This window comes from Aulonocara sp. 'chitande type north' Nkhata Bay, linkage group LG16 (genome assembly GCF_057382095.1).
Source record: "Aulonocara sp. 'chitande type north' Nkhata Bay isolate Kocher_YH1m ecotype deep benthic linkage group LG16, A_spYH_male_GT1.1, whole genome shotgun sequence".
Taxonomy (NCBI): Eukaryota; Metazoa; Chordata; class Actinopteri; order Cichliformes; family Cichlidae; genus Aulonocara; species Aulonocara sp. 'chitande type north' Nkhata Bay.
Window position 1 is genome coordinate 7388856 of NC_141359.1, and position 144179 is coordinate 7533034.

A 144179-nucleotide genomic window follows, 5' to 3' on the forward strand; every position below is an offset into this window, starting at 1 on the left:
CTATGTTTACACCAAATGTTAGCTGAACACAGTGCTTGCTCCACATGAACGTACATGTTAAGTAAATTAGTGGCTATGAATTAGCAGCAGGAGTGAATGTAAGCCCGTTTGATATGCCCTGTGATGAAATCAGTGGTTGGACAGATTATAATAAAACTTGCTAAAGAACACTATATATTAGCAATTATAACTAATAATAATAATAAATGTTACAGTTTTTACTTATTTATATCCAGTTAATTGTTAGATGGTTTACAACTCAGTTATAAACTAGCTACTACACATTATTAGTTATGATTTAATTGTTTTTTGACAATAAGCTGGGAATTAAGTAATAAGGCTCTCTTCCTCAGCATATCTCCAAAAGTTGAATCTGTTCATCTGGACGTAGCGGTTTTTTTTTTTTTTTTTTTGTGGGACAAAAAAACGCTACATCCAGATGAACAGATTCAACTTTCAGAGATTTACTTTCCTGGATGATTGAGAATGCATCAAGACGCTCCTCAGCATATCTTCATCATGTCATCCTCTCCTCACTCCAACTGCTCCCAACAGATGGCTGCCCCTCCTTGAGTCTGGTTCTTGACATTTCTTCTTCTTAAAAGGGAGTCTTTCCTTCTCATTGTCACCAAAGTGCTTGCTTTAAGGGGGTCATATGACTGTTGTGGTTTTCTATGTTTTCTTTGTATTATTGTAGGGTCTTACCTTACAATGTAAAGTGCCTCGAGGCAATTTTATAAATAAAACTGAATTGAATTGAATGTTTAATGTGCTTTTAATTTCCGATGGTTGTTATTTGTTACTGCAGTTTATATCTCTGCAGTGGTCTAAATGTCGATGGTCTGAAACACTTGGAAAATATGAATCAGAACACTTTATTAATCCCTGAAGAAAATAAGTTTTCTTGTCCATTGGTAGGTTTGCAATGACGCTTTGACCTCCAGATCTCAATGGCAGTCCATGAGAAAGCATTATGAATTGCATTACAGTCATTAAAGTTCCGATAAGCGTGTACGGACTAGATAATCCACAGCTGTTGAGTAAAGTTACCACTTCTGCTGGCTACGGATTCATCTCCACAGAAAGACAAGGAATAAGAAACCACCCAGAAGACAGGAGAGAAGAGGAAGGAGGACAGGGTTTATTCTGGTAAACACTGTCTGAACTGATGTGCAGCGAGACGGAAGAGGAGAAAATAGAGGCTGTTGTTGAAGACAGCACCTCGCCCTCTTCCCTCTCTCTCTCTCTCTCTGGATCTTGGCATGCACTGAATAATTTAAAGCTTTACAGTACAGCCGGTGATAAAGTCAATCAAACAGCAGCAGCTCTGACTGAGACAGAGAAATGGAGGTAGAAACATCACTGCTCGATATTTGACTCTCTGTGATAAGCAGAACACGTCGCGCTCATCGTCTGCACAAAGAGGACAATTTCCAAGATTACTGTTCTCGATAAACCTGTAATGGCACCATATCAAATCTCAATTTTACCTTGTCATTTTTGGGAGCCTTATTTGAGCTGTGTGTCTGCTTCTGGGTGTTCGTCCTGTGCAAGGTGGAAGGAGAAGAGTATAACAATACTGTGCAAATACAAAAATGAAAAATGAAATCTTTATATTTGATATTGATATTATATTTAAATGTGGAAAGAATTTTTTTGCTGTCACTGATGATGACTATAATTTTTAACTAATGTGGTTAATATGTTTCCTGCACAGAAGACTGAGACCCTTTAAGACTGATGCTCTGGTGAGAGCAGACACTCTGCAGTGAAAGAGTCCACAGGTTATCCTTTTTTTTCTTATTAAAAATATTTTACTGTGGAAACCTTTAAGTTTCAGATAAAACTGAGGTCCCTTTGCCGTGCACATGAAAAATCCTCAGGTTGAAAGCTGCTTCCATTAACAGAAAACCTGTGAATTTAACTGAAAGAAATCAGAAATTATTATTATTTTTTTTTTAAAAGACTGTTTTGCAGGAAACCAAAGACAAACTGGCTTTTCGTGTGCGTGTGTTTAGGTGTGTGTCTCTGCAAGAGAGTGTGAGAGAGCTATTGAAGTGGAGTGAGGAGGAAGAAGAGACTGACAGGGAGACAGAGATTAGCAGTGATAGCAGGCTAATGTGTGTTTGACCTCCTGAGTGGCTGTAAGCAGCAGATAAGGTAAAGACTTGATTGCCTGTAGACCTCTGCAGACACTCACTGTAATTAGTTCATCTATCTGAACATGTAAAGACAGAATTTACACAGACCACTTCTCTCTGCTCCAGTGGCCCATGGGAGTACACACTCCTGACCTTTGGCCTCTGCATAGTTAGCCGCTAAAGTCTCAGAGAAGTTGTTTGACCCTTCTTTCCTCCCACTGTTAGCATCCTTATTATGCAGGCACGCTTCCATATGTATAAAAAGAATATATGGTGTTGGAAAAATCTAGAGAACACTTTTGTTTCAGAGTATAATGACTGGGCAAAACTCAAACCAAGAGACGAGCAGTTAGATGCTGTCAACCTTGACTTCTTCTCCAAGCTTGTGTTTAAAACTTAGGAAGACAGAGTCACAGCTAATCAGAGTTCCCACCTTCAGAAGCTGGCAGGCGCTGTATTGAGTCTGGCAGCAAGAGATGAACCAGAGCACCAGGAGCCCAATAGCAGAGAAACACACCTGTCCAAGGGCAACACAGTGGGAGCTCTGGGTTCATTTATTGACTGCAAACACTTTACAAGGGCAAGATACTCCTCCGCAGGCCAAAGGAGTATTTTATTAAACAAACTGTTAGTATAGCTTAGAAAAAATTGGGTGGACTCGACCGCTAAAGTTTAAAGGTCAAACTGACCTTCAAGCTACAGAGCATCTGGTCAAAAGATTTTTACTAATGTTTCACATTATTTTTAACTATTAACTATTAACTTTTAAAACTGTAAATGGACCGATATCACTCACTGCCCATTACTGCCCACAACCCAGCTGTTTGTTTTTGAAGTTGATTCCATCTGCTCGCCAGTTGTTAATCTGTGAAGAGTTAGTATCATCACATATTTCCAACGGTTTTTGAAGAAAAAGCTAGAGCCCACAGAAACTTAAGCTCTATTTAAAAAGTTGTGGTCAGTTCATCCTTTGCTTTTCGTGCCCCATAAAGACAACATTTGATGACCTCGCCTGTACTCGTACCTATACCAGTACATATCAACAAAGATGTGGTTTAATAACCATTTGAATAGTTTCTGGTTTTTGCAGATGTAGCTGCTAGCAGAGTCCACCATCACTAACTCCTGATGCACACTCAGTTATTTTGTTCTATACGCAGGCTCGAAATGTGACAGAAAGCACTCAAGGGCTTCAAGGGTTTCTCCTTAAGGTAAGTTAAGCTGTCTTTGGATTGGTTACCCCTCCCAAAAAGAAGGTTTGAAGAGCAGGTGGGCGGGTCTGCTGTTCTCACAAGCAGAGCTGTGTTCCAGTGATTAGGGATGTCCACTTCCTTTGACGTCATTCCGATGCTTTTAAGATTTTTAAGATGTCGATGACTTTCAAATTATAAACGAGAGTACCTGATAAATGGTACTCTGGTTTGCAGGGTTACACAGCTGACCCAACATGTTTGTGCTTTAGTTCTGGTGAATATAATTCTAGTATTTTATCTGTATTTTGTATTGCTACCACCTGTTTCTGTGTGATGCACCTCAGTGTATGGATGAAAGTTACTAATCAACCTTTACCTGCTACAAGTGAGAGACATGAATAATTATGCTTAACTGACTGGTTTCTGATTTCTGCGGCTTAGCAAAGAAAGGTGATAACCACAGTTCTGAGACCAAATATCTTGAAGAGGGTTTTTAGGTTTTATCAAGCTTAATGCAGGGAAACTCTGGCTATGTCAAACTTGCTTTGTAGTACAGTCTCTTACTTGTGGGTATTTGTGGTTCCCGGGATATTTAAAAGTATTTTACATTTTTCTTCTTCACTCAGTTTTTTTTGCTGTCTATATGTTTAATGCATCGAATCATTAGTTATTATTAATCTCTGGCTCTCTTCCACAGTGTGTCTTTTGTCCCGTCCATATTGTACAATATCTGTACAACACATGTATGATCCTCTTGCATCAGTCCTACTAATAGGGTTGTTGGTATTTGTTTACTGAATGCAGCTGGACACAGTGGCAGAATGCACTGATTCCTGATCCTAAACAACATCCAGATGTTATAAAGATCAGATTTACCCACTGTGACATCACCCACTGGTTTCATACACAGCCAGAAGTGATCACATTTCCACGAGAAGGTGGGCGATAAGTTACCAGCCAACAAGTTATACAAGTACAATACAAAAACACAAAGCTATTTTCAGCTGCTCCCTTATTTACAAGGAGTTGCTAACACGTGCAGCCCAAGACATTTGTGTCTCCTCCTCACACCAGAGATCTTTTGAACTGCAGCAGAAACTTCTTGGGCTGATGGTACCTTGAAATAAGCCCCAGTATTTGTCAGATAAGCCTATTAAAATGCTCCAAAGGCACCGACAGCACAAACAGCTTCAGAGACTCCAATTAGTGGAAGTGGGGCCTAGTAGACGCCAACAGGCTACAGCTGAATGTGCTGGGACACCTTCCAATCAAGTCAACCCCCCCAGGTTGTAAACATGCTTTATAATATGAAGTTCGATATGGACTGACTTGCAGACTTATGTCATTTGCGCTACAGTTTTTGGCATAGGCAGTTACTCTGACATGCCACGTGAAAAAAAGATGATCGGTTGAGGGTACATTCATTACAGCAGTCCCTTTGTGTGCTTTCTTTTTATGCTACAAGCTAGGCTAACAAGTCTCGGACCTGTGAGCCGAGCACACAGAAATGACATTTGTGCTGATATATTTTCATCAAACTCGTAGGAAAAGCTTACTTCAAAAATTTACAGCATGTTTCCTTTTTGTTGAGCAATCAGAATTCACTTTCTCGTGTCACCAAGGCCGGTTTCTGTATAAACAAATTATAACGAATGTCGTGCTTCTTACTGCAGCGCCCATAATATGCACTAACACACTTACTCTGTCAAATTTCACAGCAGGCTGACTCCTTTCTATTAGACTCCAGCTCTGAGACAAAGAGCTGAGAAACGCTGCAAAGCTTCAGTGCTAACATATTATTTAAGAAGACCATGCAGCGTGGTAGAGAACTGTAACTACTGTCTGTCACTAAAAGTCCATAATTAACTCAATTTGCAAACATTAACTGTATGAACATCTTTGAAATCACAGCCACAGTCTTCGAGACACAGTTTTGACCTTTGAACCAGTTAGATGCCCATCATGGCTACAAATTAAATTGAACTTTATTATATTAATATTATTGAAATAAATATTATAAATTTCCTGCATCTCAGTCATTGCTTAGTTGGAATGGAGCAGATATGAGGTGCAAGAAGACGGCACATTTTGAGGTTGACTAAAGGATTCGTGCAAGTTCAGTAGACTCGTATCTTTCCATTACCTAACTTCACTAATCCGAACAACTGCAATCACTCTAAGTGGTGTCATGGCAGTCTTTATCAAGTCATTAAGAAAATGAAGGGTTTCTAAATCATGTAAAAAAAAGCCATTGGGTCTATATGACCAATCATAAAGGCTGACAAGCGTACATGCTTCATCTCTCTTCATTCTTTACTATCATTGCACAGTCACACTGTACATCAGAAGCTGGGGTATTGTCCCACATCAGTGCGAGCAAATGACAATAATTAAATACCATATATACAGAGTGGTTCATAGTCATGTCAATATCTCTGCCCTAACATTATCATCATAATTACCAGTCTGTTTGACAGTGAGACAGTTCATACTTTCACTTGCAAGTCAGGCAACATTCATCGGTCTAAGAGTTATAAACAGTAAATCAAGTAAAAGAAAGTAAAAGTAAATAAAAAATAGTGATTCACATTCGTAAGTAAGGAAAAAAACGTATGTTCAAAGTTCAAAACATGCTTTGAAATGTTGCTAGATCTCCTACTGCCTACAGTTAGTTGTGAAGTAAAGCCAAAGGTGTGTGTATAGCTTTGTACACCACAATTACACCACAATCCTTGGATCTTTGTGAATTATGGTGCCTTTTTCCAAAAAAATCAAACAACCAAACAAACAGCAAAACCCTGGCAGGTCAGTAGGCAGTGCTTTCATACAACCTGGCGTAATGTTGCAGATTTAACATGTTTTGGAACAGGGTGGGACCTGGTCTAATTACACTGGCTCTTTATATAAAGAACAAAAAAACACATATACATCAGATATTTCTGCCTGTTATGATTTAAGTTCTGTGTCATTACAGGAAGTGATGACACACTGATTTTACTTGAAGTGGGAGCTAAAAAGAAGGGTGTGGCTATCTAAGGCTGCAGATGGTGTAGTGTTTCTTCCACATTCTCTAAAGTGTTTCAGTTGCCTCGTCCTCACAGTGTAACAGTAATAACAGCTACTCCTTGTTGCTGAACCTCTCATTTTCAATCTAAATACTTACATAGCAGTGTTGCTTGCCAGATCTTCTTTCTGTTGCACTAAAGTGGCCAGAAGTTGGACAGCAATAGCTGGTCTGTCAGTACTAGACAGTGTATAAAGTTAGCATTTGAGCAGTGGTGAAACACAACATTGAAAGTAAACTGAAGGTCTTGGATAATTGTGCAATACTGAGTGACGTTCCTAAGCATGTTGAGTTACTTAAACTCACCATGCTTTTTTTTTTAAATAAAAAATGCACTAGCATTCATACTATTTCAGCTTGTTTTCCCACCATCATGAATAATTTTAAATCTGCTGCTGTTGTTCTGTGCAGAGCTGTTGTGATGATTTCCTCTTTTAGTACAGAGCAGCATTATACTGGGTGGCTGCTGGTGGGCAGTTGGGTCTAAGAGTCACTTAAATGAGCTGACACGGTCCTTCTGGGAGATAAGTATAGAGCGTGCTATGGGGCAATTCACCACATTTCTGTTTATTTCTGCTGTTAAGAAAGGCTGATGGTTGCTGTTTCTGTAAACACTACACCAACACTACACGGGCTAATGCTGCTGAATAAGATTATAAACAGCTTGCTCGCCTCCCTTCCCCACCTCTGACAAGAAGTGAATAAGCTTGCAAAACTTCAAAATGCCCACACTAATCAGCATTGTGAATTCCCATTTTCTAGCCAACACAGCCCACTGCTGAGAAATGATAATAATCCTCCGTGTTGGCTCCGCTGAGATGTCTTCATCGTCAGTGCTCTGTAAGCAAAGAAAACATGGGCAAATGTAGAAGTGCCAAGTCTGTATTTACAGTAAAAGACCTGTTAAGATGATTTAAATCCAAGGAATGAGCGTCAAGTCTGTCTTGCCAGGAAAATACAATCACACTTTGGTCCCTTTTAATTAGTTAACTGGCATTTTCTATGTAAGAGGACAAACTAACAGAGCAGATATGCTTTCTATGAGCACCGTATCTTCTGCTTAATTGATCCCCAGTTAGCCATTAATTATTTGATTACCTCATTTAGTCCGCATGACATGGGTTTGTGTCAGCTCAGTCACTGACAACTTAGCTCTAATTAAAAACCATGAAGCCATTTACCAGGAGGGGCGCAATAGATATTCATGAGATTGTCTTAATTTGTAATAAAGAGCGAAATTATCACCAGTGTTGAGACTATGAGCTGTTCTGTCGCAGCTACGTGCCATTGTCCCTCCATACGTCTGTGCTCTCGCCTGCGGCCTGACAGGATGTGTCCATCTGCCTTAAATGGCCATTACGCAGGAGTAATGTGCTACCATGTTACTCATAATTACATCTGGCTGGCCACACCGGGGTGATTTCAGTAATTCTGTAGAAGATTTTTTCTTTTTTGCCTGTCTTGTCAAAGTGCTCTGGAACCGAACCCTTTAACAGAAGAAGATTTCGCTGGTTTTTACAGCTGCATTGAGCTTTATGGGGTACATAATATGGAAATCTCAAGAGTTATATTGGAGAGGTGATGTTTATGTAGAAATTCAAAGCAAAAGGAAATCGTCCCACACCTGCACTGTAAATGTGAAAGCCAGATTCAGACTCTGAAAAAAGGTGACTGAAATCAAACAGACCCAGAGCGGCCCAAGGGCATCCTGTACCAGGGGGATTTTATATTTCCTGCAAGCTAAAATTAAATAAGAAACATCTCTTTGATTCTCTTAAGGATGGATGGATGGCTGTTGTTTCCTCGGTCGGTTCGTTGTAATCTGCTGCTGAAAAGTCACAGACTGAAAGTGTTTCCGGAGAGAAAAATTATTATTCACAAACGTTTCTGACATGATCAAGGAACAGCTTTTCTGCACTCTGGTACATTGTGTTGGATTTTCCTTCAACTGATCGGGAAAAACGAAGTTTAAACTGTGATGAAATATTTTTTTGTTTTCTCCCATTTCATGGATCCTAAAATGAAATCGGAAGATAAATCTGTAATGTAAACAAACAATAGTTTTTTTCTTGTATCTCAACAGGAAAAATAAGTCCTGCTGTTTGTTGTTGAGACAAATCTTTTATTCGCTTTTTCTTCTTCTCTCAGCTACACTAGCCTAACATAAATCCCTTTTTGTGTGTGTGAATCACAAAGTGCACAGTAAAAATGTCATTTTGACACCCACAGCAAGCAAAATGTGTGCGTTATATGCAGAGACAGGGGCACAGTCCAGAATTCGGGGCCCCATACATAAGCAGTCTCTGCGGGCCCCCTTACTTTCTCGATCTCTCACACATCGTTAGACTGCTTTTGAACAAATAATTGAACCAACAACTCAATTATACCTTGTAATATAAAGCGTCTTAAGGTGACTGCTGTTGTGATTTGGTGCTATACAAATAAAACTGAACTGAACTGAGCCTGCTGGCACATCACCTGCTGCTGCTAGCTCTCTCTGGCTGTTACTGAAATTAAGGCATTTCATGGTGCTAAGTTGTGTTGTTAACATTTGGCTTCCCTCAGTTTACTTCCCCTTGTTGCCCTTTCTTTCCTTTCATTTTTGACTGTATTTCATTAGCCCTCAGGCTGTTTTCACAGAGTGTGGGTTAACCTAAACCATTTAGCCTCTGTAAGGAGTAAAAAGGCCATCAGTAAAAAGGCCAATCACTACTTTTTTGTTTGGTCACCCAACCAATTTATTCAAGAAATTTAATCGTGGCATTAATTGCTTAGAAATAAAAAGTTGTAAAACAAACTTTTCATTCCAGGAGTTAGGACTGAATTATCAGCTCATAACACCATCTGTCCTTCAGCACATAAATGCATTCCTGTTTTCAGTACCATATCAGTATCAGATTGTGCAAAATAAAAAACTAAATAAAAAACTGGAATTTTATGTTGATGTCATTGGTGATTCAGTTTGGGTCACAATGTTCAGCTTTTAATAGGAACAACCAAAAGAATATTAAAGAAAAGATTGTTCAGTACATTTGTCATTACAACAATAATAACCACTGTAATTAAACAGCAACATTAATGTGTATTCATGCTGAATCACTGTGTATCACTGTGTTTGTCTTCTAACCTAGTGTGTTGGGAGATGACCAAACATTTCCAGGCAGCGGTAACAGCATGCAAATAACGTGATAAATTTTAGTTACCGTATTTTTCATTTTAATTTGAACTTCACCAGATGGGATCACTTTGTGCTTTGAATCGTCTTCATTAATGTTAAACGCTTATGTGAGGTTTGACTGAACAAAACCGAAAAGAGCCAAAAGCAGATTCTACCATTTATTACACATATTACATTCTTAAATAAAAATGCTCCACTTAACAGTTCTTGCATAGATATCTTACAATACCAATTTAGAAAAGAATTATGAAACAGACCAGTAACAAAAATAAATTTTCTTCTTCCTTAATAAAGAACATTACCATACTAACATCATATAATACAAATAATATTTTAAACACTTTGTACAGCAAAAAATCGTAAGTAAAACAAGAGAACGGAAAAGAAACTCAACTCAACAGAGGTGACAGTGAGAGAAGAGAGGAGGGCGGGGTGGAGTGAAGGGTCATGGATCCAAGGTTGATATGAACGGAGTTACAGAGCCCTTGCAGGGCAGGTGAGAAGGATGTCGTGATGGTGAAAACACATCTGCTTGTCTTAATTCACTTTTCTACATGTCCATTCATCCCAGAAAATATATAAGTGGGATCCCTCAACAGCTGTGGTTTGAGTACACACAGTGGGCCATACAAAGGTGCTGAAATACCACTCACAGTTAATACAAATATTGGATTGGCCACACGATATGTGGCATAAGGATTGGAACCAAATAAACTTTCTGTTAGCGTGGACGGTAATACTTGAAAAGTGCATGTCATTTCTACCATGTTACTTACAACAAAAGGCATATAAATACACAGTCACTTTGAACAAGTAAGATCTTTTCTGAAAGCTAAGGTTAAACCTAAATTACATAAGTGTTCTGTCTGAAAGATTTGAGGTTGCCTGGCAGCATGATTGCATCATTTTAACAGTTACGTTATATTTCCTTCAAAATCATTTTGCTGTACTATTTCAGAAATGTAATCTCTAAGGAATACGGTTGATAGCCTGCTAAAGCTATAGACTTTTGTAGACTGAAATGTTGATGGGAAGTCTTCAAAAGTGACTGTAACTAAAATAAAAATTGTATAGATTGCATATGATTGCATAAAATTGTCATAAAATCACACGTAAAAAAAATGTTTAAACAGACAATAGCCATTCTGGACTGAACATTTTGATACCCTAAAAAAATAATGTGCCAAAAATCAAATATTTCAACGCAAACTTGTTAGTCAGTGAAACAAATATTACCTTGGCTGTGACAGGGCACTATTTCCCATAACAATATAGCACAGAGAAACCTAATTCTTTGGTACCAATCCTTTTGCCACATACATACTGACAGAACAGGATAGACTCCAAGAAGGAGTCTGTTAACTAAAAGCATCAGGCATCAGGCCAACTGAGCAGATTAACTGACAGAGTGTGTAAAGCACCTACAAGGATGAGTCATTTGAAAAAAAAAAAAAAACTGTACCCAGTGAGGACATTAAGCTGGTAAAGTTGAAAAGTTATTGCAGTCTCACCAAAGAACTGCTTGGGGATCCCAAGCTGCATAGCTCTTGAGAATACTTCTCAGAACAGCTGGATATCTATGAGCGTGTTGGGTCCCAGAGGGCTCTGATGGTCGTGGTTTTGGTAGAGAGGGTTTGGTGTAGGTGAAGTGAAACATACAGACACAAGGAGAAGGGTTAAGATCTGTGAATCTCTTATATACTGACACATCAAGCATGGACAAACACAGTAGTTACAGACAGCGTCACTCTGGGATGCCACTGATACCAAGAAAGTTCAACCAAGTCACAGCATGACTGAGTGTTTTCAGAGTACGACATATTCCTCCAGAGAAAGAGTGATGAAAAAGGCATTTAACTGGAGTTTTAAGCAGATATGTCAGTCTGATCTGCTGCAAGGTGACCTGTGGAAAATAGTTCTTGGTGGCCATGTGCATCCTGGTCATGTAACAAATGTTAAGTGGATATTTGACAGAGTGCTCCAACAGACTATGCTAGCAGTGCGCGCACATGAAGAGTGCAATAGCTAAGTATGATCATGTAGTGCAATGTTTGCAAGAACTAAAGCAGATCTATAGAAACGCTGAAATGTCTGAGCGATGCTGTTCGCCACATATGGTTAATTACAGACAGAGCGGTCTGCATGAAAGATCTCACGCTATTTACAAAAGCTGCCAGAAGTGACAATCCTTCATCAGGACGATATGGTGGAAAACTGTGAAAACTGAAGCCTTATCCATCAAAGGACTGTGTCTAAACAACTAACTGTGGCCACAGAGAATGTCTGAAGGTCGTTTTCACACTGGGTTTGATGCCTTTTTCTCTGGTCTGCTTTTATGCTTTTACACTTGTACATAATCAGTGCTCGCAAGCTAGTTCTCTAGCTACATATGTTTTTATATAGCTAGTGCTTTTTGGTGTAAAAGCACTACTATTATACATAGCTAGTGCTAGCTAGCTATTTAGCCAGCGAATACTAGCTATATACATAGCTATTGCTCTCTTACTGAAAAAGCTTACACTTAATTTAAACAGCATTAACAGGCTAATCATCTAAAACTGAATTTCAGGTCACTAAATTTAGAATTAGTAAGTTTTCTTTGTCAGAGAAAAGGTTTATTCCCATTAACATAACCAAGGCTTTTAGAGAGCTAACAAGATTCAGACTCTTCCTTCAGTGTGAAACCACCTTCAGCAAATTCTCCAGATTCTCCCTAAACTCTATCCATTTAATGAAAGGGAATGGAAAACCTGTCTGAAGTTGCTTATATAATGGTTAAACATTCCCAAAGACTCAAGCCCACCTTGACTTTGAAATGAGACTTGACAGTGCTATCTGCAGTGTGCTAAGAAGCTAACTTAAACTAAAGCTACTTCACTCCTGCTTAAGCTGCTAGCGCCACTATACCAGGCACCCTATAAGACCATGAAAACGTTATTTTACATTTGTGAACAATGAGTTCGGCTCCAGCTGACAGTAGACGAGAGGACCGAGAATGTTATGAAGCATGAAGCGTTGGAGCATACCAGTAATTACGCTTTAACAGGAACGGTTATGTAAGATCAACAGTCCCTCTCCTCCCACCGTCCATCCACCACTCCTTTTCTGCACCTCTGCATCTCAGCTCTTTCCACTACATCTACTACATTCACAGCAGTTAACTTGCAGATATGCAAATCTTTGGGCAAAACGTGTAAAGTGTGCATTCAGCATTCCCGCAGCTGATAGTGCATGGACAACTGCTGTGGACAGAAAGGGAGAGATGGGGTGAGGATGGAGGGAGAGAGGAAAATTAGAATGGCACTAACTGTGAACCACGGGGGAGGATCGGGGGACGTGGAGTGGATTAAATATCTGTTGGGACTTTGCAGATAAATGGTAATTTATTTTATCTGTAATCCATGAGATAAAATGCAATGGCTGATTTAATGATCTGGATATTCATGTAGGTAAATGATTTTTTTTTATTTGTTTTTTTTCCATGAAAGTTCAGCCTCTTCAGTGAGTATCTCACCGTCTCCTGATATTTCTCTGCGCTAACAGGACTTTCTGTTTGTTCTACATCAAATGTGTCCACTGGGTGTAAGTCGGGCTCAAGGTCCCTGTTGTTGTTTTTTTTTTTTTTCTCTTTCTCCAGACCACTAAATTTCCCTGTGACCCAGAGCTATCTCATTAGCTGAACTGCAACTTGAGAAGAGGACCGAGAGTTAATGCTAATCAGAGCTGTGGGACGGCAGCTAGCCGGGCCTGGAGGAGCCTGAGAGACGACAGGAGACCCGGGCAACACTGTGACAGAAAACCTGCTTTGACAGGCTCAGACGTGAAGGGAATGAAATGTGAATTTGTATCTGAAGTGACTTTGCGATCTGTCGAATGTCAAGAGGGGTTATCATTTACGAGGAGATGAACTGTGAGTTGCAATCGCTTCATGCTGGCAAGCACTACAATCTTTAATTTTGTTTTTGTAACAAACAATTTAGCTTTTTTGCCTGTGTGGCGAGTGGCACAACTGCTCAAAACCAACACAGAAATGTGCTCAAAGCGACAAATCTTCTTAGAGAATCCTTTAAGCACAATGTTTTTGCTTTTTAGCATTCTTTAATTCAAAGTTTGTGAAAGATTAATTTAAGTCAAGTTTAAATTAGCATGAATGCAAAATGCTGCTTCCTATTTTTTATAAATAGGCACAAAAACCACTAATTGATTTTTTTTTTTTTTTACGTTTTTTTATAGTTACATATAAACATATAAACGACAGCCGTCTTCCAAATAATTTGAACCGAATGCCAACTAATCTGTCAGGCAGTCTGATTTTACATGGTTTAAGATAAACCTGTGTAGTGCAAGGCATGAATTAGCATCTCTTTAATGCGATGCAAGTCATCAAGCTCAATGACTTGTATGCATGGATGAATGAATAATTGGAGGGTCAAAAGGAAAGAAAAAGAAAAAAAAACCCTAATAAACACATTGTCAGCCATTGCTTTGACCAAAGAAAAAAATCCAACAGCAAATGCATTGACCAGTTCTTCCCTCACACAGCCGCACACTTGTTTACCAGTTTAAAAAGTCAGTTATAAACCTCTTTGCTGAATGACTGCTTCCCATCACAGTATGCCTAACAGGGACACATACATGCACACATAAACACATTCATGCCATCAAAAGCCTCACAAAAGTGCTACAATCCTGATCCCTCTATGATTGTACGTTGTATGGGAGGGCCTCTTTGCATGCCTCGACGCCGACGGCATGACTTTGCATTATCCAATAACGACGAACACGACCATCGACACAGCTTCTGTAACGGAAACCAGCAAACGGGGCAAATGAAATCAAAAGTGAAACACTGGATTCGCCTCCCACACGGGCTGCTTTGTCATATTTAGAAAGAGAGAGAGTTAATAGTGAAAGCTGCCACTAGATACACTGAATTCATACGGAGGCGGTCTCCCACTGATCTCTCCTGAGTGGTGAGACTCTGCCCGTGGCTGAAGGGCAGTTCCACGCTGGAGGTTTTTGGTATCGATTGTTCGAAGCTGCACCATAACCCCCCCCAACATTCCCCATCGGAGGGGAATGTTTTCGCTGTTTCACCTAATGAAGGCTGGCGAAGCCAACTGGCACGATGACTGGGTACACTGGGATGTGAAAACCTCCTGCGAGCTTCAGGAACCTGCACCCTCACCCCAACTGCACCCAGTCAGTAGCAGTGAATAATGGACTGTTTGCACGTGCTGCGGGGCATATACAGTGGGTGGTGGTGGGCGGATGCAGCGGTAGCGTCTGTTGGTGCCGAGTGCCCCGAATGCAAGGCGAGTGCATTTTTTTTTTAATTTAATTTTTTTTCCCCATCAACTATTGAGCAAAGAAAGCAGGCAGTGTGGACACACGTTTACCTCAGTTTTCTCAGATCCATCTTTTTTTCTTTTCTGTTTTTTTACATTAAAATTGTTGCTGATTACTTTCAGGGCACAGATAAAAGTCAGTGTTTTCATTGCACATTATGAACCTCAGGTGATTCAACCTTACGTGTGTTAAATCAGTCATGAAAAGGACGCATCTATATGGTTGTGGGTGCTGAGTATTTTGTCAAAAATAACATAGTTTTTACACAGCACCATCAAGTTGGAAAATAAATTTGATTTGCCAGATCAAAACCAGAGCTGGAATTTCTACACAGCAAGCTTTGACATCCCCCATCAGTCTAGCTAACAGCTTCAATTTTCAGGCTACATCAGGGGTTATCCTGAACGTTTCAGGCAATTTTGTCATCTTGAAGCACTTTTTCCCACGAGCATAAACCATCTTTAATAATAATACTACACGCCTGCTGCTGGTTTAATGTTTCAGATCTGCCGCAGCTGCTTTCTTATGATTATTTCCGATGAAAACATTGACCACTGACTCAACTGTAACCAACAACGTAACCAAAGTCTCTGAAGTAAAAAAACAACAACCAAAAACCAGAAAAAACGCTGATTAAATGAGAGGCACAAGCTGTAGTGAGGGATATGTGGGTGATTGTTGGAACTGAGAACAAGCTGATTTCTCACTTCAAAGGATTTGGAATCATTTGTTACCTCCAGCCGAGAGCTAAGATACTCTTCTGCTAAACAACAGTTGCTAAATTCCTACTGTGAAAAAAGATTTGGGAGCAGAACATATAATTCCAGGAAGAGTGTGCGTGCGTGCATGTGTGTTCATGAGCAAGTGTGTGCGTTTGCAACAAAGCCTGCCATGCAGTGTGTGTTGTTTCCCCCAACTCTGTTCATTAGTTTAATAATTATTTTCCTAAATCTTATTAGTCTTATCTCAAGAGGAGCCGTGAGCGTAAGAACTGCAGTGTAAGTGTGTGTGTGTGTGTGTTGACGGAGCATGTGTGCTTGTTCTGTATGCAGCGTGTAGAGTGAGACAGAATTGTTTTTGTGTTGTTTTTTTTCCAAGTCTTTTATGATTTTTTTTTCCTTTGTGTTCCTTTTATCCTTATTTTTTCGCCGTAGAAAAAGGAAAAAGCACAGATAACATTGGAAAGAATTAAAAAGAAAAGTCAGTGCAGTCAGTGGATATGAAACAAGCAAAATTGACAGGTCGATGTGACCGTGTCTATTCAGAGCCACCACACAAAGGTCGGCTGGCATCTTTAGTTCCACGTGAATAACCAAAAAGCAGCTCTTGAGCTTCCATTCTCGCCCCGCAGTGCTGCCAGGGAGATGAGATCTCAGAGTCTGTGAAAGCGCTCGAGGATGACTTTCAGAATCAGAATGAAAAAGAAAATAAAAAACAAAACAAAAGAAAAACAAATAACCAAGAAACATATTCCCAGTTTTTAAGCAATCCTCTGCCCGGCTGCTGTAGAGTACGAGACCACAGAGGTCATAACAAGGTTTTGTTTTTCAGCTGCAGGGAGTCACAGGGCAGAAAGAGCAGCACACAAATGAAGACCTCTCTACTTTCTGTTTTTTATTTTAGTCCAAAAAAAAAAGCACAGACACAAACCCCTTTTCTGAGAGTCTGTGTGATTCTGTTGTTTGTTCATCCACTGATTTCTTGCAGTCTGCAGATGCAGTCGGTGCACATGGAGATTATAAAGACCAACAACGCTCTCCTTCTCATCCCACACATTCTGTTAAAGTCTTCTTAGATTTTTTTTTTAGTTTTTTTTTTGTAGTTTTTTTCTTCTCAAACACATTGCTGTGAGTTTTAAGACATCTTTTCCTCACAGAGAGAAAAAATGTGTCATTCTTTTTTTTTTTTTTTTAAATAACAATAAGAAGAAGAATTATCGTCCTCTAAGTAGAAAAAAGGGAAGAAAGTGTCGCTGCGCATTTCTGTCAGATGGCCTGCGGAGGCGGCAGGCATCTCGGTGAAGGTGAGAGATGCAAAACACCCACTGGAGGAGAGCCTGAGAGCTGCAGCGGCACCCGCTGACCGAGGCCCCGTGGGCACACCAGCGGTGTCCCGGGCCGTGGGTTCGATTGTCACCCGTGCTGGGAGTCAATCCGTACAGTCTCTCTCCTGCAGATTTGGCATTGTTGTTTTCTTCACAATGAGTACTGGAGCTGACTGCGGCAGGTGACGGTTTGTGTGTTCCGTGTATGAGAAACGTCGATAAGAAAAGAGCAAGAAAGCTGAAAAAGAAAAAACAGTCGAATATCTGATTTCAAAAGCCGGTAAAGCACTAACAGCTGACTACATGGATATTTAAAAGTTTCTGCTCATCCAAAGTGACTCGATAAGTTTAACACACTGACTACGGAGAAAGTTTCAAAAAAAAGAAAAAAAGAAAGAAGGCGAGAAAATGTTTTGTCAAGCAAGTTGAGTACATGTTGATCTGGCAGTGTCCAAGCCCCCAGAGCTGCATGAGAGTGTCCGGGGTTCACCGGGGTGATGCATTCAAAGACAGGTGTGTGTGAAGTGTTTACTATTGCAAACGTGATGTGTAATTTTAAAGAAAAACAACAATCTAGCTACTCCTCGCTTTTTCCTCCTGCCCAACTTTCCCCCCGATGGCTGTTTGAGCCTACTGGTGTTTGGATTGGGGGAGGGGCGGCGGGGGGGATATGACGCAGGCAGTCGATAGCATGGCTGCCCATCCTTCTGTCCTCCTATCTCTCCTCCTATTTCTCCTTCTGCTCCTCCTCTTCCTCCTCGTGCTCCTCCTGCTCCTTTTCTTTTCTTCTTGTCCTTCAGATGTGCCTCTTCATGTGCAAGGCCAGGTGGTCCGACCTGGAGAAACACCTGTGGAGAAACATAGAAATGTTCCTTTTAATATCCAAAGAAAAGCATGAAATATGCATGTGAAATGAGAGCTTGGGCAAAGCAGGAGATGAATTTTTAAAAATGAATTAAAAAAAAGAGTTATATAAATGACAAATGTGCAGCTCTGCAAAGGCTCAATTAGCCCTCTTTCGTTGTATATTCGCACTAAAATAAGCACAATGCATCAGGTTGGCAAGTGTTGCTAATTGATGCCACCGGCTCTGTTTATTATCTGAGAATAAGCCACAGTCCCAGGGCCCTGAAATACCCACTGGCTCTGTGTAATTTTTGGAAAATCCCTATAATCACAGGCTCCTTGAACTTCCCACCGGCAATGTGTACTTGCTGGAAACTCTCCACACTTTTCGCACCCTGATGATAACCCCCACTATGCTAATGTCTCTGCTAGCTTCTCCTCCTTAGGTTACAGCTTCTCCCAAAAAGGATAAGGAGGGGAGAGAGAGAGGGGGGAGGAAGGACACACTTATTTCTGTTCTCTAAGACGCCTCTGTGCTGCTTGTCTCCATGACATGCATTTAAGAGTTTGGAAGTTTCTTCAATGATGGCAGAGGGGATGTGAGGACATCAAATGAAAAGCATCAAGTCTACAGACCTCAAAATCCACTAAAATACTTTTCTGTGTATTTACAAGGAATACTTGAAACCCAAACTGGCAGAACTGCCCAGCCTCTACTGTGTTATCCTGTGTTTTTCTACTGTACAGTATTAGAACTTCAGTCCTACGTGACCAATGATGCAAAGTACCAAGTTACCTTTATTACTATGACTAGCCAGGCCTGCGGCACTTTTTCAGATGTATGAATATACAATAGCAATGGAATTAGTTATCAGTGTTCCACCACTGAGGGAAATAATTTTATCAGTAGAACAACTATGATGATCACACATAATTTTTATTTCAAAATACGTGAATTTTCCTTTATTCTAAGTTGTAAAATTCTCGACCTTTTCTTTTTTTTTTCAACAACAAATCAGCATCAGCTTTCTCCGACATTGAAGTAATCATTTCTTCTTTTCTTTTCTTTACCAACTGTTGTGCAAATGTTAGCATTTAACACTTACAATACTCTTGACCAGTGTTATTGCAGTTTATCCAAGTCTGTTTAAGGTGATGGAGAAACATGTACCCAAGAAGGAATTACCTCTGGAACAGGCCCCAGTCCCAATGACCCTGAACTGGATAAGAGGAATGAATGAATATTGGTTTCATGTACAGTTCTAAACACTGAATTTCAAACTATTCATTTTGCAGTCTATAGGATAAATTCAAGTAAATACTTTCTTAAAACATGGTTTTGACACCTCCAAAAGCTCTTTGTAGAGAGTCACATCTGAGTTAGAGGTAAGAGTAAGATTCCAACATGCAACCAGAGAGAGACAGACTAAGAGAAGAAGAAAGAGAGCTAGATTATCTACAAGTAGAGAAGCACAGTAGTTCATTTCAACACCACGGTGAATTTAAGTGCTCTCGCTTCACCGGGTCACACCAGTGAAACCGTGATGTAAAGATGAATAGAGGCCAAGCTAGCCTCGGTGATTTCCTAAATGCGACTCAAACACCGCCATAAATCACAGCCAGACCCCCAAGTCAGTCCTCCAGCTCAGAGTAAAACAGTACTGTAGAAACTAATTAGATATGCACCGTGAACATGGACACTAATGCAGACAGGCTGGCAGTGCTTTCTGATGCCGGACCATTTAACTCAGTACTGGCTGCACCTGATGCAAGAGAGGGACACAAAACCAGGTGCTGGCGATACATAATATTAAACTGACAGCGTCACAAGTATTTTCATTTTATTGCCAGTACTTTATTAATTGCGAGGACATTAAAGTTGAACATCCAGTATAAAACAAATCACAAACGATATGACTAAAGGAAAGGCAAAACAAAATGTGGGCGAGACTTAAATGAGAAAATTAAAAATTCAATTTGCCAGAGGCTTTATTCATTATTAATTAGTCAAGCCTATTCTTTGTGCGAGCGTGTGCACGCGTGTGTTGTGTGTATAGGTAGGTTGTTGTTCGTTCCAGATAGAGACAACCAGACACAGCCAAACACCCAAATCGTTAAACTGCAGCACGACCTGCTTCTGCTGAGATTTATTCTCTGAATTTCAGCCTTTCGATTCTACAGAAAACCTCATTTGAAGGACGCTAAGTTGTGTGCTGCCTTGAGCTGGGCAAGCTGCTAGAAAGCCAGATGAAAATAGCAAAAAAAAAGAAGAAGATCCCAATATGAAGTGAAAGCCAATCAGCTCAAAGCAAAATAAGTGATCAGACACTTTCACTAAGGGGCGAGTGATGGGCTCTGATACATATATTACTGTTTGCTCATACAAACCTCTGCTCCCCAGCGCTAATAAAATAATAATCTCTACTTCAAGGTTTGACAGTAAAAACAACAAAAAAATAAGAAAATAAGAGAAACACTGTTCCATGAAGCAACAGTGTTTGATGCAGAGAGACGCCAACAACAGGTTGACTAGGATAAGATGCCAGCCGCATTCGCTAGAATCGTAAACGTGCCGCTTCCTACTGGGTGTCATTAAATCCCTCTGACGATTGTTTTGAGTCACACCATCTGTCAGCCACTTTTGCTTTTTCATCTCTGCTCCTGTGTGAGATCCTTCTAAGCTGATTTTAATAAAAGTCATTTTCTCTCTCTCTAGTTTTGGCCCTTCAGTCCACAGGATTCAATTTTGCTTGCAGACTTTACCAACGCACCAGTGCGCATTTAGTCAAGGTTGCTGGGATGCTGTTGAAACAAAACATGCACGTCTAAAAAAAGAAAAGAAAAGTCAGCTTTTAAACTCATGCCAGAAGAAGACGACTTCTTGTATTTTTTCTTTTCTTTGGTTTTTTGTCTTTGCTGTAGGTTTTCTGTATACGTGGACCAGCTGTTAATTCACCTAAAATCTAGCGTGGAGTGAGGGTGCAGCTGAACTTTGCTCCTTGTTGCTTTGTGGTCTAGTGTTTCCCCTCAGCTCTAAGCTCGCCGTGTGGTACCTACTGTACACCTGCACCAGTCTGTGTGTGTGTGGCTGGACAGATGGCCATGTAAGTTACTTTGTCAATGTTGGGGGGGCGGAGTCTCAGGACCAGCTGGTAACCCCCCACTCCCTTGTTTCCTCCTCAAAACTCTGCTTTCTCCCTTTCTCTCCCCCCGCACCTCCTCTGTCCAGCTCCAAGGAACCATCGGGGGGTCCCCGCTTGATTAGGCGAGATTAATAACAGACCGCCGTGTGTCTGTGTGTCTGTTTCCCCAGGAGAAATTGTGTCAGATTGAACATTCTAGCTAATGTTAACCTCTCCATGCCTGCCACTTCTTGCCATTCTCATGGTAATATTTGCCTGACTCCACCCACCACAGATGCGTGTGTCTGTGTGTGCATTTGTCCACTACTGTACAAATCAGCGTGCGCCCTCGCTATGTTAACCTTGTAATTTGAACACTAAAAAGCCAAAAAGGGAGACGTGAAAACACGATTAAGACGAGTTGTTCTGAAAGGCAGTGACGTTGTTTAAGATTAACAAAAAGAAAAGAGGAAAGCGTTGGACAAATTCAAACTTTTACCTAAAGATGGAAAAAATGCGCCTGCTGCACAAAGAGTCTGAATCCATGTCTGTAGTTATATTTAAAGGCAAGGACTTTTAATCAAAGCAGCTGCTATTTTTTCGATGTCGCCGTTCATGCTTTGCATTGATGGCTCACTTTGGAGAGCCTCAGCAAACATCTGCGTCTGTGCGGATGAACGGCGCCCTTACCTCACGCACTGAAAGCCCTGCTTCAGGTAGAGCCTCAGCTGTGCTTACGACTGAATCGGCTTACGTCTGCGCCATTGTGTGTCAAAAGTGTTGCGTTTATACGCCCGGACATTTAATTATTCATGCAAGTCGATATGACTTTGCATCTAAACATCTTTGCGCTCAATATGCATGCGAGTGTGAGGTGTCTGCATACTGTGTTTGTGCATTTATGCATGTGCCAGGAAAGAGCTAATACAGTCCCAGCTCTCAGTCTGGATTATGAAGCTTTCCAGCAGGTTTCTGGGGGGTTTATGTCTAAAATCCTAACTAGAGAGAACCCACAACAGCCAATTACACTGTCTCTAGGGCAAAAGTTTGCATGTGTGCGTGTGTTTCTTTCATTCGAAAGGTATTACAGGCGCATACACATTCAGAGAGAGTGAATGTTAAAGTGGAGCTGGCATCTGGTGCCACTCAATTAGCTGTAGCCTGCTTGCCAATAGCCAGAATCCATTTAACTGCCAGCACAGAAGCATGAGTAAGCACACACACTTTCAAACACACACTCTCTCTCCTCTAAGAAGCAAACACAAAACAGTGACAAGATGACTCTCAACAGACTCACAAACACATCCCTGGTTGTTTTCTAGCAGGAGACTTAGACTTTAGTTTAAAGCGTACACCCCTTCATCTGCTTCTCTTTTGTTTTCCTCTGTCCACATCAGACATGAGTTGGTAAAGCAGGAGCAACACACACACAAAAAATACAATTTAATACATAACATGATCTACACGTTAGTATTAACATGTATTCCTCTGGGAACTGATTTAATTTAGCATTATAGCATATTTCACCATTAAATTGACGATACTCTAAAATAAAGTCGTGAATCTTCATCCTGACACTTTATCCTGAACTCCTCTTGCACACAGCTGCTCACGTTCCTTTAAAATCTCTTCTCGCATTTAATATTTGTGCTTATTTACCCCCTTGTTTGTAATAAAAGAAGGTAAAATTTGTTAAAGTTTAGATCTACAGTAAATGTAGGAAAAACATGTAATTTATTTATTAACTTTTTAAAAAATGACCTGACTTCCTGCTATTTTGGATGTAACAGTCAGCAATGTTCAGAGGTCATTTTACTAAAGCACTGTGATACTGTAGCCAACTTTTCCTGCATTTGACAGCGAGCATGAAAAGTAGAAAACTCATTAGCAGCTCTTGTCTTACCAGATGCAACTTTGATCATTTTCAGTGATTCTGATAAGATATCTCTGTGATATATTTAGCCTACATTCAATGTGCCAAATGGTCTCAGTTATACTTTTTGAATACGTGAATCCACCGAGGTCCACTCATGTCCAAATGATGTAAATTTCATCATCAGACGTGAGGGTCTGTTTTCTATATATACAATGCACCAAGTACTCATCCGCCCTCTGTGGAGGATTTTAAGCGAACTTCACAGAAGCATAACAGGAATAATCGCTCAGCTGTCATATCTCCAGCTATCTGTGTCTGTGCCCAAAATGGACTTTACATACTGGAAACATCTTTTTTGGAAACTATAGCAATTAAAAAAACAAACAAACAACAACAACAACAAAAGCTGACAGGAAGAACTAATATAAATGGTTCCATCACAGGCTAATGCTCAGACCTTAAACATGCCCTTAGGTACCAGCAAATATGGTTGGCTAGCAAACTGTTGAGGCTGGGAAAAATGGATCTCAAGAGTCAAGGTCCAAGCCTAGCTTAGTAGAGTATTAGTACTAAACCTTTAACCTACTAGTGAAAGACTAATACATTATCTTAGTTTTCATACACTTACATCAGTGATCTCACCTCTTCTGCGAGAAGGTTTATAGTGCCATTTTCCCAATGTTGATGGATGTGTACTAGATGGCTCTGACTCAAACTGATAAAGCTGTGCTTCAACTTGAAGAGCTATTCATTTGCAACTCTGCAAATGAATAGCTCTTCATCTAAGTTTTGGACTGCTTGAATATGCAACGAGGCCTATGGCGAACTGAGAACTTCCTACCGGGATAACGAACAAAGAGGTCTTTCAAAGAGCAGGCCCCCCGCCCTTTAGCCGATGTTGTCGCAGAAACGCGCTTCCACTTTGCGTGCCATATTCTACATCTACCCCCTTATCGCCCGGCCAAGATTGCCATTACATGGTTCCCAACACTGGCAAGCGAAAGCGAGGCTGACCAAAGATCACATGGCTTCGAACGTTTATGGATGATCTGAAAACTGTCGACATCGCCTGGGATGAAGCCGAAGCAGTCGCCGCTGACTGACGATGGAGATTGTTAGCTGCCCAATGCACCGCTCAGCATAGGTGGAAGTTCTAAGTAAGTGAAAGTACGACTAACAATCAATGGATTTAGAGGTTTTTGGTGGAACCTAATGAGGGAAATAGTCTTTTTTTTTCACTAGGCATCTTGACTTGTCCCGGCAGAAGAAGCCTTCAAGAATGGCAGGAATTACACTGAAACAGTGAAGCAGCTCGATGGAATCACCATCTCTGATTTGGCTTTATGGAGGCAGAAGAGACCATATTTGGATAAGACAGTAGTGTGCAGTCAACTAAGGAAGCTAATTTGTTTTGCAGGGTGCATCAATTGACTGTATGGGTGGTTCGCACAGGAAGAGATACCTGCTAATTATACATAGAAATGTGTCACAGTGACCAAAAACAAACTGGAAATAATTAGCTGCAAACAAAACCTTACAGATACACAACTCTTTGGCTTGTATATTAAAAACTATTTTTTATCCTGGCCAGATAAAGGACGTCAAAGTCTTCCAAATGTAAACTGCACTGCGTGTTTGCTGTGTTTGTGCCGCCTATCCGTTTACCTGTCGCAGTGGTTGCACTTGAATGGCTTCGCTCCGGTGTGTTTGCGGTAGTGTCGTGTCAACTCGTCACTGCGGGCAAAGCGCCATTCGCAGCCCTCCCATGAGCACTTGTAGGGCTTTTCACCTGCAAAGGAGAGACAGGGAGGAAGAGAGAGGGGGAAGGTGTCACATTTTATAATCATTTTTACATCTAATTTCACACGTCTAAACTACAGCTGTTCGCTAATGTACAGGTTACCACCCCTGGCTTTTTCCAAACACACACACACACACACACACACACACACACACACACACACACACACACACACACACACACACACACACACACACACACACACCCACACCCAGACAGCCCAGAGACCAGCCAGGCAGACAAGTTTTAACACAACAGCCATTTCAATGAGCCAACACACTCAATTAGCTGTAAATGAAGTCTTTCAGCACAGCGGCATGTTAATTCATAATCCCAAATTCACCCTGAAATGAATCTCGTTTTGTTCCCTCTATTACCCCACAAACTCACCACCTCCATCCCACCATATACACACACACACACACACACACACACACACACACACACACACACACACACACACACACATATGAACACATATGCACACCCTGAGGTGGGTTGGGGTGGGTCTGAAATGTAAATGAAGTTTCATCCCCCGGTTCACCAGATGGAAGAAGAGATGGTCTATTGTTCTCAGCCTGTAGTTATCTCTCCATGATAGAAAGCCTTCCAGCTGTGCATGTGTGTATTACGCTGAGAGGTGTGTGTGTGCAGGAGCAGACTGTCTTCAGATGGGACCTGAAGATGTCCGACTGTGTACATGCTTGTATGAGATTTCTCTCTCTCTGTGCGTCTGTGCGGGATGAGCAGATAAAGCAGCGAATCTGGGCCTTCTAACAAAACCCCCCTGCACACTTCCACAAAAATAAATAAATAAATACCACAACTAATAATAAAATGAGTATTTAGCTATGTTACAACAGAGTTTCAGAAGTGTACATGAATATCTCCTTTATTTATCTCCTTTGGACATGAATTCATACTTAGGCTCCTAATAGCATCAGTGCTAACGACCGGTTCTGGATTGCAGTAAATGTTGTTTTAGTATCTTTGTGTCTCTGTTCTGTATCTTATGCAGGCTGAACTCAGAAGTTTTCTTCTGGCATTACCCAAACCGTGAGTTCAGTTTGCACGGATTGCTCTTTCATTTCATCAGTGCCTTGGACCTGTAGCGGTGCTGGTTTAAAAACTAAAGTAGTTTGATAGCTGCTTACTAGTTATCTAATGTCCATGTGCTGTGTTTTGTTGGAGGATTTTGGCTTGTGATAAAAGCTCAGCGAGGCTCATTATTTTTGCAGATGACCTTGAACTTTTCTTTTGTTTCAGCGCTCCTCTTGCTTCAGTCCAGTATTTAAAGAAATGCGGGACAATGCTTTTAAATATAAACCAAACCTGGGTTTTCTCTACTGCACCCTGTGCAGAAGAGGAAAAAAAGACTGTCTGAATGTAATTGCAGACCCCCGGTGTGTGTGCGTGTGAACTGTGGGGTGGTAACTATAATTGGGGTCTTAATGACTCTTAATGGGAAGTAATACAGCAGCTTACAGTCAGTTAGCCAGATGTCCCTGCAGCCCCTCTACTCTCATCACAGCACACACCAATCTTCTTAAGGAGACAAACACAAACACGCACCAATTCAGAGCTAAGTGGAACTAACGTGGAGCCCGAGCGGTACACAACATGGACCTGAAAGTCAGCCGTCACTGCCATCAAAATTTAGAATTTTCAACCTGGAAAATCAGACTAGAAATACACAAAGCCAAGATGGACAAACTAGTCTCAGGCATATATTTAAAAGAAAAAGAAAAAAACCTGGTGCCAGACCCACCCACAACTTGGCTTTGTCAGTGATTCAAACAAGTCTGGTGTTACAAAAAAAAAATAAAAAAATAAAACCAATCAGAATTTTGTTGGCGGGATTCACTTTAATCATCATCATCCTCTTGTGTCAGAGCCAGAAAAATGATGAAAAGCTTGAGCAAGGTTGAGACAAAGTAACTGCTGGAGGAACAACAGATTCTGCCTTAACTGAAATGATGTTGGTGAGACGCTAAGTTGCTCGCTTCTGACGGGCCGAGGGATGAAGAATGCGTGCAGCATGAAAGACGACTAAATGGTTGGTTCACCAGGCTGCCCACTAAGGTACCATTTTAGGTGCCTAGCACAGAACTGCGTGAGTTGAAATGGCAATCTGGTTTGAAAATTAAGTCTGAGTAGTTGAAAGAAACATGAACATTTCAGACATTTTTACATATACAGCTTCCTTCCTTTCTCTCAGGTTATTTATCTTTTTTTGCTTTTTATGTCCGCAGTATTACTGCAGGCCATAACGTCTCTGTCTTATAATTTTTTTATGAAGTTTAATTGTCTCAATTCATCACCTTGAATCATTGCAGCAGTATAGTACAGCTACAAGAAAGTACACCTTCATGCGGACCATGATGTGAGGTGGCGAGCCGCTCTGACAGCAAGGTGATGCAACGAGAAGTAAAAGATGATGTGCTACAGGAACATCCGACTGTGAATGATGCCCTTCTTCCCCTTTATTTCCCCACAGTTAGTGCGTCTCTTTGATCGGCTGCGTGTTTTCTCCGTAGACACAACATCACTGCAGTTTCAGTTGGACTAAATTAATTCCAGATCACGAGCTCTGCTCTCCAGGATTTGCATATTCAAATTTTCCAGTCAAATCTCATGCAGCCTGACGCAGATTCCCACAACAGGGATCTGGGTTTCGTTCCCGTCTCTCTGCTGTAAATTTTTAGCGACAGCTCTTCTTAACCACCGTAGTTTCTGATGTGTTGTGGATCACTGTGGACAGAGTGTCTCGGGGGGCTCAGAGCAGGGTAATCTCATCTCTCCAAACTTCTGCAGCTGCCATCTGTATTTCATTGTGTTTTATCATTAAGAGTCAACTATAATGCTGAGGTTTGTTTCCATAAGTGACACCACATGTCTTGAGACAGTACAGCTTGTTGGCTGGACCTAGTAGGCTTCACATAGCACATCTACCAATGGTACTGCTATAACTGGTCTATATGAAGATTTAAAGTTTTTTATGAATGAATCAGTGAAGTTTCTGATTTAGAAACTATGCTGATGGCTTTGGTGTAAAATTCATTTGATCATTTAGTCTGAGAAGTGGCGATGACTGAAGGTAGCATAAATGGTAGAAGGAGGTTTGACTAAAAAACGTAAGAGCAGCTCATTTAAAATACAAGCTACTGCATTTCACTCCTTGTAAATTAAACTCTCACCAGGGCACTTGAATAAATGCACAAGCACATATATCACAGGAAAGCAGCCCATGAGCTGTGATGAAACAAAAACACGCTGAACATTTCCAGACCAGTTATGTCAGATGCCAAAAGTAAAACCAGGACTGGATCATAGCTTTGAATAGATTTAGCGCGTTTGACTATCTGATTCAAAATGCCACCTAAACTGGACAGGTACTTTAAAATATGTGAGTAACACATAAAAAAGACTTTGTACCAACAAGGTAAAAATCAAAGGGCTATTAGCTGAAAACATGGCATATCTTTCCATGGTGTGCAGTGTGTCCTTAAAAGATTTGAGGGAGCTGGACAAGTGTAGGACAAAAGAAGCAGTGGAGGAACTAAAAAAAAAGAAAGAAGAAAGAAATCTATGGCAGATGTGTCATGTTCTGAGTGAGTGTCTGCTGTTTTTAGATGTTTTTTCGTGCTGGCTTGTTTCCAGACCTGCATCACCCATCTGTGATTCCATCAGAGGCAATCAGCAGGCCACTGCAGCCTTCTACTCATCGCCAGTCCGTCAGCTACTCCTATCGTGGTAACTCAGCTCTTCTCTTGTTATTTGCATCTTCGTATTTTAACTGCAGTTTCCTTGTGTCTCTACTTTGCGTTTGCTGTTCCTGGAACAATACTCAACTCCCCTGCAGTTCGCTTCGGTGGTCATCTGCCACTACTCACCTGCTCAGGCTGCATAACCTTCGCTGGCTGTCCGTCACAACTCATCCATTCAGGCTACATGCTTCAGCCGCGTTCACCTCACCTCCCTGCCCTTCTGCCCGCCGCATCTCTCTGGATCTCTGGAAATAAATGAATGGATAAACCAACTCTCTCATTCTGCTCCTCAACCCAACACTGACTCTGTGCTTCAAGTCATTCCTCCATTTACAGGCCAACTCTTTAGTTTGGTGTCGATGAAAACATGATCATTGGCCCCGGTCTTGTCCCCCTGTCGTGGTTTGGGAACGAGGGTGCACTGGGCGCGATTCAGCTCTGGCGGAGTTCCACTTGTTCCCCAAATATCTTCATTGGGACTTTAGAGAAAAAAGTTGAGGGTCAGGGTCCCTCGATGAACTCTGACAGGCCAATAATCCTGATGTTGTTCCAGTGAGTACGTCCATCTAAGTCAATATTCTTGTTCTTGAGTTTAGCACAAGCTTGAATGATGCTTCGAGGCCTGGATGCGTTCTTCTGTCGAGCTGGCTTTGGTCTTCAGGTCAGTCAGTGTAGCTTGTCCGTGTCCAGTTTAGCTTTAAGAGAGGCAAGCACTGCTTTAATGTCGGAGGACACGGTCCTTGATATGGACTGTTGGTGCTCCTCCAGTAAGCTGGCCAAGGCGGGCATGCTCATCTGGCTAGCTGAGGAAGGCGAGTCATTTCTTTTGTTGTCTTTTTATTTCGTCAGTCTGGTTCCAGAGGCCATGTAGCTTTTCAAAGAAATACTATTCATCTAAATAAGAAGCCGATCAAGTTTGGGACGAAAACCCCCCACGATGGGTTTCAGGTCAGGGCGGAAAAGCACTATATACGCGCCTACTCCATTCTTCACTCTACCAGAAGTCGATTGATCTCAACAAGGAGTATGGGATAATCTTGACTGAGAACAGAACAAAAAAACCCAACATATTCCTGAAGACTACTTACAGAAATTACAAGAAAGCTGCCTAATGCTTTGTTGAAGAGTAACGGTGGTCTTAAACAATCATATTTAATGTTTGAAGTCTACAAACTCTGTTTTTGTGTTATATGCTTTATTTCTATAATATATGTGTAACAGGTTTAAATACATTTCAATAGTGTTTCCTAGCAAATAATAAAGAAATAATGGGTTTCTCAATGTTTTTGCATAGCACTGTGTCTATATATATATATATATATATATATATATATATATATATATATATATATATATATATATATATATATATATATATTTATATAAGCTGTCCATACCTGAGGCCTTGGAAACTGCCAAGCAAAGACTCACAGCCTTGGCCAGCCGCTTGCGGAGGTACACCAGAGAGATAGAAGGCAGGAGAATAAACCAGCTGTTCTCCACAGAACCAGCAAAGGTGTACTCTCAGTGGCAAGGGAACAATAAGAGAACAGCACCACCAAGGCTGGAGACGGAGCAATACTGGAAGAGCATATGGGAGAAGGACGCAACCCATAACGGCAATGCTCAGTGGCTAGTGGATCTGAGGGCAGACCATAGCAACCTAGAACAGGGTCCAGTAACCAGACATCCAAGCAAGGGTCTCTAGTATGAAGAGTTGGACAGCACCAGGGCCCAACATGGTTCACGCCTACTGGCTGAAGAAGCTGACTGCACTCCACGAGCGTCTGGCAGCACAAATGAACCAGCTGCTAGTTAACAAGAGACACCCGGAATGGCTAACCAAAGGTCGAACGGTCCTGATCCCCAAGGACCTCAAGAAGGGACTGGTCCCATCCAACTACCGACCAATAACCTGCCTCAGTACTACATGGAAGCTCCTGTCAGGCATCATATCGGCTAAGATGAACAGGCACATGGGTCAATACATGAGTGGGACACAGAAAGGGATTGGCAAGAATACCAGAGGCGTAAAACACCAGCTACTGGTAGACAGAACAGTCAGCTGAGACTGCAAGACCAGACTGACCAACCTGTGCACTGCCTGGATTGATTACAAGAAGGCCTATGACTCAATGCCCCACAGCTGGATACTGGAATGCCTAGAATTCTACAAGATCAACAGGAACCTAAGAGCCTTCATCAGGAACTCAATGGGGATGTGGCGTACAACACTAGAGGCCAACTCCAAGCCCATAGCACAAGTCACCATCAAGCTACCAAGGAGATGCTCTGTCCCCACTGCTGTTCTGCATAGGCCTGAACCCCCTCAGTGAGAAAATACAACTTAAATACACTCAGAACACAGGGAGATTACACACAGGTGGGAGACACAGCTGGGAGTGATTAACATGACGAGACCAGGGAGGCAAACTGAAAACACTCACATAAGACGCAGACCTTCACAATAAAACAGGAACACACGGGGGGGAACAGGGTAAACACCAATTAGAGGTGAACAGAACCAAAATCTCGAAGAGAAAACACAAAACGCTGGGTCAAAAGGATCCAGGATCATGACAGTACCCCCCCCCCCCCTCAAAGGCTGGCTCCAGACAGCCCAACAAGAAACAAAACAGCCAGAAAAAACAGAAAACCACCCGACCAGGGCGGGCGGCGGGGGCCCAGGAAGGAGGGCTCGAAGCAAAACAAAACCGGAGCACCAGAAGGCCAAAAGACAAAAACAAAAAACGAGTCCAAAACCAAAAGAAACGAAGCACACCAGAACACAGGAAAAAACAGAGTCCAAAACAGAAGAGTTCAGGGGGCCGACAGCACAGGAGTCCAAAACAGTTCAGGGGGCCGACCGTGCGAACGGCAACGGTGGCGACGTGGACACAGTTCGGGGGTCCGACCGTGCGGACGGCAATGGCGGCGACGTGGACACAGTTCGGGGGGCCAACCGTGCGGACGGCAACGGCGGCGACGTGGACACAGTTCGGGGGGCCGGCCGTGCGGAATGCAACGGCGGCCACTCAGGCGATGGTGGAAGGCAATGGTGGCCACTCAGGCGATGGCGGTCCGGGGGCCGGCCGTGCGGAAGGCAACGGCGGCCACTCAGGCGATGGCGGTCCGGGGGCCGGCCGTCCGGAAGGCAACGGCGGCGACGAGGGAGACGACGGAGCAGTTCAGGGGGCCGACCGCGCGGAAGGCAACAGCGGCGACTCAGGCGATGGCGATCCGGACCAGGCGAGGCTGCAGAGGCTGGACTAGGCGAAGCACAGGCTGAAGCCGGACCAGGCGAAGCACAGGCAGAGGCCGGACCAGGCGAAGCACAGGCAGAGGCCGGACCAGGCGAGGCTGAAGGCTCTGAGGCCGGGCCAGGCGAGGCTGAAGGCTCTGAGGCCGGGCCAGGCGAGGCTGAAGACACGGAGGCTGGGCCAGGCGAGGCTGAAGACACGGAGGCTGGGCCAGGCGAGGCTGAAGACACGGAGGCTGGACCAGGCGAGGCTGAAGGCCCTGGAGCTGCAGCAGGCGAGGATGATGATGGAGCTACAGCAGGCGGCTGGACGGGCTGAACGGGCCCCTCGGACCCTCCAGCGGAGGCAGGAGGCTGAACGGGCCCCTCGGACCCTCCAGCGGAGGCAGGAGGCTGAACGGGCCCCTCGGACCCTCCAGCGGAGACAGGAGATGAAGGCCGGAGCGGTCCCTCGGACCCTCCAGCGGAGACAGGAGACGAAGGCCGGAGCGGTCCCTCGGACCCTCCAGCGGAGACTAGAGACGAAGGCCGGAGCGGTCCTACGGACCCTCCAGCAGAAGTCACCACTAAGCCAGCAGTCATGGAGTCCTCTGGCAAACACGAAGGCAACTGGCGATGCACTGAGCACTGGCTCTGCCCAGGCAACGCTGACATGGTGCAGTTCTCAGGTGGCTGCATAAATTTCAGGGGTCCAGAATCAGCCGGGGACTGAGACCTAGCCTCTGGGGAAGCCCTGGAGCGGCAAACTGTGCCAATGGCGGCTGAACCATGAAAAGCACCTCGAGGTGAAATTAGACTTTCTCCCTGCATGGAGTGAATGAGTGAAACCGGTGATACTGGAGCCAGAGCTACGGGTAGCGGGGGCACTGGAGCTACTGGGGCCTGCGCTACAGGCGGCACTGGAGCTACTGGGGCCTGCGCTACAGGTGGCACTGGAGCTACTGGGGCCTGCGCTACAGGCGGCACTGGAGACTGAACTGAAGGGGGCACTGGAGACTGAACTGAAGGGGGCACTGGAGACTGAACTGAAGGAGGCACAGGAGACTGAACTGAAGGAGGCACAGGAGACTGAGCTGAGAGGAGCACTGGCTGCGGGGGAGCTAACTGAGCTGAGAATGGCTGCCGGGGAGCTAACTGAGCTGGGAGTGGCTGCGGGGGAGCTAACTGAGCTGGGAGTGGCTGCGGGGGAGCTAACTGAGCTGAGAGTGGCTGCGGGGGAGCTAACTGAGCTGGGAGTGGCTGCGGGGGAGCTAACTGAGCTGGGAGTGGCTGCGGGGGAGCTAACTGAGCAGGTGATATGCTGTTCACAATATCATATGCTGCACAGAACATCGCCCCTGAATGAACAGTCATACAGTCCGAAAATGAAAAAGAGTCCTCACTCACCACAGCCGGCGATTTAGAAGCCCGAACGTCCGGCTGTGGGGTGGCGCGCTTGCGGCGCGATCGGCGTCTCCTCCCCGCAGACGGCTCCGACGGGCCGGGCAAGATCACATCCGGCGAGTCGGGCAGCGAGGCAGTAGTGGCTGAGAGAAGGTGCGGTGTGAGCCGGAGAAAAGCCTGCATGGTCGGAGGGAGCGACTGCAGAAGCCATGGCAGGCCAGAAAAGAGCCGTTGTAGCCGACCTTCCACGGCACGACGGAGCTCCTCTGGAGGGTTCTCTAGCCATAGCCCGAGGAGAATCTCCACATTGTACGTAATGTCGTCCTGGAGCTCCTCGGACGGATTTACTGCCGCTGGGTCCATGGTGGCTGGTTCGTACTGTCACGGATTGCCGGGGCAAGCCGTGTGGAATGTAGAAAAGGACCCAAAAGGCGGCAGCTCTGGTGCAGGTGAGTGTTTATTGACAGGGGTGTAAGATCCTGTGGGACTTCCAGATACAGACGGACAAAATGGTGGTCGCTAACCAACCGGACATAGTGGTGGTAGACAAACAGAATAAGACGGCCGTAGTGATCGATGTAGCGGTTCCTCAGAGAAGAGCTCGAGAGGATGTGGAGGGTGAAGGTGACAGTGGTCCCCGTGGTAATCGGAGCACTAGGTGCGGTGAGTCCCAAGTAGGGCTGCTCGATTATGGCAAAAATGATAATCACGATTATTTTCACTGAAATTGAGATCTCGATTATTTGACGATATTTATTTAACCCTTACGACCTACTATAGAACCAAGTCCGCCAGAGCTTATATTATTTTTTTTACATGCTGTAGTGCCATTTGTGGGAGCATTTCAAGTTGCTATACAACTATTATAGCCCATATTTTAATAATATGTATGCATTAAGTCCATAGTAACTACATTAATTGCAAAAAAGTGCAATAAACTACAAAAAAATTGAAAATCATTTTTGTTTTTTTTACATATATTTCTACTTGGAGAAATTTAAGAGGTTTATCCCTCAAAACTTTAAATACAAAAAAGTTGCAAAAAATAGTTTACAACAACAGGAAATTTATTTTGAGTGTCTTCATAGTTTTATTTTGGAGATACACCAATTTTTATATACTGCAGGAAAAACGAAAAAACAATCCTATGATGCAAATTTGCAAAGAAAACAGCATGTGCATCAAAATAAACTATTTCCAGCAGTGCAATTTGAGTTCTAAGCATCACAGAAACTATTCAGAAAAGTCAAACATGACCAGTATAGGCTTTTAAGGCCTACAAGTAAAAAAAAACTACATTTCCGCGAAAATGACGTCATTTCCGGTTTCGGGCAGGAAATGGCGGACAGTTCGCGGTGACGTCTGTTTCACTGTGGGAAGTGTTATGAACAGCTGATCGGATCGGCAAAGCGTGTTTCTGGAATATTATGTTTTTGTTGCTGCAAGCGCTTTTTATGCAATTTTTGCAAAGCTTTATGTGGAAGGAAACCGTGACCGAGGATAAGCTGATGGCATAAGTTGTAAGTACAACTCCTCTGGTTTCATATGCAAAAAAAAACTATTGCGCTAGCTTACACGGCTCAGGGTTCTTCAGGGATTTAAAAATAGTTACACAAAACGGAGCGTGCTGCTCTGACCGGCTTTAAAGGGTTAACAATAACAATGTATTGAATAATGGCTTTAAAAAATAATATAAAATAGTGTGCAACACCACTGAAGTTTTTTTTAACCTCTCTTTTCAACCAACGGCAGTCACTCTCCTCTCCAAATAACTTCTGCTTACCTTTCCGAGCTTCCCTCGGGTCCTCTTAATCAGCGGTCTCCAACCTTTTTTGCGCCACGGACCAGTTTATGCCCGACAATATTTTCACGGACCGGCCTTTAAGGTGTCGCGGATAAATGAGGGAGGGGCTAATAATCGGCTCAGTCATTTTTAATGATCGTTGAAAGCCCAGATCGTAATCGTGATTAAAATTCGATTAATTGAGCAGCCCTACTCCCAAGCTAGGCGAGTGGCTCCAGCAGATCCCGGGAACAACATCGGAGATCTCTGTACAGAAGAGCGCAGTCCTGGGAACAGCTAAGATACTGCGCAGGACCCTCAAGCTCACAGGCCTCTGGTAGAGGACCCGAGCTTGAAGGATAAACCGCCTGCAGGGGCGTGCTGGGTGTGTATATATATATATATATATATATATATATATATATATATATATATATATACCTTTTACCAGTAAATATTTCTATTTCCCTCAGGGGTTCATAAGTCTTTGTTACAGCTCTGGTACAGCTGTAAAATATGTGAGTACATGTGATTCTACAGCAGATCACTTCAAGCTCTGCAAAGAACCAAAATACCACCCATGTTCAGCAGCAGTATCTGAATGTGTGAATCCTTCTACTTCACTCCTCAGAGTCCTCTGTGGTCTGACTATGGGACCAATATTTTCTACATAGAATAGAAAAGCACTTGGCAGCTTATCCTGTAGGCCTGTTGAAGAAATGTTACAATCTCAACCTACATGTATGTGCTTGAGTGTGTGTGTGTGTGATACGGGGTATGAGTGCGGGCCGCAGGTGCCAGACAGGCTGTCGTTTCACACTCGTTTTCTGTAATTGGCCCAAGCCCCTCGTCTTCCTTCAATAGGACCCCCCTCAAATACACACACACACACACACACACACACACACACACACACACACACACACACCATATCACGCGCACACACACCATATCACGCACACAGTGTTAGAGGAATGAAGCAAGGCCAGCTTGGGCCTGACGCCACAGCAGCCATGACGCCAGCCAATTATAGCACGGCAAGGCAAGGATGCATGATAAAGTCACCTAGCAACTGAGAGAAAGAGAGAAGAGAGGAGGGGGGTAGTGGTGTGTCTGTGTGTGTGCGTGTCTGTGTGTGTGTGTGTGAAAGAAAGAGAGAGAGAAAAAGAGAGAGTGAGAGAGCGACTCGGAGAGAGATTAACAGGCATGGACAATCCACCAGCCACCAACCAATTATGGAAGAGTGTGATGCAGTTGCTTGGCAACCCAAACTGAATAAGCAAAAGGGAGAGAGTGAGAGAGAGAGACAGGTTGGAGTTTTGATTCTATGGGGATGTCGAGGGGTTACAGCAGGGCTTCTCCTGACTCCACATGAGGTTGTGGTGTCACCTCATGGGGGTGGAGGTGGGGGGGGGGGGGGGGGGGGGGGGGGGAAGTGGAGGTCTCGACTTAAACCGGAGTGACCAGTGTTTTAACCTGCATGACAGAACACAGACAGAATACACCTCACATCACGTAATATTGAGTCACACAATACAAGCATCATCATTATGAGGTTATGCAGATTTCATTGAACATGCACCTCATGTCCATGGAAAGCTTCACAAATGTTAATGCGGTCCCACTGCTCTCGAATGCAGTGACTCAAGCAAGCTACAACAGTATGCTAAAGAAGTTTCCAAACCACACAGACCCGAGTGGAAAATAACGCCTCAACTTCACTACATGAAACTGTAACCTACTGATTTGTTGTTGAGGAACTGCTGCATGTGACATAGGACTGTTGAGGAGTGTCTGACTCTGCATTTACACACTGTCACCTACACCCGCCTGTGATGAACTTGAAAATGTTGACAAGTTCAGGACCCAGTCTGGGTGAAACGTGGCCAGCCGAAGTGTCACCCTAGTTAATTTTGTTTTGTAAAAATAAAAAACTGATGGAGGTGAATTTTTATTTTATTTAAACTTTTATTCTATTGCTTAATGTTTCCAAGAAATAACTAATTCTACAAACAACAAATAATCACAGGTAACTACATGCTTACCGAATCTTACGACATGAACTATACTATTGTACTATTTCAAAATAAAAAATGTTATCTTGGTAAAAATGCATAAAATTCTAATACTGTAAACAGTTCAGGATCACCACTATTGACACAGCTCACTTATAAAGGTATTTGTTGCATATTGTGGCTGGTGGTTGGTTGGCAGTGACATTCTGTGCTCTGGTTACACAGGTATAATAGAAAAGGTAAAATGCAATTTATATAATTCCTAATTTATTTACCATTCTATAATAATTGGTTATATACTCCCCCCCCTTTTAAGGTTACATACCGACTTTACGTTTTTTTGTCGTTCTCCTCTCCTCCTCAGTAAAAATACTTCCAGGAGCTACTTTATTGCACACTGAGTTTATCTGTACACTTTATGGCTGTAACAAGGCTGCTATTCATTTGCTTCATTAACTATTTCTGTTGCTGCAGCTGCATCGCTCGGATACCGTGAAAGGTTCAGTTAGCGCAACATACCTGCTAACTTGCACTAAATCACTCACACTGAGTGAGGTGCTGCAGACTGCTGAGAAATTCATTTTCACTTTAACTACCATTTTCTTTTCTCTTCCTCTCTTGCTGAACTTATGTGGCCTGTGGCTGACAAACGGGCGTTTCTGCAGTTTGACTACATCACTGCTGTTTGCATCTCTATTTTATACAACAACAAAAAAAGACACCAGTGATATATGCTTACACTGGTTCAGCCAATGTATCTTTTATTACTTTGTTTAATCAAACAATGCATTAATAATTGTAACTAAATTAAGTTAGGAAGGATTTTGACTGATTGCCTGCAGAAGCTAGGCATAAGATGATAATGACAATCAGCATTCCAGCGAGCTGCAAAGTGATGCATGCAAATCCTCATATTTTATTGCTCTTATGTATTTATTCATTTACTTTTTTGGCTGTAGAACAAAACTCCTCCACACTGAGCTCGTGCTCATTCAAAAATGTGCAGCAAAGACTTTTGAAAGGCAAAGCCTCTTTCCAAAACTGGCCAACTATCCCGCTAACTTGGCTGCCAAATATGTAGTTAAGTATATTGTGTTGAAGCGCAAAGTGATACAATTAGCTGTGTACTGCTTTTAAAGATCCAACCACATCCAAGAAACTGAAAAGTAAAACAGTGGAGAACTAGACAAACCCTGGCTGCGACTCAGAACAGCGCCGGCTGGGCACTTTAGAGATTAAGTGAATTCATTTGCGTCTATCCGTTGCATCTATTAATGTTTCTGTTCACCCCTAATTGAACATTTCCGTATAAGAAAGGAAAAAAAGGAGAAATTGTTTTCAGTATGAACGCTTTAATACGTTTTCTACAAAAAAAGGAAATGAAGCACACGTGCAGCATAGCCGCTGACAGACCTCAAAATAATGATGTTTCTAATGGCCTCTGGTGTGCACTATGTGACAGTAAGTGTATTGACACTGTGCAGGCTTTCTACTGCTGCTCCTCCCTGTAGTTTCTGCTATGCTAATCCCTCCCTACATGTATGTTCAATGATTTATGGTTATAATAACCCAAAAAGAGGATTAAGCTAATTAAACCACAGCACTGCGCTTGTAATGAACACATCGGGAGGGAATACACCACCCCCACATTTATGCCACACACACGCGCGCGCGCACACACACATACAGAGTGTGGAAGCTACTGTGTCTTCAGGGTGTCCTCTTCGTCTTTTTTCCCCACAGTGAAGGATTCTGCCTTTAAAAGCTCATCGTTGGTTAGCATGACTCGTCTGTGGAATAATCAGAAGATTAAAGATACCCGAGCTCGCGTCAGGGCACCAGAAAACTAGCAGCTCCACTCTGGATTAGCTACAATAAAGCTACAGTGGTGGGTTCCCCCAGCTATGCCAGGTGCTGCCCTGGAATGTAATGCTATACTTAAAGCCATGCAATGGTTGCTGGGGATCATATAAGCCTGTAACATGCTGGATTTATGATGCCAAAGTTGCCGGTATTAATACAGACGAGGTCTTCAGGCTACGTACTGTGATCCTGGTGAAACTGCTAACACTGTATGATGACAACTGGAGGACATAAACCGCTACAGTAAATGATGGTGTGGTTAAAGCTAAAGTTGAATAATGCTACCTTCAGGTGGTACAAATCTGCACATCCCCTATGCTGCAGATAAATGATGGGTTCAGCCCGAGTCACTCAGGCAGAAGTTTTTAAATCCAGGAGGCTTTTTTTTGTTACCTCGAAACTGATGAGTGGATTTGTCAGAATGTGAAAATCAACTGTGCACTGGTTCCTGTCACTAAAACTAGAGATACACTATGCTGCCAAAAGTATTCACTCACCCATCCAAATCATTGAATTCATGTGTTCCAATTACTTCCCTGACCGGAGGTGTATAAAATCAAGCAACTGGGCATGCAGACCGCTTTTCCAAACATTTCTGAAAGAATGGGGGGCTCTCAGGAGCGCCAGCAACTCCGCCATGAAGTGTTCGGCCATGTAAAATCACAGAGTGGGGTTAGTGGATGCTGAGGTGCGGAGAGTTTTGTTGAATGGGTTTCTACCCTGGAGCTTAATGATCCAGTTATGAGTCAGGTATTTATAAGCCATAAATACCATATTTCGGTTATTTATCTGTCATTTGTTATGACTAATGATAAATGTCTTGGTAAAATCTTTTAAATCTGAATAACCTTCAGAAACATGGATCTGCTTCTCTGTCATAATTTACTTTGTGACCTATACAGATGGATTATTACAGAGTAAAATACAAGGAATATAAAGTTTATTCATCTTAGGCTACATCAGTCAAATCCATCTTTGATTATGAGTCTACTTCAACAAGCCAAAGCCTGTCTCCTCATGCTTTCACTACAGAAAACTCGCAGCTCCCTGCCCCTTCCTGGTCGCATTAGCCGGCATGTGTTCTGTTTGAGGGTCACAGATGGGGCAGCTGCAGTAAGCAGCTAAAGCTGCACGTCAGACCCAGTTGGACACGGCTGAATTCGCAAAGTAATTTACTACCAGTCTATCAATCATCAGGCAATTACTGAGGCAGGGCCTTTCTGGCACTGAGGTGATATCAAGAAGCAAATGAATAATTCTGGAGGATCATCTGAGAAGCACAAGAAGAAGAAAAGAGCTTTTAATCTCTTTTAAAAATCCATCAGATGTTTTCTTTGCAGATTTCTGCGGAAACTCAACCAAATCATAGTGTGAAACATCATAAAACAGCACGCTAAGCTGTACTCAAAGCTTCCAGCTCCAGGCTAGAGTCTTTAATTCAAAATCAGAAGCTTCTAACCCGCAGACATCATCAGACAACACCTCTTCCCTCCTTGCCAGTCAGAGTTGTACTTTTCTTCCGCTTCACTAACTGAGGGCAGTTAAATAGTCAGGCACGTTTGTCCGAAACTTCTTAGTTGCCACGTCTGTGTGCTGCACTTTACTAAAATCATGGGGAGCATTTCACAGTGACAACTTTGAGCCCACTCTGTGCACTGATCAAAATGTTTTCAGTGTTGTGTTTTACAAGTTCTTGCATGCTTTCAAACTGCAGGAAAAAACGCCACGTGGAAAACTTTAAGTTCATCAGAAACACTAGTGGCATCGTGAATTGAATTCCTGGGAATGCAATTAAGGTTTTACCTGTGTGGGTCCTCTGATGTGCCTTCAGGTGGGAGCTCTTGGTGTAAACCTTCCTGCAACCATTAAACTGGCACCGGTGGACTCTCTTCTTGTTCTCTGGTACGTCTCCTGCCAGACTTCCCACCCCTCCCTGCTCGCTGTCACTGAGGGCTCCTCCTCGGCCTGGTGGGGATGGTAACGCTCGCGCTGCTACCAGCTTAGCTGCCCCTAATCCCACCTTCTTTGCCACCAGTTTGAGCGTTAATGTGCCGTCTGCTGTTGCAGTGAGCGTCTGTGTGGGCTTAATAAGGTGTCGGCCAAGCTCCGGTGATGATGGCGGTGTTAGGGAAGTGACAGCGGCACTAAGCTGAGCTGCACTGACTCCTCCGAGGACTTGCTCCTTGCCTGTGAGGGTTTCAGGCCCAGCTGATGTCTGGTTCTTGTTGGGATTGGGAACGTGTAGAATTTTGGCCTGCACCTTGGGGAGGGTCACAAGTAGCGAAGGTGGACTGGGCTGGTCAGGGAGGCTGGGAAGGAGGGGGTCCATCAGGTCTTCATCACTGTCACCCCCCTGCATAAACGCTGGCGTTAAGAGGCAGTCCAGCTCATCGTCAAAGAGCTCTGAGAGTCGCTTGGGCTCGGTCTGTAGATACCGCTCCAACTCTAGACACGTCTGCAAGAGAAGCACAAACCGAGGGTCAATATTTGTGTACCTTTAAAAAGAACAGTTGGCTATCACAGTTTATCCAGGATTATAACACAAGCTTCCTATTTTACAAACGCTCTTTAAACGACTGTAACTGTTACCGTTAGTGCTAAAACTCAAAGGGTTTTGGAAAGAAGAGAGGAGCTTTACGGAGGTTCACGGTGTACCAAAGCAACACAGGGACAAGCAGACAGAAAAATCAGCCCCTCCGAGGTGCGCTTCACATGACTGTGACTCCTCAATCACTCTGGGCAAGAAATTCAAATGCTTTCCTAAAGATGAAAAATCATAAATAAGTCCTGCTGACCTCTATGACACTTGTGTGATTAAGAGTTTAAAAAAGTAAATTTTCTCGTGTCCACAACTGACCACCTTGAGATTTTTGCCTATCCTGGTACTTTTACTGCTGACATAAAGTAAGGACAGTTATTGTTTTCATGCATGAAAAAGTTTGGCATCAAATATTTGAACAAACAGCCAACGCACTGCCTGGTGTGATTTTTTTTGTTTGTTTTTTTGTACATTGCTATACTCAGTACGTTTCTCCAAACTGCAGACATTTCAGAGACCTTGTTTACCAGTCTGTTTAAGTTCAGGTACCTGCTGTAGGCTTAATATTTCTCTGCAGCTGTTGACCATGTTACCTGGCACACGGCCGTCCTGAGAGAGGAGGGATTTAGCCTGTGATTGATTGCTGCTGCCCGGCCAAGCTCTCTGGAGCCCTGAACTGTGGCCTCCTGTTCCCACCCCCGCTCACCCAAATCAACCAACCATGGACGTTATATCGCAAGACAGGGAAAAGAAGGGAAGTCAGATGACAAGAGGACAAGTCCAAGAATGACACAGAGGAAGTAATGGAGACAAGGAGGGGAAAAAATAAGGAAAAATAAGCGAGTGATCCTAAAATTCTTTATTTATCAAGCAACAACAGAGACATCTGCACTTTTTTTAAAACCACTGTTCACTTGCTGTTGGCAGCATCACCACAGTTGTTGGTCTGCCAGCCTTCAGTGCCTCGGTCAAGGGCACCTGCCACATTATCTCAAGGGATCTGAGCCAAAAACCTTCCAGTCACTAACCTACTTTTACTACTGCGAGGCTGCACTTCTCCTTTGAAAACTTTTATGCTTTCTGTGGTTCTTGTTTTGTCTCTGCTAAAAATCTACCTACTGCACTTTTCAGGTCTCAGAGAAGCTGTTCGATTGATCTTGTTGTTGCTTTGAACGTTCCGACCCACAACACAGCTTACTGCCGAAATCCCGCCTGCATGTTCAGGCATGAAAAAAAAAGACGTGTACCACCTATAGAGGTGCATGATCTAAAGAGATACAAGTAAAGCTCACACACCTGCTAATATGGGGGTTAGCTAAAAAAAACAGCCTTCATTAAAGAGTAAAAAGAGGGTAAAAGGAGAAACACTGAGAAGTACATGTTACTGAATACAGAAACGGATACAAACCAGATGTTAGACCACAGGAGTTCAAAGCAGCAGCTACATTTTTATGATGTCTTATCATATTCTTTCATGTTTACAATAATAAGGCACTTTTGGTTTGGAAATGTAATCCTGAAAATACTTAAGGATGGATTTCGTGACTGCTCAAAGTCAAATCTGATCCTGTTTTCATGAGCAAATGTTTTTGCTCTCTGTATTTTACTTTTTCATATTGGTGACACATCTTTCAATACGCAACTTTAAACAACAGAAGCTAATTTGGACTAAATTGTAGCTTCCCTTCAGCTCAGACTCAATCATACTGCGGTAACAAGCAGTAAATTAACTAAATTAAATTAATGTGCATAATTTTGGAGGCACTGAGGACTTTTATTCTCTATAAAGACCTTTGACATGAGGGGTTTGCATTTGCATGTCATGAGTTTGCTTTTCTTTTAGTCTTTCCATCTTTGTCTCTATTCTTTAACTTCTATTGGAATGATTTTCCTCATAACGGTGAAAAGTTTACGAACACCATCCACAAAATGGGACGCTTATCTCGGAAACAGTAAACACTGGATGCCCGGACGCTGGTATATGTAGAAGACCAGACTGTGATATGATAAATGCAGCTACTTTTGTATCTCATCACAATGTGTTTCATAGAAAATACAGTTGGAAAACCTGGCTTCAAACCATGTAGTAGACAGAAATATGTTTTCAATGTCTGTGTTGCTGTTCGGTCTCACAGGAACTAAACAAAATGTTTTGATCTTTTTTCTTTATGTCAAAAGTCCCCCACTCTGTCCACTCAGCACTTTCTGAAAGCTACCTGGCTGTGGCACTGTCTGTCCTGCTGCATGATGCATTTAATGTCTCCTCTTGGAAAATGAATTTCCTGCGATTGGCCAACGGCCTTTGGCAGCCTCAAAGTTCTCATCCTGATCCTCTGGCTCCTTCCACCTCTGTCATTGAAGCAAATTACAGCTACTAGATAAATGTGTGTGTGTGTGTGTGTGTGTTTTAGCTGCAGCTGGTTGACTCCGTCCATTCAGACGGGCCGGCTCTGGAGATTTACTTCGCTCAGCCTGAGTGATGAGACAAACCAACACATTTAGTCACAACATCTGTTGAGTGGTGATAAGCTGAACTTCCTCTCCGTCTTTCCTTTCCCTTTTTTTCCTTCTGTTTAAAAGAATGCCCTTTCCCCCCTTAAGGATGCACATTTGCATCTGAATAAAAATCAAAGATATTTCTTAGGGGGTGGGGTTGGGGGGGGGGGGGGGGGGGGCTTCCATAAAGAAACTTGAAAATGATAAGCATGTTTGTACCGACATCTTGCAACAATGACTTTTGTAAAGCTACCAGTGCTGCAAGGAAAAAACCTTCTTGTTAGCCTTTTGTCCAGACAGTTGCTTTGTTTTGTTAGCGTTTGTGTTCAACTCATTCATTGCTGTGTGCAACACAACAGAGCAGGGCACGCTAAAGGGTCTGTTATATCTCCGTTTAAAGATTAGGTACCGCTAATGGATCAGGAAGCAAATCGAAACTCAGGCTGCCAACTGTTTTATGGTGAGATAAAAGAGCCTCATGCTTGGATATTGGAATAATGATTACAACGATAGGAAGCTCTACAAGAAAAAAATAATGAAATGACACATTAGTCACCTTCAATGATTTGAAACTTAATGGAAGAGGTTATTTGAGATGGCTTTGGATCTTTGAGAAAGGATTTAATTTTTCAATTTCTAAATAAAGACCAAACCAATAAATGTGGTAATTTAAACTTAATTTACCATTCTTGTTTTTTGTTGTTCTGATTGGATTCTGATTGAATTTAGTTGCTGAGATTTTAAGTTTTACAACAGAATCTGGCAGGTGCTGGAGAACTTGGTGCAATCCTGGTTAAATCCTAATCCTGGCATGAGCAACTGGAAGAAACAATGACTTACTTTCAACAGTATGAAATGAGTTTAGAAATGCTTAAAAAAACCTTTTCCCTCCATCTCCACATGGATTTGACAAATGTGACAACGCAGCATGTGATAAAAACTGAATGGAGAGAGAATATTTTCATATTTTCATGACAGGTCCTACTTTTTAACCTTTTTTTTCTGTGCTTTTGCTTCTTTATTAAAAACAAGTCTGTCTGAGTTGATTTTAATAACATTTTATAACTCAACGGGCTTAAGACGATATCGAGTTGTAAAGGTCATCTAAATGAGGAGCTCTGAATTTATGGGCTTCTTTGTTTGTGTGTTTGTTAATATTATTGGAGATTATGCCTTCATCCTGAGGGATTAGGCTCTTAAAGCTTGCAGAGTACATGCAAAGTATTACTAGAGATAAAAAGAAAAGTTTTGCAAGATTTTCACTAAAACACTGTTATCCTCTCCGGGTCTCAGCAGAATAAAGTTTGGCTGCTGTACTGTATGTGTTACATACATAATTCATCATCCTGGAACACAGCCGCCGAGCCATTAATATTAGCTTGCTTTGATACTGTAAATACAGCCTCTGTCAGTGATTTCTGAGAGCATGCTGTACTATTGTTTTATCTTGGACTAGAAATCAAAAATAGAAAGGTCTGCTTGTCTCCTGGTGGGGGCTGGACCGATGCTGACGATAGTGGGAGGTGGGTGGGGAGGACAGAGGGTAGAGGGAGCCCGAGGCTGTGCAAGAAGAGCGAGCGGCAATCAAACCCACGGCCAGCATTGAACGCGCCGCCTCTGACATCACACACATGACCTTCTCCTTCATCTGTCTCTCCTACACACCATGAATATCAGGTAACAATGACATGTTGGGCCTGCAGCATATTAGTGTGTGTGTGTGTGTGTGTGTGTGTGTGTGTGTGTGTGTGTGTGTATGACTGTGGATGCTGGCTAACAGCTCAGACTGATAGCATGTGCAGGGCTCACCTCCTGTTTCCCTGCTTAGTCCCACACCATATGGAGAAAGGTCACATCGAATAACACATACAAACACACACACACACATAGACACACACAGACACACACAAGCACAGCGTGGATTTTACAACGAAACTCTCCTTGTTGAATCATCAGTGCAAACAATGCAACACGGAGCAGAAGAAAATCTCGTTTACTGAGAAAAAAGGTTAAAAACAAGCAAACCTTTGCAGGACAAAACCAAAAAAACTCACTGTAGGATGGAGTTTCGGATCAGCAGCTAACATCCAGAAAAAATGAGCAGATGAATGAGAAACAAAGGTATTTTGACTTGCGAGCAGTTATTCCATTAAGATGCACAATACACGTCAAATTGCTTTACTTAAGTACAGCTGCAAGCAGCAAGGGCTTTGCAAACAAGTACGACAGGTAATAAACGTCACTGTAAATGTGCTAATGTGACAGCAGAGCTACAGATTGGCTTCTTATCATTAGCAAAGGAGCCTCAATAATTTACAAACATTGTTGAATGATTCAGGATCGTCAGGTATTTCTGTGAATTTGGAAGAAATACTTCCAGAAGCAGCAGCTCTGCTGTTCATTTAGCTTTTTTTAGTGTTCCTTCATTGAAGTAAATGAAGAAAGATTCAAAGTAGTCAAGTCAAACGAGGTTAGGGGCAAATATGGGGGGCGCCGCTGCCGTGAGCACGGACCAATTTATTTGAAAGCCATTCCGAGATTCTACAATTTATTTATCTGTAAAATCAACTGCAGTGCATTGGAGTGAGATCAGCAAGTGGATGTGCTCCATGTGATCGAATGAAACAAAAACAATCAGGAAAAAAATAAAAATTCAATCTTTGTCCCCCTTGAATCCTCTATTTTCCCTTTGTATCTGAGTGCCTGATTGAACATCTCTTCTAAAAAAGCTAGCACTAATATGCAGGTCCTGCCTCTGTGTGTGTCCTCAGCCTGCTGAGGTCCATTAATAATGAATGCAGAAAGCAGAGGGCTTTGGATGGAAGCGCTAAGAGCTTTTGACAGACAAAGGATCATCGAGGACGCAGCTCAACAAACAGACTAAAGTGGATTCAGCAGGAGATGCTCCGTCTGTGTTTACATGCGCACGGTTATCTGACTATTACCAACATTTCCATTAGGACAATGGCGAGATGCAGCCATTTATGTTATTCTGTAAAGTGATACTTCCAACAACGATCTGCCTCGCATGTGGTCAATGGCTGACTGAACGCCACGACAAATACGAAAGGCTCTTTGCCCTGCGAGGCTTTAGATTTCATAAAGCACTGAAACTGATTAAGATACACAACATGTACCAACCAGTCATTAACTAGTTGGTGGGTGACACGACCACACAATCTTTTACACACTCTATCATCTATTAGTCGAGTCAAGTGAAGCATCGTTTTGCAAATTCTCAAATCTGCCCGGTTTATTTTCCAAACAAATTTTTTGATGGAGCAGTAGAGAGCAAAGAGGGCATGATGTGACCATTATTATCACGGATGTCAGCAGGCGACACACACACACACACATGCACACGCTATACAAGGAATCTCAGTTAAAAGCTCTTAAGGCAAAGCAGGGGCACTAAAAACACAAAGGGTTTGACAGCAGTCTCCTTAAAGCTCAGACTTACAGCAATAACAACCGAACTCTTAAAAAAACCCTTGTATTTTTTTATTTCTTTTTTGGTCCCATTGTGAGGGTAAAGACATCTGTCTAATGACAGACAGAATGCAGAGCAGCAGCTCAGTCAGCAGGGGATCAACATGCTGCGAATCACATGACGCGAATGTGGAGGTTAGGTAAAAAAATTTAAAAAACAACAACAAAAAACAGCCTTTTTGTCAAAGAGAGGCATTACTGCTTGTGATAAGCTGAGTAGCCATATTAGTTGTCCACATTCCAGCTCCTGCACCGTGTCCATACCTGATGGATTCACCAGTGAAACGTGGATCTTGTATTTGCTTGTAGCTCTTACATCCTTACACACAAATTCCCAGTTAAACACAATGATATAAAACATGTTGAGTATAGCCAATATATCCACTCCAAATGTCTGCTTCAGGTACGTGAATGCAAAGCAACCACCTGGGTGATGTGATCATTTTAAAGTTTGCTGTGTTTTCTTTTTTTAATGCTTCTGGTTCAAAAGAACCCAGGGTTTGCATGATTGTTCTCGCCTCAGTCTCAGTATAGCCCAGTGTTTTCTGTGCTTCCTCACATTAGTCACCATAAATATAGTGGTGCGACAGCTACCCTTGTGCAAACCTCCCCACAGACTGTTACTGCCGCTCCGGATTGTGGAATCAGTTTCCTCTCATGTTGCTGTAAAACACTTTCTCCGGTCTGATCCTTTCAGTTGGTTTCTGTCTCTCTTTATCTGCGCGTGTATTCCAATATGTTTATTCCCCTCCACATTATACAGCTTTTGGCTTCAATTTATGTTTTTCTCTTTACTTTCTCATACAAAGAGGTCCTAATTAAAGTGCTTTGGCTCCCATAAACTGCTCTTTGAAGCGCTACCTCTTGATGGATCTCGGTCTCTCCACGCAGCGGGCTCTGATGGCTAATTAGCCACTCAAAAGAAAAGGCAAAAAGAGGCTCTTTATTCAGTTAATTTGCTGATGTGACTGTGTACACAGAGGATGTGCATGTTTGTGAGAGTGAGAGGAGCATAATGACTTTTAACTGATGTGTGTGAATATGAGACACCTCGTGCTTGAGAGTGCTTGTGCGCAATATCAAAGCTTCAGTGTCGGCAGAGTAGATGCGTGCTTGATGTTTCGTTGAAGACTGAAGCCGAGCTTGAGCGATGTGACGCTCGTTCAGCTGTGTCTGCACGGAGTTACGGTTTATAACTAGGCGATGGTGGTGATGTGGCCAAAAAAGATCATCCAACAACCTTCCAGAATCATTTCTTTTAATTTAGTGTGGCAATTTAGTAAATCTTTAATCTTAAAAATGTGAAACTTCGACAAGGAGTCTAAGATTGTTGAACGAGGAGCATTACTACCCAGGTGAGGGGGAGAACGGTGAGGGATGGAACAGCTTGACTTTTCAAGCTATTTTCCTCACGCTACAGTTACGATGTGCATCTGAACACCTAAAACAGCTATTTTATTTTATTTATGTAGCGCCAAATCACAACAACAGTCAGCTCAAGGTCCTTTAGGTTGTAAAGAGCCTACGGCGAAACTCCCAACAAGCATGGCAAGCAAGCTCTTGGTGACAATGGGAATGAAAAACTCCCCTTTAACAGGATGAAACCTCAGGCAGAATCAGGCCCAGAGGTTAGCCATCTGCCGTGACTGGTTTTGGTTATTTTTATGCTAATCATGCAGCCAATACAAGTCTCCAAATAAATAAATAAATCAAATACGTGGACACCTGAACATCCCACATAAGTGGCCATAGATGTAATTACAATGCCATGCATATTCACGTGCTACTGTAACAGCCAAAACTCTTCTAGGTTCACTCCTGCCACATGATTTCTGAGCCTGGCTCTGCAAATTTGATCCCATTCAGTTACAAGAGCATTAGCGAGGTCCAACACTGATGCTGGGAGATAAGGCCTGGCTCACAGTCAGTGTCACAGATGTAGCTGAGGTCAGGATAGCACAACATCTGCTGGCATGCCACTTTGTACTGTTTGATTTTATAATTTTATAATTTCCTAAAAAAAAAAAAACCCAGACTAAATCTATATGAGCAGAGGTGGTCAAAACCATTGCAAACCACTGCGCTACGAAGTGTAACACAGCAGCATAAATAATGCAGTCTGCACCTCAGCACGCACACAGACAGCTGCCATTTTGGAGACACCAGTTTCCTCATGCCTGCACTGCACTGGCCAGCTGCAGTAATGAGCCAAAACTGCTGGATGGTGACCATTCCCACACGCCTCTGCTTCCAATAACAACACTGCAACTGTTTCCAATAGCAGTGAAGCCTCATTGACCAGGTCGCCGTTCTGACATATCTCATGTGCGCCGCAGAGGTAAAATATTAGAACACAAAAGCCATCTGACTTTTAAGAAGTCTTACAAAAACCTGAAGTCATTTCTTTATTTTAATACCAGTGGGTGGGATTTCATACACTTTTACTTAACTAAAGCAGCAGAAAGCCTTTACCTTTACTGGTAAAGGGAAAGCTGAAGGATAGACTTTCATTCTGGTAGCACAACTTGAATCTTTTTGTATATAACTTATTTATTTATTGCATATATTTATTAGAATCATAACACATAAATCAATTAATAACCAATCTCACAATTTGTAATACTAATGCAGCATAGTTGCCTAGGAACTGTGAATAAAAAGGATCGAGGCTCCTCCCACACAGCTCTCACATCTTAAGACACCATTAAATCCACAAACACCACTGATTACTGGCAGTAAGTCCAAAAGAGGGTTCAGGTTCATCCTACCAAGCACGCGCGCACACACACACACACACACACACACACACACACACACACACACACACACACACTAATGAGCAAAGAAAAAAAAAGACACCACTGAATACTGCTACAGTGACAGAGCCGACTGTGTTTGTGCGAACACCTGTGTGTGGTGTTAGTGAATTCAGCTATCCTCTCACTCCGCCTTGATTGAAAACGCAGCACGATAAACAGAGAGTCCTGTGGGGTCTGATTTGAAAAGCAGGAGGAGGCTTCAACAAAAGAGGTTAATAGAGACGAGACCCGACGGAAGAACAAGGCGACATGAGTGAAAATCGCTCGGATCAAAGTCTGGGCGAAGGTTAAGGTAGAAAAACACGGCTCAGTCAGTCAGGGATTGCTATGAATGTATATTGTCTTTTTTGGTTTTAATCTTTTAGTTGTAAATTTGCAACAGCCCCACTAGAGCAGAATTTCAAATATGCTTTAAAAAAATCATTTCTATATTGCCAGAGTTTAAATTATAGCTTTTAAACTGTTGTTGTTTGTGCAGATATATTGTCACTAGTGGCAAAAACAAGTAATGCAAACGGCCATGTTTAATCTAACATAAGACAGATCGAAAGAGATGACTCGAACAGCTGAGAGGAAATTAAAAAGCAGTGAGCTCCAAAGAACGAGACAAAGAAATGTAATTAGCCAATGAGAGCGAGAGAGAGCGCTGGAGTGAGCGAGTGCATGAAGGCGGGAGGCTCGAAGCTTTTAGCGCTCACACACAGATGCACACACGCACACACACACCGCATCACCTCTGACCTCCAGCCTCAGCCAATGAAATTTTAATCAACGGTCTCTGATGGAGGAGAGCACTCAGACTCTCCTGCTGTGTAACTGCTCTCTCTCCCTCTAATTCCATCTTCCCTCTATTCTCTCCATCTTTTCATGCCTTTGAGCAGCCCGTCCCTCCCCCCTCTCCTCCCTCTCCTCCTTCTCACCTCTATAAACTCCATCTTTCTCTCTCCCTCGCTCTCTCTTCATCGTGCACATTTCACTCCTTCCTTTCTCATTCACAAAGCAAAGGTCACCTGCTCCACTTGTCTTCCACTTCTCTTTAGTCGTCTCAGCCTCTCCGGTTTCTCGTTCTCGCCCCCGCTTTATGTCTCCCTCTGCCTATTTCTTAACATTTGAAGAATCTCATTATTCTTCTTCTACTTCTTTTTTTTTTAACTTACAAGCATTAAAGCAAATCCTGCCTTCAACTTTAACTGATAATTATTAAGTATGATTGCTTTTTTTTGAGTTTTTCCATATGCACTCTGGCTGCAGAGTCACAAATAAATAAAAAACAAAACAGCCAAAAGCCTCTTATGGATTTTTGTATAGAACTTAAATAAAAATTATAGAGATTTATGGGCTTTACTGCAGTGAAGGTGTCAAAAAAAAAACAACAACCCCAAAACAGATCGTATATCCAATCAACTCCAATTTAAAGACTGTAACTTTAGGCTGTGGTCTGCTCGCTGTTATCTCTGAGTTATTAAGTCTAGATCTGCACACTGCTCGACATTAAGACACTAAGAGTAACAAATATACCCCAACATCGATATCACTGCTACACAATTGCTCCACTTATTTACAAGAGAGGAAAAAAAACACATTATCCTTCAGTTTAGCTCACAACAGTAACCAGCATCACCTGAGTTGTGACGTAACTTAAAATGATGCCGTGGACACACAAGTTAAACAGTTAAAAAAAAGCCCTCAGAATATAGTGTGTGTGTGTGTGTATGTATGCATGTGTGGGATTTTTGCACTCCAAACTGTCATAACAGACGCTCACCAGAACACACTCATCAGCTCGTTGTCTTTCAAATAAATACACACACACTCACACACGCGCCATTTTCACTGCCCGTGGTAATTAAATACAAGGACATAAAATTAATTAACAGCTTAATCTCACACACACACACACAGAAAGAGAGAGGAAAAAGGGAGAGAGGGAGCTCTAAAAGGACAGGGCAGGTACAGCCTTTTAATTTGAGGAATAATTTAATAATGCTTAACCAGGCTTATGGCCTTTGTCTCCCTTTGTCTCCCTCAGTCTGTATATGACAGTGTGTGTGTGTGTGTGCGTGCGTGTGTTCTAGCTATTTCAGTAATTGGCTAAGATGGAGGGATTGAAATCTGTGGCAGAATCATCTGTTCCTCTGTCTGTTGTGCTTTCTGTTAATGAAGCTGCTCTCTCTCTCTCTCTCTCTCTGTGTCTGCAGGTCATTACTCATGTCGGGCGGCCTGTCCTCCACCATGAGGCATTTGTCCAGGCTGGAAAAATTATGGGGTAGCTGTCCACACGTTACATTCGCACACATGCATGCATAGACACAGACAAACGCACACTGAGACAGCCGTGTAGCCTTTAAGTGGCGTGGGTTCAGCTGAAAGAACCCACGCGTTTCTTTCAGTGTTTTTGCATCTGAAGTTTAAAAACAAAAAACTCAAACAACCCCTAAACAAGTATTTTCTCTTTTCTGTTATGCACGTGTACTGAAAGATATTTATGCCTGAATCCCCCATTAACGACATTCTTATTTATATTCTATTGTCTTTGCTGCATCTCATTCCAGTATTCTGCTACAGTGACTCGATTTCCCCCACAGGGATCATTAAAGCCCGCTCCTATTTAATTTGAGAATAAAGCACTGAATAAAGCTTACCCATGTTTTTTCTCATGTAAATACCCTTTTTATTAGCCAAACAGTAACTGAGATACTTGAAGCACTGAGTGGTTTTTCTCTCCGAGGGCCGTCGTTCTCTTTGATTAACACTACAGTTTGAGAGCCACACCCTGAAAGTGATTGTGCAACACTTGACTTTAGGAAAGCCATTGACTCCAGAACTTTAAAAAGAGTAAATGTGATAGCTAAAGAGTCACTTATGCAAAGTGCTTTGATAGAAGCTTCACGCAGCTCCCAGTGGAGAACAAAAAATGATGTGAATATAAAGAACATAATGTTTAAGGTTAGATTAAATACTATATGGTTTGGACATCACAAATGTATTCATTTACATTTAAGCTGCTGACTTTTACCCCACTTCTTACACCAATTTACATCAATGTAAATTGGTGTAAATTTACATTGCAAATTAACAGCAATTGAGAAAATTAGCTTTGTCAGTGAAAGAGTTAGCTACTTTTCTCATCATGGCATTAAAATGTTTTCTGAACTCAACAAGTTATTCTTGAAAAATTAGCTTGCAGCTGCTGAGATTGCGGCAACATCATGGGCCCAAACCTATGAGCCCACACAAGGAAATCTCTGAAGTTAACTGAAAGGTAATCACGCAGCAGCTTACTGTACATGCTAACTGTATGCTAACTGCCTAGCATGAAATGACGGATGATCCTGGATAGCTAATCGAAGGAAGGTCCGGCAACTGGTAATTAAGAAAATGAAGATATACAGACCTTAAGGGCAATGAATATTGGACAATAATTAATCATATGGATATAAACATGACCCTAAATCAATGGTAATGTGTTCAATGCTGGCTGTGCAGTAAAGCTTCATCATTAGCATGTTTGCTGTTAGCCTGAAAAAGTATTTCATCAGTCTTTCTGAAAAGCTAACAACAGCGCCATGTTTTTCTGTCCATATTCTACAATTAATTGGTGTTTGCTACAAGACAGGACATCTTGTTAACATCCAGAGTTGCATGTGACTGCAACTTGCAATATAATATTATTTACGTTAATAATACGGACAGTTTTTTCTCTTGTATTTGATGAACTTTTAAATTGAAATGGGCACATGAACAGCGATAACCCCCTGCCGAGGTCTATGTTGTGATTCACCCTGCAGGGTTCATTGAGTCATTAGGGCTTCCCATTAAGCTGCTGTTAAAACCAATGAACCGTTTCATTCAAACGTTTTTTCTGTGAATGTATTGTGAGAAGGCGAGAGAGGGTGGCGGGGGGAAACTGTACAACTCGATTCTTTTTCAGCAAACTAAAAATATCCTCCGCTGACTGCCTGCTGCAACAACTCTCTGAGGTAAAACTGCAGTAACACAACAGAGAGACGATGCATAGTTTGAGAGTTTCTTTGTGTGCGCGTGAAACAGAGAGCAGCATGTGCACGACTCAGAATACCGAAAGGTGTGTGCCCATGTACTCAGGTTTAATGAATTGGCCATTCCCATAATTTGTCAGGGCTGATGTTGATGATACATTTACATTTAGGGACGGAAGCTGTCACTACTACTAACAAAAAATATATACAATCATCAATTTTAAGATCTTGTAATTTTGTTTTTCGCATATGCTAAATCTGTGATTCCAACTGTGTACACAGAAACTAAACTTAACACAAGAAGTAAGGAAATATATGTTTGGTCATTTACTTGTCAATAAATCTTATTCTGTTGCAAAGCCCTTAAATGGTGCCACATCTGTAAGGAAAATGCATTTGTGAGTTGAGCAGCAGAGTTGAGTATGTGGGTTGCGCTCACGAAAACTTGACAAAGATCTTACTCTTTTGTTGACGCTTGTTTTGAGCTTTGGTACCCCAGGTATTGACAATCAGGTATGTACGGTCCATTCAGGCTTGAATCATTTGATCTAATAAACAACACCAAACGACAGTGCTTTCTAACTAAGAGTCACACTCTGACAAATGTGTCAGGACCAACCTTTGGCTTCAGCAACTTGCCCAATATCATCTTGGCATGTAGACTGGAGCAGCCATGATTGAACCACCAACCTTCCAATTAGTACCAGCTTCACCTCAAACGCCACAGCCACCTTGGTGTTGCCTGCAGAATTCTGTAGAGCATTAACATGAGCTACTATTGCTTCCTAGTCTAATGGAAGCAATCGCAGTATTAAACCACACCCATTCTTAGTGTAGAACTGCCCTATGCTGTAATGTGTTCTTTCAAAATCTGTTCAACTGTAGAGCTCCTGTGCTACAGGCAGATTTGTTTTGACACGAGCTGTGACAAGTTCGCTTTTGTGACCAGCCGCAAACTGTTGAGCTGTCTCACTATCACCAGTTTTAGGTAACCCCCGCAATGCCCTGCTCCAAAAAGCGTACTTCCAGTGAGTCAACCACATTAACCTAATGTCCCGTAAGCACCTGAGGGCACACACAGTCAGCATGTCACTGAGCTACCACCACCGTCTATTTGAGTACTTTCTTTTTTCAAGCTTCCTCTACTCTCTGTTTCTTTTTATACAAAAATTTAGGAGAATAGTAGTAAATGACTGAAGTCACTTGAGAACGTTATCTCAGTTCACCGTGCCTTGGGCAATCTAAGAGGAATAAGGTCCTACAGTACAACATATTTGTCTAAATTTATACTTTGTTGCTTCTAGGCAATCGTGGCTCAAGAGTTGGGAGTTCGCGTTGTAATCGGAATGTTGCCGGTTCGAGTCCCGGCTTGGACAGTCTCGGTTGTTGTGTCCTTGGGCAAGACACTTCACTCGTCACCCGTTGCCTATTGGTGGTGGTGTGAGTGCCCGGTGGCGCCAGTGTCCGGCAGCCTCGCCTCTGTCAGTGCGCCCCAGGGTGGCTGTGGCTACAATGTAGCTGCCATCACCTGTGTGTGGATGATTTGTTGTGTAAAGTGCTTTGGGGTCCTTAGGGACTAGTAAAGCGCTATACAAATACAGGCCATTTACCATTTCTAGTCCATGATTACCAAACTTCTCTGGCTAGCTGGTGGCAACTAATTTTGCTGCTCCGCATAACGTTAGCACCTGCCAACAGCAGCTGTTTAGGTTTAGTTGAGTCAGATTTAGGTCAGGTTTTCACCACAAATGAAGTGTCCCAAATTTTAGTTTTCTTTTTTTTTTCATTATGCTGAGGCAGCTTCCTCTGAAAGACCTCACTGCTGTTTTCTTTTGCAAGCAACGGCCCTAAGAAAATTTATAAACCAGTTGTCATGGTTTCTGTTAAGTGCATTTTATAGGATCTGTTACTTATTCTCCTTGCACTGGATTACTTTTGAGCAAAGAACACATTTTCTTTTAGATCCATAATCACATTTTTGTTTTTACTGGCGTTGAGATTTAATCGGCCAACTCATCTCTCCAGGTCAGATCTTTAAAATTTTATATACGACCCCCGAGGGCCGAATCATCCGGACATATTTGAAGATTAAAGGACATTTGGTCACACCTGCAGCCAGCTGTGCAAGAAGTAATAAAGAAGGTGATAAGATGGTTCCACGGGGAGATCAGATTTCATAAAAATAATGTCAGGCTTTATTATCCAGTCCGACATACCGGGGTCTGCAGTATTCCCCGGTGACTATTTTTACTGATATTAATCCTTAAAACTGCCCCGTCACATGACTACCTTTTATATGACAGGGATTATGACCTTTGATTGTCAAAAAATTTATTGTGCGGGTGTTCAGTCTATCTGCTGATCACATTTGTGAACAGCATGACCGTACTGGCACAAGTAGTGCAGCTCAGGAAAATATTGACAAAAACAGGCGTAACCCTGTCTAAAGCTAATAAGCTCATATCGCACACAAGAACACATGCACACACGCTCACACACTAACCTCCCCTATCAGGCCTTTCTCCTCTCTCTCCAATCCTAATTGACCATGAAAGTACCCCATAAATCGAGTTACAGCATTGTGCCTGTCTACTCATATAAAAGTGCTTTAATGGTTTTGCTAGAAGCTCTGTTGGGAACATTAGGCAGAACTCTCCACATTCATTAGCCCATTAGCCTGTTTCAATATTGACACTGTCTCATTTGTCCCCTCCCCTGTCTGTCAAGGCCGAGACACTCTGGGACCGGGTCGGAAATCTGCCCCCTGGCTCTTCCCTGGTCCAAATCAATTGGTGCTATGCCGCTGTTTGTGAAAGGATTTAACGGTATCGAGTTGGGAGATGTTACACAGATGAATACTGGTGAGAGAAATATTAAAAGAGACATTTTTTGTGTGACATTGCCTGTTTTTTTTAAGCTGAATTGATGATAATTAAAGAAAGAAAAGGATTTATGCCATTTTTAATCACTGATGTCATCTGGTTTCAAATGAATATTACATCTATGAAACTGTGTAAAACAACATACTGGACTAATTTTCACACGAGTGCATTTTGTGCGTGCATAATGTCGGTGATGATGACTGAATAAGCCTATTCAGGAAGAACATTTTTCCTTTTGTTTTTATCAACCAAAAGGAAAAATGACCTGCAGTCAGACTTGATGTGTTCTAGTTCTTTTTTTCTTAAATTCACAGCGCTTTAGAAGAAATTATGAACAATTATGTGGGCAACTGTACTGAATTATGTACAATTATGCTTTAATGTGTGATGTGTGCAGTACAGCCTTAAAATTTGAGCATGGCAACAGGTGGCCCATATCAACCGATGACTCATCTGAGAGCCTTCAATGCAGCTAATTGGCAAATCTTATATAAGCGCCACTGTTTAAGTCACTTTAGCCTGCCCGCAGTCACTGCGCATCTGCAAACATGCACCCTGCTTTGCATCCTGCCTCCACCCCAGCTCCAACTCAATCAGTGTCATAATTATTGTGATTGTGGCCTCCTCTGCTCTGTACCAGAGTCTCGATGCCACTTAACCACCACTGACTTTCCATAAATGCACATAGAAGAACGGGAATGTGTAATTTCCACGCCTCATGGTTTCCATGGACGTGTTAAAACCTGAGAAAAGACATTTATGAATTACTGCACAATCTTCCTTTGACTGTAGCGCCACTGACTGAACTTTTATTCAAAGGTCACACTGCATGTAATACAGTGCATACAGTTGGTGCACTGTAAATATAAATCACGTACACGTACACAATGCCTGCATCAAAGTGTATAAAATGTGGCTTAATAAATGGCGTCTAAGAGGTTCAAAATTCCATAAAAGCTTCAGTACAGAATGATATATGAACGCTCTTTATCAGAGACAATCTCTCCTTTGCATATATATGCATATGATTATATATCTTTTCAAAAGAACTCCTCATTATTACAGCATATACTATAGATCCATCAAATAAAAGAAAATCTGAATCACAATCAATGAAAAAATGAGGCTGCGGCCCACAAAGATCGTTTGTGTATCCACCAGCTTTTCTGAACTACGCTGCAACGAACCCAATGAACCCTCCGGAATGGAGCGGTAATGCTGACGGATGAGCCTGAATTCCTGCCAACTAGCTCGGGACGAGACTGCATGCATGTGACTCTAAAAAAGGAAAAAAAAAACAACCCACACACACTCGCACATTATATCTTCTCCACCCATCTACATCAGGTTTATTAAGGCGTGTGAAAACCACACTGCAATATGTGAATGGCAGCTGGCCCAATCATGATAAGTATGCAAATTATATGTGAAACTTTTATACTTGTGCTTTGTAGATTGCGGTGAGTTTGAGTCCATTATCAGCTGCTGTCAGCAGGTAGCACTGCTTTGAGCCCTGCTTTGGAAAATGCTGATATTACTGCCGCATTTTCTACGGTGTGTGACAATATGACAACCCATCTATAACTGAGTATGTGTGTGTGTGTGTGAAATACACGCCTGTTTAAGGTCAGTCAAGCTGTGCTGAGCGTGCCCTTTACTTTCCCGTCCCACTGAGGAGGGTCCTGGAGGGCGATCTGCATTGCGTGACCGAGTTCACGGACATTTTTTATGCCGTGTTGGTGTCACGAAAAAGGAGCGAAAGCGTCGGGCTGAGCCACCTGAGTCCTGCAGATGCTGTCAAAGGGCAGGGCCAGTGTTACATGTAACAAAGCCTAAGACTGCAAACCTATCCGTGACCATACCACAGTGTTCCCTAAGCTGGGGGATTTGGAGAGGTGAGAGGTTGTAGCACTTGTTTTCCCAAGGACAAGTGACTTTACACAAGCAGCAGGAACAGCTTCAAAAAGAAGGAAATGAGCCACAACTGAGTATCTTCAAGTGCTGTTACCATAGAGTGACGACTTTAATCTGTGTATCTTTAATGAAGACACTGATGAACCATGAAATAACTGCCAGAAAAATTAAAACTGGTGTGTTTATTGAACCTTCTGACACTTTAAAAAGACACAAAATTAAGTGAAAGTGATTGCAAAGACAGGCAGCTAATATTATAAAAAAGACCCCTCACCTATATTTGGATAAGCAATCAAAAGCACTCACAGAAAGATTCATCCACTCCAAGACAGTAAGTTTCAGTTCCTGATTATTATTTTTCTCCTGCTAATTCTTCAGTTTATTAACATGAACTTGCAGACGTGGCCCTGCGCTCGCACAAACCAGCGACGCGACTGTATCCCCACCCTGGAGTGAGCGAGCTATAAACTAATGCATAAATAAAACAGAAAATTATAAATCCATTCTTTTCCAGCTGCAGCTCCAACTTTCTTTTTAAAAACGCCACACTGGCAGAGAGCTCATTAGCTCACCCTGCAGTTATTTGGTGAGCTGTCGCTCATCACCCATTTCTCACTCAGTTAAATGAGGTTATTGTTGCTGATGCTCATTTAGTTCAAATGGCTGCTACTCTGAACAACAAGCCTGATTTTATCACCCACACATCACTCTCAGACACCACAAGCTGTTAAATGATGTTCTTCATGATGATGGTGTTTATATATGATGTCAGCATTGTGGTGCTGTGGGTGTGTGTGGGCGCGCACGTGTATTTGCGTGTCCTTACATACACATATATACTAAGGCACACATGCTGACTTTTACCCCTGATGTATTCCTGGTATATTGCTGACAGCCTGCAGTCTGAGGAATACATTCCTTTAATGATTGCTGGGTGTATACTGTATGTGTATGTGTGTATCAGCAGGGCCAACAACAGCCTCCTAACTGCTGACAGAACAGCATGCGTGAAGGTCAGAGCACAGAAATCCGACTGAAAAAGATGGAGGAAACTGAACTGAATGAACTAACAGCAAGAACTCTGTAATTAACATTTTGCTTCTGGAGCCCTTTAAACAATTATATTTTCAAGTAATGGAAGTGAGACTGTGTGTCTGTTTGTCAGCCTTTATATTACATCACATGACATAAATTAGGAATTATTCATAAAAGCACTTCTAAACATCACAAAGTTATCTATTTCCAGGACCCTGTGCTTGCCAACAGACATGTAATTCTAGCAAACCTTGTTAGTCCAGCCAGTGTGCCAACGCAATGAGAGGCTGCATTTGATCATCTTTCTTGGGGGGTCTTTTGTTGACCTGATTTCAGCCTAAATACACAGAGATGTTGGAAGTCTTCTAATGCATAAACACTGTTCTGTTTATACAAGAGTTTGCATACACTCACGAGTTCACACAGTTGATGACACAAGGTACCACAGTTGTGTATCTGGAGCATTGATTTGGGCACTCATGGCCCCTTGTGTAAAAGTGGAAACTATAATTTTGGCGTCATCCCGAGTTTGGAGAGATCGTGCAAACTGTGTCACAGTTTGCAGATGGTAATAATTCTAAAAATAAAGCTGAATCAATCAAATGCATAAAAGTCATCGATGCCCTCCGCATGACTGCTGACAGCAAAGACTTTACACGCTTCTTGTCATTTCTGTACTGTTGGTTATAAAAGTGCTATAAAAAGACATCAGTGCCGTTTGAAACTCTATGAACACCGTCACAACGACAAGCAGCCTGGAAGAAGAAAGAAACATCCCAAACTCTTAATAACCCGAAACACAGACAGAGACGAGCAAGGGGAAGAGTAAATAAAGTACAGAAGTGCGGGATGAAAAGGAGGTATCTCGTTGCAAACGTGCATGTGTGTGTGTGTGTGTGTGTACGTAATCTATTCAGGATATGGAGATTACCATTAAATCGTCCGGCAGGGATTACACTCCCTTTCACTGAGCTGATTTGCAGGCCACACTTATAAATGGGGGTTAACAACTTGTTATAAGACCCTCGATCGTGTGTGTGTGTGTGTGTGTGTGTGTGTGTGTGTGTGTGTGTGTGTGTCCGTGTCCCATGTGTCAAGCTAATCTTCATTGCTCAGAGCGATGTGAAGGCCAAAGAATAGCAGCCGGCAGGGTGAACATCAGTGAAACAAAGACGTGACGAGAGATGGGAGGAGAGGGAGCAGAACAAAAGAAAACACACACACAGAAAATTAGTTGGATGCACTCAGCCAGGTCACATCAACAGCTCTGCAATGTCTGAATTAGAACATATAACTTTGTTACTTTATGCCTGCACTACTGAACATGTCTGCATCTTATAAAAGAACAGTTTTAAACTCACTCCTCACAGAAAGTCTTTGATCCTAACAGGACTGCTTATTCCTCAGACACACACACACACACACACACACACACACACACACACACACACACACACACACACACACACACACACACACACACACACAAATAAACCATCTTACAAACAGATCAGCAGTATTCATATCAATTTCATGTAGCTGGACACCAAGAGCCAATCATCTCAAAGGACTGACTGACTATTGTTTGCCCTTTTATAACCTTTATAATTAATCTTCTGGGAAAAGGGAGGAGGGTTCTGTTTAGAAGTACTGCTACAAGTAGAGAAGACAGACCCGCTCCCCTGTTTACTTAGACACACATTTCCTTGCACTTATAAAAGCAAGGCTGGGTAAAACTTGTGCTTGTTCCGCAGTTGCTGACGTGTGCGTTAGTGCTGTGCTCTCACCTCAGTGGGAGCTGCAGTCCAACAGTAGTTTGCATTGTAAACAAATCTACAGGAATCACAGCTGAAAGTCAGCTGCCGGGAAGCATCTATTTGCAGGAAAGCTGGATAAGAGAAAATTGTTCTGTGTGGCCACAAATTGACTGGCCGAGCTGGACACCAAGAGCCAATCATCTCAAAGGACTGACTGACTATTGTTTGCCCTTTTATAACCTTTATAATTAATCTTCTGGGAAAAGGGAGGAGGGTTCTGTTTAGAAGTACTGCTACAAGTAGAGAAGACAGACCCACTCCCCTGTTTACTTAGACACACATTTCCTTGCACTTATAAAAGCAAGGCTAACAGGGGGAGTGCGCAGAGGAATTGCTGATGTCTATCAGCGCCAGCGAGTCAACAACACCACTGACCTGCCGATGATGCTGTTTGAACTGTTTACAGATGAAAGAGGAGGAGAGCGAGAAGCTTTAAGTCAACACTCGAACCGACTGGAAAATCCGAGCGCGCGTATTTGTAACGCAGCGCTCCATCTCGACATAAGTCGCTACCCTGATTTCAGCACACTCTGATCGAAAAACCAGAGCCAAACTCTGAGAATCGAAGTTATGGAAGCCTAAGCACGCTTCCAAACGCTCCTCTAGTTTGCAAAAATGTTAAGTCTTTCATCCAAAACTGTCTTTCTGTCCTTTTCATAAAGCAAAGCACATCTGGGTTCACATCTGTGCTCTGACTCAGACATCACCTGGCAAACACATGCTGCTGCTTCACGCTCGATAACAGAGGAAAACAGAGTTCCCACTTAGCTTTCACATGCTGAACTGTTGATGGAAAAAGCAAACTTTAATAGTGGCACTGCTGCCAACAACTTCAAAAAGAGCATAAAGTCAATCAAATATGATGATACAGACAAGGCTCGCTGCAACGTGAAAAAACAAAATGAAAGGATTATATAAACATGTATGGTCCATTCAAAGTGAACACATCCTTCAGGATGTAAAATAATTGAGAAACTAGTTCCACCATCTAGATTGTTCCAATTAGATTTGCATCACTCACAACATGAAAATATCAAAATCCCCAAATTATCAGATTCATCTCAGCTTGAAATGAGTTTATAGAAATGTAAACGGTGAACAGCTGATCAAAATCAATAAACACACACAACACTGGACACACAACACTGCAGTTTTGGGCTTTCTCACGTCTTTATTCACGCACAGAAGCTCAAGCAAAACTGAAAAAAGCTCAAGTTTTTCTTTCAGGCACGTAGATGTTATATTCACAATAAGCATCATAAGCGACGTGTGATCGTGACTTCCTTTGTTTAACAGCAAACAACAGAAATAGGTGATGCATCATATTATTGGACGAGGAATCATGCAGTATCTTCCTTGTGTTTTGAAGTTTTGTGAGAAGTGTCCTAAGCAACCGTATCTGATTTGAGCAGAGTAAAATAAAAATGTGATAAAGTTGTGACCTCAGCGTCCAAAATCGCTGCGATAAGACTAGAAAATTCTCTTTGTTCTTTTTTTTCTTAGCCTTCAAAGTGGTAAACACACACACACCCTCACGCACGCACACACACACACACACACACACACACACACCTAACACTGATCATAAATAAATGCATAACGAATGAAGTCATCATTTATACACACACACTTTCAGACGCCTTTATTTCACACACACAAAGAGTCACGCATGCTCACACTACACTATGACCTCATCCCCCACATCATCCCTCCTCCATCCCATCAAACCACACACACACCCTCATACACACACACACACACCCTCATACACAGAAAGGGTCAATCCATTAAGACGCAACAGCAGCTGATCCCTTCCTTTATTTTCCGCTTGTTTCATTTCATTGTCTGCGCTAAATGTAAATATATCAAAGAGAGTGCTTTAGGATATCAGGATTAGTAGCTGAGTTGGTCTGAACCTGAATATGTAATCACCAACATGATGTCAAACAATTTCATAAAGCGTGATGTTGTTTTTGCTTTATTACAGCACAAACTGTGAGCGGGGGGGTAACAGACTGGATAGATTAAAGGCACCACGAGCTTCAAAAACAATACATCTTATCACACTAATCATTTATAAAACTGTTACGACTTCAAGAAGCTCCAAACAGATTTTTATCAGAATCTCATCCCAGAGCGCATAAATTAACCAAAATCACCAAAGTGCTGCAACAGCGGAGCAACCACCACCTACCACGCCGAGACATCCAGCGTGTTTCCATTCTGCTTTTACTGCACTGACAGGCGGAGGAAACTTTTCATTTTCCTGTTTTTACTTTCGTTTTTTAAATGCACCAGTTGTAGCGAATGACTGTTTTCAGCTCTTTTCGGGTTGTTTTCAGTATCAGCCTTCTGCTCGTTGGCTGTAACTTGAATATTTCTGCTTTGGGATGGTTTTCGAATAAAACAAAGCACAGATGTTAAGTGTCATAAACACCAACTCCATATTAAGCGTTTTAATGATGGGTGTGGAGGGCACAGGTGGTGAGTTCCTTTGAGATCGTGACTCACATTATTTTCCCAAACGATTCAGGGAGCCCTGGTGCCCACAGGGGTTTGTTAGGGTTCTTCGCTCAGCTTTTAGTTTCCCCCGTTACTCCTCTGTGTTCAGGTACTGTGAACGAGAAGCCTTCTTTTCTGCACTGATACTGAAAAGATATTTTAAACCTCATCCTGGGAGAATGAAGAGCCTTCTTAATGCTGCAGTACTTGCATCCCTGCTACAGATGTGTCCATGTAAATACATCCTTTCTTATTGCCAAAGTATATTAAATACATTTTATATGTAACTGGGAGTGCTGGAGCTCTGATAGATTGTTTTTTTTTTTTTGTTCATTCAGCACCTGTTAAGATTTTTTTTAATTTTGCATTTACATATGGGTGTTTGCCTTTTAACACAGATGAGATTAAGGCATTAAAAATATGCATTAATACTGTTTTGCTGAGCCTTTAATGGTAATAAAAACACCTGAACCTAGTTTATCCATACTGCACTGATTTCATGTTTCTCCCTTTTACATGGCAGCTACTTTAACAATAAACGTTATTGCTACAGGTTTAATAGTAGAGGAAAGTTTTTCACTAGAAAGCCATCAGGGAGGATACATGTATGAGATTGGGAGTGTGTGTGTGCATTTATGACTCCAGGGAAGCTGCTACTGTCATCACACTTTTTCTTTTCTTCACTGGGGTCTCTGTTTTTTACCTCCAGAGGTTTTTGTATTTTGAGGTAGTCACTGATCTCATTGGCCTTGCTGGAAAAGCCAGACGGGTGTACGCATGACTCATACATGCCTGTGTGTGTATGTGTGTGTGTGTGGTTTACAGACCAGGCCGATAAAATCCTCTCTATATTACAAAGTCTTGGGGGTAAAAGAGAAACACTCCGTTTCTCCACTTTCCTGTGTCCTGCAGTTCATCCCTGAATAATTCAGATGTCTTCCCTCTTTCCCCCACTTCCACTCACACACATCATGTCTTCAGTTGGCATCAAAGTTAATTTTCCTTTGATCTGGATGGAAACAGAGGTCATGTATGAATCGGAAATCCATCTTGGGTCATAATTTTGGCTCCAAGCTGTTTTCTCTCTAACTCCTTGTAGTACTGCCACACTGGTCTGCACTGGTGAGACTCAGTTTTTTAAAATAAGATTGATTGATTAATGAATATATTCACTGATTAACTGATCTATACAAAAAAGCAAAGAAAAAGTATGCTTTTATTTTTTAACTTTCAGTGTTTGATGATTAATCAGACCAACAGCCCCAAACTGAAAAGCTTATATTAACATAAAACAGTGAAAATAAGCTCATTTTCCAAAACCTTACCACTGGTACTCTCCCAGTATGTACGCACATCATCAAAACATCTGTAAACTTATTTGACACATTTTAAAAATGAAGAAATGAAGAGACTTTCCTCTAATTCCACACCTTTTCTCAGACATAAACTGCCTGTCTCTCCTCTGTCCTTGGCCCCCTACATGCACACGTATACCGTATATGGATTGGGTACACATGTACTCACACACACACACTGCAGCACTTGTCTATTCCCCCAGGTATTCCTGGCAACATTGTGGATTAAAATAGCAGGCGACCCACATATCCCCTTATAGCAAGCATTGCAGTGTTTCACCAGACAACAGACAACAAAGTATTTGTCCACTTAAAGCAGCACAGCTGGTCCGATTCAACGCCTGCTATTTTTAACAAACACTGAAAATGGTGTTGTTTGAACACTATTATGAATAGATTTACTTTTGATATTTGCTGAATTGACATTGGTTGGTATGTGGAGATTTAGGCCTTAAAGACACAGACGTGGAGACTGGTCTGTAACACCTTGGTAACTTCAGTGTGGAGTGTGCTAGCAGTTACTAGCATGAAACTGGTTGGAGGTTTAGAGTGGTGCATGAAAAAGCAACCCTCCTTTTGATTGCTTTGGTTGCTAGCAAGCTGCTAATTTGAGTTATATGTGCAAATATTAAATTTTTTGCTCTTCTAGCATTATTTATACGTTAGCACAAATTAGCAGATCAGACAATGCATCCATTCAGTCTATGGATGTGCCTTGTTACTCAAGCATGCTTGCATTTGTTGATAATACACAAAGTTCACAAACAAATGGGCTGACATCACCGAGTCTTTGCCCATCATTTATATGCAATCTATGATAGTCTATGATTAAGCTTTGCTAAATGAACCAGTCAGTTATATTTTAGTCCCAAACTGAAACATTATCATTCAAAACATGATTACATGGTAACAATAAAACGTAGATCAACTTAATGACTCACACATTTTACATGGATTAGTCTGGATTTTTGTTCATGTTCAGTAGTTTTTGAGAAGATGCAAATGTGAAATAAAAAAAGCCAAAACGGCTGTTTTAAAATTAAATCGAAATCATGTACTCACAGTTTTCTTTATTTTGTTTTATTTAGCTGTAATTTAAAGTCAAAGCAGGTAGAGGGAGAACGAGACCGGGTTTAGATTTACTTCAGCACAACAAGACTGCTGGCAACATGAGAAACCCCATCTTCAGTTTGTGAAACGATGGTCTGTGTCTCTTCTTCACTGTACTCAAAGTTAAAGGAAATCTCAATGCTACAACACACAGCTCTACGCAGTCGACATGTTTCCAGCTTTGTGGAAACAGTTCAGTCAGCTTTGCGTGGCTCTGGTGCATCTATTGTTTCTGAGTTGTCTCACCTCCCACCACACCCCCAACCCTAACCCAAGACAAAGAGTACAGTCGTGAAGAAAAACAAGACAAATTCCCAAGGTCATCCCCCTCACTGCATCTGACCCATTTACTGTCCCGCTCTGCGCACTCACTCACACACCAATCATGCATGCATAAAGGCGCACTGAGACCCCAGCACGATCCGTCCCCACTTCAACTCTGTCTCAGCCTCAACACAGACATCTCAGTCATACCTACACACACACACACACACACACACACACACACACACACACACACACACACACACACACACAGAGTTGTGCTGGTATGCTTTATTATGGCCTGAAATCCTTAATAAAAACCTCATACATACACATTGTAACAGTGGGTTTAAGTGGGGTTCGCTAATTATTCAATATTTAGTTAAAAAAAAATCACAGTTCTATTCAGATTATGTTCAAATATATGTTGTTAATCTGGACTAAAGGTTGCCCTGCTATAAATGTGCTATTCATTAGAGCTGGGCAATAGAACGATAACGATATGTATCGCGATATAACTTTTACTCGATAGAGAAATTAAGCTATCACGATAGACCTCGCCGCTCTTGTCCTCTTAAAATAAAATTAAAAATTAAAAAAAAAAAAAAGGTCAGCCAATCCAAACTAAGTAGTGCAGAGCCGAACCAATCACAGCCGCAGCGTCACGTCGCGTGACTTGTTACGTACAGCACAAGTGCCAAGCCGCACGTGTGTTTGTTTGGGAAGCAGCCAGCGCATAATGGAGGAAATGAGTGCGCCGACTAGAAAAATCAACCGAGCGTGACCGAAGAGAAAACAGATGATGGTTCCAATGCCGGAGAGATTGTTGAACGGAAGAGCCATAGAAGTTCCGTAGTGTGAAGGTATTTCGGCTATTTCAAGTCTGACAAAAAACAGAGTAGCGTGCACTGTAAATTGTGCCGAAAGCAAGTCTGGAAATGCAATAAACTGGTGCATGCGTCACACTGTGCGCCACGTTATTGTTTCGGTGAAATGAATTTCTACAATACTGTTACTGTTAATTGTACTCTCTGCAGTGTTTAAATGCTTACATATACACACAGTTACTGTCCGTCCACACATACGACTCGGTTCTGCTTCTATGCCCCAGCTTTGTTTACTTTTTCCCACCGAGGCTTCTAGACTTCTGATTGGCCAACATTTCTGCACGGTTAGGAATCTAGCGCCACCTGCTGCTTTGGCATGTTTATAGCAGCGTTTTCCTTCATTTCTGCCTTTATGTGTGGACGGGATTATTTTTTAAAACGAAAACGGAAAATCTCAGTTTTCAAAAATACCCGTGTACGTGTGGACGTAGCCTCAGTCTCTGACTGGAAGCGCTAATTCGTCATTCGGCTTTTGTCAGACTAAAGTAACTGTTAAAACTGTTTGAAAAGCTCAGCTATACAACAAGGAGAGATTGAGAATTTCCTTTTAGTTCTCAGTTTATTTGATATTGACAAAAGTTAGTCAGTTTTGTCTGTTCTTCTGTAAAACAAACTAAGATTTATTTTTAGAATTAATATTTTGTTTCTAAGTGGAATTGACAATTTAGTCTGTTTCGTTTGTTCTATTTTGAAACTTAAACGCTTTAGCGGCTGCCTTTTGTGTAGTTTGCAATATTTGCCTTTATTTATCTGAAAAAGTCTCATGTTCCTTAAGTACATCTACCCTGTTGAACTTATTATGGGAAATAAATATTTAAATAAAAACAAGCTGCTGATTATTTCACATTTTACTTGTGAGCAACGGCACATTTAAATCTTACAAATATAGTTATTTGGCTTATATCGTGATAGATATCGTTATCGCCTGAAATGAAAAAAACATATCGTGATATGAAAAAATCTCATATCGCCCAGCTCTACTATTCATATATACTATTTTAGTGATTTTTGCCAGCCACCCTCATATGGAGCAAACAAATGTTGGATGGTTGTTTATCACAATCACTCAAGAGATATGTGATGAACTCTAATGTGTTCTGGTGAAACCCAAACAAGAAGATGTCGGGAATAATCTGTCTTTAACGAAGGTGGTTGTTGCAAAGGACTTTCCTTCAAATGTCAACAGCTGGATGAACCTGCACATGTACATTATTCTCAAACTTTTAGTTTTTTGCTAGTCTGTCTCAGAGCTTGACTGATGACACATATGACACATACAGTAACTGAGGATGGTGCCCTTTGACCTTGAACATAAGTGGTCAGCTGGGTACCTTAAAGACACGTGACTGACAAATGTGTAAATGGCCATGGATCGCAGCCGTCCACTTGTGAAAAGAAGCAAACAAGTGTTGATATGGTCCATAAGTAGACACTGATGTGTAGTCAGACCAATGCACCGGTGTAGGTGGGATTTGGGGTGTGCAGAGAAGTGAAGTAAAATCAATAGGAATAACAGCAATTCGTGGTCTCTGTGTAAAATAAAAAGACTGCACACTCTTCTTTCTTCTTCTTCTGCTGTTATTGCTCCTCCATTGTTCCAGCTGTTTCATGCCTCAGTGTCAGATAAAACAATTCAACTTGCTGGAGTACACGTACTCAAAGCTGGAGCCAAATGGCCATCTTTGATGATCTTTTGAGTAACTGAGAGTGCGTAAAAACGTCTTGTCAATGCCAGAGTTCTTCGAGCTGCTTGGAAGGCAACAGCGACTCAAATAGCAACTTGTTACAAGCAACACTTAACATGTCAAACTTTGAAGAAGATGGACTATAGCAGCAAAAGACCACACCAGGTGCCACTCCTGTTAGCTAAGAACAAGAAACTGAGGTTACGATTCTTAAAAACTTAAAAACAAAAACTGGACAAAACCTGACGAGCCTTGAAATAATGGATCCATCCTGTCGTGTATCAATGGTTCAGACAAGTGTTGCTGGTCTCATCTAGAGCAGGGCGATGTGACCAAAAATATTTATCACGATATACATTTGAAAATTTGCGATAACGATATAACTGACGATATAGTTGACACTAGACAAAATACTTTACAACTCCACAACTTTATTAGTGAAATAAAAAAAAACCATCAATGTATTTTCACTTAAACAAGCAGCTGTTTTTTATGTGCATTAAAGTTATATAAAAATTAACAGTGCAAATGCAAATTCCTTGCTGACAGTTTAACCAAAAGGCATTTCCAGTGGAAACTGGCCGACATATCCTCAGCATAACCATGTATAATATCCACAAAACTTAAAAAGAGGTTATACACACACAATACGGTAATATTATGTTGAAGCACAGTACGTATCACTCCGCGAGGCTCCTGCCTACGATAGCCGTAATGCTCCGACAATCCATCAAGCGGTGCGGTTTCATAGCTTAGCAAAGTCGTACTAAAACATTTGACAGATTGCTGAGCGCCGTGTACATAAACTCGTTTCGAGGTCAGTAAACACAACCAGAATTCATACATAAGGCACACGGGATTATAAAAATCAAAGGATTGATTTTAAGTGTGCCGTATTTTCCAAACAACACGGTAATAACGACGGCCCGCTAGCACACTCTACCAAAAATGTGCTTTGTTGTGTATTTGACAGACGAAAGCTAAACCAGTTCCACACCACTGAAGTTGCAGCATTTTTACAAACCAGTTCTGGTTCATCTGTTTCATTCAACGATCCGCTTTTGCCCTTCTTATTCTCCATCGTCGTCATGCTTTTTCCGCCATGTGCGTATAAAAACAAAGGCACTGCGCATGCGCGTTTTACCCATATTCTATCGCGATATTTCATTTTCTTATCGTTGCCCAACATTTGGAACATTTTGGGCCCAAAGTGAGAATTCTTTTCTTGCATAACTTCATGAATTGTTAGGTTTTTTTTAACTAACAGACTGAGTTACAATTTAATAAAAAATCTACTGGCACATTTAAAAGCCATAGTTTGGTCTTCACTCTATTATATGAAATCTTTGTGAAATCAATGGCGATGCATGCATGTGTAAGTCCTTCCTGGATGGTGTACTGCCAGCTGTTGGCCTTGGCAAGCTAGCACACACATACACTCATTTCCTCAGCCACTGTCAACATCCTCTGCACACTACGAATGATGTCATTGCCCAAACACAAACGCACACTCACTGCATGTGAGCACCCAGGTGGCTGATGGTTAAGTACAAACTAAAGGCTAGAAACTAAAAAGAAATGAAAAGCTTGCAAAGCTTAACAAATCTGGAAAATAGTGCCATCCAGTTAAAAGTAAAATTTTACATTTTGTGCATTTATTGGCTAAAATAAAAGGGAGACTCCCAGAAAATCACATTATAAAAGAGCTGCAGCAGCACTTCTGGAACATCATGACATTTCAGTGCTGCTGCTTTCAGTGCACGAAAGATGTTTCTGGCCAAACACGGCATGTTTTTGTTAGCTGCCCTTTTTGGGATTTCTACCAATGTTCCACTTTTGTAGTAATAAATGAGAAAAAAACCCCAGAAGAACAAAGGGGGAAGAGGAAGCCGGCCCTACAGTGTCATTGTTTATTTGGAAAAATAGGTTTCTGTCTGCCTTTATATGACAACTTGATCAACTTTTCCACCTCGGTCCAGCGAGGCAAGTGAGGCATTTCCTCGAATTCCTAGCATCGCACTTCCATTTTAAATGTGCAAATTCAAAATGTGCATAAACAAAGAGGCGTCTGGAAGACAACGGGGGGAGCAGTAAAGGAGGGAGGTGGGCAGAGAGAGAGAAAGAGAGATGGCTGAGTAGAGAATAAGAGGCCTGGATGGATGCCAGGTCACAAGTCTTTATCCCTGAGCCAATTGGTCTGCAAACACTAGCTCAGCAGGATGTGGAGACACAAACACATACACAATACAACACACCTGTGTGTGTGTGTGTGTGTGTGTGTCTGTGTGTGTGTGCGTATGACAGTGCGTCTCACCCGAGCTCAGCCTGTGATCACCACGAGGACTTCTCTTAAGAAAAGCGGATAAAATCAGACACGCCTGGGTTTTTTTATTTTCCAATAACGTCCCGAATACAAGTGCATTTATCTACAAACTCCATTCTAAAAGCTAAAAAAACCAGACCTGCTTACTGTAATTATTGCGATACACTGTATCCTGTAATCCATTTAAACATCTGACAGAAAGAGCTGCTTTGCAATTAAACTGACATATTTTTCTAATGTAAAAATCTGCTTATTGAAAGATAACAGCGCTGTCAGTTACTGAGGATGGAGTCATAAACTTTTCAGGTGTCAAATCAAGCTATAATTAAAAGAAGGCAATGGGAACCAGACACAACATCATCAGTTATTTCGATGGGGTCTATTTAAATAAACAGCTTCTGGTTTTTTTTTTTGTTTCTTTTTAGTTCTGATGTCCTACAGAACACAATTATATAGAATTTAAATGGTTATAAATCGCAGGCTGTTCCCAGGCTTAGCACCTTCAGTGCTGCAGAGCGTTTTGTAGCATCTTAGCACCCATTCTCCCACTGCTTCCAGTGCTCTCTCCACCAGAGCCACACGAAACCGATAGCTCTTCAGATCTGAAGGCAGGTAGTGCGGCAGACAAGAACCGATCCTAAAATACCACAAAAAAGCAAGTGGGAAATCGATATATATGCAACACATGACATATAATAGGATGATTCACTACACAATAGCACATTCCCACTGTGTGCTTGAAGCATGAAGATATGAATGGGTAAATCTCCTTGTAAACTGTAGTAATCGCGCTCCATGGTGAATACTGCTGGAGAGTTGCCCTCCATAGAAAACCACTCATCTTGAAAGATCAGGGCTATGGCTTTCACAGTATAAGCTCTCTCCATCACGAGTGCAGTTCATTTGTTCTGCTTTCCTGCCGCGGCAGTCTGACTGCTCACTTTCTTATCTAATCTCTGCCACCGTAGACTGAATGCCTTATTCACTTACTGAATTATGGGTTCCCGGGCAAGTGCCTATGTGTGTGTGTGTGTGTGCGTTTGACTCGAGTGATTTCAAATTATGAGGAAAAGACAATAACTGTGTGTGTTTGGAGCACGATAAAAAAGAAAGTGAATGAATGCAGTGATTAGAGCGGCTCATATTGAAGGCAGAATTGGCACCAGCTTCCACACTGTAAGAAGTGGAGCAGCGTGCTTGTGTCTCAATGCCTCTGTTTACTGTTACAGCCTTAAATGCTTCTCTGATTTGTGCCGGTCACTGGATTGTAATATCTGCAACTACTTCCTAATTGTGAATATGTCAGAATTTCATAGTGGGGTTCATTTTAATCATTGAAAAGTGTCACTTTTTCACCCAATCAGCACTTCACCCAAACGCACAGCATCATCTATGCCGAGCTACGCACTGTAGGTTTTTTGGAGGACTGCAAGCAACTCTTCTGCATAGGCAAATACCTACGCAAACAGACACAGCCGCTGTACCATAAAGTTCCCGGGTAGTCCAACCCAGCATGCAGAGGGCTAATAGTAGGTCAGCCTAGACTATCGCCAGGATGAAAAACGAAGACAAACAGGGCTTCTGCCAATCAGTCTAAGCATGGCAAGTTTCAGTTAGGAATGGAAACACTCGCATTAACACGATGAAGTCTGGTGCTTCTAAAAGTTGTAGCTGCAGATGTGAAATATTTCTGACAGCTACAATATCAGCAAAGGTGTCAAAAAAAGAAGTGTAAGAGATGTATGAAAATTGACAGAAGCACTAACACAATTCAGCTGGAGCGATCACGTTTTATATATCGTGGAAAACACAGCTGCTTTTGGTTTAATTTCCAGTAACACAATCTTCCATCACAGAAGAATTCTGGTCGGGTCTACTGGAACTGGAAGAGTGTACACCTGGACCTACTGGTGACACAAGGCTCACTGGTGCACGTGAGGAGTGAAGGCTGTACCGACCGATTCAATAGATGAGCTACTGTAGCTCAAGCTGTCGAAAAAGGTGATGCTGGTTCTGACAGAAAGGCATCAGAATACACAGTGGATCACAGTTTGTTGCTTATGGGGTTGAATAGTCACAGACCAGTCATGATGCCCAAGCTGGCCACTGAAAACACCAACATTGGGCACTTGAGCATCAACACTGGACCACGGAGCAATGAAAGAAGGCGGCGTGATCTGATGAATCATGTTTTCTTTTGCATCATATGGAAAGCCGAGAGCAAGTGTGTTTCTTTCCTGGGACCAGGACACAGTATAGAAAGAAGGCAAGCAGGCAGAGGCAGTGTGATACTTTGGGCAATATTCTGCTGGGAACCCTTGGGTCCTGCCATCCATGTGGGTGTTACTTTGATATGTACCACCTACCTAAGCATTTCTGCAGACCATGTACCTAGGGCTGTTTGATATAACAATATATATCGGATGACGATATAAAAACGTCTATCATTTCATTTTATGCTATCATTTGTTTCGTGGTGTCGCAAAATAAACTGTTTACGGCAATATTTTTTCATGGTTTTGATGGTCACTGTAGTGGCTATATTAATTTCTTAAAGTTCTCTCTTTCTCTTATATTTAATATAACCACACTACTAACAGACAAGCGCCTGTTTTTATGCATTGTGGTTAGCAACAACGACGGTAAAACCATCGCGTGTCCGCTTGTTTATGTTCCACATAAACCTTTCACAATAAAGCTCAAGATCCTGTTGAGACTTTTCAAAATAAACTGAATCACGTGAAAGACCAGATTTTTTACGGATGAGAAGTAAAAAAGAGCCGTCAGGTGCTAAAAAATAGACCTTAGACTCAAACGTTAGAACAGGCTTTTCCCCGCAGCACGCCGTGTAATAAATACTCACAAAGAAAACGGCGGCCGTTACAACTTATGTCTAAAAATGTATAGTTTCATGCATCGGTTAAAACACTCGACTCCAGCTACACGACGCCCAGCTGGAAACACTTCCGAGCTGCCCGAGATTCACAGAATTTACAGAAAATGTTACATTTTTGTGATTTATATCGTTATCGGGACGATAGAATTCTTATATTGGGATATGAGATTTTGGTCATATCGCACTGCCCTACATGTACCCCTTTCATTCCATGAAGACTACTGTTGAAAGCTAATTATAATGTACCTGGATAATGCACCTTGCCACAAAGCAGAAATGTTTTAGGAATGACTTTGAGGTGTTGACTTGGCATTCAATTGGCAATTTCAAGATTTCAGTCCAATCGAGCATCTGTGGGATGTGCTGGACAAACTAGTCCGATTCACGAAGCCTCCACCTTACAAATTACAGGACTTAAAGAATCTGTTGCTAACATTTTGGTGTACCACAGCACACCTTCACTGGTCTAGTGGAGTCCATGCCTTACAGAGTCTGAGGTGTTTTGGCAGCAAAAAGGGGGACTAACACAATGTTAGGCACGTGATCATAATGTCTGATCGGTTTCCCTCTAGACTAAAGGATGGATGCTGTATGAACAGCAAAACACTGTCCAGTTAAGATGTGTTAATAAGTAAGCATAGCCTAAAAAGAGAAAAAGAACTGAAAGAGATGAACTGTAAGGATAAAAGAACATTAACTAATATTATGCATTAAAAGCTGAAACCAAGACATCACAATTTTTATTCTTCATCTCTGGCACTCTTCCAGTGTGTCTCCCTCCTCTAACTCCCCCAGCCGGTTATTAGAGATGACTGTCTCTTCCTGAACCTGTGCTAGAGGCTTCTTCCTGTTAAACGGGAGTTCTTCCTTCCCACTGTCACCAAGTGCTTACTCATAGGGGCTCATCAATGTATCTGTATTATTCTAAAGTCTTTATCTTACAATATAAAGCATCTTGCGGTGACTGTTCTTGTCATTTGTCGCTTTATAAATAAAACTGAATTGAATAGAACTTATCAATTCAGTTTTAAGTGGCTTTGTTTAAAAAGTTGATTTTCCGACATTTGAATCAGGCATTACACAAGCCACGGCTACATTTCTCTGTTCTGCTGTCTCTTTCTTTTTCTCTTCATTCCTTTGTTTTTTTTCCTCACCCATCTTCTTTTTGCGACCATGAGGAAGCAGCTGTGTTCCACATACAATTACATAACTGTGTGTGTGTGTGTGTGTGTGTGTGTGTGTGTGTGTGTGTGTGAGTGTGTCTGCATTAACACATGCCGGGAAATGACACGGGCAAAAAGAAGATGAGAGCAGAAAGGCGATGGACAAACATCTTCTCTTCTCTCTGACTAACTTTCATCTGCCTTTATTCACTTTATCTGTCTTCTGGTGTCTCTCTCATCCTTTCCTCTCACTCCGTGTCTCGCTGCCCCTCCGTCCCCTCCATTCTTTCCTCCACCGCCACATACAGAGTTACTGGGCTGTGAAATGTGAAAAACTGCAGCATGCATGGCAATTCATTATCTTGTCAAACTTCCCCGGGCCTGCCCCAAGCCACGGGCAGACACAGAGAGACAAAAATGGGAGTGAGAAAGAGACATAGACAGAAAAAGGGGTTCATGTAATGGTCCATGCAGTAGATTAACAGGTTACCAAGAAGATGAGGAGAAAGACAAGTTTTTGAGCCGAGTCGGTCAATTATTACTGGCGTGAGTTTTGATGTTCACGAGTAGTGCTAATACATTTTATGATTTGAATCTCTGCTTCTGAATTTTATTATTTCATATTAAGGCAAGCAATATGAAAGATTAGATTTCTGAGGATTCATTCTGAAAAGGCACCGACTGATTGGCCAGAGTTGTTTCATGGTTAAATCTACACACACATAGGCACAACACTGGCAGACAGCATTCCTGAAAAGGATACAGGGTTGTAGGCTGGCCTAATGGAGACACTGTATCTCAGTGACACTGAGCTTGCTGGGCCAGCATAGTGCTGTAATGGTACCACAGCAAATAAATCAATCAGCCTGAAAGGAATTATGGCCACACAGAGCATGTAAACTAAGGGATGAGATGAGAAAGAGACCGTGCGAGTCGGCCAGTTAAAAGCACCGTTGGGCGTTGGAATAGGCTCAACACCTGCAAAGATTGTCGACATAGCGTATTAGACTGTAAACGCAGATTTACAGCAACCACATGAAACCTAAACGTCTGCTCCAGGGTTCAGTTTCGTCGTCCCTCTTTTCTCACTGTGTCCATTTTCCCCCTCATTCATCAGATTTTGGAGTAGCCTTGCTTTGAAATAAATGGATTACATCTAATTGGGGAGCCTGCATTTGCTATTTGATCCTTGAGCCACTCGGCACACACTCACAAATCCCCAAAGCCCATCACATCATCCCAAACCTGCAAAGATGCAGCAATTACACACAGACCATGGGCTCAATACTGTCAGAGGCACTAAGGCGGATAGGCAGGAGAGAGAGAGCGAGAGTGTGTTTTCCACATGTTTAGCCATGATGCAAAGAGCCTGATAAAAGAGGCCTGTATGAGGAAACAAAGACCAGGAACAGGGACAGTCAGGAAAGATAAATGACATCCACAAATCTGCTTCCTTGTGTGTGTTGTTTGCCTGAGTGTGTGTCTGTGCGTGTGTGTTGTTCCGTCCATCTGACAGCAAACGGCCAATTACTGTCGAAAGTGGCGGGATGAGTCCTGCCAGACCACAGCTTTCCATTAGTGCATGCCAGCCAAGCGTGTGTGTGTGTGAGTGTGTGTGTGTGTGTGTGTGTGTGTGATGGAGTGAATAAGGGGATAGAAGAAGACAGAAGGAACAAGAGTAGGAAAAAAAAAACGTGGGTGTGCCTGGTTTATGTGTGTGTATGTTTGTCTTTCTCCCCTCTGCGTCGCCACTTGTGCAGATAAATTCGACAAAAACACATTTACATTTTTTTTCCTCCCTCTTTCAAAGCTTTGGCCTTCCATCCATAATCACCCAGCACTTTCCACAATGAAAACTGAGTTTTCAATCAAAAACGCTCCCTCTGATGTAAATGAACTCTCACATTCAGCTGTTTAAGATAAGATAAGAGATAAGATAGAACTTTATTAATCCCTCGGGTGGGTTCCTCTGGGAAATTCGACTTCCAAAAAGCACAGCAACGACCGAAGTTACAGTTACAGAATTGTTATATATATATATATATATATATATATATATATATATATATATATATATATATATATACACACACACACACATATATAAATACAGAGACAAATATAAATAAAATATACAAAGGGGATAAATAGAATAAATAGGAATAAAAAATAAAAATACAAGTGAATTGCACATTTCAAGTATTGAGTCTATTGCACTGTTGACTATTTACAAAAAGTATTGCACAAGGTGTTGTACAGTGAGGTGAAGAGGCACTACAGCTTAGTTGTTCCCCCCTCCTTTGTCCTCCTGTTTCCCCTCCCTCTCCCCTCCAGAGAGGAGTTAAACAGTTTGATGGCGTGTGGGACAAAGGAGTTTTTAAGTCTGTTAGTTCTTGTCTTGGGGAGTTTGTACGGCTAAACAGTCGCAGGGTAAGTAAATAAATTCTTAATATTTTGGATGCTGTTTGAATGTCTTACCTGGAGGCATAAAATAGTATTTGCAATTGTTTCTGTGTGTTCTGTGTAGAGAGAGGTCAGGGAGGTTGCTAGCATAGCTTAGCACCAACACTGTGAGCAGGTGAAAACTGCTAGCTTCCACCCAAAGAAAAGCTTGAAGTTAGCCTTCTTTTCATTTAAAATGTCCCTACTAAGAAAACTACAGCAACTGCTTTGTACGTCAAAAAGTAGCCCTATGCTATGTAGCTTGCTATTTGCTCATTAACTACAAGAGACTTCAGTATTTAAAAGTACATGTTATAACTTTGATAACTTGGAAGGCAACTTTGCCTTAAGTATTGGTGATAGGCTAGGCTAAGCATGTTTGGAACAATCACTGCAAAAAAAAGAAAGAAAACCTACTGATTAATTTACATGTTATTACTAACCAGTCCTGCTGATTGGCAGGAAGTTGCTCAAAGCTAACTAGCCATAACAGGAGCGAGTTAATTAGAAGAGCCTGCTTTAGACTGGCTCAGTAATACTGTAGATATGAAGTGGCTGACCTACGAAAGGCTTTGAGTCTTCTACACGTCTTGTAAGCTAAGTAATGAATGACTACATTTCTGTTGCATTTAGCATCAAGTTAGCGCTTCTGTCTTGGAAAAGCTTTAAAAAAATCTCTTGATTACCCTAATTAACCTGATTACTGTGTGCATTACTTTGCACGTACAGTTAAGGACTTTCGTATGCTCAGTTTGTAACACAAGAACGAACATGTAACTATGATTTTTGGTATGAAGACACCACATACACTTCAGTGGCAAAGAACAACAACCAGTACAAATTTTACCCCAGTGTGAAGTACAGTGGGTGGGGGGGGGGGGGGGGGGGGGGGGGGGTAAAACTGCTCAGCAGAGGGCAGCGTCAGCTCTTTTTGTGTGGCAACTATTTTATTTACCTAGATGGTATTGCTTTTGTTGCTGTGGAGTAGCTGTGTGTGTGTGTGTGTGTGTGTGTGTGTGTGTGTGTGTGTGTGTGTGTGTGTGTGTGTTTTATGTATGTATTAACCTTTATTTTTTATTTTTTCCCCAGATCTCCAAGTAAAAATTTGCAAGAAAATCAATAACTCAGGTGTCCAAGACATGGTGTCCTGGACAGCAAACAGGAATAAAGACTGCTCCAACTCACCAGACTAGTCCTAATTAGTTTTCCTCCTCAACACTCTTAATCAATTAACATATAACAGACAGAAAAAATAGGTTACTGTGGCTGGAAGTGTGTGCTGTTTGCACTAAAAATAGGATGAGACATTGTGAATTTGTGTCAGTAAGACAGTCATAGAGGAGAACCGCAGTTTGGGCTTTATTCAGCACCGTGGGAATTATCATGGTTCTACTACTCAAATACATGAAACAGAGCAATCCAGCATTGTCGGAGTGGACTGTGCCATGCAGGGGTCCACTGGGGGATTTTTGATGGACTGATTTACTGAACATTAGATTTCATATAAAGGCACCCACACACTTACAAGAGGCTGTAAGGCGGATTCCAATTAACAGATATTTCCATTTCTCAAGTTCAAGCAGGGAAAACTTAAGTGAAAATATCACCCTGTGATTGGTTAGCAAATCATAAAACATGACCCATACGATATACTGTGTTGCTTAGCCTTTTAAACATCGCCTCTGTGTGTGAAACAGAAAAAATGAAAGATGTGGTACATCTGGACCCACAGACCACAAAACTCGCGTGGCTGTACGTACAGAGAAAATCGCGCTTTATCTGATTCATGCCATTAAAATGAAGATTTTACATTTGAATAAAAATGTTATAAAATAGTCTGCGGGCTCGCATGAAGGGTCCACTGTATGTTCTATAGAGGGTGACGTGCTTAATGTATAATTCAACAGGATTATCTGCAAACAAACAGTGGCAGATGTGGATATATTATTTAAGATCAAGTCACTTGCTATTAAGCATGTGTCCATTTTCCACAGCTCCCCTCTCTCTCCTCCAGTGTGTGTGTGTGTGCGTGTTAGTCCAAACATATCTGATCTATCGATCACATCAGCATCGGCATCACGCTCTCGGATTCAGACACTTAAATGTTCCATCATGGGCTCAGACTGCAAAGACACAAATTTCACTTTCACCTTCACTTCGCGTCTGACCCTGTCAGTTACATTCTACACAGTCTACAACAGCGCAGATCAATCAAGGTTTCCCAGTAAAGTTACCAAAAAAAAGGTTAATTTTAAAACTACATAAGAGCGCTCAGACTTTTCAGTCTAGCGTTAAAAACAACACTGGAGTAACTTTAAAAGCATCCTCATCTGCTTTTCATCTGACAAACTGAACGCCGATCCCTTTCTCTCTGCCTCGTGGAAAAAAACTATCATCACCAAAACTACAAGCAAAATTAGACGGAAGCGGCATTTTTCACTTTCAGAGTTTCATCCACAGCATTCAAACGTTGGCACTATGCATACCCTGGATGTGGCCACATGTTTCTCACATTTAAGCCATTTAAGTTCAAAATCATAGCGGTGGATTTCACGGAGCGATAGCGTCATGCTTCTGCTTTTAAATGGTTAATAAGATGCTTTAATGAAGCCGAAAGTGTGGTTAAAGGGAATGAAAGGGATCATTGGTATGACTAGAGGGTTTTTACGCATTTTTGGGGGGATACTGTTTAGCTATTAGTGCGTAAAGCTCCGTGCTTATTCCCCCCACCCGCGCCTGTTTTCCATGCGTGTGCGTGTTTTCTCCTGTCAGCGAACCTCGCCGTGCTCCATGTGGGCAGAGAAAAAAAAGACGCAACTACACGGGGCTTTCGCTGGCGCTCATGAGCGCTCCGCTGGTGCAAAACACTACAGGCACACGCGGAAAACAGCAACCCAGCGCACGCATCCCAGTTTCTAAGCCCGTCAGTTTCCCGGAAAAGACGAGAAAAACGCATCGTCTCTGACCTGCTGCCAGTTCTCCTCCAGGGAAGGCATCGCAGAGAAATAACCAGTGTCGTGGACGAGTTGGAGTTCCTGGAAAATACTGTAATTCGCCAACACATCCATGCTCGAAAAAAAAGAAAAAAAAGAAGAAGTCAGTAAAGAAGTCCAGAATCCAAACGATAGAAACGCACTTCTTCGTTCTTCTCCTCACACTTGACAGATTAAAGAAACAAATTTTAGAAAACAAAAACCCCCAAAAACAAAACAAAAATGTAAAAAAAAGCCCAAATCTGGTGCGGATGAGCGCACCTGAACACTTTGATGAAAAAAAGAAAAACAAAAAGCTGAGAGGGAAAGAAGAGTTGATAATTTGATCTCTGTCAGTGCTATCCCGTCTCCTCTCCGCTCGCTCTGTCACGCCTCTCTCCTCAGTCCTGGCTTGGGGGGTGCCAGATCTATTTCCGCATTGCCAGATTGCCAATCGGTCTCAGTACAAGCTGCCAGGTTGCCAGGTTTGCTCCTCCAGCAGCAGACTGGACCCCGCTGCAATTCCAAGCGACCGGTGCGAGAGGGGAGGGGAGCAGAGGAGGAGCCACCTGTCAGTCAATTTCATGCGTGACCTTATAAGGTAAATAGGGTTGATGATGTCACTGGCGTCCAATTAAGGAGGCGAGGAGAAAGAGTGAGAGGGGCGGAGCGTTCAGGGGATTCAGAGTCGCTATTGGCTGGAGCGGGCTGTCATTCCGGCTGTAGATGGAAGTGAGGGGTGAGTTATTTTTAGAGGCCTATATAAAAGCGCCAGCATTCCACTCTCAGTTATTACAGACTGCACAAGCAGCGAGGAGAGAAACGAGAGAAGCCACCGCCGCTGCGAGGAAACAGTGACAAAATAATGTAAGCCGCCCTATGAAACTGCAGAAAGAAGTGGAAGTAGCATGAGCAATAGGATGAGGTGTGAAAATAAAAATGTGTGTGTTTGTTCTTTTCTTTGGTGGTGTTACAGCTTCACCGCAGAGAAGCTTCCATGTGGTTTTCACGTGACGACGTCTACACAGAGAGCACTGATGCAGAGGGGAGAGCTCAGCGCCATCCACCCACCTGATCAGTTTACATGTTGTTGTTTTTTTAGTTAAAATAAAGCTACATTTTACACTTTTTTTCACACAATAAATATAACCTTCACAGTTTAACACCCACTTCTTCAAAAATAAATTTGCCTGCACTCTACAGTTCAGTTTCCCTTCCTAAGATATTTTCTTGATTGAGTGATTACAGGAGAATATGCAGCTTTTGAAGCACGTGGTGCATCCATACCTCCTCTATAAGTCTCACCTGTGCAACATCAGGTCCTGAACATAAGACTGGATGAGACTCCATAAAACCATTATGCAAACCTCTTCACCCAGCTGCAGCCATTGCTTGCTTTAAATATTATTCAGTATGCAGTATTCTGATTGGCTTCAGGTGAACCTGAGGCCACTCCTCCACCAAATTGTTCTAGTTGGGTCTGAATAGTGCAAATTATATGTAAATAACTTCTGAAACAATATGCTGGAGCAAGCAGTACCCTGTGGAGATAGATTTAGAGAAATCAAACCAAATTTGATAAATAAAATAGAGACTTATTTAAAATAAACGTAATATTCATAAAAATGAGCCGTGAAGGCTCTGAAAGCATCATTTTGTTAATATTAGGGCTTAGAGAGAAAAAAAAAACATAATCAAATATAAATAGCTTTTTACTGTTTCTGTGTCTAATGTTCATTGTGATCTATTTGATACGACTAACTTTTTTTTTATTATTACTATTGAAAACTGAAGTAACTGTCTGTCTTCAGGCTTCAGGATCCGACAGACGGGATCCGCTTGACTTGTTATAGGCTTTTAAAGGATCAGATGGCAGAAATAATTTCCACGCTCTGAAAGTGTTTGATGGGGAGCACCGTTTTATAAAACCTCTGTGGGCAGTTTTTCTCACAGGATGATTGGATCTTTTGTCACATCCTTCCTCTCTTCTCTGCTTAATTTCTTTCTTTGTTTTTCCATCACTTACCTCCCGTCAGTTCCTCTGCTTCTCTCCCACTTTCCTTCTTCTCTAGCTACTGTGACAAATGAGAGTAACTGCTGGCAGTGGTGGATCTAGAAAATTTGGTGCAAAGGAGGGCCAAGATGTCTAGGGAGGGTGGCATATACCACTTCAGAGAAGTATGTAAAAATCTCTCCATATGTAAATGGAGGCAAAATAAAATATCCACAAAAACACTTTTATAACAAATAAACAATTCGTTTTCACAAGTATTTTAACTTGTAAAGAGGGGGCTTTACTGGAGGGGCAGTTGCCCCCCCCCCCGCTCCCCTTTTGCCCCCCCTTGCCCCCCTGACTGCATGTAAATGTGACAGATTGATAATCAGCCTTAATAAATAACGCTGAGGTCACTAAAGTTCAGAAATTTGACACATGGATGGAAAGATTGGCTATGATAAAGAAGGAGTCATGAATGATCTGAAACTGACAGGCAGTGTGCTGAAACAAGAACATCATGCAAAATTACTTGAACGTGTTCATCTAAGTAGTGGTAGGACAGAATAGTGCAAAATCAAAATCCCAGTAGAGCAGGTTATTTTCCACTAAATCGATTTCATGCTCATCCCACAGCTAAATGAGTGAAGGGCCAGATCAAATGTTCCTGAAATAAGCTTAGATTGCTTCCACCTGTTCTCTTATGTAACAGCCACATAGTGAGGATTTACGTGGCGTCCAGTTAACACTTGCCTTGTGCGCTTGTGCGTCTTCTTGCTCTGTCCCCGCTTCTTCTCCGCGTGTCTCATCTCTGGAGACCTGCGGCTCGTCTCGGAGGAATATGAGGGCCAGATGGCTTCTAGATCAGCTGTTTCAGGACACTTTCCCCATTGATTTTCACAGCTCTGTCTGCCACTGAAGGAAGAGAGGAAAGAGGAAGGAGCAGGAGTCAGAGAGCAGGGGTCTGGGGGTGGAGGAGTATGGATCAATATTCTACTGACCCTCTATAAGATGCCCTCAGAAGATTTGCATACAATTAAACAACAGAATAAAAGAATCATTATCATGTTTACTTTGAATAACTTCCACTCAATGCTCCTTTCACCCCATCTGCTGCCTGTACTGTTACCATTAAAGTTACAGCTGTACTTTGCTTTCTTCTTCTGTTGTTGTAAAAAAGATGGAGAACAACAGAAAACAGGAAAATAAAAGAAATGGAAAATGATAAGAATAAAAAATGAAAAGAAAAGAAAAAAGAGATTTTTTTTCATTTAGTGGTGAGATGAATCTAAGTGGTTACATGTTTTCAGATTCTTGCTAAAATTACCAAGCTCCATAAGAGGAGAAAACAAAGGGAAAAACAGAGAGAAAGTGTGTGTGTGTGTGTGCGCGTGTGTGTGTGTGGGCTGCATTTTTGCCTACACACGGCTACACAGGATCTGGGCATTGCTTCCTAGATCCTCACACACTCAGTGTTGTAATCTTATTATTGTGTTGTGTTGTTTTGGAAAAAAATGTTGCAATGAGAGGGGAAGGAGAAAAAAAGGATTGTTTCACTGAACTGGAATTTCATGCTTTCAAGGATGACATTTATAATCCTTACCAGACTTAAATGATTAAAAAATACAGAACTACAAAACTATCAGAGGAAATGAGCCTTCTATTGCTAAGTAAGTGTAAAAAAAATGAAACATTTTAAGGTTTTGCATTAGACATTTATGTTCACTCATATTCATTTTATACCTTTAGAAACTCAGAAAAGCCTCCATGCTGGCAGTTACTTGTGTTTTCACTGGTAAATGTCAGGAGAACCGTCATTGTCCAAAGTTTCTTGTTCTAAAATGTATCGCACAGGAAAGGACTTTTCCTGTCATTCAACTTCTCACTACTGGGAGGATTCTTTTTGGTTTAGGCTACAGTGCCATCTGGGTAGAGCGTGCAGGAGCTAGGACACGCGCTGAACACTTTGTAGTTGTAAATTCAGTAGACTGGTACCTGCACTAATGTCACAATGGTGCAAATCAACTTTTGTGCTCACACACACCACCGCTGTCAGGTAAGCTCTGAAAACTCAGAGTGCATCTGTAAAAAAGAAGAAGCAGAAATAATCAAGATGTCGGGGAAGAAGGTAAAAATTTGATCCAGGGTTTTGATTGGTGCCTGCTGCACGATCTGCACTGAGGCAACAAGAACCTTTTAATTTTCTTTATTGACATTTCATCAGTCATCCAAGAGTCTACTGCTGGCTGGCATAAAGCCCCATGCTTTCAGAAGGTATATTTACATGTCTAACACTGTGGTGAGAGGGCCAAAGTGTAGTTTATTTTGCATAGTGAAATCTATAAGCTGCAAAAAAAAAAAAAAGGAAAGTCTAAGAAAGATCTAAGAAAAAGAACTGTAGATTTACACAAGTTAGGAAGGCCTCTGGAAGCTGTTTCTAAACAACTCTATGATCATTAGTTCAACATACTTGACAGTTTGAGTCTGGAAGAACCCAAACTGTCACACTCAAGTGACAGGAAATTGGTTAGGATGCTCAGGCACAATCCAGAAACCACCAAGCCTCAAGCCTGCCATCAATTGGAAACTGCTGGAACACCACCGTCATTCACCACTGTAAAAGTAAGTTTTATATTTGTATAGGGTGGCTGTAGCCCAGGTTGCTCTGCAATGCATTCATAGGAGTATAAATGTGTGAGAATGTTTGATAGAAAGCAGTTACACATTTAAAAACAGTGCCTGTATGAATAGGTGTGAATGGGTGAAGGGGCATGTTGTTCAAAGTGCTTTGGGTGCTCAGGTAGAGTAGAAAAATGCAAGAATCAGTCCATTTACCATTTATGTCACCATGAATGAAGAGAGCACAGCCCAAGAAAGAAGACTCTGCTTCAAAATCAATACTTTCCAGAAAAGTTTTATTGTCAGACAAAGATTGGCCACATTGAGAAGAAGTATCTTTGGAAGGATAAAGGTAAGGGTGTCAAACGTAAGGACCCTGTCAAATCCTTGTCACTGTCGAGAACAGCTGCCAAGCATGGTGGTGGCAGCATCACGTTCTGGGGCTGTTCTGCTACCAGCAGAACTGGACCACTGCTCAAAGCAAATAGGATAATAAAGAAGGCTCCCTCCAAATACTTCAACATCACCTCAAACTAGCATCGAACCAAATATTAGTGGAGGTGTTACATTAGAGCCTGCATGTATAATTGTCACGGTCTGGCTGGCAGACCGTGGGGATGTGGGGAAAGGAGGACCCAAAACGCAGACTCTGCGATGCAAACAGTGCTCTTTATTTACAGTGAAAAGGCTGTAAATACAATAACTCCCCGTTGCGCCCTCGAACCCCGTGTGCGTGCTTCCCTCCGATATCTGTGCTCGTGCTCCCCGCTGTTGTGTTTCCGCACCCCCGTGCGTGCTGCCTCTCCAGACCACTCCTCCTCCTGTAGGGAAACCAGAGACGCAGCCGTCAACACTAACCCTCGGCGGGCATATACGCACAGCACAGACCTACGCTAACACACACTGACTTGGTAAGATAACTCAATGATCCCGCGTCGGTGGGAGCTCCAAGACTCTCCTAAGTAGCTCCCCCGACGAGCCCTGATCAGCGGCAGGTGTGTGGCTTCGGGTGTGGCCAGTCCCTCCGCAGGGCCACACCCCTCAGGCCTGCAGGTGGCCGAGCTCCATCCTCCAGGCACACCCGCAGACATACACACCCATACCTCGCCTAAACATATGAGTGGGACACAGACTAACACAGCACAGAGAAACACACATATGTACACGCACAGAGAAGGGGAAACGACACCAAAAATACATAATAATAATACACAGGTCCATGACTGCCCAGGGATCCTGGGTCGCCCAGTCCCAGGACCCTGACAATAATGTTGATCCTGTGTAAATGATAGAAAATCTAAAATAAATTCAAACTTGTTTGTTTTGTTTTATAAAGTCATTAAAGATGTATCGTGTACAATCGTTCCATCCTGGAAACAACATTTCAAAGAAAACACTTAATGTCCAAAATTACACTGACATTTATGCTCAGGATTAGTGAAAAGCATTTCTCTATTCTAAGCCCATTTAGGAAGGTACAGAAGAAAAATTTAGAGCTAACATATACTGTAGTTCAGCGGTCCCCAACCCTCGGGCCTCGGACCGGTACCGGTCCGTGAGTCGTTTGGTACCGGGCCGCGAGAGTTGAGGCTCAGGTGTGAAATGTATGGTTTTCAGGGTTTTTATCGGTTTTCAGCGTTATTTTGTTATCGTTTGTATCATTAACTCAGTTTTCCTGGGTCTTTTCACTTGTGTTATGAATAAATCTTCTTTTTTTCGGAACCGGTACTACTTTTATTTTGTTGTATTTATCCGCGACACCTTAAAGGCCGGTCCGTGAAAATATTAACCGGTCCGTGGCGCAAAAAAGGTTGGGGACCGCTGCTGTAGTTGACCACATCAGCCACACTACGGTACAGTATCTTACCTTTTAAATGATACAATACCATCTGTCTGGATTTGTGATGTCATTTCAGTCACACTATAGTAAAAAGAGGATTGTTATTTCCACCAGCAGCTATTTATATTTAGCAGTATAGATCTGTTGTTGGTCCTCCCCATTCCAGAGACAGAGACAGGGAATCCAATACCAAGACCTAAATATGTCAAAGAGCAGGCATGAATGACAGCAGATATCACACTGATGAAGTCAGGCTCAGCATGAAAAAAGGATCTAGGTGGGTTGCAAAGTATCTTTCAGACTTCCATCAACTACAGGCTAAAGTAGCTTAAATGGTGGTCCCTATGGGAGGTATGTAAATTTTCTGTAAGTAATGCCAGTCAAGAAACTGCCAACGAATAAATGAGAAGATCAACAATTATCTTCTTTCAACAAATCTTATCGTATAATTTTATCTTGGCAAAGTTGGGAAATGGCTAATAGAAATCTATCGACTGCTGTGAAAAATCAGAGCCTGCCTGAAAAAGTTAAGGATGAAAAACTAGAGCAACAGATTTTTGTATAACCCTGGGGTGGGCCTGAGGTCTCAGTGCTCTTCTCTCTCCTGGGATACAAACACAGTCCTCCTCCCTGCAGAGGGGAGTGCATCTCAAAAAACTCCCCGATTCAAGGTGGACTACACACCAAATAGAGCACAAACACGCCTGTCTGTCTGACTCTGGCAGAAGGAGGCGACACAGACACCATGTTCTGCTGTGAGAGTCACAGCTGGATCACTGAACCCAACATCACGAGAAGCAGAACATTTCTGTGCGCCAGAGAGAGCCTGGGGTGAAACCACAAGCTGTGAACCGTGAGCAGCAAGGTGGTCTGAAGGCTAGTGAACAGCAAAAGAAACCAAAAATGACTCTTTACTTCAAAAACATGACTCCATATGTTTGTATTCTTGTTATCTATCCACTCACTCATCTTTCTTAACTACTTACCAAACTTAGGGCAGTGGATGTGTGTGTGTATAATTATCTTTTTCATCAAATGCCGAGAGAATTTTCTCCAGAGTTTCCAGCAGATCTATCATCTATTAAAAATGCATCCTTTATTTTTTTTCTTTCCACTGCTGTCAATATTATAAATTGGGCACACTAAGATAAACAGATTGTGGTGCTAAATTTCCTTTTGGGTGCCACTAAATTAAAGGCAAAAGAAGTATGCAGAATGTGACTGCAGAATTAAGAGAGTTCTTGACAAAGTTATGTAGTAAATGTGACAGAAACGTGGAATTTGTGTATTTTTCATGTATTAATCTAGGGAAGTAAAGTTTTGTCTCTATTTGAATTCAGTTTAACTCAGTCTTATTCACATAGCGCCAGATCACAACAGCTGACATGGTCCCAGGGTCTCTGTAGTTCTGTGGTTTTGTTTTTTTATTAGAATTTGTGAGGATTTTGAGCTGTTTTGTTACTTATTGCCATGTTTTTAGCTGGAGCTCCCAGTTCTCACCAGTGTTTCCTTTTGTGTACACTGGCATTGTGTTGTGTGTTCTTACTCCATATTTGTTACTTCCTGGTTCATTTTGACAGTGGTTGTTTTCTAAGTCTCGTGTCTATGTTTACTTCCCATCAGGCTCATTAGGTTAATTGTCTTGAGCCATGTTTTCACCTGTTCCCCATTTCCCTCGTTATCTGGTGTGTTTATATCTGTTCATTGTCACACCATCCGTCTGGGCTGTGTGGTCCTTTGTTCTGTGCTTCCCCTACGTTTCCTAGTTTTGGATCCCTTACTCCAGCTGTGCTTTTGATTTGTATTGTTTGAAAGTACTCGTCATTAAAGCTGCTTTTTGAGTTTACCTACTGTTTTCCGAGTCCTGTGTCCATATCCTATCTGCCATGTAGCAGAACCTAGACAACAACAGCTGCTTCAAGGCATTTTATACTGCAGGATAAACCCAACAAGCAGACGACCCCCTATGGGTAAGCACATGGCAACAGTGGGAAGGAAAAACTCCCCTTTAACAGGTAGAAATTTGTCCGGGAGAGGCAGCCACCTGATGCGACTGGTTGTGGGTGAGGGGAGGGGGAGGGAGGGAGACAGGACAGAAACTCACTGTGGAAGAAGTGTTTTTATGCACTTTGCTGTATTTTGTTAACGAATAAACCAAATTTTTTTTATCTCTAATTTATAATAATTAATAAAACAAAATGCAGTTTCTCTGATTATGCAAAGGTGAACATGCACAATACAGTATCAGTGGGGGAAGCAGGCCAGTGGAAGCAGAAATGACACAATTTTAATGGCTGCAGTTTCAGGGATACGACATCAGGTTGAAAAACTGCCGTGAGACTGTCATACATACACATTTCCATGTCAGTCAGTGAGGCGCTGACACCGTCGTAGCTCACGGACCTCAACGGTCGAGCAATAACTGTCGTCATTGTCATATTTCACATGTAATGCCTGCGTCTTATACTATATGGACACGTTCAGTCTTTCCACCACAACACATTTCCCAGCCTCCACTTGCTAAACATGAAACTGTGATATTTCCTGTCTGCTCCCCTCCTCCGCTCATCTGTTATTTTTTTAATAATGGAGAAGAAGAAGCAATATATCCTCGAGCTGAGGGAGCGATACAGGGTTAAGCATATTCTGCAGCTAATTGTGCTTTCTGGTTTTTAATAAAGAAAAACCACATGCCTGCAGGCTTGTGTGCATGTGCATGTTTGTGTGTGCACGCGCGTGCGTGTGTACATGTGTGTATTCAAGCGCCAGGGATGTGGAAACAGTTAAAAAGTGATATATTGTTTGGCTATGTGTGTGTGAGAGTATTATGCACAGCAGGAGCAATGACTATCATTTTCTAGCAATTGGGGAACAGTTGTCTGTTGCCTATTTTCAGCTTAGTTACTATTAAATAGGGCTGTTAAGGTTTTGAGCCAGAACTGCTAGACGTAAAAATGTTTTATTCACATTCGAAAGTAACTCGGAAACATGAGGCGACTCTAAAAGTTGCTGCCGGTGACGATTTCCACAACGATTAGGCAGAGAGTGGGTGGAAGAATAGTCCTGACATAGTGCAGGTAGATGATAGATGATGATGAGCAGTTGTGCCAACCAGGAATCCAGCAGGAAGTGGTGAGTAGCAACACCAGGAGGGAGGGGGAGAAAAAAAGAAAAGCAAGATGGCCCCGGGTGCACAAGGAGACCCTGACCATGCATTCATGACCAGTTAGAGGGTTTAAAACCAGTCAGGCAGTGATTTAGTCAATAAATCCCACCTCAAACACTTTTTGGTCTTCTTTCAATCCCCAGTGGATTAAACATATATTGCAGTGATGAACAAAAAACGTATAAAAAAAGGAAAGAAAATTCTCACATCTACAGAAGCAGCACAATTAGATTCACTCGGTGATTAACCCAAGTGATTAATTGATCAATTATATTAGACAATTAAAATTATAATCATTCCAGCATAACAAATAATGGCACAGTGATTAAAGTTAAATGAGCGAGTTTAGTCCTTGTCTCTGCAGAATATTTACTCTCAGACCTGATTGGCTGCCTTGGTAAGAGATATTGGCCTTAACACTGCGATTATTAGTGACTTAATGCTTGCTGAAAAAAAGAGAGAAAAAAACAACTCATAGGTAAATAATAATAATATTAATGGATTGGATTTATATAGCGCTTTTCAAGGCACCCAAAGCGCTTTACAATGCCACTATTCATTCACTCTCGCATTCATAAAGCAGCGAGACAACTGCCGGTAATGTAGCTGAGCATGTGGGAAAACAGGGAAAGACAGAAAGGCGAACAGAGAGTTTAACATTCTGGATTAGCCTTCAGCCTGAATTGGTTATAATCGAACATTTGGAGCATGCAGGGAGTAAAAGTTCAAGGTCAGTTCTGTAGTCTGGTTGTAATATATTTAATAGTTCCACTGAGGCGAACGGGGTTTTTAATAGTGTTTGCATGCATGCGCAGTATTCTGTCTGTAAACGCGATAGCTCAAAACGTTTTAAATGAATTCTGATCAAACTTTGTAGGGGTGTAGAGTGAGGTCATAGTTAAAGTTCATTAAAATTTGACTTATAAGAAAGTCTTATAACTTAGAAACAACTTAGAAACTATGATTCTACTGGATAAAGATTGAATATATCATGTCACATTTGACCTTTGACCTTTTCTTTGGGGTCAAATACGATCAAACTTTCATAAAATGTCTTTTATCTTCAAAATTATGCTTAAAATTCTTGCTACCTTTGTTTGTACTGTCAACATTTGGGAAATGATCCTGGTATATGGGGATTCTACATATTTACTTTTAGTTTACATCCGGGTATCATGTCACATTTGACCTCTGACTTCAGCTTTCTATTTCACGTGTGCCTTTTGCGTTGACAAGTTGACCCTGAAATGTGTTGCATCAATACGAAAGTAAGGTCAAAACAAAGACAATGAGCTGCTATATTTAGTTAGAAATATACTGTAGTAAAATATTATGTAATACGCTCAAGTTACTCATGTCCAGTTTTATAAATCAATAACTATCATCCATCACATTCTCCGACATAATGTTTGTGTAAACAAGGTAAACATCAGTCATGCTACACTTATCTGATTTTTACTGCACTACAAACTTCTCAAAGTGTCTTTAAAATAACAAAGAAAACAGAATGAAAATATACAAAATACAGTGTTACCAGAGATGGGCAGTAACGCGTTAAAAGTGACGTGTTACTGTAATCCGATTACTTTTTTCAAATAATCAGTAAAGTAACAGGATTATTTTCTTGGAGAAGTAATCAGTAATTAGTAACTAATTACAATTTGCAAGTAACTGACCAACACTGAGTATTACACACAGTATAGTAGAAAGAAAATACTGCTCAGAAAGCTGCCTTAGCGGTGGTTTGGACTCTTGGGGTGCCTCTTGTTTAACACCTATAGAAAGCTCAATTAAGTATAAGTTCCTATCACTCAACATATATAAAATATTGAGGAAAGAGGCCAAGTTAAAAATTGTCTTTTGAGAAATACCACACAATATAATCCAAAACAGCATTTAGGTGGAGCAGAAAGCCCCCCAAATCTCACAAAACTTAACAATAAAGTGAATATGTAAGTTTCCTTCACCCTCTGTTATTATTCACTAGTTACTGCTTTAGGGCACAAAGACTTAAGACTTCATTTGCAGAAATGAAAATATGTGAGTGTTGAAGCTTATCACTTTGTGGATTGTAGCTGCCGTTTTTATCTGAAGGGAATCTTAGGAAACAATAAGGGAGAAACACAAGTGTGGGAAAGGAAAAGCCATGAAACTGAATGGTGGGTGGATGTTGGATGGCTAAGGAGCCCATAGAGACATTATGTTCTTTATGAAGCCATAAAACAAAAGGCTGCTGCCTTTCCCTTCATCCCGTCACCACAATGACCTTCATTTGATGACCAGCCCACTTCACGGGCTCTTTAAAACCCCCGGTAATGGATGTTTATACATACTGGACATATACCACCACATATAACCATATCATCATCCTTGCAACAGCACATTGCACTGGGCAGTAATCTGCCTCAGGCCCCGGAGATTATGATTGACAGATCTGAATAAATCTTCTCATTTGGATATGCTGTGACAGAAATTAATTACCAGGCAATTGTGTCTAACATATTAATTTAGAGAAGATTATACAATGCATTAGTGCAGCGCTTATTAAACATGGTTATGTACGCCTGGGTTTGTGTATTGAAATCACACAGGCGGAAAATTCAGTCCAATTTGCCATGCTTGGCTCCCGTTAACACACTGCTGTGTCTGAAACCCTCCTTCCTTTTTCACATCCTCTCTTCTTTCTCTCCTACTCGCCTCCCCCCTCCTCCCCCCTCTTCTGTCACTACCCCCCCTTTTTTTAACTGTCTAGCATCCCACATCTCAGAGATAAAAGTGTACTGAAACCCTGAGGTCCTAACTAGTGTCAGATGGGCAGAAATAAATTTTGGCCAGGCTTGTGAAAAGAATAGAAAGAGCAACTTATTGTTTTTCACCTCAAAGAAAGCCCACATTTCCTCCCTGGAGCTGTAAGCATTAAAGAGGGAAGACATCATCCAAACTTTCCGTCTCCATCATAGAATTAGTCTGTGTACATGGAAGTAACTGAAGCAAAGTTCCAGTTTTCCAGATGATGATAATTGCTATACGGTGATGTCCGCATATTAAAATGCAGAACCGTTTGACAACAGAGCCGTAAACATCCTGGTTTCCGTTTATAGTCCACTATCATATATTGACCAGTTATATTTGATTAGGTTTGACTGTCACAGAGGTAAACAGACACTTTATAGGACAAAAGCGAGAATGAATTGATGAGTCAGTCTAATGATGACTGAGTTTTTCATTACTGTGGAAGTCAGATACTGAATTTGGCATTTCAAGTTAAAATTAGAAAATGACCTTTACTAAATAATTGATGATCTGAAGGTAAATGTTTGTCCTGGTATCCATGGAAACATACACATGACATGGAAAAACATAAAAATGAAAAAAAAGGTGTGAAATCAATTTTTAATACTTGCATTAAATGAGGATATATGTCTACGTGTGATGTGCGTTAAAGGATTGCAACAGTGTCTCAAAGCTTACATGTATATTTTCATGGCACACTGCTGCTACCAATACACATCATGAATTTCTTCAGCAGCATTTATAACAGCGCCCATCTTCCTGTGGTGTGAAGAACTTTGTTCCTCAGAATAAAACTGTGCTGTATGATGCTGCTTTTCGAACAACATAAACTATGAAACGTCTGTTCTGCTGGTTTCTCGTCACCTTCAGGAGGACTGACAAACAAATGAAGGCAGAATTGGGCACACTGCTGCATCGCTGAATAGATTAACTCTTTGGAGGCTGTTGCCATGGTGGTGTACTCTGCTGGGATGCATGTGAGGCTGTGTAGTCGGATTTGTGTGCAGCTCTTGTAGAAGTAAATAGTTGCTGTCTGCATTTATATGTCCTCCGTATTTGGGGAATTTTTGTGCGATATCTTTTTTCTGTGCGTGCGTGTGTGTGTGTATGCCTTGAGTATTGTCAGTATAGCGTAGCGTGTTGCTCTAACAGGCTTGTCCTCCATTAGTGGCTCAGCACTGGCTTAAAACTGTGAGGGAGAAGAGAGGAGGGAAGATGGACACACACACACAAACGTGCACGCACACACTTGAACGAAAGGCAGTTTTTAAATGTAATAGCAGCATGAGCATTCAAGATGCACTACATGGACAAAGTACTGGGCCACCTACACATTGCACCTCCAGGAGCTGCTCGGCCATGGAAAGCCATGCCGTGAAGCTCCTGGGGGGCAGTGTTTGTGCTGATGTTAATGCCAGAGGTCTGAGTCAACAGAGCGTTAGCGACTTTTACGCACCTCAACACTCTGTAACTTTGTGGCTGAGTTATAGTTGCTATATGTTACCACTTTGCAATACTACCACTTACAGTCGATCGGGGAATCTCTCGAAGGGAACACATTTCTAGCTTGTCCCAACACTGGCATCCTATTACAGTAGAATTTTTAAATGGGCTCTTTAGAACAATTCATTCTTTCATAAATGTAAAAATCCAATTCTCTCATAAAGGCTTACTTTATGGCTGGCTACTTGATTTTATACACCTATGAGAACAGGACAGAAAACACATGAACTGAAACATTAGGATCTCGAACTTTGATACTTTCATCCATAAAATAAGCCTTTATTATTCTGCTATGATTGTCATGTGCATATTGCTTTGTTTAAAAGATGAAAGAAGGTATAAAAATTATCCATCCATTTTCTTTCACATATCCAGTATGGGTGGTGGGTGGGGCCAATCCACCTCTGAAGTCTGACATTTTTAGCCATTTCAAGGTCCAAACTCTTTTCGGTTGCTAAGCTCAAGCAAACACAGTGGTATCACAGTTCAAAATAGCCCAGATTCCTTCATCTCTAATCAAATGTTCAGTGTGGCTGCACTCCTGTTGCAATAAAGTTTTACACCCAGGCAACCATAAAAAAAGAGGATTTGTGAAGTTTAATGGTGCTTGTAGTTAGCAAGAAGTTATCCTGCTAGTTTCCCTCTAAAGGTGACATTCAGGTCTGCTATCACTTTAGACTGTCAGCATTAATTTCGTTAAAATAACGTTAATGCCATAACCGCATTAATGTGGTAAATCTCCGTTAGTGAGTATGTGTGGATCGCCCCGTGCATGGGGCTGCACCGCATCAATGCGTTAGCGCGGTTAGCTCGTTAATGCTAGCGGCGTACAGCCCCACGCACACCGCCGCAAAAACTCACTAACAGAGATTTGCCACTTTAATGCGGTTATGGCATTAACGTCATTTTAACGAGATTATCGCTGACAGCACCACTTTAGACATAAACGAAGATAGAAAAACAACATTTGTAGGGGTATTGAATTTGGGCTGGCTGGTGGCTAGCTACAGAGCTATGATTAGAATAATACAAACACATTAGCAGAGTGACGATGTTAAAGTCAGCATGAGGGTCCCTGATGGGCGGAGACAAATGTGGTCATAGGGAAGGGTAAAGATGCTTCAACGAATACTGTAAATACTGTACATCTCTAAGTGTATTGCAGTTTTAAGAGTAAGTCAAAATTATATGAGCAATTTTTCAAATACTTACACAGTGAAATCCACAAGAAAAAAAATGTACAAAAAAAATGATAAGACTCCACATCGCATGCCATGTTGGATAAACTGATGCGACTGTGATTACTGCTACTGACTGATGAGATTTTCCAAAGTTACACCATGTTCAGCTGTTGCAGTGTGAAGTTCATGTTCAATCTTTTTTTTCCCGTAAATCAAACTATCAACCTTAAACCGATTTCCACAAAAATAGGAACATTTTATTGATTGAGTTAAAGCCAGAGGGCAAAAAGAATTTTACACGTTGCCTTTTTTTGTCAGTTGCAGCCATATAAATGTGTGATGGATTAATATAGTCTAATGTGGCACCCGAGGCCAGTTACTGTACTCCATAAATCCCATATTTACTGACAGTGAGGTAGCTGTCAGTCAGACACACAAGGACAGTTCACTGCACCAGAAACATACTGGCATCCCCCTCTGTGTGTGTGCGTGTGCAGGTGTGCGTGTGTGAAACTAGGGTGTGACTTTGAGTCTCAGTTTGACAGAGAGAGATGGAGGTGTAATCACTCCCTAGATGTTTCATGGAGAGAAAAGTGAGACCAAGGAAGAAATGGCAGCAAAGATATATTTAGAATCAAGCTTTTCAGTTTTTTGTACAAAACAAAGAGAAAAAAAAAAACAGATTTGGGTTTGAAGGTGCTTTTCAAATTTTCACACACAGGGGTTTGATATTGCAATACATTTTTGACTATTGCTTTCTATAGAGAAACAGCTTCTTACATTATACGCAGTATTTAGACATCAAAACATGTTGCTTCTGTGGTGCCTACCAACAACATCTAGCCATCTGAATGCCAGCCTTCCTAAAGAAGTGTACAATATTCTACTTTTAATTAATATTCAATTTTACACACAGCTGTTACAGTTTCTAGGTGTTGTTCTCAGGTTGTTCAGTAGCATTCCTTTTTTATTCATCAGGCTGTTCTAAAAGCTCCCTGAAATGCCTCCAGTTGATCCAAAACACTGAGGTGAGAGCACTAACAGAGCCTAGAACAAGAGATCATATTTCCCCCATGATAGCTTTTTCTTCCCCCACTGGCTTCCTGTTAGATTCACAATTGAATTAAAAATGCTTCTTCTCACTTATAAAGGATCATATTATCCCAATGGGATTTGGATATAGGGATACTTGTAGTTCCTAGAGTTTTCAACAGTAGAGTGGGAGGATCCACTGGAATCGGCTCCCAATTTGGGTCCAGGAGATTTTAAGATGAGGCTTAAACTTTCCTCTCCACCAAGTCAGGCTTTGCTTGTGGATCAAATCCTTATTTCACTCATATAAATCATATAAATCAATTTAGAACTTTTATGTCATGTGCTTGTTTTGGATTTTTAGTTGATATTCGGTTTCTCTCCATGCGGTGGTTGGATGCATCAGCAGGGATGATGAGACAGAGTACCGGGCTGTGGTCGACTCCTTTGTCACGTGGTGTGAGCAGAATAATCTGCAGCTCAACGTGGCAAAGACCAAGGAACTGATCGTGGACTTCAGGAAGACCAGGAAACACTTGACCCCTGTTTCAATCCAGGGGGTCAGTGTTGACATTGTGGAGGACTATAAATACCTTGGAGTACACATTGACAATAAACTGGACTGGGCTAAAAACACCACAGCACTTTACAGGAAGGGCCAGAGTCGTCTCTATTTTTTGAGGCGACTGAGGTCCTTCAACATCTGCCAGAAAATGCTGAGGATTTTCTATGAGTCTGTGGTGGCCAGTGCGATCCTCTATGCTGTTGCATGCTGGGGGAGCAGGCTGAGGGTCGCAGATGCCAACAGACTTAATAAACTAATCCGTAAGGCCAGCAATGTTGTGGGGATGGAGCTGGACTCCCTCAAGGTGGTGTCGGAGAGGCGGATGCTGTCCAAGATAAAGACAATGTTGGATAACACCTCCCACCCACTCCATGACATGTTGGTCAGTCACAGGAGCTCGTTCAGTGAGAGACTGAGATTACCGAAAAGCACCACTGAACAACACAGGAAATCATTCCTGCCTGTGGCCATCTCCCTGTACAACGCATCCACTTAACACACTGTTTGCTGCTACAACTACACATGTTTCTTTTCCAAATATTTATTTATAAGTGACTTATGTATGTATGTATGTATATATATGTATATATTGTACTATTCTTAGTTAGTGTATTGTCTGTCTTGTCTTAATGTTGGTTTAAAATGGAGCAATGTAACAAAAAATAATTTCCCCCAGGGATCAATAAAGTATTCTGATTCTGATTCTGATTCTGATTCTGATTAACATGAAACTACCATGAAAATTAGAGCTAGTTTAATGTTACAGTGCATGACTGGGTCATTGAGAGAAATAACCATTATTTCAGTATAAGCAATAATCATCATAGTTGTAATAAATGGCTGTGAGAGAGTGCAAAAACTTGAGGGACAAATGTTTGAAAAACCAAACAAACAAAAAAACTAAACAACCTTTTTTCCTTCTGGGTCAGGAGGAGGAAAAAAGTTTATTTGGATCATGGGTGGCATCACATGTAGAACAGCAGGAACCAAAAGTTTATTATCACCACCAAAAAGCATGACTGCTGAAAACTTCATCATCCACTTTACGTAGCTTCCTCTCTACAAAGCTCCACAATGACTGATCAGAGAAGCCTAAGTCAGCCATTACTGTGGGCTTAACTCAGTCAACCTATATATAAAAGAGGAATATTAGGGGAGAGAAAGGAACAAAGGTATGTGTGTAGAAGAAGACGTAAAGAGAGGAGGAGGAGAAAAATATTTGACCCCTTTCTCCTCAAACTCTCTTTCTGAACACACACACACACACACACACACACACACACACACACACACACACACACACACACACACACACACACACACACACACACACTTCCCAAAGGTTAATGTGATGCTAATGTGGTCTATATTGAGAGGGTGATCATTATTTTCAGACCTTTGGTGCAGTCCTCACCTGTGTGCGAAATTTATTTGCAGAGGTAGAAGTACCACCTTCACTTCACTTAAGGCTTAAAATAGCGACGTCCAGATGTGCATTGCAAGGAATACTTTTAGCATTCAAGTGCTATCAGGGTATTATTTTAACTCATTTTGAAATCTACCACTTTTAATCGACAAATCTCTTTATAAGAGTTAAACAATGATCTTGTTATCGAGTGTTTCCTGCATAGCCAAAGTCTGACACAGAGTTCAGTCTGTGACTGAACAACAGAGAAGTAAAGAGGCTTCAAGGTAATTATTGTATATTAATTATTTATTCTAGGTCTGTTTTTTAAAGAAAGTGTACCTATTAGAGTTTTTGTCTTGATATTTGTTGCTGTGTATTTTGTTGCCCAATGCAGGATGATTTTCTCCTACCAAAGACCATAAAGTAATCTTCTCTTATCTCATATAGCTTATTCCCAACTCTGCCACAGAGCTCAACTGCTGCCCAAACATATTACAAGCTAATGAATAAGTCCCACGTCAGTGGATAAGAACACTTTCACCACTTTTGACAAAGCCCTAATGTCTGATATAGGTTGTTTTTTAATAAACTGTTATTGCAATATTAAAATCTATAGGGTTTTTAGCATCCATGTAATAATGTAATATTAGCATTATATTTGAATGAAAGGAGCTCCTGTTAAAAGCAAGAAAATGCAGAAAAATTATACCGGCTTTATCCTTTATGATTACTGCCTGTTTTATAAGCAAGTAGGGAGAAATATCAGCCTGCTGCCGACACGTGCTGAAATTTGACTGTGGTAGGTACAGCGGGGAAACGTTTCTTCATTAAATAAATCAAGTGCTTGGAAAAGGTTAACATTTGCATTGCACCAATAAAAAGAAAAAAAATCTCAATTTTGTCAGCGGTAACATTTCTCTGTCTGTGCTGTCAGACTAATTAAACTGAAAGAAACAGTGCAGTCGGTTAAAAACAACCAACTATAAGGATTACCCGAGTGTATGAGCTTGATTTATTTCAGTGCAAACAATGAAAGAGACATTGTATATTGTAAGTTCTCAAAATAATATTGATGTATAAGGATGTGTGTGTGTGTGTGCATGTGTGTGTCATGCGCAACATTTGGCTGGGAATAGCTAGAATGGAGTTCATATGTCACAGCAGGTGTTGGTTTAATTGAATCAATCAGCTCCCGCTGTGGCCAATCACCAACTTAACAAAATGCCACAGAACTCCCCCCCATTTCCCATCACCGACATGCTGCACTGTGAAGGCTGCAGGGTCACATTCTCATTTTCTTCTCATACTGAGTCCAAGAAATAAGTGGGAAAAAGGAAAACTCTGTCTGCAGACTTACTTTTTGTTTGAAAATGGGAAGTCTTGTTTTTCCATCTACTATTTTATTTTTACATCATACCACTGTGTTTTCTGCTGATGTACAGTTAGGGACCATAATTTATCGAACAAAGACACAATTTATGTAGTTTTGCTTGATTTAATTAAACAATTAAGGTGTAATCTAAAGGGTTTACAAAATATAAATTTTTTTTAGGTTGGTGGGTGTAACCACTTGCCACACAAGACATCATGAGCACCACTGCATCTATGCAGTCCCAGTGGTCACAAGACTGTGTAACCAGCCTTAGCAGCAATAACTGGAAGTAATGGTTTTCTATATGACTGTATGTTTTTTGCACTGTGCAATAATTGTAAAAAAAAATCTCCACTTTGGTTTAATTTGTTGTCTTGTTGTTATATCCTGATGCAACTTTGCAAACCCAAGCTGTGCTGCCATCCTCTCAGTAGAGAGAAGAAACAAACCACACTTTAAATTTCTTCTAACTGTACTGCCATGAACTTTAACACTTAACATGCTACCTGTGGCCTGTAGAGTCTGAGCTGTTGAGATTTTTCATTTGGTTTTGCAGTTTTTCTGATTGTTGCACGGTCTGACCTTGGAGTGTATTTGCTGGGATGTCTGCTCGTGGGAAGATGGTGGCCTTGTGTTCACACACACCTGAATGCGCCAGATCAGCAAACTGCTAAAACCAGAGCTGCTCACACTTATTAACTGATCACGCTGATGATCAGTTAATCAAATGCGTTTGATTATAAGCACGTGGCCTGACACAGGATCAGAACTCTGCATTAAACGTGTTACTGGCACATATTTGTATTCCTGCTATATAAACAGTTCTGACAGGGATTATTGATTGTGAGCTCCCTGCAGTGTAATTACCAACCTACAGTTCACATCTCTCATCACTAAATATTTTTCTTAACCTAGCGTAATACTTCATGGCTTGTGTGAAAGGAAACCTTTTCACTGTGTCGTATTCTGCGAGGTATTGATTTATTCTCGCTCTAATTGCTCTATAACTGCCAACCGCTTCAGTGTTTGCATTTTGCACTGGAAGATAAAAAGACAGTAGCTCTTGATCTGGGTTTTCTGCCCCCGAGGCTGCGAAAATGTTGATATTTTCTTCTGTGAAAGTCTGAAAGCACCGTTATTACCCATAACTTTAACTTTTACACTAAATCTGTGTCTCTTATCAGTTTCATGTGTTTCTGGCAGGTTATTTATTTGCCCTTATTTATTTGTCTTTTCTCACATTTCTACACAGTGAATCCTTCAACCTGCGAGCAGGAGCGGGAGATAAATCATTATTAATCGGGTCTGTGGGTAATGAGTGCAGCTTTCATAAAAGCAGCACCGTCTGAAGGCGGCATTGCGTGTGGCCTGTTTAAGTTTTGTAAATGGAGGAATTTTTCTTTGATTCCCATCTGAGTACGAAAGCATGTGAAATTTCCCATGGACAGACATAACATTTCACAAAACTGAAACTCAAAATCATTTGGAAAGAGCTTCATGTGGACACCTGGTGTAGACCTTACAGCTGCACAATCACTTTAGGGTCGTGGTTGGAGAGTTCATGCAACCTGCTTCACACTGTGGAAAAGACTCAATCACAATAAAACTTTGAGCCTTTGACAACAGCTTATTTTACATTATTGAATATGCTCCTGAAAATAAATAAGGGATGACTTAAATCACACATTGGATTTTAATATTTAAACTGTATTATTTCATTTAATTTATTATTTTTTAGAACAACATGGCAGGACAGCAGCAAGTCAGCAACACTTTGAGGGCTGGATTCAAAATCCATTCAAAAATATTCCTAATTACCCAGCCTGTGATGAACCTGCCTATTTACTGAAGCCTTATTTGCTTAAATTTATAATCTCTCTTTTGTGTTTCGTGGGCATCTAATTGAATTGCTTTGATGTATTTATGTATTTTTTCAGACAGGAGAGAGGGAAGAGACCAACAGTTATTACCAGAGCGTTTTACTGTGGGAGAGGACGCTAATTCCTAACTAACAGCCAGTTAGTGTTGAACACTAATTGTGAAGAACAGTAGAACTAACATGGGAGTAGAAAACTAGGTTAAATCGTGGCATAAATTGACTGTAGATAAATATAAGGCAGAAATACACACAGTGAATCCACAAACCTGAAATAACTAGATAGCAGCTTTGCAGCAGCAGCCTGTAGGAAGACGTCTCTGAAGACCGAAGGAAGCAGCTGAAAAGGGTGAATTCCTTCGAAAGACAAAGAACCTGAACTAAGCAGTAAGAGGAGTAGGGCTGAATACAGGATATGTCACAAGTTTGAGCATCACTTTAGCTACAAAAAAAAATCAAAGAAGCAGCAATAAAAATGTAACATCTCACTGAGATGCTCTCTGAACATAGTCAAGTTTACTTCATGGTTCATCTGCTGTTTTGTTTTTTCCAATGCAAATAAGGTCACCTCACCACTGCGCTCAGTGTTCGTCACCCCTGACCTGAGTCTGAGAGAGCTTCAATGCACAGTCAATGAGACTCTGGGTTCATGTCATCGGGGACGAACAAAACAGGTTTTTCTTTGTTTCATAACATGATCTTTGAAGGATGACTACGCTGCATCAGTGCCGCACACTGGTGACCTAAAATGACTCCACCCTGTGGTGAGCACTGCTCATTTTAGCGATTGTGTGCAGAGGGCCCAAGGCATGAACTGACAATAACAGTGAATCCTCTATAGACTGTAAAAATTGGGACGTGCAGGTTCACACCCCCTGACCTTCAGCCCTTAAGGGCGAGCTGCTACCCTCACAGGGGCAGGAGCCGGAGACGGGACACAGCTGCATGCAAAAAAATCCCCCCAAAACACAGCTCTCATTATAATCTCCTTTCTCTCTTTATTTCAATCCTCAGGATTTGAGTTGGAAAAAGGGAGCTTCCCGTGGTTTCTGTCCCTGGGGTTACACTCTCTCGTCACTTCTGCAACAACTCAAAAGCATCGCAACTTTGGGCTGTTTGTCTGATTCATCTTTGTTTTCCCATGAATACATTTATGATTCTGAAAGCACTACCCCCTTCTTTCATTGCAATCTTCAAACATTCACCCCACCTAACTTCTCCGAAATTAGAATTCAGTAGCGCCGCCACCTTGGCCTCAGTGAGCTGGCAGCGCCGAAGTGTTTTGACTGTTTACCAGGTTGAAGTATCATTAGCACTGACATTATCAGCTGCCACCTCACAGCCTCTGAACTATAAAGACTGCTGGGGTTCAAAGACTCTGCCTTCATAAACAGATCTTTGGGAAGGGGGCGGTGGGTGAGTTGCAGGGAATATCTGAAAGTGATTTGGTGAAGGTGAAACAGGGCAAAGTTGCAGAACTTAAAAAATAAAATAGTCAAAAATCCCCGTGGTAGCACAAGAACTGTCTCACAGTAGGGAAATAAGCAAATATATGTATATTAAGAAGCTCATAATTACAAGCTGTTCTTCCTGCTCCTGATGACATGTCATAATGGCTACATATCTGGCTAATTGCATGGTTGACTTTCAAGCACGCTTTTGAACATGGCACTGGAAAAGTGTGGCGTGTGAGTGCATGTTCTGGTGAGTGCTGGTGATGGCGTCCATTTAGTCCATATAACACTTGCAATGCCAAAAAAAGTTTCTTTCCTCCAAAGTCTTAACACTTTTAACAGACTCTAAATTAAAAACACGCCACAAACATAGAAACAGTGTTTCTCTGTCTGTTAAAACACGGCTGCTCTTCTCTTTCTTACACCTTGTCTTTATGGCAAGAGCTCTAAAAAGTTGGAGTCTGACATGTGATCACATCTTATAGATACAGTACATCAAGTATAGGATATCGCTGCAGTGGCAAATAAGCTTACTAAGAACAATTTTAGATAACAAATTAAAATTTATTTCAAAATGCACTAGGAAGTGCAGAGCAGGACCAAAATTACTGTGACCGTATACAATGAACTTGCGATTTGCCTTTGATATGATTGCTTCGTAGACTAGGTCTGCAACCACCCAGTTTTTAAAAAGTAACTTTGGAGCATCAAGATGTTGATGAAAGGGCAATAAGCCAGAATTAGTCTGCAATTAGTCTGCAACTGATTGGGTTAAGTTGTCAATAACGTGCACTGTTTACAATACTAGGGCAATTCACTGTGATAAATATGTGAAAATTAATTCATTTTTATGTAAACATCAACAGATTTGTAAAGTTTGGAACAGAAATCCAGAAATGCTCCCACAAACAACCTTGATTCTTTCTATCTATCTATCTATCTATCTATCTATCTATCTATCTATCTATCTATCTATCTATCTATCTATCTATCTATCTATCTATCTATCTATCTATCTATCTATCTATCTATTTTTTATTGGCAGTCTCTCTGCATTTGTATATTAGATTAGGCAGTTATTTGGAAACCTTTTGCCAGTCTGTCCAAAAGTGATCGTAATCACTCGTGATTGGTAATCCGATCTGTGGAGTCACCTTGGAATTAAAAGATACTTACAATTGGTTGCCGAACCCAAAAGGATCAGTTCAGTCGGTGGGCACAGGGAGGCTGCCATCTTAATTTTTTACTCCAGTGTGACTGACTCATAATTGAGTGTTAATATTAACTAGCGGTCATTAACAATCAGTATATTGTTTCTGAACCTACATTAATTAGCAATGTTTGTAAAAGTTAATCATAAAGGTATGAATGGTTTTTACAAAATTATGATTGTTTACCATTATTCGATACCACCCTTTAAAAACAGCACAGATCAGCTTTGGTGCGTCTTTGCTCAGTCTTTCAAGACTTTGGCAGGTAGGGAGTTTAAGCGTTTAGGAACACTTAGGATTTAGGTTGTCTCATCTCCTCTCTCCTCTTGTCCACGACAGTTAGATAATATCTGCTGACAGAACTCTTATTTTATGTAGCTGAAGATAGACTTTAACAGCACTTCTGGGATTGTCATGCTTCAAAATGAAATGAAAAAAGATTTTTTAAAAATCCTTCTCTTTGTATTGGTATTGTGTGATATGTTAGAATCCTCCTCAGGTAAACTACCTAAAACCTTTGTTCAGTGTTATAACTGACTGATCAGTGCTTTAGAATAACATAAAACCTTTTTTTGTAAATAATACAATGTTCTGCTGGAAAACCTTTGGTGCTTGAACATATGTGCAAGTTTTCATCAAGTACTTTTCATGTATATTATATAAAAAGTGGGAACTCTCTGTTTTTAAACTAACAAATGTATTTTGTTAAATCTAAAAAGGTCGTTTTGAAACGTGAAGAAAACACAGCTCGCATACACAGTAGTGAGAACTCTTGTATGTGCCTGCATGAAGTCACGGGCGCAGTGAGAAGAAAGTGGGATTAACAAAGCTGATTTAAAAGGATTAGAGGGTCCAGCAGAAAACAGAGGACCACAGGACAACTTCTGATCCACACACGTGCACATGCGCACACACACATGCGCTTGTCATGTGTCCTATAATCTTTTTCAAGTGCATTGTCACAAATTGTTTGGCTGTATAGTCATTTCAGTGTAATCCATAAAGGCTAATGCAGTTGACGGATATGAAAGCAGAGGAGGAAGAGGACAACATGGAGGACATCATGGGAAGATTGTAGGAGATTACTGTGGGGAAGAAGAATGACAGTCAATGTGACTTGAAATGGTGCAAGATTATCACAGACGGAACAAGAGCTGCTATAGACTCAATACTTGAAATGTGCAATTCACTTGTATTTTTATTTTTATTCCTATTTATTCTATTTATCCCCTTCGTATATTTTATTTATATTGTCTCTGTATTTATATATATGTGTGTGTGTATAACTCTGTAACTTCTGTTGGTGCTGTGCTTTTTTGGAAATCGAATTTCCCAGAGGAACCCACCCGAGGGATTAATAAAGTTCTATCTTATCTTATCTTATCTTATCTTAATGTGACTCAGAATGGAGACGCTCTCTTGAGAACATGTTGAAGTGTCTTCGGTCAGTGTGGGCACCATTGTCCACCTTTGGTGTGGGAAGGCTTTGTCTTGGCAGTGGTTTTAAGAGGCTTGGAGAAGCTCAGTTTCTCTAAAATGATCATAGAAGCAACGACATATAACAATCTTTTGGAGGCAGTAACACAACAAGTGTAGACAGTAGATGAGTAGTTTAAATACATATTGTAATGGTTCAGAAACAGGATCTCTCTCTACATACACACACACACACACACACACACACACACACACACACACACACACACATATATATATATATATATATATATATATATATATATATATATATATATATATATATATATTAGGGGTGCAACGATACACAAAATTCACGGTTCGGTTCGGTTCGATACTTTGGTGTCACGGTTCGATATTTTTTCGATACAAAAAAATGTTCATGCCTTTTTAATTTGTCATTTATTAAAATTATAAATATATATTTTAACTCAAAAGTACAGTTTTTAAATTTAACCCTAACCCTTGTGCGTGTTTTTTATTTTGACAGCGAATGCGCACCTGCGGACCACTTATGTGCACCCCTGGTTATTTAGCTCATCATATCCAGCCACAGAAATTCTTTTGTCCATGAAACCATAAAGCTGCACTTTCTTTTTGCCTTATAGTCTGATTTGTCATAACTTCTCCGTTTTGTGGTAAGCTTTTCTTTGGCTGTCACTTCTTCACCCTGACCTGTCTTATTTGGCTCAGCAGAACTAAAATATATATCTGTCTGTGAAGGTTCTCAGTCATCCAGGTCATCGTAGTCAAATATAAATCCTGCTGCTTTTACACACGCACTCACCTAATAAAGGTTATCTTATCTTTATCTTATCTTACATAAGCTCAGCGATTCTCTGCGCGATCAACCTCTCACATGTTTAAGCTGCGGGAGATTTCACTTGTCATGTTTGCATAGTAAGCTAACGATTAATAAGACGATGTCAGAGGAATTGGTGCACAAATTATCATCACTCACAGATCAGTGCTGTCGCTCTCTATACACAGTTCGCACGATTGCAAAGTGAAAGCAATAAAACAAGCGCAAATTCAAACGCGACTTCAATATGTCACATATTGACAGTGGCTCACCGATGCCAATGACATAATTACCCAGCTACATTTCTGAAAGAATGCAAAAGCATTGACATATATTTTTCCTTCCTACAATAGCCCGACGGGCAGGGCAGAGATAGATTTTGGTAGCCCGACTGAAAGAATCGCTAGCCCCGGGACGTTGGGCTAGCGATATTGCGAGCCCTGTATCTGATTGAGGAATCACTCATCTTTGGAAAAGAGAGTTTATTACAGAGAAATGTCTCTTTCCAAAATAAAAGCTAAACTATCCGCTTCTTCTGGGCTATATTCTCAGCAGCATATTAAACAGCTGTCTAAATGACTCGGCTAAAGTTAGTAGCATGCTTGCTTGTTTTTTTTCTGCTTCCACTTGTCTTTGCACTAGGATGATGTCGGCGTAAATGTGCAGTCATATTCGTTGTGTTCCCATTTGTATTGTTCGATACATATGCGTACCGAACCGAAAGCACTGTACCGAACCGAAAGCACTGTATCGAACGGTTTAATATATCGATACGAATATCGTTGCACCCCTAATATATATATATATATATTAGGGGTGCAACAACATTCGTATCGATATTGAACCGTTCGATACAGCGATACAGTGCTTTCGGTTCGGTACGCATATGTATTGAACAATACAAAATGTTTAATTAATTTTATCAACTTTCCTTCTGACTATGCTGTCTGTGTTCAGCGCTCAGTGGATCTGCGCTCGACAGTGCAGCTTAGGCAGAGTAGTCGAACACAGATTCACTGACCGCAGGGCAAGCTAGCGAGACAGAAGTTAAGCTCTCCTTGCAACATGGCAAATTGAACCTCCCCCACCCTCATTCAGATCTGGCGTTTGGAATTATTTTGGTTTTCATGTGACGTATGACCCTGAAGGTAAGCGAGTCATGGACTAAAGTAAAACAGTATGTTGGATGTGCCATGCAATGCTCAATTACATTGGTGGGAACTAGTGTGTTAGCGCAGTTAGCTCGTTAACGTGTTGGCCATCCAGCCCCACGCACGGGGCGATCGGCGGTAGCTCGTTAACGGAGATTTGCCGTGTTGTGGTGTTAACGTCATTTCAACGAGATTAACGCTGACAGCACTAGTGGGAACACAACGAATATGACTGCACATTTACGCCGACATCATCCGAGTGCAAAGACAAGTGGAAGCAGACAAAAACAACAAGCACGCATGCTACAAACTTTACCCGAGTCATTTAGACAGCCGTTAGCACATGATTCTCCTTATGGGGACCTGATATGTTTAATATGCTGCTGAGAATATAGCCCAGAAGAAGCGTATAGTATAGCTTTTATTTTGGAAAGAGCCATTTCTCTGTAATAAACTCTCTTTTCCAAAGATGAGTGATTTCTCGATCAGATAGATTTATCTTTTTATTACTTTGTTGTTTCAGCAACATTTGTCACATGCATAGTTATACAAGCATAAGACACAGTGAAATGTAGCCTGACACGCTCCTCGACATGTGCAAAAATGGGGGGGGGGGGGGGGGGGGGGTAGAGGAAGAACATTATATGTATATAGTATATACATTGGGTGAATGTGCAGTAGTAGCAGCAGGCAGGTGAATTCTGTACATTAATAAGAATAGACATCTGACTATCTTACAGAATAGACAATATAAACATATTTAAAATTAAAGGAATTTGAAATGTACATTGTGCCTGGGTTTAGAGTGTCTGGAAGAGTCCTGTCTCAGTCAATTAGAGATGATGTGAGAGGGCGGGTGTGTGTGTGTTTAGGGCCCGGATGCTTGGGGATAGAAGCTCCTCTTGAGTTTAGTTTTCACGGTTACACTGTTTGGCCTGAAAGCTGTCTTTTATCACTGTAAATACAATGGAAGCATTATAAAAGTAAAACACAGGCGTAAAATTCAAAGTATCCAATGCTTACATGGACTATTTCATTTCAGGACTGTTACAGACTGTTGAAAGCAGTTTTCAATCAAATTTCGGCTGAGTGTTGGAAACTCAGTGAGTTGAGTCGAAAGATGTTTTGAGTCCCATTTTACCTCCCAAGATGATTCTTTGCTAATAAGATGCAGCAGATTGTTTCAAATTTTCAAATTACCTTCTAAAAGACAAAGAACCTGACTTCACTGAAGCCAGCTGGTACCTGCAGCTTTAAGCCATTCCTCAAATCACTCACAACAATCACTGCTGAACGGTATATTCACTCAGACACTCACTGACTCTCCTCATTGACTAACTGCTGCTTGACAACCGGGAGGGCTCCTGGGGGAAAATCTTCTCATTGCCATGGCTACAGGGACCGGGTATGACGGCGACAGCATTAATTATTTTAGCATCGGGAGCGACAGAGGCTGACGCCCGGTGGGACAGCAATGGAGGACCAATAGTAATTAACCACTGCCTGCTCTCACGTGTCACTTCCTGTGCTCGGGGTGTGCACGCAGGAGGTCGTGATGTTCTCCTGTAATTACTGCATGTTCAGTTTCTCCTCTTTGCTCTCATTAGTTTGATTAAAATGATCAGCGATGAAAATGACTGAGAAGGTGTAGATGCCAACTTTCCAAGCATAAATGACTTTATTTCAGAACATTTAAATGATTTTCTTCACCCTTTTTTAAAATTTGTTTTGATGTGGTGCTGTAAACATTCAGTCTGTTTGCACCTGCAGTTTTGGGCTTGAGGATGATTTCAAATCACTCATGGATAATTTTATGATGCCGTTGTTGCAGAAAGAATGAGCGAGCTGGCTGCACATTATGCTTCCATGGTCATTACTGGTTTTGTGTGTGTGTGTGTGTGTGGTACTACAAAGAGGGACTGGTGTGCAATTCCCCTCTTCTTTCAAATATTCTCCCAACCAAAGCCATGCAAATTGTTCTTTATTAGTTGCAGGTCACATGTCACCCTTTCTAAATAAATATGAACAACAAATACATTGAAAGGTAATGCAAACATGAGGTTTTTTTTTAATATAATGAATGAAACGCTTCCAGTACTCAGAAGGTGAGTTACAAACACTTTCACACTAAGCATATCGACAATATATCCACCCCCACATGCACTCATTTTCCTATGATTAGGGTCTGGGCAACCGTGGGCTGGAGGATATCCCTGCTGTCAGAGGTTTTAAAGGCAGGGTAAGACCTGAAAAGACTGCCATTCTATTGCAGGGCTAACATGGGCAACTAATCACACCTATAGCCAATTTCAAATCATCAGCTAACCTAACATACTTGTCTTTGGACTATGGGAGAAATCTGGAGATCCCATGCAGGCACAAGGAGACAATACAAACTCCAGCAGAAAGGCACCAGTCAGCCTGTGGATTCAAACCTATGAGGTGACAGTGCTAACCGTCACACTGCAATACATCAAGCGACCATGTATTTTTTACATTTTATAATATGTGCACCACATTATCCACTTGTAGTAACTTCAATTACAGTATTTTCCGCACTATAAGGCGTCCTTAAAATCCTTTAATTTTCTCAAAAATCAACAGTGCACCTTATAATCCGGTGCGCCTTATGTATGAATTCTGGTTGTACTTACTGACCTCAAACCGATTTTATGTGGTACACGGTGCTCAGAAATCTGTCAAAAAATGTTTTAGTTCGACTTTGGTACGTCTCATAGTAATCTGGGTCCAAAACTCCGTCCGCTTCAGGTCCCAAAGTCTAATGAACACTGCAACATCACTGAGACTTAAATACCATCTAAATTCTTTCATCTGTAATTAAATGATCAGTGTTGCTGCTTTATGAGGTGTAACAAATAAGTTTAACATCCAGGCATCCATGAAAACAGAATTTATTAAATTGAAAAGAGTTAGAAGTTAGCAGGAAGTTAGCTGGCTAGCTTCCACCTAAGCATGATATAGCATGTTCTGAGAGATTTGTGAAAAAATGAAAACATACAGCTCTGCTATCACTTCCAACATAAATGAAGACAGAAAACTAAACAGCAGTGATGTTTGTAGGGTTACTGAAGTTGGGCTAGCTGCTATATAATGATGTGCTACGTGATTGCTAGCGACACAGCTATGTTAGCGTAACATAAACACAGTGAAGCTGGAGGATGAACGTTAACTTTTTTTCCACTCGATAAAAGTTAACGTGAGGGTTCCTGATGGTTAGGGACAAATGCAATCGCATGGCAGGAGTCATTAATATACTGCAACAACATGGGAATAGAGCAGCTGCGAGAGAATTCAACATTAATGAATCAATGGTACGGAAGTGGAGGAAGCAAGATGAATGAGTTGAGTAAAGTTTGACTTATCTGACTGTTTTGTTTTACTTAATGCGCCTTATAATCCGGTGCACCTTAGGGTCTGAAAAATATGGTATTTAACTGCTCACAGAAATGTATTGAAGGAAAGATTTTGGTGTGGTTTAATACATAGATGAGGGACAGAATGGGTTATTTAAAACTGACCCACTGGAGGGACTCACCTGCAGTCCAGTCTCTTCAGGGCTTTGCAAGCCCACCATCAACTCCGACCACCATCTGTGCCGGTTACACTGAAAAAAAAGTTGCCTTCGAACAAAATTCAGCCAGTGAAAACAACTAATACTGTAAATATAGGATAGGAAGGTGGACAAGATTTAAACATCATGTCTCAAATAATACCAGCAGATGTTTCTCGTGTGTCTGATTGATATACAGGACAAAAGTCTGGCTTAGCATAAAGACTAGAAACAGCATTTTTAGCTTTGGGCAGGATTCAAAGATCTGGTGCAGCTGTTGAACCCTTTAGAAATGTCTGACACAGTCAGCGAGTGCACCATTAAGTTTTGATGATGGGTTATGAGTCATTCTGCAATCACAATGTGTGTGCATAATGGGTCCAAGTGTGTGCGAGTTGCTATTGCATTTTAAATGCATTTTAAATGAAGTCACAGTATATTTGAAGATGTGATACGGTGTGATGACGGCGGTGTTAAAACCTTTTTGTGCCAAGCAGAAGATTTTTTTTTTTTTGCTTTAAAACGATGAGATCATTCTTCCAATGGAGAACTCTTGCTCTGCTTTGGCATGTTTTATTCAGAGATGACATCATGTTACCGGAAGACTTTGCTTCCCTCTTCACTGAAGGTCATGTCAAGCAGAAACCAACCTGAAATCAAAGTATGTGTGGTTGTATTTAAAAAACACACACACGCACAAACACACACAATTTTGTTTCAAATGCTCTAAAATAATTTTTTCTACTTTTGTGTTTCTGCTGCTTTTCTCCAAACTTCTGTGAACCACAAACCTTATCGCACATACTGTATCCACCCACTCACATACTGTACAGACACACGCACCTACACACACACACAGTTGAGCTTCCCACATGGATAGACTTGAACACACATGCCTATTTGCCCCTCTGAAACTCTTCGCTGTGCAGTCTGAAAGCTCCCAAACTGCTTCCCGCCTCCTCACCTCCTGTCTGTACTCCATCTCCATCTATCCTTCCATCCTCTCATCCGTCTTTCGGTTCATATCTCATGTATCGTCCTCCTCTCTTACTAATTCCTCTGCTGTTTGAGGTCCTGGCACGGACGTCTCTCTTGGGAATAAAAAAAATATAGAAACCACTGATTGCAGCACACGGTGTATCAGTATCGAGGTAAAGGAAGACAGATGATTGATGATCTCCCCTTAAATTTTAGACCGTAGTAGACAGTGAGCATTAATGAGTGGTCTTCTTAAATGTAATAAAGTTTGGTGGCTCCTCTGTACCTGCTTCAAAACAACAGATGCATCCAACCATTTGCCGCATATTACCTCATACTGTGTCAGATAACTAAATCTCATTTATCCAGCAATTGTAAAAAACAACAAAAACCCACTTGCACTAAAGCACTTTGTTGGCGCATTGTTGTAGAGGTGGTAAAAAGCAGCATAATGGACCAAAAAGGGGGGGCTATTTAAAAGTAATGAGCCTTGTGGGTGGTTTTTATACCAGGCATTTAAACTGCTGATTTTATTACATATATTTATTTCTATGTTTTCAGCTTAACGCTATATTGGCTCTTGCATTTTCTGCAAAACAAGAAAACAATATATTATTGATATTGTAATTTCAAGAAACGCAAGAAGAAAAATCTAACATATGGAATCTTTATTGATTTGTACTGACAGTTACGATACCTGCACCATCCTTTGTAGCAGTACTCAAAGCCAACAGTTCATCTCCTCTGAACTGTTCGCCAACACTGCCGTGTTTAGATGAGGACACCAGACAGACTCTACAGATTTCTTATCTCCTCTGTGCCATCTGTAATTCATTTGAATAAATGCCACAGGTAGTTAGCTTTTATTTTGGTATCTTTGCCTGAATATCTGCTACAGCTCTAAGAAAGACACTATCAGGATATAAAACCATCTGCTTCTCAGATGCATATGAACACATTGTATTTTCTCAATGCAGGCTTGGCAACATTAGTTGCTTTTCTTGTATAATGACTAATATTTAGGAATTGAATAAATCAGCAAAAATGATTAAAACAAGAAAAAAAAAGAAAAACAACTAATATGTCTTTGACTTGTAGAAACGATTACATAGCAGGTTTTAAAATTAGGTACATAAAATCGCACAAGAACAACAAAATATGACATATTGCAATACTTCCCATGTATTAATCAATAATTTCTTGTGTATTAAAAATAATAAATATTCAATATTTATTATTTAAGTATTAATTAAATCATGTTCTCACTCATTTAAGGTTGTATTTACTTGATTTTAAAATTATTTTATCTTGTCCTAAAACATAACTGCTGCCACCATGACTGTACTAATGAGGTACAGCAGAAAACTCCACATAAATGAAGTAATGCCACGCAAATAAAGGAAAGAAAATCTGAAGCTGGAGAAAAAGAAATCTCAAACTTGAAATTTTTATTTACCCATTTGGCTCGTTGCTCTCTCCTTCAAACCCCCACAACCCTGCTTATGTCAGAGCTCTGACGGTATAAGAGCCTGACGTGAAACACAACTATTGTTGTAGCTTGAAGCTGTTCTGTGTTAAGAATTAAAAACATTTGCTCCTATATTCTACAGTAAATGTAATTATATTTGAGCCATAAGCTGGCAGAACGTTCATCAGCCCAGGGGTGAAGTGCAGCTTTTCGTAGCAAAACATTAATCTAATAGGTATCTGTGTGTGTGTGTGTGTGTGTGTGTGTGTGTGTGTGTGTGTGTGTGTGTGTGTGTGTGTGTTAAGATGGACCACAGGCTATAAAATCTGTCTTGTTAGAAGGATAGCTGGAGGTTAAAGAAGAATCTGAAACAGAAGACGGAAAGCTCTTTAATTCCATATGAGCGAGGCCGCAGTGGTATTATTTTTTTATATTTTTTTCTTTTGCTGTTGTCCCTTAGGACATCACCATTGAAATATGTTTCTGTGTGTGTGTGTGTGTGTGTGTGTGTGTGTGTGTGTGTGTGTGTGTGTGTGCAGCCACCTGCTGAGCAGTGCATAGAAACTAGACTGGGATTTTGGCGTCAATACTTCAGGGTCTGTCTGATAAGCCTGGCCTAGGGGAAGAAACTGAACCAAAATAACAACCCAGAGACAGAGAGAGAGAAAAAAACATGTCAAGGGACAAAGATGACAAGACAGCACAACAGCACAGAGTATAGCTAATTCCCAAAGTGCTTGGAGAATGTTCCTTTTTTTCCAAATTAAGACAAAATTTCACTTTGCCTTTAAATAAAAATGATCCACTAATATGGATTACCATGAATAACCACGCTAACAGCCTGTTCTCTGGTTTGTTTGGGTCCGCTGTTGTTTCAAAGTATGGGGATTTAAAGTAGTGTGATCTTTATTGGACGTCTGTTAACCACACGAACAGCTAAATAACAGACTCTGGATGATTATGGATCTTCTTATGTGACTGTTGATATTGTTGCTGTTTGTTTCCGAGGGTATCTTTCTGGGGGTCTACCAAACGACCAACAGACCACAGTGTGATACACGCTGATAAACTAGATCTATAATCATAAAACTGATGATGTGTTTAAGAACAAATTTTATGATTCTTCAGTAAGCATTCAGAATTTAACCGAAATGATTAAAGAAATAACAGCTCTGCATTTATGTTGAAGACCTCAGTGTATTGTGAAGTTAGCGCACTAACCAGCTAGCTCCATTATATTTGTCTCTGATGAATCCACTGATGTAACAAATGGAAAAGTGAATTTAATTCAATTCTATTCTATTCATATAGAGATAAATCACACCAACACCTGCCTCAACCAATGATTTGCAAATTTGCAAACAGGCTCAATGCTACACCCCTTCCCCACACGCTGCTCACAGCATCCCCTCCCAAACCCAACCAACACCAGGGAAAACCAAGTTGTTGTAACTTACCCAGCGCACCATCATGCAGGTTGATTGTTTAAGGATTTTTTTCTTTGTTGTAGCAATGTCAGTTCAAAACAACAGGACAGGCATCAAGGAGGAACAACAGTGATCTCCTTTAGAGAAAGATATCAAAGATCTAAAGGGAAACGGTCAAAAGAAATCAAAGAGCTTTTTTCATTTAAATCTGGTCCGTCTCTCCTTCAAGGTCATCTTCTCGTGCGCCTGTGAGCCACTTTAAGAGTGGCTGCTGTATTTAAAAAGCTCTGTGGAAGAACACTTGATTAACTGAGAAGCACTTTTTAAAGAAGGAACTTTGAGTACTAAAACAAAAAAAGTTTCAGTTGACTAAATATGTTAATTCATAGTTATTCATAGCATGTGGTTTTATATCTTCTCTGCCAAGGTCTGCCAGCTCGACATTATCAAATCAAAATCAAATCAATTTATTTATATAGCACTTTTCACAGGATAAAAACCACAAAGTGCTTCACAGTAATATAAAACAGAAATACATAAAATACATTAATAATCAAACATACAGCACAAATCTAATTAAAAGCCAACCTAAATAAATGAGTCTTAAGCTGCTTTTTAAAAGAATAAATACAATCAAGGCAACGTAATGCTGGAGGGAGAGCATTCCTCAACCTGGGGGCCACCGCTCTAAAAGATCTATCACCTCTGGTCTTAAAACGAGTTTGTGGGACTACCAACAGCCTTTGATTAGATGATCTCAGGCTGCGAAGGGAGCGTGGGGTTCTAAAAGATCAGAAATGTAGGCAGGGGCATCACAATTCAAAGCTTTAAAAGTCAGTACCAAGATTTTAAAATGGTGTAATGTGCTCTCTTTTTCGTGTCTTAAGCCTTGCAGCAGCATTCTGGACTAACTGGAGACGGTCAAGATTCCTTTTGCTCAAACAAAGAAAAAGGCTGTTACAATAATCTAAGCAAGATGAAGTTACACTAAATTATTAGCCTATTTCTCCATACCCACACAATACTAAACCTGAACTGAATTTTCTGCCTTTTCTTTTTCCTTATTAATAAGGAAAAAGAAAAGGCAGAATAACCATTTCTAACTCAGATTTAGACAGCAAAGTTCACAGTTTGGAGATGTTTCTTAGCTGAAAAAGGCATTTCCTAATCAACTGGTGAGAGTGTTGTTCTATGGACATGGCAGAATCAAACATCACACCAAGGTACCTGAGGCTCCGTGAACAAATGAGCCAAGAGAACCAAGATGCTGTTTGATTAGAGATATCTGGTTGTCGCGGGCAATAATTAATGTTTCTGACTTCTCAGAGTTCAACTGTAAGTAGTTGTCACCAAGCCACTGTTCAATGGAAGCTAAACATTTAATTAAAGATTATTATTATTTTAGGCTTACAAAATAAGTGTCACCATTACGCATGTAATGAGCATCTTTATTGTGTCGAATTATGTATTCATTCATTTTTGTGTCTCTACAAGCTGTGAAGCAGGTCATGGAAGGCATTTTAATGCTATACATACATATATTTCTAATTTAGCATATATAATGCAGCGAAATAACATTCTCTAAAATTTAGTTCAAAAATCTCTAGTGCGTGTACTCTGTCATTTAACGGAGAGAGAAAGAGGAAGAGTAAAAAGATTTTTAAAAATGTAAGTGAACAGACAAAAACACTTTAATCCGTGGAGTTATTCATATTTTCTACCCTGAGTTTAATTTACTTCAGAACTATGGAAGACCTGAAGATGGAGCGGCGTTGTGTGTGTGTATGTGTGTGTGTGTGTGAAGGAGGGGTGATACTGAATAATTCAAGTGTTCTGTCCAAATTCTTTGGTGAAGCCAGGCAGAACGAGGACAACATGCAGTGCCTGTCCCCCCCCTCTCTCTCTCTCTCTGTGTGTGTGTGTGTGTGTGTGTGTGTGTGTGTGTGTGTGTGTGGGAAGGGGCAATAGGGAAGGTCAGTGATGTTGGGGGGCTGGGGTTGGAGGGGATTTAAATGGGATTTCAGCTTTAAAAAAGGTTCAGCAGAGACACAGCGCTGAAACTGGGTCAAGGAAATGGGTGAAGGTGAGTGTATCCACCAACAAAACACACACCTACACACACAGGATGTCTGCAGGAAGCCCCCAGTGATGGAGAAATCACTTCAAAAGTGATTGCTCTTCATTTATTTAAAAATGTATTTTGGGATCTTGGTTGTTTTGTTTTTTGGGGGGGGAGGGGCTGAAAAAAAGAACATTAAATAAACTACCAGAATTTACATTAATAGGACTAAACAACCCTCAGTGCTATTTTTAAAGCGTTTCTGTGCCTCTCCTCTGTAAGTAACAAACCAGTGATCAAGCTTTTTCCCTGTTACCCAGTCGACAGTATCCATGGATGCAGTTATAAATGTCTGTGAGGGTTTTTTTTTTTGTGTGTGTGCTTGTGTTTGCTTTGTGGTTTCAAAATAAATTGGACAAGCTTGTGTTAAGATCTGCACGAAACAAATTCTGTTTACCTGTGTCCTGTACAAAATGTACCACGCAGATATGAAGACAGAGATCAGGGCTGAGAGAACACAGAAGACCAGAAGAAAATGCAATGGTTTGACATTATTGGAGCCAAAAGAGACCACCAGCGTAAAGTCTCTTTTACTGCAGGTTCAAATTGTCACATGATTTCTGATGATAGCAGCAATTTGACTGATTCATCAGTGCAGCAGAACGGGGTTTACTGTTTGACTGGTTAACACATACAATTTATGAGTTGTGTTTAATCACAGTTTTTTCGCTCATCAAGTTGTCTGATAATGCAGACATAAAAATGTGTAAATGAGAACCACTGAATAACGAGCTGCTTTAAAACACAGTGACAGGCAGCTGGAATGTGAAGTGGAGAAGGAGCTGACATCAACAGAGGAACTTGACTGCGAGTCCCGCTTCTTAACCGGACGGATCAAATACGATTCAAAGGAAGAGATTTATCTGCTTTTGTTCCAGTTTTTCAGTTTGGGTGAAGATTTTTCTGAACAACAACCTGAAAATTGGTTTAGTAGCAGCTGGGGGTTGAAATATTTCTACCACAAATCTTATCTCTTCTTTGTTATAGGGACCTGTGCACTTCAGAAAAACAGTTAAAGCCAGGGGAGGATGGTCCTTACCTGCAAGGGACATTAAAAAAGCTTGTTTGATGAGTTTGTTGGGGGGTTTTGTATTCTTTGGTTCCTTCAATAAGCATATATGGTCTGGTAAGAACAACTCTCACTCTTTTCTATTTCCTGTTCACATAAAAGCCAAATTTTACACTGGTTGCTAAAATAGAGCAGGATGTTCTTGCCTTACAAAAAACTCCCCCAAAACAAGACTGTCTCTTAATGGTATTTAAATAAAAGGAGGACTAGCAAAGTCAAGTTCTCTGTATTCATTTTGCACATTTAAAAAAAGAATCAAGACAGATGCTCTAATTGCAAATTCATTTGGAGTGGGCTTAAAAGCAACCATGAGGGAACTATATTACGTTAAGAAAAAGAAAGGAACACAGGCTTAATTAAAAGGACTAAATTGATCAAATACTATGACTTTGCTTTTAATTATCACTCCCAAGTGGACATTTACACCCATATGTGCTCCAGTCTTGATTAAAATGACTGACCAGGGCAGGTAACATTAAAATCACCCCTGCTACCCCTGGAGAAATAAAGCCTATACAAATGGGACACTTATCCAGATGTTTCCTCTTTGTAAACCCAAACACTCAATTAATTAAATAAATGAATTAATGTAAACTTAATCATTTAAAAACAGTCCAACTAACTTAAATAGCACATTAAGTCCTTCTAAGAAAATATAATTAAATTTTACTTATTTATTTCGATTACATGGCAGTCAACTTAAAGGATATTCATCTTTAGTCTGACATAATGCCTGATTTAGAATCTAAGAAAAGACGATGAAAAAAAGTAATCTTTGTCTTTTTTCAGTTGCTGACAGGTTCTTCTTGCACTTACATTGTGCACAAAATTTAACAAATTGTGTTTTTTATTTGTTTGCTTTCTGATGCTTTTATTTATTTTTGAAACATTACATAAACGTTTTAAATATTTAAAAGCCAATATATGACTTCAAAATAATGAACTTACTATAGTAAATTTATTGGGGCATACCTTAAAAAGAGTCAACTAAACTTTTTATGTATGTATGTAGTTTATGTAATATTCAATACTCAACTGTAAATTCATTCTTTTTCAAATACATTTTTATTCAGTGTTTTCATGAAAGCCTCGTTTTCATGCATTGGCTAGTACTGAGGAGCACACACACCAGGTTTAAGGCCTCGTTTGAAACCTTTTGTTACAGTCATGATTAGAAGAATCACTAAAAATAAAAACGGGTATCCTTTTAACCAGCTTCAAATTTTATAAAATCTGCACTCAGCTTTTGCAGACTCCATTATCAGACGCATTTTACGTTTTCGCTCTGACTCCCTGTTTAGCTGTGTGCCTAGCCTTTATCACTACACTTGCTACCTTGTATCGTCTGCCCCCCTTCCTCCTTTCACATAATGGTATGATCCAAGTCTGTCGTAGAATGTGATTGGCTGCATGGTGAATAAAGCAGATGGAGACAGTGTTATTCTTTTTTGATACAATGCTCTCTATCGCAAACAGACATTATAACAAAGTAAAATCCTTTCAAATTTAAAGGGGTGGAGTTAATGAAAAATTCAGAAATGATGGAAAAGGCCAGGAGTAGTTGTTAGGTAAGTGGCATGAGCTGGTTAAAGCAAAGAATGTGTACTTGATGTGTACTTCTTATATAATCACTCACTCATTCTTCGAAATGGATCTACTTTTGTCAGACTCAGGCCAATGATGTGAGAATGTAATCAACTGTTTGTCAGTGGGAACCATTAGCTAGCATAATGTTAGCTTATGAGCAGCGGTTGTTGTTGTTTAGCCGGCCTGGCTCACAACAATATCAGGAATAAATAGAAATGTTTTAATTAAATGCAGATTTACATGTATGTGGTCGTCAGCCAAACTGCTGTGTGCATAAAAATGTTGACTTCTGTTGTCTATAAATACTGTGTAGTTCATTATTGACCAGAACAACAGTTCTACCATTCTTTGTTTTCACCAGCCTAAAAATAATTTAACCAAACTTTCCCAAAATTTCATCACCTCCAAAACCAGGATTGTTGTGTTGCTGGCCTTCAGAGTAAATGGGCCTGCCACACAAAACGCTAAATTAGGTTTTGTGTATTACACTATACATCCTTTTAGCTGTGAGTACATGCCTATTGGTGTCTGTTTGCGTGTGTGTGCGTATGTTTTTCTTTGTGTGTGTGTGACAGTGACAAATGGAAGTAGCCTCCAGTCCATCTGTAAAGTGGCTGCTGCTTTGTGTGGTTGATAATAGCTAACAATAATTGTCATGAGATTTAAAATGACTCGTAATTATATTGCGCATTTCATAACTAGGTCCTGAGCTTGTTACATGCCGAGTTTTGTTTTTTAAGTCACGTTAACGTCATCACTTCTGTGGCACTGACGAACGACCGAGCCTGTGCAACGCTCAGCTCGGGCCGCATCAGCACAAGGCCTAATTCAATTTAGTTCAAATTTGTTCTAGCGAGCTGCTCATTAAGTTGGAGGTTTGTTTGTCTTCAGAAAACATTAGCTGAAAGTAGCTCTATGCGCTGTAATTGAACTCCTGTGTAAACCAGGCGAACACAAACTCATCATTCAGAGTAATGACTTTCATCTTTTTCTCTGATAGCCATACATAAGACAAGCAGGGTGCACTGGCATATGAAGATAATTAATGTGCTCCCGGAAAACTGTTTGGTGGTCAAAATCTCCTGCTGAACTGTACGTGTCACTGCTGCTCAAAGCCTCAGTCCTCCTACGGGCCTCTGTCTCCTCAACAAACAAATTAAATTAAGGGGTTTGCAGGCTATTAAAAAGCTAATCTGGGAGTTTCTCTCCCTCTCCCCCACTGATGAATTGGATGTTGAAAACAAGTTTCAGGCCTCTAAGAGACAAACAGTACTGAACTTTACTTGCAAAAAGCTAAATGACAAGAGGAAGCACTGATGCACAGGTTAAGTATTAAATTAAGGCATATGAATAATTTTTTTTAAAAAAAGAAGAAATCTACAGGAGTCAAAAAGTAGTCTTGGCTAACAACTGAAATTTTTATACCTTGATTATTAATGATACAGGTTAAGAATTAGAAAGTTTTAGTTATGTTCAATTCACTCTAATGGATGGATGTGGTGTTTGTTTGTTAACTTTTGTAAACTACACTGAGTTTGGATTTTTGCCTGTGGCCATTGTATTTGTTTGTCTTTAACGGCATCTTAAGCTAGCTAGCACACTTGGCTAGCACACTTGGCTAGCAAGCTTGGTTAGTAAGATGCATCTGTTGACTTGAAAAAGGTCATGTTTTATGATGGTTCACTGGGCAGTGAAGCTTCTTCCCTTCTTAATAATACATAACAGTAAGTAATTCAGACTTACATGGATGAGGAATGGGACAGGATATGTAGGTGCATTAAAATGTGTGAATGTCAAGAGATGCAAGGACACAAATTATTCAGTTTAAGATCCTACATTCATTCAAGTACCAAACAGGTTATTTAATCGTACGTGAGATACAGCTATAGCAATGTATCTCACACAGATTTGGTTGTTAAAAAGAAGGGGAGTTTCTAGGATCACACCTTTAGCGGGGCCCAGCCCCTGATATGCTGTTTGCAAACGTAGTTGATCATTTTCACATTCACAAACCTTCATTCAGATGGGTACAGATTAGAGTCTTGCCTTAAAAACAAGCTCATTCGTTGGATGACCTGTTGCAGTTTCTAAGAATAGAATCACACTACATTAGATAAAATCAAAATGGTGTTTTCAAAAATGATAATAGTGATAATAGTTTTAATCTTTATGAAGACAAAAATGATGGCTCTTAATTATTTTAGTTTTGTAAGAGATTGAGCAGCGTGGACACCACAGTTTGTGAATGCTATAACTCAAGAATGAGGCGATGTAGAATTTTCAAATCAATATCTTGGTATTTTCTTATTAGCATAATTTTTTTTAGCTGCAGAAGTTGCTGCTTGGAGACAACATACAATACTAACTAAAGCCACCACCAGAACTCATTAATCTGCTCCTGTTAGACCACTTCCTCTTCCTCTCTCTCCGACAGTAGCGCATCTGGCTGTATTGATCTCTGCTGCTCTCTGTGTCCATTAGCGACCCAAGAGGCAGACGCTCTGTCTGTCTGAAGTGTGCGTGGCTCTGTGTGAGGGTTCATCAGATCCTCATCAAACACTCCAGAAGTCTCCATAGCAGAGGCCTCAAATATCACAAGTCTTATAGAGTTAGAGATGGGAATTATAGAGATTAGTTAAAGTAAACTGAGTTTGAGTTGATCAGTCTTAACTGCATCACGTACACTCTGATAATCAGAGAAATTGGGTTAAGATGCCACAATTCAATGGCTGGGCAATCAGATATTTGAAGGGAAAAAGCTGAAAGTAAAACATGCTTAGTATTTGTTATTTTCAGCAAATCTGCAATGCTAGTCATTTTTCATAAATGATGAGGTATTTACTTTTCACTTTAGGTTAAAAGGCAGAATAAAGGAAAATACTAATGTCCTGGTACTGAAATGATCACCAGAATCTGAATCATTTATCAGGGACTGTAAACCCTCCAAGGGATCTCTGAATCTCTGACTTGGAAATCCAAGGACTTCTCTATTTTGTATCATTGTGCACGTATGGCCTTTGTGTTTTGGTCTGTTTTAGATAGTCTGACAAAACATGACATTTGTAGCTGTCGCCTCGGGCTCTTTTTTTCTTTTTTTAAAAAAAGGATTCAGCTCCTGGATTCTTGCACTCTGTCAAACAGCAGAACCTTTTTTTTCCATGCTAGATTTAACCACTAAAGCCTCTTGATTCTCTGCCTGCCTTATATCGCACAGTACAATTTCTCTCATTGGTGAATTTTATTAAATATATTTTGCTCATGACAATTACAAGAAAACAATCTATGGCACTCTGTTTGCTTAATGCAACAAGAAGCCGGGTAGGAGGAGCAAGAGGTATTTTCTGAGCTGCATTTTATTTATGTCTCAGTTTAGATAGACTTAAACACAGAAACAACTTGGATAAAATTAGCAGTGGGTTAAAACTGAAGTCCTTTGTTGTAAGTGTTACAGTCAAATAAAACAACATAGGTTAAAATAAAAGCTGACTGTGGCTTGAAACAGGAAACACATTGTTATGGCTCAGACAGCGTCTTTACTCAAACACAGGACGCCAAAGGTATAAGTTTAACAGCTTTATTGCAGGTTAGCAGATCAAACAGTCAGCAAAGCAAGACTGGTGAGTTTTCTTTGGGTTAAAATGAGAGCCTGAGGTGAAAGAAGACAAAGATATTACATCAGTAGATTTTAGGTCTCCCAATGACTCATCAACACACAGACTAGTGGACAGTCATGGTTAGAAGTGAATATTGACTCATTCTTCAATGCTGGGAAAAAAAGAACTCTACTGGTTTTTGTCAACCCATCTATCCACCCTGAACTCCTCTCCACTCTGACCTAAAGGTCCCATGACTCTTCCATAGGGAGCTACATGTTGTGGCAAACTCCTTGCACAGTTGAACTATGGTATTGTTTTTTTTTTAAGCAGGAGAGAGAAGTTATTGGTGCATGTGCACTAGCACCAGAAATCACCCTGATATTAATAGACCGAAACAGAGCTTTGTTAACTGATGCTTATATTATTCTGTGTTTCAACAAGGCATGAAATAGAAAGAAAGGCAATGTCAATCCATCACGCAAAGGAAAAGTTAGAAGGACAAGAATTTATTGTTTTTGACTTCCGTTGTCACAAATGTCCCCCACCTGACAGCATGAAAGATTACACTGAGAAAAGAAAAAAAGCAAGAATTCTGCACTTAATCTGTATCATAGAGGAAGAGCGGTAAGAACCAAAATCAAGAAAATTAAAAAAGCGTGACTGTTCCAGTGAACTTTTCGGGCTCATCAGCCTGATACAACACTTAGTGATGTCCACTTCTCCTCGCCAGTAGATAATAGATTAAACTTCTAGGTGCTCTTATATGTTTCCAAAACTTTCTTCAGCTTTAACAGTTGGATTTATGCTTTTCTACACTTGTTACATGGGTGAGCCAAAGACATCCAAAAATGGATTGGCTCGGTGAGAATAATTTCTGTTTGTTTGTTTTTTACTCCAATCCAGTTCCTCATTTAGTGGATTATACTGAAAAGCACCCAGAGAGCAAGCATGCTTGTTTCAAACTCAACCAGTGCTTTTATAAGTGTATCTGACAAGTGGCTTAGAGCCAGAAACAAACAGGCCTACTTAAGTGGACATCATGTTTTCCCTTGACCTAATATCGCTTGTATCGACTGACTTGCTTATTTATCTGAAAGCAGCAGCAGTGTGTGAGTGAGAGAGCGAGAAAGAGAGACAGAGAGAGAGAGTTACAGTAGATGCTGCACTTAAAACACAGCAAATATTCAGTGCAGTTACAAGAGGCTCATTAAAATTTGATGCTCTCCTCTCTGTGCAGCTCTTATCCAAGGTAATGGAGGCTAATTAGTGCTCATACATACACAGCATTGCTAATGGGGAGTAACAGGTTCTGTCCTATTGATTCAGATGACTCTCAGTGCTTCCTGGACCAGAGGGAAAAACATTAGTGCTGAATGCCTAAACTGTATCCACTGAGGAAATGTTGAATCAGGACGTATGGATGTTTTCTGCAAGTAAACCGCATAAGGTTGTGCCTGTATATTCTTTTAAGGCCTTCTCACACCATAAAAACTTTTCCAAGTGACTGTTTTAGGCACTGAGCAGTTTTACCTAGATTTTAACAGCAGGAGAACAGCTCTAATGTTCATTCCCGTGATCCAAATTACCATTTCTCCTGAGATACTGCTCTCCGAGGGCCCAGGAAGTAATTGGAAGGAGTAAACAGTGTTGAATTTCACTAACTGATCCAGACTGCCATGAACAGCATTCATTTAGGCTTTGATCAAGCTGAATGTCAACATTAGGAATTCATTTTAATGTTATTGATGTTTAAACAGAGGGTTGCTGCTGAGAAAGAATAAGAGACAACAATTTAAGACACAATGAGATGAAGTACTGAAGAAAAAAAACAAACAAAAAACAGTTGAATTCACAAAGTGGTCCATACAGTAACTGATGTTGATGTAAAGTAAATCAATGTCAGTGCCACTGTTTTTCAAATTTACTATGAGAACCATCAACTTAAATCTATTTTTCTTTTTTAAACTATGTAAATATACTCACGTTTACAGAGCTCCTTTCCAGCCTTACGGACTTTAGACCAGTGGTCCCCAACCCACATTGTTTGGTGCCAGGCCGTGAGAGTTCAGGCTCGGTGTGGAATTCATGGTTTTATCGGTTTTTAGTGTTATTTTTTTATTGGTAACTTTGTTTCCCTGGGTCTTTTCCTGTGTGTTATTAATAAATCTTCTTTCTTTTTTTGGTACCGCTACTGGTTTTATTTGGTTGTATTTATCCGCGACACCTTAAAGGCCAGTCTGTAAAAATATTGTTGGACATAAACCAGTCCGGAGGACCGCTGCTTTAGACTACAAGTCACATTTGAGCAGTCCATTCATACAGCACTTTATTCTATACACTTTAAGTAAGCAAGTTTTTCAGCTCTGGAAGGAAGTGGGAGGAAACCCACACAGACACATGGGCTACATGCAAACTCCACACAGAAGCTTTTTTGCTGAAAGGTGAGATTGTTGACGACTCCACCATCATGCTGCCTGGTGTAAACCTGATCTGGGAAAGCACAAGATGTGCACCAAATGTTTAGGAGTTACAGCCATTAAAAAAAAAAAAAAAAAGAATTTAGTCTCCCATTTTAAGAGGCTTAAGATGTGTCATGTCTGAGATAAACAAGGAATAAAAAACATGAACTAAATGTGTGAGAACAGCTAATGTCATACAGTTAGGTCCATGTATATTTGGACAGCGATACCTGCATCTAAAGTTTTTTTTTTTTTTTTTTTTTTTACTTGTTTCCTAAAACATATATTACAGCTATAGTTATATAATGCACATGGACATAATGCGTAGACTCACAGTTTTCATTTGAGGGTGTCCACATTTAAGTTGAATGAAGGGTTTGAGCGTTTGAGACCACAACATGTGCAACCCTAAAGGGACCAAAGGTAATTGGACATTTGAATCAAAGGCTATTTAATGCGCAGGTTTGGGCAATTCCTTTATGTCATTATCAATTAAGCAGATGAAAGGCCTGGAGTTGGATTAAGGTGCTGTGCTCAAGTCAGTCAAACTTTGCTAAAAAAAAACAAAACATGTAAAGAAGTCAGGACAGTTCTGGAAAAACATTCTTTGGACAGATGAAACCAAGATCCACCTCTACCAGACTGGCAGGGAAATAGTATGGTGAAGGTGTGGAACTGCTCATGATCCAAAGCATACCACATCATCTGTAAAACATGGCGAGGGCAGTGGGATGGTTGGGCGTGCATGGCCAGTAGCACTGGGACACTAGTGTTTATTGCTGATGTGACACAGCACAGTGTTCAGAGACATACTGTCTGCTCAAATCAAGATAAATGCTGTCAAATTGGGCAGCGTTTCATAATACAGATGTACAATGATCCAAAACATACAGCCAAAACAACCCAGGAGTTTATTAAACTAAGGAAGTGGAATATTCTTGAATGGCCAAGTCAGTCACTGGATTTTAACCCACCTGAGCATTACACTTGTTGAAGCCACATTTTCGGACAGCAAGGCCCACAAACAAACAGCAGCTGAATGCCGCTGCAGTAAAGGCCTGGCATAGCGTTAAAAAGAGGAAATCAAGCACTGGTGATTTTCATGAGTTCAAGACTTCAGGCTGTCATTGCCAGCAAAGATTTTTCAACCAAGTATTAGAATTGAGTTGTTTAATTTCTCTAATTACTTTCCTTCTTTCTTTCTAACCCCCCAAAAAGCTGTGATGCTGTGTAAAATTTCAGAATACTGTTTCTCTACATAAAATTGCAAAGACTTTAACGATCTCATAATTCTTATAATTCTCACAACGATCTTATAATTTACACTACATAATATCATCGAAAGAATTTGAGAATCTGGAGAAATCTCTGTCTGCAAGAGACAAGGCCAGAAATCAAGATTGGACACCTGTGATGTTTGGGCCCTCAGGAGGCACTGCATTAAAAATGATTCTGTCCTGGAAATCACTGTATGGGCTCAGGAACACTTTCACAAATCACTGTTGTGAAAACAGACGACCGCACCATCCACAAACGCAGGTTAAAGCTCTATCATGCAAAAAAGAAGCCATATATGAATGAATATACCCAGACATGCTACTGTCCTTTCTGGCCTAAAGCTCGTTTACATTGACTGAAGCAAAGTGGCAAACTGCTCTGTGTTCAGACAAATTGAAATCTGAATTTTTTTGAAAAACGTGGATGCCAAATCTTTAAATTAAGGAGCTTGGCTCAAACGACTGTCTGATGATATAGAGATGCCTTAGTGCCTGTGGAATTGCCAGCTTGCACATCTGGAAAGGCACCATCAATGATTAAAGGTTTAAAGTTTTATAGCAACATATGCTTCTATCCATATGCAAGGCCTTTTCAGAGAAGACCTTGAGTATTTCACCAAGACTATGCTAAACCGCATACTGGCTTCATGTGTTGGTGCTGACCTGACTGACCTGCAGTCCAGACTTTTCACCAATTAAAAGCATTTTATTATGACAAAGACTATCAGACAAGAATGGGAACACTTCTCTTCCAAAGGTCCAGCAGCTCCTCCCCAGTTCCCCGACGTTTACAGACTGATGTTAAAAGCAGAGGGGATGTTGGGCCATAGTAAACATCGCCCTGTCCCAACTTCTCTGGGGAGTGATGCTGTCATCAGTTCAAAATGATTTTCTTATAATGGTACATTTTCTCAGTTTAAACATTTGATATTTCTTCTACTTTTTACTGTGAAATATGTTTACGATATTCACAAACCATTTCATTCTGTTTTTATTTCCATCCAAGTCCAAACTTTTTGGGAATTTGATAGTTTTATATTGTTTTGCAGTTTGTTTCATAAAAAGTTTCACATTTTTCTTGCCACGACACAATGATTACAACACTGTGCTTCCCCAGATAAAGTATTATTTTCTATTGTTTATTTTATGTTCTGCTTTCATCTCGTTTGCCATCTCTGATTAAATGTACTAAAAGCCTGGCATCTGACATTTTATGAATTGTTGTCTTATATTTCATTTATTATATTCCACTGGTTTATCTGTTTTATCATGCCCTGTCTTTATCTTGACATTCCTGCAAAACATGCTACACAAATCTTATGATGTGTGTTATAGTTCTGCTTTTATAAGCAAGTGAAAGATGTTGATGAAGAGACAAGGATCAGACAGTTTCATTATAGGATGTCATCACTGCTCAGAGCTGAAAATCAATGAGAAGTGACATCCTTTGCCTGAACTGACCTTTTATGTAACCAGCTTCTATAATTAATGGGTGGATTTTTTTGTTTTGTTTAACTGAGTTTCATTTTGGTTTAATAATTTTGTGTTAGGATAAATTATACAATGGATTAATCAACACATTGTTAATGTCACACAGTTGCAAATTTTAACTGTTTTTGGCAGCATTGTGAATTTGTAAAATGCATAACCATAAAACAGATTCAAAATCTTCATACCAGGAGTGTAGGAGTGTAGGTCAACCAGGAAACTGAGAGCCTCTCCTTCATCTTCACCTCCCTCTTTGCCATCAACACACCAGTACAGCATCCACATCACTCCAGATGCTCCTTAAACTCATTGTCTTTTCACCCCAACTCTGAGAGATGCATGTCAGGCATGAACCTCTTATTGTTTTGTAGTCATGACGCTGATTAGCTGAGCTGCATCGGACTCTCTATGGAGTTTTATCTGAAAACATAATTCTCTATTTCTTCCTTCCCATCTATTTCCTCTTTTATCATTTTTCTCCACTCTCTTTTGCTCTTTTACCAAATTTGACTTGATCGTTTTTTGTGCACGAGCAAGTCGGATGGGTTTAGCTCTCTCTCCTTATTAGCCTCAATAATCCAGGATTTAGTCCAGAGCTTCAACATACACTGCAAATTTTTAAACCCAGCAGAGAGAGGCTTTCTCCTCTGGTCTTCATGTGCAAAGTACTTTTACCCAGCAATGCCTTACATGCCTGATGGCTTCTATGTAAATGAGTACATCATAGTCTAAATCTAATCACTATGGTAAAAGAAAGCCATAACTGTGATTGGTTTTTGTGCTCAAGAATACTTCTGTGAACAGAAAGTTTACTGAAACCTGTGATTAATGAACAATATACAGAAGACCCTTAATCTAAATATTTATTGCTTATTCTACTAGTTTGGTTAAAAACTCTCAGTGTTTATACACCATTTTGCATTGAATCATTAGTTAAACTCTGGCTCTTGTCCTCGGTGTCTCTTTGTCCCGTCTCCTTCCACTCACCTACAACCGGCTGTAGCCGATGGCTGTCCCTCTCTGAGCCTGGTTCTGTCAAAGGTTTCTTCTTCCTGTTAAAAGGAAGTTTTTCCTTCCCACTGTTATTCTTTACACTACAGTATAAAGTGCCTTGAGGTCAATGTTGTTGTGGTTTGGCACTATAACATTGAATTGAATTGAAACCCATCTCCTTTTTCTTTCTTTTTTATTTTAATAAAGATTAGTTTAACTTTGTTGCTGATAGTCTAAAGTTAACTGTTGTAGATCAGGATTCAGCTGCAGAGTTTGCATAATTACAACAAAGTTCATTCAGAGGCTTGTGCATTTTCAGTTTCTCAAGCTTCTGCACGTTCATGTATTCATGTAGTGAAAAAAGGCAAATTAATAAATTATGTAAACAAGGACACCAAAAGCTCATATGGACAAAACAGTTTTGTTAGCAAAGTGTAACTACAGGTTATTCAAGCAACTGTTTATCTGTGTGCGCGTTTATAGTTGAGTTTTTTTGGCCTTTTTCAGCTTTTTATTTGATAGACACAGTGACGAGAGGACAGGAAAGCAGGGGCAGAGAGATAGAGAGGGGGGGGAAACATGCAGCAAAGGGCCGCAGGTCGGACTCGAACCTGGGCCAGCCACACTCGCCCGCTCAATGCATTGAGCTAAACTGCCAGCCCTACTTTTAAAGTTTTAAGGGAAAACATTACACCTTTTGAGATTTATTATTTATTAGTGTATAATTTACTGCAAAGAAATAATGCAATTAAACTGTGGTCGTTAGTAACATATGAATAAGCCAAAATTCTTTGCAGTTCTTTTACACAGTCAGGACAGTTTGCAAATAGCACAGGAAGATTTTTTTGTAGTCTTTCTGTTCTTAACAGAAAGAAAAAGCTAACCATGTGACATTAACTTGTCCTCCATGTTGGATATATGACAATGCAGGACAGCATGAATGAGGCCCCAGGTCAACAGGAAGAACTGAAGAAGCTTCTCGGATGAGAGGTGAAACATCTTCAAGAAACTGAAGGAAGTCCTGTCGCTTTTCTTTCCAAGCTCCTTATATCTCTTACTAGGTTAAAAAAAAATCACAAACAATAGAAGTAAGAAGGTCACATCATCAGCACATCAGCTTCAGCTTGCATCTAAAGTTATCTATCAAGATTAGTGCCACACACTTATATTTTGAAATGGAAGCATTGAGAGCTCATAAAGATTCTGGTGCTTTTCTCCAAACCTGTTCAGCTGCTCTGAGCTCACTTGCAGGATGTCCATTGCCTAGTGACCTTTACTTTAATGGATTTGCCATGTTCATAGCCTGATGACAAAACCAAGTCAGCTATGCACAGGGACTCTCGTTACACAGTATGAACATGCAACATTCACTCACTGAAAAGTTCAAACATTTCCTCAGTGTGCTTATGTGGGGCATGCGATGAGCATGTCCCCCTCGTCATCTTGCCGATTCTATTTTCTTTTCTTGATCTGTATCCACTTTCTGCACATCTGTACTTTCAAAGATCTCACGTTACTTCCTAATTTTCCAGTATTTGCAGCACCACCATCAATATTACCTCCTCTTTATTTCTTGTAATAATTTTCCGCCCAAATATATAAATGCATCAGACACACAGCAATCACATACTATCTGATGCAATCGGTGTTAATATGTTATTATACTATAATATGGTGAGTATTTTTCTTTGTGTTCCCATTAAAATGGTTCAACAATCACATCATTTTGTATTTTGTTTAAACTTTGCTAAAACTACAAGACTAAACCTGTTAATGGAGTTAGATTTTGATGTTGAGTGTTTGTTTGTTGTCCATTAGTTGTCTGAGCTGACGACTAATGATCCATGTTTGGCTGCATGCAGGTAAATAGTCCCAGTGATGAACAAATGAGGAACACCCTGATTGAAATGCAGCCTCAGAACTATCAGCTTATCTGAAGATGACTCAGAGTTTATAATGTATCTGCATTCAGAGTAAATTATTCTCTAAGTGCACTATTAATGCAAGGCTTAAAATGCAGAACAGGATATTGTGGTCTGGATATCTGAAGGCTAAATCCCTGAAACATTCATCTAAAAGGTAATCAGTACGGTGGCCGAGAGTTCAAATGCACTGCAACACCAGCAAATAGAAAAAACACACAATGGAAGTTGAATAAATCTCCATGGAAGCCAGAAAACAGCAGAATCTCGCAAAACCCAACAAAAGTGTTCTTGGGTAGACAACGATGAACGAAGGAACAGCTGCTTAAGTGAAAGAAAGCGAAACAGTAGGGCTGCTCGATTATGGCAAAAATGATAATCACGATTATTTTCACTGAATTTGAGATCTCGATTATTTGACGATATTTATTTAACCCTTTAAGACCTACTATAGAACCAAGTCCGCCAGAGCTTATATTATTTTTTTACATGCTGTAGTGCCATTTGTGGGAGCATTTCAATTTGCTATGCAACTGTTATAGCCCATATTTTAATAATATGTGTGCATTAAGTCCATAGTAACTACATTAATTGCAAAAAAGTGCAATAAACTACAAAAAAATTGAAAATATTTATTTATTTATTTATTTTACATATATTTCTACTTGGAGAAATTTAAGAGGTTTATCCCTCAAAACTTTAAATACAAAAAAGTTGCAAAAAATAGTTTACTACAACAACAGGGAATTTATTTTGAGTGTCTTCATAGTTTTATTTTGGAGATACACCAATTTTTATATATTGCAGGAAAAACAAAAAACAATCCTATGATGCAAATTTGCAAAGAAAACAGCATGTGCATCAAAATAAACTATTTCGAGCAGTGCAATTCGAGTTCTAAGCATCACAGAAACTATTCAGAAAAGTCAAACATGACCAGTATAGGCTTTTAAGGCCTACAAGTAAAAAAAAACTACATTTCCGCGAAAATGACGTCACTTCCGGTTTCGGCCAGGAAATGGCGGTGACATCTGTTTCACTGTGGGAAGTGTTACAAACAGCTGATCGGATCGGCAAAGCGTGTTTCTGGAATATTATGTTTTTGTTCCTGCAAGCGCTTTTTATGCAATTTTTGCAAAGCTTTATGTGGAAGGAAACCGTGACCGAGGACAAGCTGATGGCATCAGATGTAAGTACAACTCCTCTGGTTTCATATGCAAAACAAATTATTGCGCTAGCTTACACGGTTCAGGTTCTACAGGGATTTAAAAATAGTTACACAAAACGGAGCGTGCTGCTCTGACCGGCTTTAAAGGGTTAACAATGACTTTAAAAAAATAATATAAAATAGTGTGCAACACCACTGAAGTTTTTTTTACCTCTCTTTTCAACCAACGGCAGTCACTCTCCAAATAACTTCTGCTTAGCTTTCCGAGCTTCCCTCGGGTCCTCTTAATCAGCGGTCTCCAACCTTTTTTGCGCCACGGACCGGTTTATGCCCGACAATATTTTCACGGACCGGCCTTTAAGGTGTCGCGGATAAATGAGGGAGGGGCTAATAATCGGCTCAGTCATTTTTAATGATCGTTGAAAGTCCAGATCGTAATCGTGATTAAAATTCGATTAATTGAACAGCCCTAGCGAAACATACAAAGGATTCCTTAAGATGTGTTTAAAAGAAGCACAGAAGCTCTTTTTGTATTAGCAGGGAGAAAAAAGATGCAGGCATCCTGCGTTCTAATCGCATACATGCTTGCTATTAGCCATTTACTGTTAGCTTGTCTCTTCTTCAGCGATTCTGTCACAGTCTTGTCTCCCCAAAACAGTTTGTTGTTGGTTTTTGTGGCATTTATTTCATTCCTATTGTGTATAATCCAACTTCCGTTTTCTTGGTGTGTGTGTGTGTGTGTGTGATTTTGAAGCAATTGTAAGTTGCAGTGCATTGGACCTCTCAAACCCACTGTACATGTAGATCATACAGTAGCTGATAAAATGTAAGGTTGCTGTAGATAAAGTAGAACTCTGAGTTGTAAAAAATAATTTTGTCACACAGAAAGTGATTTGTTGAAATGTATTTTTAACTATAACTCAAATTGACATGACTGAAGTGAATAAAAAAAACATTATCTATAGAAAATAGTTGGGAGCCATAATGACCTGTAAGAGGCTAAAAGTTGAACATCTGTTAGGCTGTTAATCCAATGAGTTCAGTTGGTCGCAGCTCACCAGTAACGTAGCTTTGCACCAGGAAAGATGTCTGCTAGCTGCACAACAATACAGGACTAAAAGAACTTTAAAAAGAAGGAAATCATGGGTCAACAAGCATTTCATTGGGAGGAAAGTCCATTTAACATTTTTTAAGTGTCAGTGATAAAAACAAAAAGTCTGTTTTGGTGTGAAGTTAACGATTTTTGATCAGTTGTGCACAATTAAACATCCAACAGTAACAATCAATTTTCTTCCAGTTATCAAATTTAGGAGTTGTTCCAGGTCACAGTTAGTGTTAGCAGACATAAAAAACAGACAGGTGAAAGTAATTTTTAAAAATAAATTATGTTTCATAAACTCTTGATATCGATTTTTCCTAGAACTTTTAAAACCATATACTCTTAAGTCACAGAGAGAAGGTCAGCTGCTCCCTTTCAGTTTCTCTGAACTGTTTTTATCTGTTCAAAGATTGCTGTAGATGTTTTTTTTTTTATTATTATTTAACCACTTCTTAGCTATTGCTGACTTGCAGTATTTGTAACAAGTGTTACAAAAACAAACTCAGTTAATCATTTAAACTTTATCCGTGGACGGATTATTGACTTTATCTCTTTTACCAAAACCAATAGGAAGAAAATACAGGACAGTCCAAGAAAAACATGAATGAGGCAGATTCTCCAACACTGACTATGTTCAGGTTTTTACTTTGTGACAGAGTTGAGGCCCGAGCTAGACTGTGTTCTGACCGGCAGTAACACTTTCTTAATTGACACTCTTGCTAAAGACATTTAACAAATATTAAGGACCAACTTGTAGGTAGAAATGACGCTAAGGTGTATTTTTCAGTGGCAGTATATGATGGCATGTTTAAACTAAATGAAGCCATTGAGGACACATACACATGTGACTGTCTTTCTCCCTCTCTTCCCTCAGCGGCCACTAATGCAATTCAAGGTGACAAGTTCACGTCATCTTCTAAGGAGCCCTTCTCTCCTGACCTACTTTCTCTGGCTGCTACACTGCAGCGCACTTGCAAAAAACACACTCTCACACAAGACCACAAACTCAAATACACAACATAACTGAATCGCTAATTCTGTTTGTATGCATAAAGCTGTATAATAACTAGATTAAATGTAAACAGTGAGGCAGTAACAGACTGGTATGGAGCACTAATGAAAGCACAATTTCATGATCCACTTGTTTCATTTGCCACTTTGAAAATTACACGAATATGTAAAACTAACAAAAGCTACTGAGGAATTTAGCCACTTTATTTTCACTGTGTGTGTAAAATAATAAATAAATCACAACTGCTATTCTTCAAAATTTGGTATGCCAATTTTAATTTGAAAATGTTTTGTCCCAAAAGAAAAAATCCACAGAAGACAGGAGTTAAAAAAAGAAAGAAAATGCAGAAAACACTGCAACTCAACTGAAAGATCCAAAATGTGAAAACCGTGTTGGCTGAAGCTAAAGCTCATTACGCCTACTCTGTGCAAAACCCTTCCAATTTGCCAAAAAGCATGGATACACACAGACAAGCTCACAGATTCCTGTACAGTCCGATGGAATAAAAGGGAAACATCTTTATAGCAAGTGTGCATAACCTAAGAATGAAAGGCACTGTAGTATAACACAGCACACATAAAGCATATAACACATCTAACATCCCTGAAAAACAAGCTGCAATGACAGCTACAGATTCTAACTTTGCTTGTGGGTGGAACTAAATAAGTGGAGATGTGATTTGCACAAAAGCATTAATCTGACCCAAACAAACCAGAGGGGTAAATGCATGATTCTTTCCAAAACATCCCACCCCCGTCAGCGTTTCTGTGCTCCAGCGGGGAAATGCCTGCATACATCGGGGGGTCAGTGCCTGAGGGACAGTCGGGGTTTGCCGGTTGGCAGCGGCAGCACAGACGCAGCACTGCCAGTCTGCAGCCTACAGGCTGAACCAGGCTAAACCCTGCTGGCAGAGGGATGTGTATTGAAAAGCACTGACCTGGAATCAGAAATGTTAGACTAACACTGCTAAATGATTCATTGGCAACAATGTCGATTAGACCAACACCTTCATCTTTATTTGATATCAAGGCCAAGGAGAGCGAACAGGAAGAGGGGGGAGGTGGGAATGAATGAAGCGAGATCACGGAGGAGAGGGGGAGAAGGAAGGAAAGAGAATCAACTGTTCCAGAGTATATCTCAGGAGCTGAACAGTGGGGGAAATGTGGGAGCAGAAAGTCAGCATGAGTGAAACGCAGCTTATGCAGACCTGATTACCAGGCTGTGGAATAAAAATGAAGCTTTTCAAAAGACACTGCGTGCACTGGTCATGCTTGAGGATAGCACTGGGACCACTTTGCTTTTTACAAACTAAAGTTAAGTCAGGCTTTTCTGTTCATTTTGTTTGATAATGATAGCCCATATAAAATCACAAGTGCTGTAGGAGTCATGCTAAGATGCAAACACAGTAATTAAAAATGCATTCAGATGCAGTGCAGGAAAAAGTCAGACAAAAGTAAAACAAAAGAGACTCGAGGAAAACCGTACAGATATTCTAAGTTAACCAACCATAAATAGCCAATAAATAGTCGGCAGCTGAATATTTTGATTGCAGATTAGCTTGTTAAGACATTAAATTCACAAAGTGATATCTTCAGGTTGTTAGATTATCCATAGCCTGATGATGCGATAGACGTGACTTAACTGAAATCATCTGGAATCATCCTCTCAGGGCCATGAATAAGGAATAAAACAAAAATAAATAAATAATGACAGCCTGCAAAGTCGAGCAGTGCACACGGTGTGGTGCAGATCTATGTGGGCATCGCTGCAAGTCCGTCGAAATGAAAACGTCTTACACAATTTTCATCAAGTTTGTCATTTTTATTTCTACAAACATTTCTGCCTTCACTAACTTCCTCAGGGTATGAATTTCTACCACTGATTACATTGTTTTGGATGGACTGAGCACATTCAATTTGCTTTGAAAGGTGGACAAATGTTTGCTCACTTTTAGCTTGTACTCTGCGGGAAATAAGTATCTGATAATAATCATTTGCACATTTACCAGCCTGTCTTAAGTTTGCCGATCTAAATGATTCAGAGAAGATTTGGGAGAAAGTGCTGTGGTCCAATGAAACCAAAATAAAGCTCTTTGGCATCAACTTGACCCACCATGTTATGAGTAAGAGAGATGCTGAGTGTGACCCAAAAAACACCATCCTCACAGTCAAGCATTGTGGTGGAAACATTAAGCATTTCAGCTGTTTTTCTGCTAAGGGTACAGGACGACTTCACCACATTGAGGGGCCGATAGACAGGATCATGTTCTGTAAAGTGTTGCACAAGAGCTTCCTTCCCTCATTCATAACACTGAAGATGAGTTGTGAAGGGGTTTTCCAGCATGACAATGACCTAAAACATACTGCCAAACAAAGTAGGCAACAACAAAGGCAACAAAGGAGTGGCTAAAGAAGAATCACATTAAGGTCATGGTGTTGGGTAACCAGTTTCCAGACCTCAGTCCCATCGAAAATCTGTGAAGGAAGCTGCAGCTTTTTAGTTGCCAAGCAGCAAAAAAAGCGAGTTTCTGTAAAGAATGGGCCAAAATCCTTCTAACATATACATATACTGGTGTTGCAGTATTGCTAGAGTCATTAACGATACTAATATTTTAACCTATAAAGGCAGCGCATGTAGGTGAGAGCAGTGTGTCATTGTTTATAAGATGAGTCATCGATTTGCACCACTAATCCCTGCAAAGTTTACTTTCCACAGTACTTAGTTAACACACAACAAAACAAAAATCATCTAATTGTCTAAATCAGTTTGGGTCAACTGCTGATATTTAAATGTGCTACGGACTATTGGAAAAAATAGATATGACAATCAACAGAGACAGTGCCAACCATTCAGTCCTCCGTGACACAGTTCCTTGTCTGTATCTCTGGATGTCTATGATTTTAGTTTTAGGCCTCAACAGAGCATAAAGATGTAATAAAAAAAATGGATCGCGATGGGAAACCGTTGTTTTGTTTTATGAAACCCCGATAAAGACATGCACTCCCAGTCCATCTAATGGGGCTTCATGAAGCCCTTTAGAGGTGGTGATTGCACAGTGGAATCACTGGTGTGGGTCGCAGCTGAAAACGAGCTCAGCCAGCTGTGAGAAACCTGGCAGCTACGAAAACCAGCTGGCAACACAATAACTGCATCCAAACATACACAAACAATTCCTGACAAAACGGCATGTTTGCATCCTTTCGCTCAGTCTATTGTGTGGTTGTCATGTATTTACCCAGTGTGCTGTAGGCTATGTGTCACTGCACGCTGGAGTTGTGTGTGGACAGAAAGTGTGTGCGCTCTGCCGAGAAAGACAAAGAGGGTGGCGGGGGGTGTGGGGACAAGAGGGTGAAGGAAAGGTCAGACAAGAAGGAATAAGTAGAAACTGTCTCCTTTCCTCTCTATCAGTCTCCAGGGAGATTTCAGCACCTCACTGTCTGATTTTCTCCCCCGCTGTCATTCTGTCTCCGATGTCCACGCTGGATAAATTTAAAATTACATATTTTTCTTCATGTTGGGCTTTCATCCACACTAACAGGAGCTAAAAGCGCTACTCGCAGTGGAAGCGTCGAACAAAAGAAAACAGGTCTCACGCAGCGATATGAACAAACTCTCATGTTTGGCTCACACCATTCACGGGCATGGCTACAAACGTCCGTGTAACAGCAACATAATATAGCAACATGAAAAATGTATTCAGAGTGAGCTCAACACAGATTTTGGGCAGAAAAATTGTAAAAGATTTCAAAGGAAAGACACTTAAATGTTAATCTCTACCTGAAAAACATGGGGGATGTCCTGAACAAACTGGTCTTCAGATAATCTAAGGAGGGGGGGAAAAGTTAAATAAATAAAGACGCCAGCTGAGATAGACACAAGAACTCAAACCAGAAAGTCTTTAGAGTTAAACCTTGTGTATTTTCCCCCTTGCTTTCCATCAACGCCATCTCAGAATTTGTGGTCTGTAGCACCTAAAGCTGCGCTGCACTACTGCAGTATTCTGAGTCATAATTATATCTCTGGGCATCATGGTGCAACAGTGGTTTGCACTGTTACCTAAGAAGAAGGTCCTGGGTTTGAATCCACCATTTGGTCGGAGCCTTAACAGTCATTCACAACGTTTAGTTTCTCTATCTAATGTCGTGTAGGTCTCCCCGACTCCACCAACCGAGGCCCGACCCATCAGGTCATGGATATCCCTGGTAACAGGATGTTGGCTGTTTGGATGAGCTTGCAGCACAGCTCATGGATACTCAAAGGACGGGGATCTTGGGAGCTCTTTTTTTTATTCTATTGTCTACGGGTGGGACACTGTTGCCTTTGCCTAGTTTAGAAAGATACTAGATGTCAGAATTACATTCATAAGGACCCTTTTCCAGATGAACATTGCACTGTTACAAGATGATCAGTGTTTTGCGTCACTTGTCGGTGTTTGATCGATGTGCAAAAACCTCAGGTTGTCTAATGCCATCAAAGTTCACAAGAACTAAACACAGAAAACTATCCCATTGCTGCCTTCCTTTGTTTGTGACGCAGATAAAATATAATTGCAACTATAATTGGAACATCTCTGCACTGAGCCACTCCCAATCAGCATCAGCAGTATTTCTCTCTACCACACACGCATTCTGCACTTTTAGCTGGGCTGAGCCGAGCACCACACGAATACGGTGCTGCACTCGCTGCAGACCCCACTGAGAACACCCTGAACTTCAACACATGACAGAGCTAATTACACTAGATTTGATTTGGAGCGGTGGAGCCACAGACTGAACAAACAAGCAGGTCTGCTCAGCTCATATCTGCTGATAATACAGCAGGATCCGCTGAGCTGCTCATATTACCTCAGGAGGCACACGCGTGTTTGGACACACGTTCACACATCTACACAGAGTGGCAGTTTCAAGAGGTTGAATGTGAAAAACAGCAAAACATGGCAGCATGTACCAAACCCAGTTCTGAAAATGTTGTGTTAAAGGTGAAGAAAAACAGAAAGGTATGATTTACACATTTCATATTTTATTCAGAATACAACAAAGACAACTTGTTTTTAAACTTAGAAAATGTGCCATTTTAAGGAAGATGAGAGCTCAGTTTTGAATTTTAACAACAGCCTGTAAACATCTGGGAACTAAGGAGGAGACCAGCTGTTGGGCTTGTGGGAGAGAAATGTTGTCCCGTACTAGTCTGATATAGGATTCAGTCCTGGATCTTCTTTGTCATTTGCCATTTCATGATGCTCCAAATGCAGGTTGGCCAGTTCAGCACCCATCCACTACAAACCCATGCTGTTTAACATATGTCTTGCTGAAATATGTAAAGCCTTCCCTGAACAAGTTGTCATCAGGATGGGAGCATAGGATGAAAACCTATGTTAGGATAAAAACCTGTATATACCATGCAGTACTGATGGTGCATTTCTAGATGTGCAGACTACCAGTTCCATGGGCTCAAATGGAGCCTCACATCATCACAGAGCTGTAAACAAGGTGAATGGTCTCTCTGCTCTTTAGATGAGCCGACAGTGTTTCTGGATTATGTTCTTTGCATGATGGAGCTTTAAGCTGCGTTTGTGGTTGGCACGGTGATTTGTGTTCACAGACAGTGATTTTGAAAAGTGTTTCTGAGCTCATGCAGTGATTACCATCACCCATAAATGACGGACATCCATAATTAAATTTTAGAGATTTCTCCAGAAGTCTTCACACTTTTACACTGAAGAGCTGATTCTGATATTCTTCCATAAATTCATGTAGTGTTTTGCAGACTAGTCAAACCCATTCCCACTCGTTACTTGTGGGAATTTAAGCCTCTCTAAGATATTCTGACCTGGTGCTAATTTAACTCATTGGTTTCAAAATGTTCCTCCAGCTGTTTCTTTGCAGTACCACTTACTTTTCCAACCTTTTGTTGCACCTGTGCCAACTTTTTTTTGACGCATTGCTGCAATCCAATTATTCAAAAAAATAATGAGGTAATATTTTTCATGAAATGTTAACATTTTCTCAGGTGAAATAATTGATATGTTTTCTGTATTCTATTATAAATACAAGTTTACTGTGTCGCCCACAGTTTACTTGGAAAATGCTAGATGATAGACCCTGAGTGACACTTGAAAAACTGTGATGTAAACCGGAAACGGAGAACATTACCTTTAACTAGCATCCCCAGGCTTCTACCTTTCTACCTATAAAACCCGAGAGCAGTCAAATGGTGGAAGTGGAAGCTAAATTGGCTAGTCATTCATATGTATATTAGGTCGTTACCTAGGAATTCTGGAGGGAGGGGAGTGGGGGTGAGTGATTGAGGGGGTGGGGGAGCTGCTAAAAGCTGTGAACTTCCTTTTGTGTTTCATCTTGATGCATTCTCAATCATCCAGGGAAATAAATCTCCAAAAGTCACCAACTTGGAGTGTTTCAGTTTGCCATCTTAGGGAGAAATCAACACACATGGGTGTATGTCCTTTGTTGCTGAGATTTATTGATAAAAACAGTACAAAAAACCAACCATTTGTACACATATTTACAAATGGCCTGCTGAGTGGTGCATGGAGCATGTTCATTGGTTCATGGACCTCCCTGAACTAATGGCATTTATTGCAATTGTCATCTTGCGGGGGGTTAACAGGGTTCCATCTCTAAATGACTGCTGGTCAGCAAACCTGGGAAACCCACAGATAATTGGAACTATGGCACGAAACCGCTTCCAAAACATCATGCAACACCTACGCTTTGATGACAAGTCCACCCGCAGTGATCGAGCAAAGACTGATAAGTTCGCTGCAATTTCCAGTGTGTGGGGATCATTTGTCACCAACTGCATCACGTGCTACAACCCTGGTCTACATATCACCGTTGATGAACAGCTTTTCCCATCAAAGACTCGGTGCAGTTTCCTGCAGTATATTGCAAGTAAACCGGACAAGTTTGGGATCAAGTTTTGGGTGGCCTGCGACCTAAAATCCAAGTACATTTGCAATGTCTTCCCATATCTTGGCAAGGACCCCAGTCGTCCCACTGGGGAGAGACTTTCTGAAAATGTAGTAATGAGGCTGATGGAACCATTCCTAGACAAGGGCAGAAATGTTACCACGGACAATTTTTTCACATCGCTTTCACTGGCACAAAAACTTCTTAGACGGAAAACCACCATCCTCGGCACAGTCAACAGGATTCGCAGGGAAATTCCTCAATCCACTAGACAGACAGATCGCAATGTATTCACCACTCAGGTATGTTGCAGGTCTTTTGTGGTTCTATGTTTATGTGTTTCATTGTGTGTAAAAGGGCTATGGAAATAACAATTTATCTTATTTCTTAGGTGTTTTCAACCTCTGCTGCCACGCTGACGGCGTATGCGGCCAAACGGAAGAAGACAGTCTATATTCTTAGCAGCATGCACAGCGTGGTTCAGACTGATAACACCACCAAAAGGAAGCCAAACACTGTCACCCTTTACAACAAAACAAAGTGTGGCATGGATGTGATGGACCAGATGGTTCGGGAGTACACTGTCCGCAAAGGAACACGGCGCTGGCCAGTCGCCGTGTTTTATAACATGATTGACATGGCAGCACTGAATGCACATGTGCTGTATCAAGCATGCACCGGGACGAAGGAAAGACGGGTGGACTTCCTGGTGGCGCTTGCAACAGAGTTGGCTCACTCTCATGTAGCTGCGAAGAAGGCAAGAAAAGATCAGTTGCTTCGGGCAGAACCCTCCACACCGAGCCCTGGAAAAAGAGCCACGTGTCAGGTCAAACACAAATGCAAGAAAAATCAGGCCACTGTGCGATGTGTTCACTGCTACAGGTACACATGTGGTAAATGCAGACGACAGATACCGTGGCAGTGCCAGGATTGTGAGTGATTGCTGAAAATGTTGAAATGTACTCACTCACTTTTTATCATTATTTGTAAATATGTGTACAAATGGTTGGTTTTTTGTACTGTTTTCATCAATAAATGTCAGCAACAAAGGACATACAAAGGACATGTGTTGATTTCTCCCTAAGATGGCAAACTGAAACACTCCACTCCCAAACCCCCTCAATCACTCACCCCCACTCCCCTCCCTCCAGAATTCCTAGGTAACGACCTAATATACATATGAACGACTCCAGCATTTGACTGACTGCTCTCCGGCTTTTAAAGGTAGAAACGCAAAATGATGACTCCGCAGGGGTCTAAGGTAGAAAACCAAAATGACTGCTCTCCGGGGGTCTAAGTGTTA

The 144179-nt window shown here is 41.0% G+C and overlaps 1 protein-coding gene across 2 annotated transcripts; it reads right to left on the reverse strand.

Annotated features, from left to right (window-relative positions):
- Positions 1-9642: 9642 nt before the first annotated feature.
- On the reverse strand, positions 9643-81776 carry klf7b (Kruppel like factor 7b). Of its 2 annotated transcripts, none has more exons than XM_086266194.1 (4): positions 81267-81776; positions 40488-41139; positions 24479-24602; positions 9643-17817 (listed from the first exon to the last, which is right to left on the reverse strand). In XM_086266194.1, exons 1-4 carry the CDS (start codon positions 81366-81368, stop codon positions 17766-17768), a joined length of 930 nt encoding a protein of 309 aa, XP_086122320.1. In that variant the 5' UTR covers positions 81369-81776; the 3' UTR covers positions 9643-17765. The 2 variants fall into 2 exon arrangements, with proteins under 2 accessions (XP_086122320.1, XP_086122321.1); XM_086266195.1 differs by lacking the exon at positions 81267-81776 and adding an exon at positions 54645-54759.
- Positions 81777-144179: the final 62403 nt, after the last annotated feature.

What these genes read in the sequence shown, in the direction of transcription:
- klf7b (XM_086266194.1), bottom strand. Translation starts at nt 81,368, where the DNA reads ATGGATGTGTTGGCGAATTACAGTATTTTCCAGGAACTCCAACTCGTC. An exon ending in TGGAGGAGAACTGGCAGCAG is followed by an intron (nt 41,140 to 81,266) that starts GTCAGAGACGAT and finishes CTTCTCTTGCAG; the next exon opens with ACGTGTCTAGAGTTGGAGCG. An exon ending in ACATCAGAGGACCCACACAG is followed by an intron (nt 24,603 to 40,487) that starts GTAAAACCTTAA and finishes TCTCCTTTGCAG; the next exon opens with GTGAAAAGCCCTACAAGTGC.